We start from the raw sequence: 144,179 nt of genomic DNA, 5'->3' as shown, positions 1-144,179 counted from the left end.
AGTCAAGTGGGCTAACAGGTGAGAACCCCATCCTCTGATCCTCAAGGCACAGCTTTTAGTAACTCTAATCAGAAGGGAAGAACAGCTGAAGGCCAGGACTCCAATTGGTCCCAACAGAAAAACAAGTGAAGACTACAAACAGGTAGTCTTCCATCAAATTTAATTTAGCCTTCTCAAATTACTATTGGACTTAATGAAATTCCAGTCAAAATCCCAGTAAAAAAAAAAAATTTTTTTTTTTTTGAGTCATCAACAAGTTGACCGTGAAAGAGCTCGTGAATGTATGTAGCCCTTGTGTACTGGGATTATAATTGTGAAGAGCTGAAGAGGGATTTTACTTTATTCTTATTTTTATTTATTTATTTTTGAGACAGGCTCTATGTAATGTTGGGGACTGTGGACCCCAGACCCTGAATTTCCTGTGACCCCCTGCCTGCCAGAGTAAACAACTTGTTTTCCTGTGCTTGCTGCTCTGAGCACAAGACCCTCATGAGTTCCTGATGTCCGAGGAGTGGTTTCTGGTAGGCTTGCAGCTGAGAGTTAGGGCATGGCCATTAGTTAAGGAGACTCTATATAAGCTGCCCCGGAACACAATAAAGAGGGCATTCAAGGCATTCTTGGGGCAATCTTGGCAGCCATGTCTCTCTCTCTCTCTCTCTCTCTCTCTCTCTCTCTCCCTCTGTTTCAATCTCCAGGCCCTTGCCCGACTTGCCAATTGTACTGTAGCATGTAGAGAGGTGTTGAGCTACAATATAGCTCAGGCTGACCTTGAACTCTTTTTTTTTTTTTTTCGAGACAAGGTTTTCGAGACAAGGTAGCTTTTGGTTCCTGTCCTGGAACTAGCTCTTGTAGACCAGGCTGGCCTTGAACTCACAGAGATCCGCCTGCCTCTGCCTCCGAGTGCTGGGATTAAAGGCGTGTGCCACCACTGCCCAACTTTGACCTTGAACTCTTAAGGTAGCTGAGAATGATCTTGAGTTTCTAATCCTTCTACCTCTACATCCTAACTTCCAGGATTATGGCTTGTATCAACGCACCCATCTCTTGAGTAAACAATTATAGGAAACAGAATCTTTTCAATTCAAATTATTATTATTGTGTATGTGTGCCTGTGTGTATGCATGTTGTGTACATGTGGGTGTGTGTGTCATGTCATGTGAAGGTCAGAGGAAAACTTTGTGGAGTCAGGCCCCTCCTTCACCTTTATGTTGGTTATGGGATTCAAACACAGGCCTTCAGGCTTATGTGGCAAGTGCCTTCACATGCTGAGTCATCTGGACAACCTGAAACTTGATTCTGTGTTGAAGAAAGTATTGTTGTCTGTAAGCTACTGGTTCTCAGTAGGGACCACTTTGCCCTCCAGGCACCTTTACCACAGTGTGGAATGGGAATCCTGCTGACAGCCAAAGTTTTGAGGCAAGAAATACTACTGAACTTGTTCCAAACAGCAAGAAAGCCCCCCCCTCTGCAAGCAGCTCTCTGGGCTGAAACCGCTGTGCTGACAGCTGAGTGAGAACCAGGCTATAGATACACCCGAGAAACCCTGTGAAGACTGGCAATATTGAATGAGTATTTCTATTAATCTTGGTTTCTGACTTTCTGTATTTTATGTTCTGACTTCTTTTAAAAATGTCCTGACTGGAGAAAGACTGCTCTTCCCAGGACTAATTCCTCACCCTCTGTTATAAGATAGGGTCTCATGTAGCCTAAGCGGATGACTTTGACCTTCTGAACCTTCTGCTTTAACCTGTCCCAGGGCTGGGATTACAGATGTTTGCATCACACCTTCTTTGGTGCTGGGATCTGACCCAGGGCTTTGTACATTCTAGGTAAAGAACTGAGTTACATTCTCATCCCAGTAAAAGGTTCAGCCAATCTCCAAACCATCTCCACCAAAGTCTGTAGCTTCAACTTTTCCATATTAAGCTTCCACACCAGCCACTGTGTTCCCCTTTGGAAAGCATCCCAGAGTCAGTACTGGTGTCTAGCCAGTCAGAAGCCCACTGGGATTGCTCAAACTAGTCAACCCTTAACTGTCCTCTCTTTCCTGCTTTGCCATGGAGATCCACCAAAAGGTGTGGCTTACACTTCCTTCCTGGCTGCTATGTTCTGATTAAAACCTGCTCCTTCTTTGATGTACTGAGCAATTTGTGGCGACACCTCTCTGGGACTTGTGAGTTTAATATACTTCTTTTCCTCCAGATCTTGTTCTTGCTTCCTTCCTCTGTAATATAGAATCCACCACCCACCTTCTTATCCTAGTGAGTGATGAAAAAGAACTGGGCCCCTCTATACTTTTGGTTTATTCCCAAGGAATCCAGGACAGAAAAGCAACCCACATACTTTCTCAGAGCGCTTCTCTCCTGACGATCTTCTTCAAGTTCTCGGTAGCAAGTCTGCTTGCTAATTTCCTTTTCCCAGAAGCTTTTGAGCTCATCGCAGGTCTCACAGCAGAAGACTTCCCTGCGCATGTACTGGCTGTTCATCCCTGCAACATGAAAGATAGAGCATAGCCCAGCAAGTAGTGACACCCTGATCTGGGGATGCGCCTGAGGAGCTTAAATTGACACTTTTCCCGTCATCACACGCTCATGGAATGACTCAGTTTTTGGATTTGCAGATGAAGATAATCATGATGATGCAAAAAGTATTCTGAAAATAGTTTATTTTTTTATATTTATTTATTTATTATGTATACAATATTCTGTCTGTGTGTATGCCTGCAGGCCAGAAGAGGGCACCAGACCTCATTACAGATGGTTGTGAGCCACCATGTGGTTGCTGGGAATTGAACTCAGGACCTTTGGAAGAGCAGGCAATGCTCTTAACCTCTGAGCCATCTCTCCAGCCCCTCTGAAAATAGTTGAACAAAGAAAAATCTGTAGCCCATGAAGGTAATCTGATTCTTAAGCAGTTGGCTTTTTTTGTTGTCTTTTAGCCATTTTGCTATACTGTAAAGTATAGAAAAATATAGTAATGTAAATGATTCTAAAACACAGAAATTAAAATAAATTTTACCCAAATGAGACACCTGTGGATGTCAATTTTTCTTCTACTACAAATTTATTGATTTTTTTAAAAACAAATTTCTTTGAATCAGTTGTAATTGTGTGTGTGTGATGTGCGTGTGTGTATGTGGGTGCACTTGCCTATATGTACTCATGTGGAGACCAGAGACATCTTGAGGCAGGGGTTTTCACCAGAAAGATCACTTATTTGACTCAACTCTTTGACCAATATGTTCCTGGAACCTGTCTGTCTTTGCATCCTCCCAATGTGGGGACAGAGCTAACCTGGCTTTTACATGGGTGTTGGTGTTTCAAATTCAGCTTCTCACACTTGCACAACAAGCACATTGCCTGATGAGTTTCTCCCAGCTCCTCACTTGAAGTGTTCTACCCACTGTACTGTTGTCCGTTGGTGCTGCTCTGTGAGATGGGTGGTTTTACACTCATTGTTCAGATTAGCCTCCCCAGTGACTAAAACAGAGCAGAGTTTAAACCTAGGTCTGCTCATCTTCACAGAGGACTCTCTTCGTACATTATGGATGGCTAACTTGAGCTAATTAATTTCTCATTTTGCGCATGAGGAAGCAGATGCTCAGAGGCATTAGTTGATTTTGTCCACACAGCTTTCGAGTTCCCTCCACACTCCTGTCCCTTAAAGAAGGCAAAGTGACTTCACATTCTCTCTCTGCCAAGGATCTCAGAGCTCTCCCCTGACTGACAGGTACCTCAGTGCTTGGATGTTTGTGACTTAGTGGGGCCTAGTTTCCTTAAGAGAAGAACTCGGTCTTGTTATTTTTGGTGACTTGAGGAATTTAACAGATATTCATTTGTTCTCAAATTAATTTAATGACTCTTTTCAAATGACTTTATAAAAAGAACTTTCTGAGAAAAGAAAATTGCCCTTTAAACTATCCCAGGACCTAGACAAATGAAAGAAGGTGGGAGAGAGAACCACTTTTACCCTTTCTGGGTAAAACTTTCTGAGATCTCTCCGAGCAGGGTCAGTGCTCTGAGAGTCTGTGGACCTGGGCTGTCTTACGGCCTGATGACCGCACAGTCTCCTGTCTCCAGGGGCACACACATCTCCCACTTAGTCTTTCCCTGGAAAATGGATTCAGTGTGGAGATCTCTAACATATTTCTAGTCATTGTTTATTGGAAGAGGAACTGTTAACAAAAATAGGTTAGATTTTACATTTTTATCCATAGGGCCAGGAGACGGAATGCCTGCCTCTCCGTGCACTTGAGTTCCCTGCGGGTTTAGTTGTACCTACAGGAGAATCCACGGCATTTCACTTGCTTGGGGTGCACATGTGAGAAGCAGTTCATTGCTTGAACTGAAGAGATGGGTCAGTGAGGACAAGCGCTAGGTGTTAGGTGCAGAAGTCTAACGACCCAGGTTTGATCGCTGGGACCCCTGTACAAAGCCAGATGCCATGGCTCACATCTGTAGTCTCGCACTCCTAAGGCAGGAAGGGAAGAGGAGAAGGCAGAGCCACCAGGAAGCCTGAGGAACCACATAGCTACAGTGCAAAGTTCAGAAGGAGAAGTGACAAGAGACATCGGGTCCCAACAAGATAGGACAGAACCGATTCTCAAAAGTTGTCCTCTGACTTCCACATGCATTCCATAAATGTGTGTCCACAAGCACACGACAGACAGACAGACACAACACTGTTATGCTGAGCTGGGAGGAATGTGGGTGCAAAGTAAGAAGCCATCAGGTATATGGCTTATAGATTCCTTTAATACAAACACTTTTTTTTTGGAGACAGAGTCTCTTCTAGCTCAGGTTGGCCTCAGATTTGCTAAGCTTATCCTCTTGCTCCTCCTTCCAAAGATTATAGGTGTGCGCATCACACTGGGTTTATGTGATGCTGGGGTTGCAACCCAGGGCTTCATGCATGTCAGGCAAGCATTCCACTAACGGTGTTGTAGCTCCAAACCCTGCTTCTAAAGCTTTCAAATTCAAATCACATATTTGGTACTCACAGAAAGGATAGTTTGGCCAAATACATACTCATAGAAATGCCTTTCTTTTATTTAAAATGAGAATTGACATTTTAAGCTAAACAGCATTATGGAGAAGAGAGGAGAGCCCAGCAGGCAGCCAGCCAGCTTGTGATGTGGGATTCCCCTCTGCATGCTGTGAATACCATTGGTTAATAAAGGACTGCTTTGGGCCTGTGCAGGGCAGAATATAGGTAGGTGGGAAAAATCCAAGATGAATGCTGGGAGAAAGGATGGTGGAGTCAGAGAGAAGCCATGGAGCTGCCACCGCTGGAGAAAGAGGCACTGAAACTTTGCTGGTAGGCCACGACCCCGTGGTGATGCACAGATTAATGGAGATGGGTTAAATTACGATGTAAGAGTTAGCCAATAAGAAGCTAGAGCTAATGGGCCAAGCAGTGCTGGTTTCTGTGTGGTTATTTCGGGTCTAAGCTAGCTGGGTGGCCGGGGAACCAACAAGCGGCGCACTCCTCCAACAAACCCTCATGAAGTCTGACATTTATTTATTTTTTTGTTTGTTTGACTGGAAGGTGAGTTGGCTATGGAGAACATCTAGTCTAGCAGGCAAGGCATTTGTAGATCCAGGAACTGGGGAAAACTAATCAGCTAAAAGCATAGATGTCCACATACCCAAGGGGTAAACTGAGGCTGAGCCTGTCCAAGGCAAGTTGGATGAGAGACTATTAGGGATCTGGAGTATGATGGCCTGTTTGGGTCAGAAAGAACTTAGGGGTAGCCAGGCAGTGGTGGCACACGTCTTTAATTCTAGCACTTAGGGAGTCAGAGGCAGATCTCTGTGAGTTCAAGGCCAGCCTGGTCTACAAAATAAGTTCCAGGACAACTACAGAATACACAGAGAAACCCTGTCTCAGAAAAAAAAAACAAAAAGAACTTAGGGTTTCTGTTTCCATGGAGGAATTTCCCCTTAGGAAGGGGTCATGAACTAAGTGACAAGGAAGGCAATGGTGGCATTGACCTGTGGTCCTGAGTAGTACCTGCACTAACTGCTTCAAGACAATGTGTTCAAAACCAAGTGTAACCTCATCTTGGCCATAAAAGATGGGTTTTCTTCACATCATAGAAAAGATCGGTTTTTCTGAGTATAGTCCAAGGCCTGCCCTTTTCTCCTCAGGGTCTGGGGTGTATTATCTATCCATAGTGCTAACCTTGAACTTTTTCCTTTAGTGTTGTGGTTTGATCGTGTTTGAACACTTGATCCTCAGTGGTTGGTACTGTTTTGATAGGCTATGGAATCTTTAGGAAGTAGAGCATTGCTGGAGGAAATGGGTCACTGGGGACCGTGGACCACTTCCTGTCTGCTATATGCTTCCTGCTTACCGAAGTGATGTGGCCAAGTGCCTAACATTCTTCCTACTTTATCTTTTCGACACTAGGGCTTGAAACCCCTTGAACTCTAAACCTAGATAAACCCTTTCTTCTTTAAGTTGCATTTTTGTCAGACACTTGGTCATATTGAAAGAAAAGTAGCAAATATTCTTAGCCCCCCAAGTCTCCCTCCCTCCCTCCCTCCCTTTCTCCCTTCCTCCCTCCCTCCTTCCCTCCCTCCCTCCCTCCTTCCCTCCCTCTCTCTCTGAAGGTTTATAATTATATTTATGTATAGAAAACTGAGCAGTACATTTAACCCAGTTTAGTGGCAAGTTCTTTTGCCTTGCCTTCTCCAGCTTGGCAATTTGAGCCACAGATTTAGGACCCAGGACGTTGCATCCCCAGTGCCAGCGGATCTCACCCTATCTCTCGTTGTAATTAGTCCTAATAGCTTTGATCAGCCTAGCCAGAGCACCCTTGTCTTCCGATTAACCTGTGTGAAGGCAACAGGGGTGCACATCTTCCTATGGACCAGCCGCTTCAGCCTGGCCTTTCCCTTGATGCAGTAGGGACCCCCATCTTCTGATACAGGGCAGGCAGAAAGACCACCAGCTCAATGCGGTCTACGTCATGGGCAATCACCACCAGCTGAGCCTTCTTGTTCTCCACCAAGGTGGTGACTGTACTGACTGAGTCCTGCTCGAAGGATAGGTGGGTGGTCTCTTAGTTGGGACATCCCCTTTGCCAGCAGCTTTCTTCTCAGCATGGGCCAGCAGCCTTTGCTTCTTCTCCTGCTTAGCCTCTGGCCTGTACTTTTGGACAAGTTTAAGCAACTGGGTAGCTGTTTGCAGGTCCAGGGCCTGGGGGAACTGGTTAATGGCAGGAGGAACTTTGAGCTGCTTATAGAAGATGGCCGCCCTTTGCCTCTGTGGCCTAATGTAGCCAGCCATTTGATGAAGTGTGTGAGATCTCTTTTGGGCTGGATGTCCTGCCCAATGCCAAAGTTCTTAGGCCTTTTCTCAAACAAAGGATTCGCTACCTTTTTAGCCTCCTGTTTCTTCGCGACAGCGAGGGCAGGGACCGCCTTCTTCCCTGTGGCTTTCTTAAACTTCTCTCTCTCTCTCTCTCTCTCTCTCTCTCTCTCTCTCTCTCCTCTCCCTCCTTCCCTCCCTCCCTTCCTCCTCCTCCTCCTCCTCCTCCTCCTTCTCCTTCTTCTTCTTCTTTTTTTTTTTTTTGGTTTTTTGAGACAGGGCTTCTGTGTGTAACAGTCCTGGCTGTCCTGGAACAGCTTTCTTATACCACACCTGAACAAATGCTATCTGTCTTCACAAAACAGAGCCCACTGCTTGTCATTTCAGCAGTTGCTGGCAATGGAGGTCTTCACCATGTCTCATAAGGGGGCAAATGGGCACGGTCCTCCCTACAGCTTCCATCCCAGGACTCACCAACTCTGTGGTTGTGTTTTGTCAGTCAGATATATGAAGGAACCAAGAATGAGGACATTAGGCTGGTCACTACCTTGAGCTTTTCGTACTGAGTCCCAGTTTCATTACCCACGAGACAGAGACTAATTGTTGTGATCCAGTTCATGGTACTTCATGCATGGACTGCTGTATCATTCTTCAGACATGATATTGATGTTTGCAGGATTCTCACAATCTATTGATCACCCATGGTAAGCATAAGAAATGTTAACCACCTTGAACCACCCTAACATATACTCATCAACATTGGTTTATGCACGATATCAGATGCTTTGCTGCATACTGACTCAGCTCATTCTTAAGGTTTATTTATTTCTGTTGCTGGGCTATTAGGATTAGAAAATCTGAGATGACAGGGACAAGAGGCTTCCCCTTTGTCCAAGGCCCAGTGTTAGAGCCTGGACAGATGCCTTTAGCAAAGCTTCTGGTGCCACTTAGGATGCTAGATTTGTGCCCTCTCTGTGATCAGGCGGAATAATCGCATTCACTGCATGATGCCGAGCATGCTGAAGAAGTGGCTGGTCTCCTAAAAACGATTGCTGTCATCACTCTCTTACAGGTTATTCACAGCTGCTCGTGCTGCTGGAAAACTGAAGCTTTGACAACTTCTATACCATAAAGTGCACTTTGATTTAGACCAGGTCTTCTTTCTAGTTTCCCTCTCTCTCTTAAAATATGTTTATACTCTCTACTTCCTTTACTGTGCTGATTGTGAGCAGCACGATAGTGGCTGGCATTGGCAGCCTGGGTCCACAAGAAATGAAATTGTGAACTGGGAATGTAGCTACTTTGGTAGAGTGCTTGTCTAATATAGCTTGCCTTGTATACGTGAACCCCTGTGGTCAATTCCTAGTACCACATGAATCACCACAAATGTCATGTGTGAAGGAGAGACTGGGGACCGGATGTTTAAGGTCATCCTTCACTACCGAGCATGTCTGAAGCCAGCACAGAGTTTTCGAGATCTTGTATCAAAAATGAAAAAGAATTGGTAGCGATTTTAGGAAAACATATGTCTAAGGCAGGAAACAGGTCTCAAATGGGTCCATTCTGTTTTCCTGTCAGCTGTGACTTACTGTCTCTGGAACTACCCGGGTAGAGCCAGTGAAAATCATCAATCATATACTTCATCTGCACTCAGATGGCAGTGGAAAGGCATTGCTTGATCCTCCTGCTTTCTCCGGGGGTTGGGAAGATGGCAAAGCTCCTGGGATCTCAGTGGCATTTTCGTTTCTACTTCAGGAAACTGTTCTTCTGTTTTAATAAATCTTGCTTTCTCTTTAAACACCGTTTCTTAGTTCCCTTCCTCAAACTTCCAGCCCAATGGCCTTAACTGTCACTAGTCACTGCCATTGTTTTTCCCATAGGGATAATGATAAGAGGCTATACATCTCCTCTGAGACAATGGACTCCAGCCACTCTGATCTTAACATTCCTTGTAAAAAAGTCTGGGGGTGCTGAGGAGATCACTCAGTTGGTAAAGTACTTGCCCTGTAAACATTAGAATGTACATTCAGTGCCCAGAATGCAGGTGAAAAAAAAATCCAGCAAAATTGGGGCCTAGGGAGATGGCTCAGTGGGTGAGAACTCTTGCAGCACAAACTCAGGGACCTCTGTTTGGATTCTCTGTACCCACGCTGAAGATGGGAATAGCTGCTTGTGCCTGTAACTCCAGCAATGAGGGACAAAGACAATCAGATCCCTGGTGGGATAGGGTGGGGTGATTCACTTGCAAGCCAGCCCAGCCTGAAATGTATAGTTTAAGGCTCAGTGAGAGATCCTGTCTCAAGCGAATAAAACTATGAGTATAGAGCCAGACACCTGATGTCCTCTACTGGCCATTGTACACAAGGACACAACACACAGAAAGACATAGACACTGGAATGGGGTATCTGTAAGGAAGGCATCTCAGTGCCTTATGGTATTGTTTAGTGAGATTAATCTTGGCACCCCCACTGTCCCACACCAAATCACAGGGCCTGCTTTCTGAATAGATTGGATTGATCATTTTAATCAATAACAGAGGGATTCATCAGAACCCCAAGGGACACACGGGAAGCAGGAGTGGCTAAATGCAACAGATTGAGGACAATGTCAGAAGGCAGAGAAACCAATGTGAGCTGGCCCAGGGACAAGGCCCTTAGCATAATCACTGGGGCTGCATAGGAGGAAATGATACAAGGAAAAAAACCCCATGGACTCCCAGAAGCACCTCATGTCCCTTCCTGGCCTGGAGACTCTCTAGGGTACTCCTCTCTTCCCTTTTTTGCTGTGTTGGTCTTTGTGTCTGAAGAGGCACGTGAAAGCTATTGTAAACTATGATTTATTCAATCTTTCTTGTTAAAATCTTCAGAATATTTTCTGAAAGGGCTATGAAGTTCATAAAGATATCCTTAAGATCACTAAAAAGTTGCATGCATATGATAATATATTTCAATAATTACTGAAGGTTATAAAGCTAATTATAAAAGCCTTTCCATGCTGGGCAGTGGTGGTGCATGCCTTTAATCGAGGCAGAGGCAGGTGGATCTTTGTGAATTTAAGGCCAGCCTGGTCTACAAGAGCTAGTTCCAGGACAGGCTTCAAAGCTACAGAGAAACTCTGTCCCCCAAAAAAGGGAAAAAGAAAAAAAAAAAAAGGAGAAAAAGTCTTTCTCTCCTATCTCCTTGCAGCCAGCAACACTGACTAATTTCAACCACTGTTACCAATGCCTTATTGGTGTTTCAATTTTAATGAAAGCATATAGATGCATATATGTGTGTATTCTCTCCAAGCAGGACCAATGTGTGTGTGGGCTTTGATTTTCTCACTTTAGTACTTATTTGCATGTTGATCCCACAGAGGCATAGTAAACTGCAGATATACTATAACTTATTTAACCATTCATGTATTGATAGACATTTAACTAATTCCTGGTTGGGTCTACTGCAACAAGTAAACAAACATCTGGGCTAGCGATGTTTTGTTCACACCGCCAGGTGTAGCCTGAAGCATAAGCTCCTGGAAGTATGGATGGAGTCCATAATGTACAGTACAGGATGGAGTCACGAAATGTTTACTATGTAACCTCTCATTGCCCCTGTAGTTCATATGATCATTAATTTTTCTGCGTACATGGACGAGTCTCTTTTATAGATTACTTCCATCTCGCCCCTCTCCCTAGGGTAGAAAAACCAGGCTGTTCACCCATTTGCCCCTCAGTGAAAAGACAGCGCAGATTCAAGAGAGTGCACCTGAATGCGCCACTCCAGCAAGCCCAACATAGCTGTCACTCAACACATCTTAAGTGGATAAAGAACTGCACCAGGCCAGACTCCTAGACAGGTAATCAATATGTGTCACAGTTTAATTATGCTGCATCCATAAAAAGGAACACCATCGTTTGTACTAGTAAACACAGACTTTAACCAACTTCACAGCACGTTTTTGCTAATAGGAAAGACACAAAATCCCATTTAAGTAGAAAGAAATATTCAAAATTCTAATAGCAAATAGGTCTCTAAATGGTCAGATGTAAATCCAATTTCTCCTACTTTTGAATGAAATGCTTTAAGTAATAAAAGCAAAATGATCTATGCTTACCATATTGTTATCAGCATGTAGTTCTCCCTTCCTTTCCATCTGTCTTGTTATCAATGTCGGGGATCAAACCTAGAGTCTCGTATCTTCGACGAGCAGTCTACTAACCAAGCTACACTCTCAGACTATAGTTAGTTTTTAAATACCTTTTATTTTATAGGGCTTATTGATCTATAATTTAAGAGAAAGACTTAAATTTTCTTTTAAATTTTGGGAAAGATACTTCCATCGCCTTATTATGAATTGAGGTGTGTGTTCTCTGGGGTCCCCCTGACTTGAATAGTTAAGGAAATTGCCAGATCTAGGGAATAGAAAATTGTAGGTTTCAGTTTCTTCACTTTCCAAATGAGACTATCTGGCTGTCTTGCATATATGGGAAGGGCAAATGGTACCAACGACCCATAGCAAAAAAGACCGCTCTTATGTCAGTAAGTGACTGTCCCCCTGCTAGGTTTCAACTGTTGATTCTTAAATTTCATCTATTAACTTCCCCTTAAGAGTTGCACAACTCACTTGCAGCTTTACATGAAATAGCCACGTAGACAAGTAACATTTGTTGCAAGTTGACTTTGGAGGACACATGCGTTCCTATCTCTGCAATGAAGGAACACAGAATGGCCAGTTGTAAAAACAGAAACAAGCAAAAAGTCTCCAGCTTAATTTTCCAAGTCTTAGGTTACTCAGTCAAGTAAAAACCTCAAATTAATTTTTAATCCTCCTATTTATTGGCTCCCCTAGGAGTTTCTGTGGTCTGGAACCTCTAACAAATGTTTCTCAGTACTGTTTATCCAACAATCAACATGAGGTATATTCCTTATTTTGGTTAATCTTCACAGAGCCTCACTTTGTGAGATTGATACTGATTGGCTTTTTCACACCCTTGAGCTTGAAATTCACTAATCACTGACATTTAGGGAAAAGAAAACCAGAGATGTGTGTGTGTGGGGGGGGACCCAAAATAAAACCTCAGCTCACCGAAGACATCTCAACTGGCTGCAGTGGGCTGGTCCCACCGACAACACAAGCTCAACGCATCGTACCTTAAAGATGAATCGCAGGTGAGCTGATATCCTGTTAGGCTGCAAAGAAGGGCAAGCGTTCTGGTTCTGGCCTCCTCAGCTCCGCTTTGCGAAAGCCACAGGCGCTATTCTGAAACCTCATTGTTGGAGCTTTTATATATGGAGTAGAGGGAGTAACAGAAATCCCTCCGTCTTTCAAGGTCATTTGAGCCAAATTAGTAGAATCAGGCACTATTTCTCCAGGGACACTGTAGCCTTCCCTCATGGTGAGAGATGGTTCTAAAGAAATCCCATCTCTCCCTCCCCTGCCTGCCCCTGAGCAGGCAAGCTTCTGTTTTGGCAGTTTCTCATGAACGCTATGACTTGGCCTGAACCTAGAGAGGTGGTTTAGAACATGTACGGATTACCCATGTGCCCTGTTGCTCTGTGACTCGTGAAAAGCCACCCTCTGCCCCTTGGTGTGCAAAGGGGACTGGAATGGTGGGACGAGCCACACTTGGGTATAATCTTACAGGAAGACTTAGTGAGGCATCTTATTCTTTGGAGCCATTAATCCTTGAATAGAATCGGTGATGACATATCACGGCCTGCTAGCACTCTACCAGCTGGAGAAGAAATTGACCGCTGGAGAGTGTTTTCCAATCAAACACATCCAAGTGAGATCGACTTCTCCTTTTAGAGTGGCTCTTGTCCCATCACAGAGAAGCACACTTTGTCCTTAGGAAAAACATTTGGAACTGTCACTGATCTGTTCACAGAAATAGCCCCGGTTTTCATCAAATCCTTTGACTCTTCTGCTAATTACAAACCATGGTACAGTGGGCTATAAATCTGCAACTTACATAACATGTGACAATTCATCCAGCATTGATATGCAGATTTTAGCTTACTGAAATGATAATATTTAATGTTGAGTCTGTAAAAGTGTCTTAATAAGCCACCTACTGTAAACTAGATGGTAGATGCCTAATTTAATAGCAGAAATAAGCTTTACAACATTTTTTTTAAATTATGTTTGAAAATAGTTTTTCTGGAAACTGCCTGTACAAAAGCAACAATTAAAAAAAATCCTCCTCAATGAAAACATTTCTAAAGTATTCATTGAAGCCACAATGAGATTCACAATGAAGTTTAGATGTATATCTTAAAACTTCAAATGAATGTTAATATTTTGCATTTATATATATTTCTACTTAATACAGTAAAACTAAATGCAGTAAAACTAAGTAGCGAATAGCAAATTACTGTAAGATAATTGCCTTCTTTCTCATTTCCCTCTCTCTTCTCCTTTTCTCCCCTCTTCTTCCTTCTCCTCTTGCCCCTCAATCCTTCCCTGCCCTCTCCTCTCCTCCATCCCTTGTCCTTCTTCCCTCTTCCCTCTTTCTTGTCTCTTCTTTATCATATGGTACAAAAGTTCTGACAACTATGTTGATTATATGAGACTCTTCATTCTTATTTGAAGCCATAAGAAAAAGTTCAAGAAACATAAAAATATTTCTTATGGGCTGCTACCATACTTGGGACTTCCACAAAACATCTGTCTGTCTGTCTGTCTGTCTGTCTGTCTATCTATCTATATCTATCATCTATCAATTATCTATCTATCTATCTATCTATCTATCTATCTATCTATCTATCTAATCATTTGTTGCTCTTTTGTTTTTCAGGCACCCAGACCCGAATAATCACACAGAAACTATATTAATTACAACACCTTTTGGCCAATGATTCAGGGATATTTCTAGCTACCTCTTATATCTTGAATTAACTCATTTCTATTAATCTGTGTATCGCCACGAGGCTGTGGCTTACAGGTAAGATTTGGCTGCATCTTTCTCCTTCAGCAGCTACATGGTGTCTCCTTGACTCTGCCTACTCTCTATATCACTTTTTGGATTTCTCGCCTGGCTTTACTCTGCTAAGCCACTGGTCGAAAAAGCTTTATTCATTAACCAATAAAAGGAACACATATACAGAAGGACTTCCCACATCAATTCATTTTTTTTTTGAGACAAGGTTTCTCTGTGCAGCTTTGGAGCCTGTCCTGGAACTTGCCCTGTAGACCAGGCTGGTCTCAAACTCAGATCCTCTTGTCTCATTCAGAGAGATGAGATCACTTAACTGAGTAATAGCAATATTAGAATCTGAACCCAAGGTGCCTAACTCTTATTTTCTTGCCTAAATGCTCTCATTGTTCAGTTATAGGAAGGCTCATGTCTCAGACAAAAGCTCACAGCGTTTCCACCCATTTTCAAATCAACAGGGTTTATTTGAAAGATGAAGAAATGATAGACATATGCTCATGTCAGAGCCTTTGTAGGACCCTCCTTTTGGAAGGTGGAACATTGATAACAATCGTGGTCTGTGACCCAGTTAATGCCCAAAGGGGGTGAAGAGGAAAGCAGGTTCACCCAGCTGAGAAGAAGCCACTTCAAATCTACATGCAGGCACCCACTTCAATATTTCAAGATGTTGCTCCATGTGTAGTTCTTTGGCACAACAAGACTGTAACTGCAGAAGTCCTTCTTTGTCCTTATTGTGGAACTGGAGATTTAGTTCTGATTTTCACATTTTGAACTTTATTTTGAGCCCAAGTATGGATATACCTTATATTTTATTTTATTTGCAAAACTTTCTTTCTTTCTTTCTTTCTTTCTTTCTTTCTTTCTTTTTTTTTTTGGAATGGTGGATTACCACCCTACCTCCAAAAGCAAATCCTTTTCCTCCAATATACAAGTAAAACTTTTCTTTTGGTGGTACTGGAAACTGAACCTAGGTCTTCACGATGCTGGAAGGTGCTCTCTTGCTAAGAAGTTACAGCCCTAAATCACTCCGTGTTTTATTTCTTATTTTATTGATTGACAGACAACCAAATTATTTCCACTTTCTTGGCTCTTGTGAATCATGTGGCTCTGAAACTCACGCACAAGGTTTCGTTTGAACACCCGGCTTTAGTTCTAGCTCTGCCTGGTTTTGTAAATCATGCCTTAGTGCCGACACACATATCTGTTCATTTAGGAATTGTCTAGAATGGAATTTAGTAGAGGCTTGTCCTTTACAGAAAACTTGTGTTTTTCCACATGAACTACTACACTGAGCTGCCAAGACCTTGATGTTAAGACAAAGCACCCTTTGAGACTGTTAGAAACACACCCTATCTCTCCTTACTCATCAGAAGTGTGCCTGTGCCTCCTACCTATGATAGGTCGCTAGGTGTGGGTGTGGCCTGAGAGAAAAGCTGAGAAGGGGTGTTCGTAAATAGAAATGGATTTTAGTTTATACCGCTGGCCTCTACTTCAGAATTCACCACAGTTTCCCAAAGGTGGAGGCATGCATGGTCTGAGTGAACATGATAGGAAACAGTGGTCTCAGAATTAATGGTAATAACAGTCTCCTGTTGAAAGGACATCCTGACCTCGGATGGATTAGGTGAAAACGGTCCTGAAGGTAAGATTGAAGTCTTCTTTTAACTGGCTGATGTGACTTGACTTCAGATCCAAACACATGAATCTTTTGGGTTGTGTCATCTGTCTTCAACCAAGTGTGAAAAGCAGAAAGTGGCTCAGAGCAGAACTATCCATAGGAAGTTATTTATGGAGGACGCTCATGTACCTTGGGCATGTGCTGAGATGGGGTTAGTACCTACACAGTCTAGACATCTAGCAGTGATTGGGGAACCATAAATATTTTTAAAACCTTTAGTTTGTGTGTGTGTGTGACTACATAGCCCTTGGCATCTAGATCAGGCTATCCTTAAACTCACAGAGATCTGCATGCCTCTGCCTCCCAAGTATTGGGATTAAAGGTATGTGCCACTATGCCTAGCTTTTTACCTTTTTTAAAAACTTAATAGTTAGAAGAAAATTATGGAGTTCTCATGAATCTCAGTGTTTATGGCACACTTTCTTGTGAACATCTTACATAATACAAGATGTATGTTTTTCAAGGGTGTATATTGTAGAGTCCCCTAATATGTCAATCATAGATGGATCTTTTAAAATTTGATAGTGTTTATTTATGTCATAGTATTGGCTGTTAAGACAAATAGCAATGAAATAATCAAGAACCTGCCTAGTTGCATTTACATGAATAGGTGTACAATATACACATACATATATTGAACACTTGCATACTTATGTTGAGTGTATATAAAATGGAGTTTTACATACCTCATTTGATCATGGTGGTTTTTATCAAAATTGTTAACAAACAATAGTTTTAATTCTTTAAGAAAAAAATATTTTATTGTTTATTTATGTACATGTACTTGTGTATGGCAGGTGGCTGCAGGTGCCCATGGAACCTGGAAGAGGGCCTCAAGTCCCCCAGAGCCTGACTTACAGATGGTTGTGAGCAGTTTATCCTGGGTTCTTAGAACTGAACTCTGATCCACTGATCCATCTTTCCAGCCCCTTTCATTCGTTATTTGTAGATGTATTATTTTTTACTTTTACTAGTCATAAAAACTGATAAAGAGAAAAAAAACTATTCACTATTACTAACTAAATGAAAAACTCTACCACTTTAGTCTGTGAAAATAATAATAATAATAACTTTAGAGTAATAAGAATGGGAACCTACAATTTTTGTTTATATTTCACAATCCACAAGCCATGTGGGAAAAACTGAGTAAATGAAATATTCCCAGATGTCTGGGTGCATCAGCTGAAGAATTGAGAAGATAGTCAATCATCCTGTGTGTCTTTGTTAGGGTTTCTTTTGCAGTGAAGAGATGCCATGACCATGGCAACTCTTATAAAGAAAAACATTAAATTGGGGAGGCTTACATTTTTTTAGAGGTTCAGTCCATTATCATCATGGCAAAGAGATGATGACATCCTGGCAGACATGATGCTGGCTACATCTCGATATGCAGGCAACAGGAAGCGCAATGAAACGCTGAGAGTAGCTTGAGCATAGGAGACCTCAAAACCCATCCCAATAGTGACACACTTCCTCCAACAAGACCATGTTTTCTATACAAGATCACAGCTTCTAATAGTACACTCCCTTTCGGGGCCATTTTCTCTCAAACCATCACAATGTGGTAATAGAAGAGTGTTGGTTTTCAGGCTGGATGAGTTAATAATCCCTGAGTGATGTGTAGTCACGAGAAGGCAGCACTGAATTTGGGGAGGCAGTGACCAGTCCCAGTGCATTCTCCTGACCATATCTCTTCTAGACTCCTTTTTATGACACTCTAAGAATTTGGGAGTCTATATGATTCTATAAATTCTCCTGTAGTGCCAGAGAAGCAGACTGCCTCTTCATTTAAGGGCCTGTGGGGATGTGACTGGAGTCAGAGAGAAGCCTTGTTTCTCTTGGGGAGTGACTACACTGCAAACGTTTCCATCTATTCTTCTTGGTGGGGGAGGTGATGGTGGGGCTTTCTGGGCACACCAGCCTGACAGAGCTGCAGTGATGGACTGTGAGGTTACAGTTCCCTAACTGGGCAAGATCCGTTATTGAGTCCAGAGAACCAAAGAAGGAGAGATATATCCTCAACGCCCTTCAGCTTGAAGAGGTATTTTTTTCCCCCCTAGGCTCAGCATATGCAATAGAATCAGCCACAGATGCCTGACTATCATTTTGTTGTTTGCACTTGCATAAATAGCTTGATGTTTGTAGGCTAAGGGATCAACTACCAACTGGAAGAACAGCCCAGTCAAAGGATGGGAGGTCCATATGAAATAACAGTTTAATATCTGTGCCTAAGGTCCTCCTAACTTTAGCATCCATTTTTCATCTCATCAGTCTCCTAGACCAGGTAGGAGGCTGTGTGCTTGTTGTGAAAATACAGCTTAGATCTATATCCACACTATTTTTTTTCTAATTAGCTTCTAATTACATCATTTCTGATGTAGAAGTCATGAAGCGGTCTGTGCAGGGAAGACACAGCGAAAACATGAAGTAGGATCAAAACCCCGTGCCATTGTCCTTGACTTCTCATCAGCCCTCATTGTTCGCCATGTTCAGAGAGTCCAGTTTTATCCCATGCTTTTCCAGTCATAGTCCAGCTGGCCTTGGTGAGCTCCCAATAGATCAGCCCCACTGCCTCAGTGGGTGGGTGTACCCGTCGTGGTCCTGACTTCCTTGCTCATGTTCTCCCTCCTTCTGCTCCTCATTGGGGCCTTGGGAGCTCAGTCCAGTGCTCCAGTGTGGGTCTCTGTCTCTATCTCCATCCATCACCAGATGAAGGTTCTATGGTGATATGCAAGATATTTGTCAGTATTGCTATAGGATAGGGTTATTTCAGGTTCCCTATCGTCAGCTGCCCAAGGAACTAACTGGGGACATCTCCTTGGGCTCCTGGGAGCCACTCTAGGTTCAAGTCTCTTGCCAACCCTAAGGTGGCTCCCTTAACTAAGAATTGTGCTTCCATGCTCCCCTATCCAACCTTCCTTTATCCCACTCATCCTGTTTCCCCAACTTCCCCCCATCCTCCCCTTCTCCCTTTTCTCTCCCCATCTCCCCTTACCCCCATCCCATCCCACCCCCAAGATCCCAATTTTCTCCCCGGCAATTTTGTCTACTTCCCATAGCCAAGAGGATAACTATATGTTTTTCCTTGGGTTCACCTTCTTATTTAGCTTCTTTAGGTTCACCAATTGTAGACTCTGTGACCCTTATTTATGGCTAGAAACCAATTATGAGTGAGTACATCCCATGTTCATCTTTTTGGGTTTGGGTTATCTCACTCAGGATAGTGTTTTCTATTTCCATCCATTTGCATGCAAAATTCGAAAAGTCATTGTTTTTTACCGCAGCTTTGTGGGAGCCTAGCCAGTTTGGATGTTCACCTTCCTAGACATGGACGGAGAGGGGAGGACCTTGGACTTTCCACAGGGCAGGGAACCCTGACTGCTCTTTGGACTGGAGAGGGAGGGGGAGAGGAGTGGGGGGAAGGGGAGAAGGGTGGGAGGAGGGGGAGAGAAATGGGAGGCTGGGAGGAGGCTGAAACTTTCTTTTTCCTTTTCTCAATAAAAAGAAAAAAAAAAGACACAGCCAGTTTCCACAGCCTGAAGTGAACTTGCGCAGAAGCAGAGAGAACTCCCAAGGAGAACTTAGTAAAGAAAAAAAAATTCCTGGAACTCAAAAAGCATAACTTTTGAACACATCAAGATATCAGTTCATCTGTTATAAAAACAGAGTGGTTTCTGGAATGGACCAGAGACCAACTGTGGATAATAAAACTGAAATACCACAAACAGAAAACAAGGACGATTGGAACCTATGGCAATATGCAAATCACAGTGAATCAGAAGTCTAAAAAAAAACCAAAACAAAAGAAGGAACAGATGGAAGAAAATTAATTGTTTAGCATATAGTAGAAGGAAGTCTCCTAATGGAAGTCTTTAGGGTGAATAAATCCACCCATTCCCAGGGTAGACTTAATGAAAAACAAAACAATCCCACTTAGAAATATCCTGGCAAAATTGTAAAAACGAAGGAAAGACAGGTTAGAAATCTGCCGTGATTTGAATTCAAAGCACACCTGATAAGCTCATGTGTTCCAGCTGGTCTTCAGTTGGCGGTACTGTTGTGGATCCTATAGGACGTGGAGTTTTATTGGAAGAAGTAGGTCAAGAGAGGACGCGAGGCTTTACATATCTGTTTTCCTGTTCACTCTCTGTGTCCTGACTGTGTGTGCATCTGACCAGTTAGCTTCCTGCTTCTGTAAGCTGTGCCTTTACAAACCATGATGGACCCAAATAAGAATCCACTCCCACAGTTGCTTCTGGTCAGGTATGTTGCACAGCTGTGAGAAGAACTAATACTAGTTCTAAAGTAAATGAGCAGGTTCCAGAAAAGGAATGAAGTCTGACCAGCACTCTTAGCTTACTAAAGCACATGGAACAGGATTTAGGAATCCCTTACCTGTCAGAGAAAAATACTCTCAAAGTGTACACATTCCTCACTGAGTCTGAAGAAAGCTGTTGATGAAGTCTTATAAATATGGCATCTAAGGAGGAAAGTGTTTCTGAGGAGAAGGAGGGGAAGAAAAGGATACTGAGATAAGGCTCTTATAAAATAGATAGAAATGGTGTCAAATGTTAATTATGGACCAGAAGGGACATACTCTAAGGGAAATACTAATAGAAGCAGGGCTAAAAAAACCCACAAATTATCTGGCTTTGAAAGAGAAGCATTTGTGGGAGAGAGGGGCTGTGGAAGAGAAAGCAGCCTCAGAATTTGTCTTGGTGGAGAGGGGAGCAGGGCAAGGAAATGGTTTGTAAGGGAGGAGAGGAGAAAAAGGAGAGAGAGGGGAGGGGAGAAGAGAGAAGAGGGCTGCAATGGAGGCTGTGAGTGGTCAAAAAGGTCTCAGACTGCCTAAGACTGTCAGCTGATGGAGTGGATGTCAGGGGTGCGATGCTGAGGAGCTCGTGTTTGCTCAGCAAGTGTTTCCTCTCTGAATCTGCACTGTGCTCAGCATCTGCTGGGCTCAGTTCACATCACGATCACCCACCATGACAGCATGCAGGAGCAGGGTGCAGTTGTGAGATGTGTTTATTTAGTAGCTAGGCTGGACTAAACCTGAAGCCTTTCTGTGGTGTGTGATTGCTTATGGAGCCTCTTGATTTAGATTTTTAGAAAAGACATTTTTAGAAAAGACCATTTGCACATGGTCAGCACTCATTGGCCTCAGTAGGTTATTTACAGAGTTAAAGAATTTTTAAAAGTACTTGAAGTTGGGAGGGAGGCCGGTTGGTAGGTCCTGGGGGGAAGTTAGAGGGAGGAAGTAGGGGTGGATAAGATAAAAATACATCATGTACATGTATGAAAATTTTAAAGACTATATACAATTATTTTTTTCTCCTTGTTATTTTTAAGCCTGGATTTATAGAAGTTGCAAAGTTAGAACAACTATTGATTGGTCATGGTTGTATATGAAGCCTTGAGTTTATAAGTCTTTAGTTGTTCATGAAAGTATAAAAATTTAGGCAGTGTCCCAAATATCACATTGAGCATGCTGTGGCTTTTTACATTTTTTTTTTATTGAGAAAAGGAAAAAAAAAAAAACAAGTTTCCGCCTCCTCCCAGCCTCCCATTTCCCTCCCCCTCCTCCCACCCTTCTCCCTCTCCTCCCACCCTTCTCCCCCTCCCCCCACTCCTCTCCCCCTCCCTCTCCAGTCCAAAGAGCAGTCAGGGTTCCCTGCCCTGTGGTAAGTCCTAGGTCCTCCCCTCTCCGTCCATGTCTAGGAAGGTGAACATCCAAACTGGCTAGGCTCCCACAAAGCCAGCACATTACGTAGGATCAAAACCCCGTGCCATTGTCCTTTGCGTCTCATCAGCCCTCATTGTTCGCCATGTTCAGAGAGCCCGGTTTTATCCCATGCTTTTTCAGTCACAGTCCAGCTGGCCTTGGTGAGCTCCCAATAGATTAGCTCCACTGCCTCAGTGGGTGGGTGCACCCCTCGTGGTCCCAACTTCTTTGCTCATGTTCTCCCTCCTTCTGCTCCTCATTGGGACCTTGGGAGCTCAGTCCAGTGCTCCAGTGTGGGTCTCTGTCTCTATCTCCATCCATCACCAGATGAAGGTTCTACGATGATATGCAAGATATTCGTCAGTATTGCTATAGGATAGGGTCATTTCAGGTTCCCTATCGTCAGCTGCCCAAGGAACTAACTGGGGACATCTCCTTGGGCTCCTGGGAGCCACTCTAGGTTCAAGTCTCTTGCCAACCCGAAGGTGGCTCCCTTAACTAAGAATTGTGCTTCCATGCTCCCCTATCCAACCTTCCTTTATCCCACTCATCCTGTTTCCCCAACTTCCCCCCATCCTCCCCTTCTCCCTTTTCTCTCCCCATCTCCCCTTACCTCCATCCCACCCCACTCCCAAGATCCCAATTTTTTCCCCGGCAATTTTGTCTACTTCCCATAGCCAAGAGGATAACTATATGTTTTTCCTTGGGTTCACCTTCTTACTTAGCTTCTTTAGGTTCACCGATTGTAGACTCTGTGACCCTTATTTATGGCTAGAAACCAATTATGAGTGAGTACATCCCATGTTCATCTTTTTGGGTCTGGGTTACCTTACTCAGTATAGTATTTTCTATTTCCATCCTAAGACAAAAAGGCAACCTACTGACTGGGAGAAGATCTTCACCAACCCCGCAACAGACAAAGGTCTGATCTCCAAAATATATAGAGAACTCAGGAAACTAGACTTTAAAATGCTAATTAACCCAATTAAAAAATGGGGCACTGAACTGAACAGAGAATTCTCAACAGAAGAAGTTCAAATGGCCAAAAGACACTTAAGGTCATGCTCAACCTCCTTAGCAATCAGGGAAATGCAAATCAAAACAACTTTGAGATATCATCTTACACCTGTCAGAATGGCTAAAATCAAAAACTCCAATGATAGCCTTTGCTGGAGAGGCTGTGGAGGAAGGGGTACCCTCATCCATTGCTGGTGGGAATGCAATCTTGTGCAACCACTTTGGAAATCAGTGTTTCGGTTTCTCAGGAAATTCTGGATCAACCTACCCCTGGACCCAGCAATACCACTCCTGGGAATATACCCAAGAGATGCCCTATCATATGACAAGAGCATTTGTTCAACTATGTTCATAGCAGTATTATTTGTAATAGCCAGAACCTGGAAACAACCTAGATGCCCTTCAATGGAAGAATGGATGAAGAAAGTGTGGAATATATATACATTAGAGTACTACGCTGCGGTAAAATACATTTTTTTTTGTGCCTGATAACAGTTCTTGAAAGGTCCTCTTGGATAATACTGTCCAACAATAAGCAAGAAATACGGAACCCCAGGAGCTGATGCATGCTCTGAGCTATTATCTCACCAAAAATTCTCCAGATTCTGCCAATTACATTAATGGTGACACATACAGCCCAGGCGGGTGAAAGACATCCACAGGCCCGCCTGGCACCATAAGGCTCCGGGTGGACAGACACCATTATGATGAGCAAATATAAGGTGGAGAAATGGGAGAGAAAAGCAGACCAGTTGATGTTTTGTGGAAAGAGGTGGAATTGAAGAAGCAAAGGGGGTGAGGAACAGGCTCATGTGGATGGCTTGCTTGCCTCCTGGGGCCCTGGTGTCTGGGCCAAGAGTCATGCTAAAGATAAACCAGGCATTCAGGCTTAGAGAAAGCTCTCAGATAATGTCCTCTGTGCCCAGGGACATTCTCCAGATAAGGGCAGGTAGAGAGTAGGAAATCTCTCTGGGGAAAGAGTTCTCATGTTTCTGAGCTTTGGAAAAAGCTGCCAGGCCATGATGGACTTTAACCTCTGACTAGTGAGGCCTTCCAACCAACATGCAACTGTGTGCCCTACTGAAGAAGGGCTAATGACTTCCATCTCATGTCTCCCTGCTCACTATGCCCTAGTCCTAGAGGTCGATGTAGATTGAAAAGACTTGAAACTACCTAGAGCACAGGTCCGAATGCTGTTGGTGTATTTGAGAACTTGGTCGTTGTGCTGTGACAGAAAACACCCTACTCTGGCTCTGATGGCTTCCTGACCTTTATCTCTCAGTTGCTATGAAATCTGTTAATAGTTGTTGAGTTAAATCCTATTTTTTAATTTTTATTGTTTGTTTGTTTGTTTTGAGACCGGTTTTTGCCACATAACTCTGGCTGGCCTAGAAATTGTTATATAGACAAGGTTGGCCTTGAGCTCACAAGGATCTGCCTGCATCTACTTCCCCAGTGCTGGGATTAAAGGTGTACACCACTACACCCATCTAAGTCTCGGTTTTAAATCAAGAGATTAAAGACAAACTATAAGGGAAACTAGTTACGTGGTGAGTCTTAAATTCTGAGGGAAGAACCTGAAGCTCATGGTTAGAGATCTCTCCTCTTGCTTTCCCCTCCACCCTTCCAGATTTTAACTCCAACAATGGTCTAACAAAATAAATATTTGATGCAAGTATCTAAAACTATAATTTTATAAGGAAAAAGAGCATCATCAGGAATGGTTGTATGAAACTGTTTTCGTTAGTGTTCATTAGTGTCTCTCACTTGAAAACATGCTAACTACTATTATTGTTGTGCCTGTAAGAGAGAGAGCGTAGTTATACCTGGAGGTTCCCATTTCTTTCTTCACTTTCGTAATTACTTTTCACCTTCCTTTGAGGATGAAGATATGTTTCTTGCATATCTAGAATCTTCTAGCGTGGCATTGACTCAATCCACATCTTTATGGATGCAGGGGTGACTCATTAGCTCCTTTGGTGAACTTAACTTTACTGAGAAACATCCCTAATTGACACTTTATCACAATGTAGTTTTCATTGTTGAGACCAAGCAAGTATGGCCTAGCAGTCTTTGTAATTGCAATGCAATCCAGAAACACAAATTTTGACACTCAGAACTCATGGTCACAGAAAATAAGATGAATACATTTCAACGTATACATACCTTATGTTTTGTTTTAGGAATGTATACTAAGAGTATAACTGAAAGGTTTTCAAGTATACAGTCAACTACGTTAGCATAAAATGCCATGTAGGTAATGAAATAAAAACACAACTTGAGAAAATGACTAGAATTGGTACCCTAATTGTTAAAGAGCTTTCTCCTGCCCCCTTAATACATTAAGTTAGATATGGATTCCAACCAGTGTTTATATTTTACTGAATTTGTTGAAAGGATTGTATAATAGTTCTTTCTTTGTTACCAAATTCAAAGAAGAAACTCACAGAAAAGGTATAAGCTGTATAAGGTTGAGAGACATATAAGCTTAAATTGTTTATCTAAGGAAAACTAAATAGATAGTTTTAAGATAATACAAGTTATGATAAAAATGGTTTAGGCATAAAACTTTAAATTCATCAATGTAAGTTAGATAATAGAGTATTTTCTCTGTATATGCCAAATACAAATGGACTGAACATTGTGAATATGATTCTTACCTAAAAATTGTTCTTATAATTTATAGCTTTGCTATGTTAGAGTTAAACCTTTACTTTTTATTTAGACAAGAAGGGGGAATGTAGTGGAATAATCTTTTTGTACACTGTATAGATATGTCACTCTAATTGCTTTAAAGCTGAATGGCCAATAGCTAGGTGGGACTTTGGGTGCAGATGGAGCTGGGAATAAAAAGGACAGAGATACCAGGAGATTCGGAGCAAGCAGCAAGAGCTTTACAAAGTAAAGGTAACTAAGTCATGTAAAAGAATGTAGATGAAAAGATATGGGTTAAGTTATAATAGCTAGATAGAAACTAACCTAGGTTATTGGCCAAATTTTCATAATTAGTAATAAATTTCTGTGTTGTAATTTGGGAGCTGGCTGACTGAGGGGACAAAGAAAAACTCACTACATTGAACTTAGAGATAACTAAAACAAAAAATTATAGAAAGACAACATATCAAAACTTAAAGGATGTTGGAGGAAGCTGCTTGTTGGCTCCCAGCTATCCAGACTCCCAAAATAATCACACAGAAACTCTATTAATTAAATCACTGCTTGGCCCATTAGCTCTAGCTTCTTCTTGGCTAACTCTTACATATTAATTTAATCCATTTATATTAATCTGTGCATCACCATGAGGTCTTGGCCTACCAACAAGGTTTCAGCATGTCTGTCTCCGGCAGCCGCTCCATGGTTTCTCCCTGACTCCGCCTCCTTCTCCCAGAATTCAGTTTAGTTTTCCTCACCTACCTAAGTTCTAACCTATCACAGACTCAAGACAGTTTCTTTATTAACTAATGATATTCATACCATACAGAGGGGAATCTCATATCACCAGAATGTAGCAAAAGCAACTCTAAGGGGAAAGTGTACAGAGATAAAATGTCTGTGTGAGAAAAAAAAGACTCAAGAATCCAAAAATTCCTTATATCTCAAAGAAATAGAACAATATGAATTAAACCCCAAATAACCAAAAAGAAGAAAAAATTCTTAAGGTTAGATGGCTTTAATGGGGAATTCTACTGAACATTGAAGTGAGTTTTTAATTAATGGTTTATTTTATTTTTATTTATGCATATTCATGTGTCTTTGTATTTGTACTAACATATATGTAGGTTTTTGAGGAGGCCAGAGAGAGTTTTAAGTACCAGGTATTTAGGAGCAACCAATGTGAATGTTAGGAAGTGGACTGTATTCTTCTCTGAGACCAAGTACTTTTTTTTTTTTGATGTTTATTTTTGAGCTGATTTTCTTTCTTTTTTTTTTTTAACTTTTTTTTATTGAGAAAAGGAAAAAAAACAAATTTCCTCCTCCTCCCAGCCTCCCATTTCCCTCCCCCTCCTCCCACCTTCTTCCCCTCCTCCCACCCTTCTCCCCCTCCCCCCACTCCTCTCCCCCTCCCTCTCCAGCCCAAAGAGCAATCAGGGTTCCCTGCCCTGTGGTAAGTCCTAGGTCCTCCCCCCTCCGTCTATTTCTAGGAAGGTGAACATCCAAAGTGGCTAGGCTCCCACAAAGCCAGCACATTAAGTAGGATCAAAACCCCGTGCCATTGTCCTTGGGTTCTCATCAGCCCTCATTGTTCGCCATGCTCAGAGAGTCCAGTTTTATCCCATGCTTTTTCAGTCACAGTCCAGCTGGCCTTGGTGAGCTCCCAATAGATCAGCTCCACTGTCTCAGTGGGTGGGTGCTCCCCTCGTGGTCCCGACTTCTTTGCTCATCTTCTCCCTCCTTCTGCTCCTCATTGGGACCTTGGGAGCTCAGTCCAGTGCTCCAGTGTGGGTCTCTGTCTCTGTCTCCCTCCATCACCACATGAAGGTTCTATGATGATATGCAAGATATTCGTCAGTATTGCTATAGGATAGGGTCATTTCAGATTCCCTATCCTCAGCTGCCCAAGGAACTAACTGGGGACCTCGGCTTGGGCATCTGGGAGCCACTCTAGGTTCAAGTCTCTTGCCAACCCGAAGGTGGCTCCCTTAACTAAGAATTGTGCTTCCGTGCTCCCCTATCCAACCTTCCTTTATCCCAATCCTCCTTTTTCCCCAAGTTCCCCCCATTCTCCCCTTCTCCCTTTTCTCTCTCCATCTCCCCTTACCCCCATCCCACCCCACCCCCAAGATCTCAATTTTCTCCCCGGCAATTTTGTCTACTTCCCACAGCCAAGAGGACAACTATATGCTTTTCCTTTGGTTCACCTTCTTACTTAGCTTCTTTGGGATCACCAATTGTAGACTCCGTGACCCTTGTTTATGGCTAGAAACCAATTATGAGTGAGTACATCCCATGTTCATCTTTTTGGGTCTGGGTTACCTTACTCAGTATAGTATTTTCTATTTCCATCCTAAGACAAAAAGGCAACCTACTGACTGGGAGAAGATCTTCACCAACCCCGCAACAGACAAAGGTCTGATCTCCAAAATATATAGAGAACTCAGGAAACTAGACTTTAAAATGCTAATTAACCCAATTAAAAAATGGGGCACTGAACTGAACAGAGAATTCTCAGCAGAGGAAGTTCAAATGGCCAAAAGACACTTAAGGTCATGCTCAACCTCCTTAGCAATCAGGGAAATGCAAATCAAAACAACTTTGAGATATCATCTTACACTTGTCAGAATGGCTAAAATCAAAAACTCCAATGATAGCCTTTGCTGGAGAGGCTGTGGAGGAAGGGGAACCCTCATCCATTGCTGGTGGGAATGCAATCTTGTGCAACCACTTTGGAAATCAGTGTTTCGGTTTCTCAGGAAATTCTGGATCAACCTACCCCTGGACCCAGCAATACCACTCCCGGGAATATACCCAAGAGATGCCCTATCATATGACAAGAGCATTTGTTCAACTATGTTCATAGCAGTATTATTTGTAATAGCCAGAACCTGGAAACAACCTAGATGCCCTTCAATGGAAGAATGGATGAAGAAAGTGTGGAATATCTACACATTAGAGTACTATGCTGCGGTAAAAAACAATGACTTCTCAAATTTTGCATGCAAATGGATGGAAATAGAAAACACTATCCTGAGTGAGGTAACCCAGACCCAAAGAGACCAAGTACTTTTATTTGCTAACCATTTCTCTATCCTTTTACCAAACATTTAAAGGAAACTTGACATACTTCACAAATGTTGGATAGACCCTCTAACTGCCTTTTCTCTCTCTCAGAACTTGAATTAACCTTGGCTTCTTAGCCTGGTAGCCTCTCTCCTTCAAAAGAGTTGATAAAATACACTGCAACTTCACAGAGTTTAAAGAATTCAGTATCTCATGCTTTTTCAGTCACAGTCCAGGTGGCCTTGGTGAGCTCCCAATAGATCAGCTCCACTGTCTCAGTGGGTGGGTGCTCCCCTCGTGGTCCCGACTTCTTTGCTCATCTTCTCCCTCCTTCTGCTCCTCATCGGGACCTTGGGAGCTCAGTCCAGTGCTCCAGTGTGGGTCTCTGTCTCTGTCTCCATCCATCACCAGATGAAGGTTCTATGATGATATGCAAGATATTCGTCAGTATTGCTCTACTCTCTGAGCATGGCCAACAATGAGTGCTGATGAGAACCCAAGGACAATGGCACGGGGTTTTGAACCTACGTAATGTGCTGGCTTTGTGGGAGCCTAGCCAGTTTGGATGTTCACCTTCCTAGAAATGCACGGAGGGGGGAGGACCTAGGACTTACCACAGGGCAGGGAAATCTGACTGCTCTTTGGGCTGGAGAGGGAGGGGGAGAGGAGTGGGGGGAGGGGGAGAAGGGTGGGAGGAGGGGGAGGGAAATGGGAGGCTGGGAGGAGGAGGAAATTTGTTTTTTTTTCTCTTTTCTCAATTAAAAAAAAAGTTAAAAAAAAATAAGAAGAATTCAGTATCTCCCTCCCACCTGCAGCTGTGAGCAAGCCCTGCTCTCTGATAATCCTAGACCAAGGATGATTCTGAGTTACAATTTTTTTTTGTACTTTCCTGATTTCTTAGGACTCCTGTCACATATGCTGGGCAGGTACAGCTAGGTCCTATAGTATGAAATTTGCCTACCTCCTTAAAAATATGTTGGAATCAAAAACTCTCCTGTTCTTCAGATTTGAAAGGAAGTTTCTTTCTCCCTGTAAGGGTGAATAATGGCTGTAAATGGACATGATATCCATGTATATTCTGACATTACAAAAACACAGTATCTGTCTTTTTCCCTTAGGACCAAGCAATACATGCTAGCTATCCTCCCTAATGGTTTCCAATTTCAAATCCCCATCATAATTTCACATGGTGTCAGATTCTCTCCCTGCTCCCCTCCTCTCTCTTATTAATGCTCACTAGAGGGTAATTTTTGTGAGCGTCTTTCTAGGAACAGACTTCCTTTTGTAATTTTGAGCAAGTGTTTCTAAAATTTGAAGACAAAAGAACACTTTCAAACTTCTCTAATGGAAGTCATCATTATTACCCTGATAAGAAACCCGAATAAGTGTGTTACAAAATAAAAGATGGTGTAGGAGGTCCTTTTGTATTTGTGTTGCTTTCATTGGTTAATAAAGAAACTGATTTGGTCCTGGTGATAGGGCAGAAATTAGGTAGGTGGGGAGACAGAACTGAATTCTGGAAGAAAGGAAGTAGAGGGAGAACCGCCATGGAGCTGTCAGAGTCAAACATGTTGAATCTTTCCCGGTAAGCCATGACCTCGTGGTGAAATACAGATTATTAGAAATGGGTTGAATCAAGATGTGAGAGTTAGCCAATAAGAGGCTAGAACTAATGGGCCAGGCAGTGTTTAAATAAATACAGTTTCTGTGTGATTATTTTGGGTGTAAACTAGCAGGGAGGGACAAAGAAAGGGCCTACACTCCTTTCAACAAAAAGATTTTATTGACATGTATTAGTTGTACATATTAATTTAACTCAGTGTTATATTTCAATACATGTTTATAGCAGGCACAACCAAAAGCAGCCTCTTTTTTTACCACTCAGTTCCTTCTCAGCCTCTAATAGTCACTATTATACACTCTAGCAAGTGCTCTCCTCTGTCTATTCCCCTTTGAGATGGGATTATAAGAAGTGACAGAGAGGCCTAGCTTGTTATGTAGCCACTAGTATCTGAACTCAAATCTTCAAGATTGAACAAGTACTCTTAGCCTTGAGCTATCTCTCCAACCCCCAATCTAAGATACTGTAAGGATGATAATACTGATCTTAAGTGTGGTAGCGGTGGTGTAAGCCTTTAATTTCAGCACTAGGGAGGCTGAGGGAGGCCGATTTTTGTGAGTTCAAGGCTAGCCTGTTCTACAGAGCTAGTTTAAGGACAGCCAAGGCTGTTACATTGTATAACCCTGTCTTGAAAAAGAAAAAATAAAATAGAATACAAACAAAAACCCTGACTTTAAAAGACCTCAAATTAAGAACTGCAGACGAGAAAAGAAACCAGGTAATATATGAATTCCTTGGATGAGGGAGCTGATAATTGTAAATTTAAAAAAATAGAGTAGGTGGAATTGAAAGGAAGTACCCCAAAGACTGAGGAGGGAGAATTCACCTGTCTGCACTGCCCCTCCCCCACTCTCAGAAGCCCTTTGTGATGTGGAGTCCCCAGTTCTGTGAGGAAGTGGACATGGGTTATCCTTCACTCCTCAGGGAGAGCCCGATCAGTTCAGATGGAGAATCTTCCCTCTCTTCTGGAAAGCATATACGCCACATGGCTGAGCCTCAGCTCCACGATGGACACAATGGATGTGATATTTGCCATTGTGTGTGGACTGGGGTTCTACCTTCTGTTACTTCCCTTCATTGATAGTCATCTGTCTCTACCGCTACCCAATATAAAGTTCACCAGGAAGGTAAGAAACTCTCAATCTGTCTAACAGAGAATACCTCTCTCTCTCTCTCTCTCTCTCTCTCTCTCTCTCCCTCCCTCCCTCCCTCCCCTCTCCTTCCCTCCCTGTCTCCCTCTCTCTCCCTCTTTCTCTTCCTTCCCCCACTCCATCCTTCTCTTCTCTGCATCTCTTTCTTGATTTTTAAATTAGCATAAAAAGTACTGGGTTTAATGATGGGATCTTCAAACAAACTTCATTTTTTGTTGATTTCTGTCTTCCATCCCCTTCTCCTCTCTCATCTCCCTCCCTACTTGTGCTCCTCCACTACCCACAAGCCCCTTTTTGGCTTTCATGTGACATGGATCCTTTTACCGGTCTCTTCTGCCCCAACGCCACATTTTACTACAAATTTCCACATGTCCAAATCAAGTAGAGAAATGGCTGGTGAGACATCTCCAGAAGGAGCAGAAATCTATTCTCCTGGGAACTGGTGGAGCAGAGTTGAGAACAGTCACCAGGGCATTTATCTGGAGCTCACAGTATGTCTGTGAGGTATGCTGGTGTGCCAGGGTGAACTTGAATGTCATGGTTTCATGGATAGGACCGGCATTCTTCATATATATTGGGGGCCTCTGTATCAGGGATAAGACAAGCATTGATCACCGGTTCATATGTTCTCTTCTCCTGTACAATCCTTTCCTCTGTGATGCTTTGTCTGAGGACTGTGCTGAGCCTCAAAAGGTATTAGACCAGAGGCCAGAGTGACTTCTGGCTTCAAGCAGCAGAATTCAACCTGGCAACTATGAAGCAACTACAGAGATTTGACTCTTGAGCAGAACAGTTACTGTAGACATCCAAGGTTGGCCTCACAGTGCAAATGCCTGTGCATCAATCAGGAGACTAAAGAAGAATGGAAGATGTTCTGTTCTATAACCCTCTCCTTAATTTTGTTACACAGAGACCTTGCAAACCCACTTCCATGGTAGGCAGTGACGGGAAAGGGTCTCTGGAAGTTGGTGTCTCGTAGCCTAACTCCAGGTTCAGATTCACAACTATGTCTGTCTCCCATAACACTGGGGTTACAAGCACATGTGCAACTATGAGGCTTTTTACATGAGTGATGGGGACCTGAACTTAGGTTCTCATGCAGCAATGTTCTTACCCACTAGGCCATCTCCACATCTCCCTTCTTATATTTCTTAAAGAAAACTGGTTGACAAAAGTGTTCAGTAGGTAAGTGCTTGTTTTGCAAGCATGAAGACCTGGGTTTATATACTCAACACCCAATATTAGAAAGCTGGGCATAGTGATGTGTGCCTATAGTCTTGGTGCTAAGGAAACAAAGACAGCAGGATCCATGAAGTTTCCTGGACAACCAGTCTAACTGCATCAGTAAGTTCCAGGTTTAGTAAAGGACTCTATCATTAAAAAATAAAGTGACAGAAAGAGTACTGACAGGAATCCCTGGTCTCCCATATTCATACACACTTGAATACATATGGGAGAGAGAAGAGAGAGAGAGAGAGAGAGAGAGAGAGATATTTTTCACTCACTTCTTTAAACCCAGTACTTGGAAGACAGAGGTAAGTAGATCTCTGTGAGTTCAAGACTAACCTGATTTATATAGTTAATTCCAGGCCAGCCAGGGCTGGAGAGATGTCTTAGCATTTGAGAACACTTGCTGTTCTTCCAGAGAAACCAAGTTTGCTTCCCAGACAGAACACATAGTTCACAACCACCTATACTCTAGTTCTAAGAGATCCAATATACTAATACACTATTCTGGTCTATGCTAGTGGCTAGGCATACAGCACAATACACACACACACACATCCCATACAACCACACACACATACCACACCACACAACCACATACACACACACACCACACACAGAAATGGCATTAATTCCGTATCAAATTAAAAAATTCATGAGTATCTGCAGCTTCTCTAGAGGATAATGAGAACATTTATCATCTATCTATATCTATCTATCTATCTATCTATCTATCTATCTATCTATCTATCCCTGCCAATCATCTCTTTCTCTCTCAGCCTCAAAGGCAGATGACTTGGCAGAGTCGGTACAGGAAAAAGTTTGGGACTCATTCTAGGAAAGATCTCAAAGGTAAGTCAGTCTTTGCCATTAGTTTGCCTGTGAGGAGCTAGCACCATGTTTCCCAGGTGAGTTGCAGAGGCCTAAGAGGGAGGTTCCTGGGAAGGAAACAAGAATACCATACTCAGGCTCTTGTGTTAGAAGAAAGCTGTGATGAGCCAGCTAACAGGTGTTCCTAACAGGGAGGGCTCTGGACTATTTGGAGCAATGTTACCAGGATTTGGAGGTGGGACCTGGAGTAAAGCTGATTCTTTTCTGAGGTGACCCCATCCTTTCTCCCAGAGGTCAGTTAGAAGGATCATGGGGGGAGGGTGACAGCTATAGGATCTGCTTATGAATGATTAAATGCTGTCCATCCATCTATCTTGAGAACGCCATTGATCATGGATTACATGACTTTGGATGTTAATGAGCAGGCTCTATAGTCTAATCTCATAATCTTTTCTAATTCTACACCCACACATTTAGCTTACTATAAAAACCTTATGCCTTACCTTACACCATTATAACCCAGTCTCCTGATTTCCAGCTTGGAGAGAAAGCCTGGAAAAGCTGAAAGAAAAAGAAAAAGATGAATCATTTCTAGAAGAAATTAGCCCAGGATACCATTTGAATTATTTAGGGAACATGTTTAAGTCACCAAGTACTAAGCAAGACAGAACTATCCTGCCACCCTTTTGGAACCTGAAAGAAAAATCAGAACAGCAAATGACCACTCAGAAACTATCATATCCCACCATCTTGGGGGACAATTTTCAAGAGAAATACAACCAGCTCTTTTGGGGTCTCCCTTCTCTGCACAGTGAATCTCTAATGGCCACTGCCTGGATCCCTCAGGCTTCTTCTACTCTCCCTTCTCCCTTTTTCTTATTCAATGTCATCTCAAGAGCTTATCCAGTTCAAATGCGGGAGAAGATGTCTCCAGGGCATTCCTGTACACGTCCTCTGTCCTACCTGGACCTCCAATCTCCACCCTTAATTCTGTCTCCACCCCAATTCCAGGCCCCAGCTCCGAATCAAGTCCATCCTCAGTCCCCTCTCCCAGCCCAACTACCCTCTTCTCTACCCTACACAAGTGATTATGGAGATTATGGACCATCTTGTTCTCAGTCACAAAGTCAGTCACAGTGTCTCCCTACTGAAATACATCACACAGAAGGGCACTCGCTAACAAAACTAGAAAGTAGGCTGCCTTTACCCTTGATGGTCCAGAGACCTCAAGAAGTCTATGATGTCTTGGCCCCCAACGTTTCCCAAGACTGGGTAGTCTCTATCCTCCCTGACAATTTTCCTATCAGCTGTGAGCTCCGAGAGAAACTGGAGCAACACATTCAAAAGTGGCTCATTCAACACCGATGGGACCTTCCTCGTAAGATCCAAGAGTCTCTGGAAGTGATGCAGCTTCAGAACACAGTAACAGGACCTTGTCAAATCAGAGACAAACCAGGCCCCTTACGATCCTCTGTGTCTATGGGCAACCATAGCAAGGATGACCACAAGGTGAGATTCCAAATAAAAAAGGAATCTGGAAAAAATTTGGGACCAATTCTTGGAAACATCTCAAAAGATCCAAACAGGTGCTTGGAAAAAGCTCCAGTAACATTACAAGGGGCAAATCTTTTAAAGTCAGAAAGAAATCCAGTGAAGAACTTGAAGAGAGACTCCAAAACTGACTCAACGGAACAATTTAATTTAAACAAATTAAAAAGCATCCTGAAAGCTCATGTGGGCACAAAGTCAGAGCAAATCAATCAAGGTCTGATCCCTCTGAGTGTGCGTCGATCCTGGCTTGCTATGAAAGATGGTCTTTTCATGTCTGATATCCAAATGGAAACTAAGAAATTAGCATCCTCTAAGACATCAGAAAAATCCATGAACTCTTCACAGAAGCTTGCCTTTCTTGATCCAGGCACTCACCAGGCCCTGGAGGAACATATTGTAAGGTTTTGGGTGAAGCACAGGTGGGGTCTACCCCTCAAGATGCTCAAACCCATAAATCTTCTTAAGTTTAAAAACGTTGAGTCCTTGCCTGTTGCACTGTGTGACTTGCCCTCCTCAACCACCTCTGTATCTGGGACCAGTTCAGCAGTTGAGATAGTCGGGTTCCTAGGAAAACCATGCCAGACATGTTTGAGAGAGGTGGTAATTGAGGATTCTTCTCCATCACTAGGGAGTCTTCTCCTTGTTGCCTCTCCTTCCTGTAAGGGCATCAAGAGAACCCTGAGAGCATTTCCATCTGGTGCTGACCATGAGCCTTCACAGGTCCTGCCAAACAAATCAGAGAGCAAGCATCATTCTGAAACTCTCAAACATAAAGTCATGGATACACCATCTCAGAGTGGGACTGTCTTAGAGAAAGAGAGAGAGACCCAAGGAGTCCTTTTACTGCCTAGAAGAATCAGTGTCCAAAACCCAGGGGCACACAGTCACCAGGCAAAAACAGTTAGCAAGTTTCCACAAAGTGTGGAGACAGAATCAGCCAGCCAGCCACAGGTCTATACCAGTGCTGTGCTCCTTCCTGAATATCCCAGGAGCGCACTGCTTCCTGCAGACACTTTGGCTTCCCTTGGGTTAGGTGACATTGTGATGGTAGGAGGGGACAATAGCCTGGTGCAGCAGAAGCCCAGTACTCCAAACCATCAAGTCTCACCGAAGAGCCGAATCAAAGTGTTGACATCTACTTACCAAGGTGAGGAAGCTAAAAGACCAAGTAAAGGAGATCATGAAGGGCCCAAGCTCACCAGAGTCAAGGAGAAGGAAGATAAATTGATAAGAAAGCATCAGCCCCTTCCAAAACCTACACAGGTTCCTCCAGAAAGCCCCTTCCAAAAATTTGTGAGCCGCTTTCTTCAGTGGATTCACCCCAAGAAAGCAATAAAAGGGCAGGAATCTCCTAAGAAAGGTAAGCCTACAGCAGCTACTGCCCAGAGTCCACGAAACCAAGTAAAGAAACCACGCGTGGACAGCAATGTTGCTGAGGCCCAGGAACTTACAACAGCCATTGGACAGATGCTAGAAAAAAAAATGATACAGCAACGTAAACAATGTGCTTCCAAGTTAAAACAGCACTGGGAAACGCTTCCACCCCCTGCCTCTCAGTCTTCCTATGGCCATAAGCCAGTCTCTGGCTCAGAGCAAAGAAGAGCACCCAGCCACCTAGCCAATTCCTTCTACCAAAGGTATTCTACAAAGGAGAGGCACATCAAAAGCCAACCATCTCAGAAAAATGTACCATTTAGAAATGAACCACAGACCCTTCAGAATCCCAGCCCCTTGCCGCGTAACACAACTTTGAACCTAGAAAGTTCCTCTCAGAATGGAACAATAATGCCAAATGTTTCAAGTTACCATCTCTGCTGTCCTAGGCACTGTGCTGTACGGAGAAGTATCTATAGCCAACTAGAAAATTCCTCTCTAGTTTTCACTAGTAGAAAAGCATAATCAAAAGAAAAAAAACTTGGTCCATGTAAAAATTATTTATCTCGTATTAATACATTCAAGATATTTAATGTAGCCCAAAACACATATTTTCCTCTTAATAAAGAGTGATGGTTTCTCTCTGTTCCATGTTTTTTTTTCTTTTTATTTTTTTTAATTTATTTATTTATTAAGGATTTCTGCCTCGTCCCCACAACCGCTTCCCATTTCCCTCCCCCTCCCCCGATCAAGTCCCCCCCCCTCATCTGCTCGAAGAGCAATCAGGGTTCCCTGACCTGTGGGAAGCCCAAGGACTGCCCACCTCTATCCAGGTCTCGTAAGGTGAGCATTCAAACTGCCTAGGCTCCCACAAAGCCAGTACGTGCAGTAGGATCAAAAACCCACTGCAATTGTTCTTGAATTCTCAGTATTCCTCATTGTCCGCTATGTTCAGCTAGTCCGGATTTATCCCATGCTTTTTCAGACCTAGGCCAGCTGGCCTTGGTGAGATCCCAATAGAACATCCCCATTGTCTTAGTGTGTGGGTGCACCCCTCGTGGTCCTGAGTTCCTTGCTCGTGCTCCGTCTCCTTCTGCTCCTGATTTGGACCTTGAGATTTCTGTCCGGTGCTCCCGTGTGGGTCTCTGTCTCTGTCTCCTTTCATCGCCTGATGAAGGTTAATATTCCTGAGGATGCCTATGTGTCTGTTCCATGTTTTATATGGGCTTTGGTTTCTACCAGAGATAAATGAGGATGGGTGATTGGCAGAGATAGTGAAAACCCACTTCCACAAAAACTCTTGACATCAAAACAGTTTCCAGTGTCCAGGGAGATGGTTCTCTTGGTAAAATGCTTGATGCAAAAGAATAAAGACCTGAGTTTTGATCTTTAGCATACATGTAAAAACCAAGCACAATGCTATTTTTAATCCCAATGTTGGGGAGAGGAAGACAAGAGGAAGCCTTTTCTCCTGGGGAAAGGTAGAAACAGTACAGCCTTAAGAAAAATTCAGTCATATGCTAGCCACCTCTTTACATTCCTCATGCTCTACAACAGCAGAGGAAAGCACCTTCCAGGTCAGGGTAATGGTATCATTCAGGGATGCCATTGAAGGTCATGTCTACTCCAGAGGAATGACTCCTACAGTTCACTTACCTTAATCTGTCTCACAGCTAACTCCAGTCCAGGGAAGCATTCTGGATTAATGAAGAGGGATATGATTGAGAGTTGGGGATTGTAGACTCAGGGTTGTATAAAAAGAAATTAAAACCTTGGAATCAAAGACAGAAACATGAAGGTGCTATAAACATGTTATCAGTGAGGAACCCTTACTGTTCCCCTGCCATCTGGAAACCAAGAGGGGGAGGATGTTAGGGGCCAAGTGAATCATCTTGTTCACACTTGTATCCCATCTATGATCCTTGGTCTCAGACCTAGAGAACCCAACAAACAAACAGCCCAACACAGACTGGATTGGAATTTAAAAAAAAATTAGGAAAGATAAATTTTTTAATGTTGAATATAATCAAATCTCTAATCCTGGAAAGGATGATTTCACAATAGATCTCAAGACGAAGGATCTTGAGATCTTGCCTGTTGTGTGTGTACTACTACCAGTACAGAAATGGAAAATTTAGAAAGGGTGGAGGGGATGATTTGGAATCACATGCAAATTTTCCTCAGCTCTTTGTCCTTGTTTAGTTCAGAGACCAATAGGAAAGACACAATCAGAAAGGGTGTGCATTGCCAGTACCTCGTCAAAATGTACCCCCTCCCCTGTGTCGAAGGGTATAGGAGAGGTCTATGCACTACTCTCTGCTTCTAGCATTCCTTCATACTGGGATCTGTTCATACAGAAAATTAGAAGGAGGAGGAACTATTTATGTGGAGAACATGTTCCAAGCTGTGCTACACACAGAACACAGAATAGTCACAGCTTAGAGACCTCATAACCCATGGAGGAGAACCTTGTACCAGACTGATCCTGATGCCAACAGAAATGAGCTCTGACCACCACAAATGGGATAGTAATCACAGTAATGTAGGGATAGTAATCACAGGCCTCTGGAGTCTAGGTGCTGATGCAACTAGCCTTCTCTTAAAGATGGACAACTAAGTTAGCCTCCAGAGTGGGACCAACAGTGAATGGAGCTGGGGCTGACAGAAGGGCCTCAAACTGGAAGTATAGTTGTTATCCAGACTACAAAAACTAAGAAGAGGGTAATATAGACTGGACCTTGACCTCAGAAGAGGTCATATCTGACTGGTCCTGGCTTCTCTCAGGACACCAAGAGGTGAGTTTTCTGAAGTGTGGAGGAGCTGGACCAAGGTCCCATGGTTCTTATCAGGAAAAGGGCAATACATTAGCTACACTGTTGAACCAGACAGAGACGTTGATTCTCCATCCTCCATAGGATTCAGGAAGGTCATCAAAGAGATCTACAGAAGCCTCCCAGAGAGACCAGACAGCATGCACACCTCTCAGTGCCTCACATTGCTTTGTAATTTGAAAGTTCTCACAGTGACTTTCCATGGGAACCTCACATAGCTGAGTCCTCATGTCAACCTATACATGCCCCCATGGAGATTTCTATGAAAGCTCTTATACACAAATCTCAAAGACTCCCTTTAGAGGCCTCTACAAAGACCACACACAGACCTTTCAGTCACACAGAGGCCTCAATTTCATAGTTGCACCTCTTCTCACACAGACAAATTCCCAGACCCCACACTTAAACTTCCATATAAACCTTATATAGAGACCTGTCTCAGCCAGCAAATAGGGACCCACAGATACTGCTCACATAAACCTTATCTAGAGACCTGTCTCAGCCAGCAAATAGGGACCCACAGATACTGCTCACATAAACCTTATCTAGAGACCTGTCTCAGCCAGCAAATAGGGACCCACAGATACTGCTCACAAAACACCTAAAGCAACACAACGACCACCCCACAAGACCCAGTGTTCTCCCAAAGACACCCCTAGTCAGCATGCAGAGATTCCAAATCCCAAATTCCCCCAGAAAACCCCAAAGACTACCTCACAGATACAGTCAGAAAAGAGAGACTCCCCAAGTCTCAAAAATCTCTCACAGGGACTACCCTCCCTCATGCTCTACAGATATTTCTTAGATTCCAATCACCACCCTGAGAAAACCAGGTGATGTTTCCCATCTCTCACAAGTCTAATTCAGAGAGCGCATTAGAGACTGCCATAGAGACTTCCCATGGAGCTGTTCACAAGAACTTCTTTCTGATACTGTACAGAGAGAGAGCACCTTATAAACTTCCCACACAACACAGATCTCCCATTGCCTGGGATGTGTCAAAGAACTCACAGAGCAACCTTCACAGAAGTTTAACTAAAACCTCTTATGGAGACTCCACAGAAACCTCATCCAGAGAACTGGGGTGCTGAGGGAATGAAGAAAGGACCAACAGACAAAGGTATAGTAAAGCTGGGATTAGGTGGAATCTGCTATCACCTCAACTAGGAACCTCAGTGTGTTCATTATGTACAGCACAAACAAAGGGGCTACCTAGTCTTAATAGAAGGGCTCTGTAGGTGAGGTGTAGCTCAGGCTGTAAACTTCTGGAAAAGGAAGCTGTGGTTGCTAGTTTTGTGCACAATTATCAATTGTTTATAAACACTAATACTTAGACTGCTGAGCAAAATATTGCCATTCTTCTAGAGCCTGGCCAATATAGGTAATGGCTTTGGCAACTTCTCATGGGTCCTAGGGCCACTGAGTCCTCAACATGGCTGGGTGCATGTCAACAACACATATTCACTTGTTGTAGGAGGCTGCTTGCTCCCGGCTACTCAGCCCCGAAATAACCACACAAAACTGCATTAATTAAATCACTGCTTGACCTATTAGCTCTAACTTCTTTTTTTTTTTTTTTTTTTCCAAGCAGCTTTGTCTTTCTTTATTCCTTTCCTTTCCCACTGAGCCAGGAATCTGGTTGCTGGCTGTGGGTATTTCCTTCCTGCAAACTCTGACAGTGTACAGTCTTTACCATCTTTCCTTTATGTAGTCACTGCTCTGCAGCAAGCTCCTTGAGGACAGGGATGTCCCTTTCCCATATTTCCTAAGCTCCTTATAAACCCATCATAGATGAGCAATAAACGTGGATTTATTTCAATATTTACAGTGATAACCCCAACTTTTGAATATGTGCCAGCTTTCCAAGGTGAAGATTCTCTCAGGCCCTTTGCCTGCAATTGAGATCCTGGCCATTAGATGGCGGTAGGATACTGGGAAATGCTGTTGGAATTATTGCCATCCTCATCAGTCACAAGGGTCTGATGGCATATCATTTACTTGACCTGTGAAAGCTCTCTGCCTTTCCGAGAGCAGTCTGTGAACCGTGGGGTCTGAGAAGGTAAGATTGGTGGGAAAGAGCGAGCATACCAGCCAGTGTCTGCTGATAGCCTTTCCTTCATTGTGGTGTCTTCAGAGTTTGAAGTTGCAGCCCCTCAGCATCTTCTTCCTTGGGACATCATCACCAAGAAGAATGGTAGAACCTGCTACTCACAAATGAGAGCTGTGCCTTTGAAGTGGTCCCTAGTGAAAAAAGGTAAGATTAGTAAAAAAATAAAATAAAATTATAAATTAACAAAGAATACTAGGATGTGATGCCATCCTATGGCAGATGACCTGGGGTGTTCTATGCACTATGGCCAGGTTCTCATAATACCATTTACTGCTATATAACAAATCATTCTAAGATTTAGCAACTGAAAACTGCACTCATTTTATATCTCATGACTTGCGGGTCATGATCAGCTTGGCTGATCTTTTGACACACACTCACCATTCATATTGCTTAGTTGTATTCAGTTGATGGGTAGGCTGGTCCAGCCCTTGTGGCTTGACACTATTAGTTGAGCTTTGGCAGAGATGGCTGGAGGACCGTGCTCAGCATGGCAGAATCGAGAACTCAGACTTACCACACGGGACTTCGAGGGTTTCCTGAAAGGCTGTTCCAAGAGCTCCAGAAAGAAGCAGCCAGTCTTCTGGGCCTGCCTTGGGCTCCCAGAACATCACCCTGCTGCTCTATGGAGAGCCTATGACAAGGGCAGAGGACTTAGGTCCTGCCTCTCGCTGAGAGGAGTGGGAAAGGGGCCTTGTGGCCATCTTCCCTCTTCTCTGCCTGCTTTATAGCTGATCTTTAGCATCACGTCCTCCTCTCCCTATTTAGCTCTAACTTCTTATTGGCTAGCTCTTTCATCATAATTTAACCCATTTCCATTAATCTGTATCGCCATGTGGATGTGGCTTACCGGCAAGGTTCTGTCTGGTATCTGTCTCTGGCAGGGCTACAGGGCTTCTCCTTGATTCCACCTTCTTTCTCCCAGAACTCAGTTTAGTTTTTCCTGCCTAGCTCTATTCTGCTAAGCCACTGATCAAAACAACTTCTTTATTCATTAACCAATAAAAGCAACACATATACAGAAGGACCTCCCACACCATTCACTCAGGACTTAACTCACTGGAGGGATTTGCTCCACTCCTTACAGAACTCTAATCTACAATTTAGAGAATCATACATTTTTAAGCAGGGTAAACTATTGTCAACTTCCAGTGAAAGTGTTTTTTCAGTTTGTTACCATTTGCCCAAATTATATCAATGCCACATTTTTTGTGTCTCATTGGGGGGAGGTTTTGAACTTAGTTTTTTTTTTTTTTGAAAGACCTGAAGCAAAGGAACCAAAAACAACTTAAGGAATGAAAGGGTTTATTTGTCTTACAATTTCAGTTATATTATGTCATTAAAGGAAACCGTGGTAAGAACTCAAGCAGGAATTTGAAGCAGAAACCACAGGAGAATGCTTCTTTCTGGCTTTATCAGCTTCGTGCTCAGCAGGCTCGCACAAGGTTGCTGCTTCCAGCATTTACCCATCTGCCCACCTCATTCCTTCCTGCATTCCAGGAAAAAGTGACCAGGAACATTACCAGGGTTCTGGAGAGACTGTGTATAACAGCCTGACCTTGCAACATAAGGGGCCAGCCTGTATATGGGGAGGCACTTTAGCATGTCATCTGTGAAGCAGACAGGACCACCTGTGGAAGTGGAAGGTGGTTTAGTGGAAACATCTCACTGTCTCCAAGAAAGACTATTGTTTCTATGGGACCTAACTGCAGGATTTCAACACAAAGAACACCACAGTACACCAATGCAACAAACTTCAGAAATCAGACATGTAGAAAAAACACTAGTTTGTTCTCCCTTCTCTGAGAGTTGTGGAATAAGCCCAAGTTCCATCAAGGTATTAAGGAGACAGAGCTATTTATTCCTTTAACTGGCTGGCTTTCTCCTGGTAGGTGTAATGACCCAAGAATGTCCAGCTGTGTCAGTTTTCTCAATATAATGGCATAATTATCCACTGTTAGACCCTTATTTATGGTTTCCCTACCTGACAATTACAGTTTGACTATGAAGTGTTCCTGTAAAAATGCTTATCTACTGAAAACTTGGTTTACAGTTAGAAGGACTATGTAGAAGTGACTGGATCCTGAGAGCACGGCTCTCACTACTCGCAGCTGATAGGACCTGATAACTGGAGGAGTAGATGTGCCTTTGAGGGCTATTCCTTGTCCTTCCTACTACTCCACCCACAGTTCAACTGTTGTGAGATAACCAACTCTTTTCCGCCACATGCTCCCTACCATGATGCTCTGCCTCATTACAGCCTGAAAGTAGTGAAATTAGCCAAGCATGAAACAACTCCCTAAGTTGTTTATCTTAGGGACAAATACTCAGAAAAGTATTCTCCAATTAGGCCTGAAGGCATACTATCATTCTCCCTTATACTATCCCTTCATGCATTCTTTTAAAAAGGGACAGAGGCAGGAAATAAAAATATTAAAGGGGAATTGGAACCTGAAACATTTTTCCAGTCGCCTTATTTATTGTCCTTGCTCTAAGTATTAGATTAAACTTTAAGAAAGCAGCACAGCATGTCCAGGATTAAGAGATATTTTATATGAGCAATTTAAAACTGATTTCATTTTGTTATCCATGTTGACCAAATTTTTGGGCTGAAATGATAACAGATTAACAAAATGTGCTCTTGGCCAAGACTACACTGCAACATATTTTTTCCTAAATGTGAGTGCTTGCCTTTGAAAAGATGAAGAAGCACTTTCTGTGCCAGTTTCAAAACATGCTGTTTTAGCTGGTTCAGAGAAGAAAGCTGTTGGAATACAGACCAGGCACTGTGACTGAAACTTTAAAAATAGATGAGACAGGTTGTTCAGAAGTCAAAGATATGTCTTGTTTTACATGGGGGGGGGTGAATGAGGGAGATAGAGATAGACTGATAGATGATAGATACATAGATAATGGTAGATAGACAGATAAATAGATAGGTATACATATGAGAATGCTTGAGATTCTTAGTAATTCTTCAAGGTCTAGGATAAAAAAAAGTAAAATTAACATTTAAATAGAGCAAACAGACTAGAATATAAGCATCAAATTAAAAAATACCAAGTAGATAGCAGAACTCACTGGTAATAATGAATCATCGGTTCACAACAGACTCTTACAGTCACCAGATACTATTAACATTTATTGGCATTGTCTACAGAATTCAAGGTACACCTTCATTGGCAATATTTCACATTTTATGGTGAGTTAATTTAGAGATAATTATTTTCTTACTATTTTCTTTAAAATTTTACATAAAACATGAGCTTTGGCATATCAGTTCTAGGTGAAGATTTTATTTCACTCTGACACTCATATATTTCCCCAGGAAAATGTATGTGGATAAACTTAAAATATTTATTGAAAATGTCACCTCCTAAAATACAAAAAAGTTAATAAAATAATAAAATGAGTTTTCATCTTACAACTCTAGGTTACAATTCATGACACAGAAAAGTCAGAGCAGGAACTTAAGTCAGAACTTAAATGGGCATCCTGGGAAAATGTTGCTTACTGGCTTGTTTTAATTTCTCTTTCTTCCATCACTCCTTTTAACACTGTTATTTCTTTCTTGCCCTGCTGATTTAAGGGTATCAGAAGGCCAGTGTAAGTCTTAGCTTCCAGTTCAATAGGATTGAACTGAATTTCCTGACAGACACAGTCTGCATCCTGGCCCTAAAACTTCTAGCAGAACTTAAGATCAGGGGAACAGGAAGCAAAAATGTTTCTAGTGGTTTGGTAGGGATAATATTGAGTAGACCCAGTCCTGTTTCCATCTCTTGACTTCTGGATCCATGAATCCTGGGTATGGCAGAAATATATTGAATGCTCACTCAAAGTAAATTTTGCCTTCTGGAGAACTCTGCTCCAGTCCTCCATATTACTGTCACTTAATTGACACTGTATTTGTGACATTGAAAGGTCATTCCACCTTTTTTGAGAACCACTGGCTTCAGGATAATATGAAACGTGGTAAGAAGAGTAAATTCTATGAGTATGGGCCTGCTGTCAAATGAGTTCTTTGGTCTGAAGAGCTTCTGTGTGGAATACTGTGACACTGAATATGGCATCCTTTTAGTTTATGGGTGGTAGTTATGGCAGATGTATTATGTGAAAAAAAGGAATATCGATATCCAAAAAAAGTATCTTACTATCAGGTTGCTAGCAATATTCTTTCAAAAATTGTGTGTGTGTGTGTGTGTGTGTGTGTGTGTGTGCGCTGATGTATGTGCTATTATGTATATGTGGAGGTCAGAGGACAACTTGGTTCTCTCTTTCCTGCTGTGGGATAATGCTCTTATATACTGTAAAAATTTGTCATTCATATTGGCTTAATAAAATGCTGTTTGGCCAGTAAATGAAGTGTTGGGTTGGAACAGTCCAGCAGTTACTGTGTGATGTTTCAGAAAACTTATTTTATCCTTTGATGGCTACGAAAGTTCTAGGAAATTTTGTGTAAAGATGACTATGAAGTGATGAAGTAGAATACAGTAAAAAAAAAAAAAGACCAACTATTAAACACTGATTTATCAGTTTTTAGGTGATTTTGCTACTTGAAACAAAATTACCCAGAGAAATAGTTTAAATGACAAGTCATCACCCTTAACACCTGCTGACAGTCACATAGGCTTGTATAAGGTCTTGCTTTCTCACTCCATTTTATGGTTTTAGAATACAAACAGGACCGGGCTGGCGAGATGGCTCAGTGGTTAAGAGCATTGCCTGCTCTTCCGAAGGTCCTGAGTTCAATTCCCAGCAACCACATGGTGGCTCACAACCATCTGTAATGAGATCTGGTGCCCTCTTCTGGCCTGCAGGCTTAATAAATAAATAAATATTTAAAAAAAAAAGAATACAAACAGGACCCAGCAATAAAGGTTCTCAGGAGCTACTATGAGTTTGGTCCACCTTCTCCCACTCTCATTGGTGCTGTGTCACCACTTCAGAGGTGACAGGATATGAATGAATGGAGTTAATAAATGATGTAGATTAAAGTCTCATGCAATAACCAATTTTATTCAGAGTGTCAGACAATTTATACTCTGAGGTTTAAAAAGAGTCACATGAATAAAATGTTCAATCACCAGGGTAAGCTGCACGTGGCAAACAAGTCCCACACGGTGGGCAAGACATGAGAGACAAAACCATGTTTTTCCATGGAGACATAAACAAACAGCAATATCCATTTGTAAAGAATAATAGAAAATAAGCATGCATATATATTACACCTGGGAGGGACATGAAAGCATAATCCAACAACAATTCCATGTTTTTTGGAGAAACTTGTGTCTTGATTCCTTGGAGCGTTCTCATAAGCACTCAGAAATCTCCTTATATGACTATATTTTGGGGTCATATTCTGACATTTCCCCCTTTTTATTTTTTAAATGTAGGATATCCAGAGTGGTTTTGACTTGATATATTGTAGATAAATATTACTGTCATTTGATGTATGAATGCCCTATAAACAAGAACATTATAAACATAATAAATAACATTAGAATAGTGAAAGCATTATGTGTTATACTCTGTTACCAAGAACATAGGTCAATATTGTGACCATTACTGTTGGTTACATTATTATATTGATCCAAAAAAAGTCTAGAGAATAGATTGAAAAGAGACCCATATGATTAATCCCATGATAGGAGCAGAAATGTTGTGATGTTCGATGCACATGGGAAGTGATGCAAAACACAATGAAAACTGAAACACAGCCCTTCTTCATAGGAATGAATGAGTCTATTATGGCTCCAAGGTCTAGGAATAAACACAGATTCATTACTAAAGATAACTAGAGGTAGATCTACCCAATATACAGCTTGGGGCAAAGGAAGATGAGGAACAAAAAGCCAAGTAATACCTGTGCTCAGAGGTACTCACCACATATGCACAGGTCAGAGCAGCAAACATCACCAGAAAGAGATTTTCAGGTTGACATAGGGTTCTGTGTGTTGCATAGAATAACTTCTCCCTTAGTGCACAGGGCCTTAACTTTTCCCCAGGTGAGCAGACCTGACTTCTGATGGTATGGTTGCTATCTCCTTTTGTCCTTTGCCTGGAGGTTTACCATCTTTCTAATGAGTTCCACTGTCTCTCTGCCCTACACCATCATCCTTGATCACCTTGGTCCGGAAGAGCTCCGTAATATTTATACAATGACAGATACATATCCCTTCCCACTTTTTCTAGTCAACCAGACTTCTGGGTCTCAATTTGTTTAAACCACACAGGCTTATCTAAAAGCAGTTCAGAATTTTCTGTAGAGAAATGTTTCTGAGTTCTTGAACATAAATCACCTTGAAAATTTGTATAAATAATAAATAAAGTGCAAAAATATTCATTGGTGCTCCCCCTTTTAAAAAATAATTGTTGTTTTAATGATCTTTGTGCTCTTTCAGTTGTTTCCTAACCTTTATAAGGAATACCAGTAATATAATTAACATTCCATTCTTAACATAAATTCTTAAATTTTATACTATAAGCTTGCCCATTGTCAGTTTTTATAGAAGTAGGCACTCACTCCAATAACAGCAAAAGTTTATTTAAGAGAGGATCAGACTCCAGAAGTGTTCCCTGAGGATTGAGGTACAGACCAAAGAAATTTAAGCTATGTATTAATACAAAAGTGTAGGTACAGTATCTGAGGCACATGAACAAAGTGAGCATCATCTGTTTGCTATAATTCCTTAGTATTTTTTTGCTTTGGGGGTTAGCTCCAGCTCTGTGGCTATGATACTTTAGGGAGCACAAATAGGGCATTCCTATACCACTTGTCTCACTGTGTATGACTTTTACATGAAGTCTATCAGCAATAGTATAGCTGTTGATGCTCTTATTTTTGGAAACAAAAATATGGCAGGATAATGCTTCAGATAACTTATTTCCTTCTGCATAAAACCAGGGAAGTTAGAGTATGATTAATAAGAAAGGATGTGTGTGTGTGTGTGTGTGTGTGTGTGTGTGTGTGTTTTAGCCAGATATTGTAGTTCCTTTAGTAATGGAAGCAGAATAGAAAGTGTAGATGGAATTAAGCAGTTTCTATTGTTGGAAATAATCCTATAATATAAACAGACTCTGGTACAGTATTCAAGGGTTTATGAATTATTGATAATAGGTGAATCAAAATAGCCACTTCAGATGAGGAAAAGGAAGTATGACTATATTGATCAGCATCTAGACCATGAATTCCTCCTAGACTCTTAGATGAACCATGAATAAAATAATTATCTACTTGTGGAATGGGAGAATGTTAAACAATTTTTGTAACCATAAATTTGTATGAAAAAAGTTCCATAGCATGTCATTTGGCCAATGATTTCCTATCCTTCCACAGTAATCCGCAAATGAAATTTGAAAATCCATACAGTTCAGCAACTGTTAGTTGTTAGTTAAGGGTAATATAATACAGCAAGGATCAAATCCATATAAGCTTTGAAATTGGGTCCTCCTCTGATTTACTAATTGAGCAAGAAGGGTAAGATAAGTAGTTAGTATTTTATGACCCTTATGGCTTAAATAATTCCATTCTAAAGGTTTACCCTCTTGTGACATAATACCTTTAGGGGACAACTTAGTGAAGAAAATAAATAAGCTTAATAGAACCAAAGGATCCACATGATATATGAAAGCTTCTTTTAGTCTGGATTAAGACAGCTATAGTTTTCCCTTACCTCTTGGGATAATATTTGAGGACTGTCCAACACCTTCTCTCCTTCTAGAGTTTTAATAGATTGGTTAGTGCATAACTAAGTATTCCTAAAGTAGATTGTAGCCAATTAATGTCTTCTAATAGTTTTTGAAAGTTGTTAAGTGTTTTTAAATTGTCTTGTCTAATGGACTTTGTGTGTGTGTGGTTTAACAATTGTTTTGGTAATTAGTTGTCCCAAATATCACAGTGTCTGATCTTTGTACCTTTTCAGGAGCAATAATAATCCCATTTTTATGTAGCATATCCTGACTCACATTATATACATATTGTAACTTTTCCTCTTTGTAGGTGGCTAACAGGAGATCATCCATATGACAAATATAAGCCTGAGGAAAAACCCGCCTCATAGCTCTAAATACTTTCCTATATAGTATTGACACATAGTAGGGAAGTTTGCCATGTCTTAAGGTAGTACATTCCAATGATACCAAAGCTAAGGTTCTTTATGACTGAGGGAACAGAAAAAGTGAAGTGCACCTTTTCATCAAGATGAATATGTATACTATAAAAGCAGTCTGTTAAATCCAAAACTCTTTTTTTTGATTTAATAAAGTTTTATTTTTCCAAATGTACAGCTGATTGAACCTGTTCATGCATCTTCACCAGCAGCTGGGGCATCTCCACCCTTTGTGTTTCTGGTGTAAATTACTTGGGCTCTGTGCTTTGAAACCAGCTTGATAAGCCCTTTACTAAGGAGCTCCTGAAGAGCTGCCCTGGCCAAGGAACCGCGAATCTTCAGTCTCTCAGAGACCACGGCTGGAGTAATAAGTTTATAGCTGGGAACTTCCTTACCGAGTTTGTTGTATGTAGCCTTGTCAAACAGGGCTAGATTGTTGAGCTTGTCCCGAACTTTGCCTTTGGACCACTTCTTCTGAGTGGTCATCGCCACTCTCCGAACTTCATCATGCTGCCCAAGGATGACAAGAAGAAGAAAGATGCCGGAAAGTCGGCCAAAAGAGACAAAGACCCAGTAAATAAGTCCGGTGGCAAGGCTAAATCAAAAACTCTTAAAGGCCAATCTTTAGGCAGAGGTAAACTGGGCTGTAAAGCTCCCCTTGGCCACATGGTGGCATTAACATTCCATTAGTCAATCAACAAATTCCAGTTACAAGATTATTTTTAACCAAAACAGGAGAATTCCAGAGAGAAAAAGAGGGTTCTATGCAAAAATTCTCGAACTGCTCTCTGACTAACGGGTGAAGAGCTTGCAACTTTTCTTTAGAAAGGGGCCGTTTACAGACTTCAGGCCACTGGCAGTGAGACCAGGATTTATCCCTATTGTGTGTACTGGCTTTTCAGAACCCATTCTCTTTGGATGGATACCTTGCTCAGCTTAGATATAGTGGAGAGAGCCTTAGTCCTTCCTTGAAGTAATGTGTCCTACCCTCTCTGAGGAGTGGATGGGGGAGGGGAGGGGAAGAGGGGAGGGAGTGGGAACTGGGATTGATATGTAAAAATTTTAAAATGGATAGTTTGTTTTCTTTTTAAAAAGATGAGAGAGAGAGGAGAGAGAGGAGAGAGAGAAAAAGAGGAGAGAGAGAGGAGAGAGAAGAGAGAGTGGAGGGAGAGAGTGGGGGGAGAGAGAGAGGAGAGAAAGAGAGAGAGAGAGAGAGAGAGAGAAAGAGAGAGAGAGAGAGAGAGAGAGAGACCATTTACGTGTCCATACAGGCTCATTAGTTTTTCGTGTAATTTTTCAGCGTCCCCTATAAAAAACCTGATCCATGTTCATGATTTTGTCTCTGTGGGACTGTAAATTCAATAATTCTTTGCAACTCTTCCTAATCCTTTTTTCCTTTTGAGATCCCATTCTTTTCATTAGCCATTGAGCCTGTGAAGAATAGGTAGCATTAGAGGTGAGGATATAGATTTTTGTTTTAGTTTGCTGTAAAAACGTCTCTTCCCCAAAGATTAATGGGAACACGAGTAACTTAAGGCTGTAGAACTGCTCTTATCCCTTTTGGACCCATACAGTGTAGTTTTGTAACATTTTTGTTTAATCTCCTTAGAGCTCATATGTAGTGAAATTTCATTTGTATTTTAATAAATAAAGCTTGCCTGAAGATCAGAGAGTAAGACAGTCATGCTGTGTGATTTTCTTTGGGGTTAAACAGCTGTGGGATCTGGGCAGGACACAAACCGCAACAAGCCGGCCCCAATCATGTTACAGACGGGTCTCTGAGCTTTTTCGATTTATAAATACTTCCCTTCTTGTTCATCCTTTGTGTTTAACACCTTTCTTTCTAGTTTCTAAGACATAAGCATAAACAATCAAATTGTGACTTTTGTTGTTTTTCCCCAGAGGCTTGCTATTCATTACCCTTCCTCATTAGTTTTTAGCTACACTTCTCAATTTGTTTTTCAACTTTAGTTCACACTACTTAAGAGTATTTTTGTTTGTTTCTTCTTGTGTCCATTTTTAGAAGAAAGTATTATTTTTTGTACCTGAGGAACTGAGAAAGAGCTTTTAGTTAGCGCTTTTGAATCTTTTTAAACTGGTGGGATTCTAGATTGAATCTAGGCTTTCTTGCATAGTAGATAAGCGCTCTAGCCCTGAGTAACTGGCCTGCATAGTCTAATGTGCTTATTTCCTGCATGTAGTCTGTTCCTGCAGTAGTGCCCCACCCCGCATGCCACCAGCTGCCTCCAGTATGAATGTTGACTTTTGCTCTGTCTTCTTTAAATCAAGTGTCAGACTATCTTGGGGGCAAAACCACTACTGTGGAAGTTAGTGATTTGCTGGGAGCAAATGAAAACTGATCTTCAAAGAGTAAGTCTTGTTAGAAACGAATGGGGCCTGGGAAAGGAAGAAGTGCTGTCATAAATTCTGTAGACAGAAGGCAGTGTGATGGAGGAGGCAGGTCTGAACAGGCACATCCCTGGAAACAAAGCATAGAGCATTAGGAGGAGGCTCAATCTCTTAACTGTTCTCTCAGGATCTCCACCAGTAGTTCCGCTGTAGCCACAGGAAAAAGTCACATGATTTCAACTTGACCAATCAGAAGAGCCAAGCCCACTTGGCCAGTGTGATTGGTTAATGCATGTGACCAATGAGGGCTCATAAATCTGGATTCACAGTTGGAAGTGGGGAGGATTGCTGAGACAGTTAGCTGCAGTTTTATATGAGCTTTCGCCACAAGGACACCAGTGCAGAGAGTAGTAAGCAGCACCCCAGATTCATGAAGATGTTTCCTGGTCTCTGGCTAACAGTCAGGTACAGCGCTGCCCAATGCCATCAGCCACTGCACTTCTCTCTTTCATGAGTCCTTCAATCAGCTTTGTTTTGTGGGTTGTCCAAGTCACTTTGGAATGGGTTTCATACAATTGCCCTCTGTTCATACTAGCAGGTTCAATGGAGAACCCCAATGCTGTGAAAGCCCAGAATTTTGAACTAATCCCAGGTCCTATGTAGCATTCTGTGGCTATCCCTGACCTATTTCATATTTCTGATGGTTTCCCTTTTGTATTCAGATCCCCTGCCTTATCCACTGATACCAAATATTATAGAAAACATTGATATTTGTGGAGCTGGATTGTCCCATTTGAAGCATCTCTGGTTCTGTCTAATTTTATGGCAAAATGCTGTATTTCTTTTTTTTTAAATATTTATTTATTTATTATGTATACAATATTCTATCTGTGTGTATGTCTGCAGGCCAGAAGAGGGCACCATACCTCATTACAGATGGTTGTGAGCCACAATGTGGTTGCCGGGAATTGAACTCAGGACCTTTGGAAGAGCAGGCAGTGCTCTTAACCACTGAGCCATCTCTCCAGCCCCAATGCTGTATTTCTTTAGGACTGATTATGTTGCCCTAAATTCTTTTTATATGCTGTATTGTTTGTGCATGAGGAACTAATTTTACATTCCTGGATGAATCCACCTGATCCTGGGGTATGGTCTGTAGTGGCATTACATTTGCATTTTAATAAAAGCTTACCTGATGAACAAAGAGTAAAACAGCCACACTTATCAGGCTTACAGACCAGGCAGTGGTAACACACACTTTAACCTCAGTAGCCATACTAGTTGCCATAGAAACTGTGAGGTGCATGCCTTTAATCCCAGTGATGCATGCCTTTAATCCCAGCCCTAGAGAGGATTATAAAATGGGAGGAGACAGCTCTCATTCACAGTCTCATTCTGAGATGCCTGGAGGCAGGATTGCCATTTTGGACTGAGGTTGAGGTAAGAGCCAGTGGCTGGCTGCTCTGCTTTTTGGAACTTTATGTTGAACCCCAATTTCTGTCTCTGAGATTTTATTAATTCTGTTTCAATGGCCTTTTAGATGCATTGTTGAATTGTGATGTTCATCAAGGAAATTATAATATTTTCTGCTTATAATGTTTTTATTTGGTTTTAGTATCAGTAATATTGACTTTGTAGAATGAATTTGGAGTGTTCCTTCCCTTTCTGTTTTATGGAATAATCTGTGAAGCATTGATGTTAATTCTTTTTTTAATGTTCTGGTAGAATTTATCTGCTGGTCTGAATGGTCCTGGACTTTTTTTATGGCAGTTTTTTCCATTAGTATTTCAATGTTGTCCCTAGTTATTGATCTATTTACATGATTTTGTTTTTCTTATCTAAATTTGGGTAGGTTGTATGATTCTAGGAATTGGTCTATTTCTTCCAGATATTATAGTTGACTAAGTTTTTTTTCAAACTACTCCATAATGATCTTTTTTGGGATAATTGTATTTTAATCTCAACATTTCTCCCTTCCCTTTCAAGGTCTCCCATATATCCCATCCCACACTTCTTCAAATTTATAACTTCTTCTTTTCTATCAGTTGTTATTGCATGCACATATGTATTTGCATATAATATATCCCCAAATATCTGTTGAATCCATATAATATGTTACATGTATGTGTATTTGCATGGATGACCATTTGGCACGGGATAACAAGTGGGCTACCTCTTTCACTCCCAGATTTACTCAGTTATTGTTGTAGGGTTGAGGCCTCATGGGCTTTGCTCCTTGCAGTTTGCATGTTCATTGGCATTCTTGTTCAGCTCACGTTTGTACTCTTATGTTGATGAGACTTTATGGGTATAGCTTTCTGAGCTCCTGCTGTTACTACAAGACACAATTTGACAGCAAACTCCCTGATCCTCTGGCTCTAACAGTCTTTCCACCTCCCACCCTCTGCCCCTTCCACAATGTTCCCTGAATTTTTGTGGATGTATCCATTGAGACTGGGCTCTACAACTCTGAATATTGATTGGTTGAACTGGTTTTCTATGGTGGTCTCCATCTGTTTCAAAGAGAAGGGTTTTTTTTTTTTAATGAGGGGTGAAGACTAAACTTATCTGTTGGTAAAAGGACACATTTGTAATTTGCTGTTAGGGATTGTGTTTGTTTAGTAACTTAGTGTTTGTAGATTTTCTCCAATAACCATGATTTTGCTAGTACTGATTAGTTAGCTAGGTTTCCCATACCAGACATGGTATCCTTCTTGTTGTGCAGGGTTTAAGACCAATTAAGAAACCATTGACTATTACCAAGGTGTGTGTGTGTGTCACTACTGCATCCATAGGGTTATCATGTCATGATGGTCACTGATACAGTTCATAGGTATCATAGCTAGGTAGGACTATTGGTTGCCTTTACATTTGGAAGTTTTCTTGGTACCTTCTGGTACCATGAAAGCTAGTTCTTTGGGAGGGGAATTAAGGTTAATCTGAGCTCAAAGACCTCTGAGTCCTGTTTCTGAAGTGCATAGTATCTTCAGCAACATGGCCTTGCCTTCCACCCCTGGATGGTAACCAAGGACAACAGCAATAGGCTATATATTTTGGGGTATTTTAGAATTATTTTAGACAGTACTAGCCAACAACTCAAAAGAGGGCTTTTCATGTCTGTTGTTAGGGGTTTTGTTAGGTGGTCTTTGGTTCTTGGAAGGAACGCCATCAGCACAGATGAGAAAAGTTTATTACAACTAACCATGCATATTTATATACTGAATTATATATATTATAGGGTTTTTAAGGTAAATAGTTAATAGTATGATTAATTGTGGCTTTTTTCAGTGATCTTTATTCTTATCTCCCTCCCTCCTTCTTCTACATTTACCTCCCTTCTGTAAACAGAGACTGCACTTATGTTTCCCAGTCACCCAGACCCAAATAATCACACAAAAATGATATTAATTATAACACTGCTTGGCCAAAGGCTCTGTCATATTTCTAGCTAGCTCTTCTATCTTAAATTAACCCATATTTTGTGTATATGTTAACCACATGGCTTAGCACCTTTTGTCAGTGAGGCATTCTCATCTTGCTTCTTCTGCATTGGGCTGGTGACTACAGACTGAGCCTTTCCTCTTCCCAGAATTCTCCTAGCCTGGTTGCCCCATCTATACTTCTTGCTTGGTTACTGGCCAATCAGTGTTTTATTAAACCAATATGAGTGACAAATTTTTACAGGGTACAAGAGCATTATCCCACAGCATTTCCCCTTTTTTCTTTTCAAAACAAGAACCCTCTCTCTAATGAGCCTCCCCCCTTTCCCATTTTCCCTAATGAGCTTCTTTTTTGCATTTTAAAGGTTTAACTTTACATAACTTTTTTAAAAAATTATTTTTAAAAACAATCTTTTTTAGTTTTAATATAAATCCTGGTTTCCCCTCCCTCCTCTCCTCACACTCCCCTCACCGTCCCCCACTCCACTCTGCATCCATTCCTCAGAGAGAATAAGGCCTCCCATGGGGAGTCAACAAAGTCCCTCCCCACTGTATCTAGGCTGAACAAGGTAACCCTTCATAGGGAATGGGCTCCCAGTAGCCAGTTCATATGCTAGGAATAAATCCTGGCCCCACTGTTATTGGCCCCACAAACTGCCCAAGCCATGCAGCTGTCAACCACATTCTGAGAGCCTAGTTCTGTCCTATGTAGGATCCCCAACTACTAGTCCAGAGTCAGTGAGAGCCCACTAGCTTGGGTCGTGGGTTTTCCCATCATGGTCTTGACCCCTTTGCTCATATCACTCCTCTCTCTCTTTGACTGGACTTCAGGAGCTCAGCCGGTCATTAGCTGTGGATCTCTGCATCTGCTTCCATCAGCTGCTGTATGAAGGTTCAATGATGACATTTAAGGTTCAGGCACCCTCTCCATTATTGCTTAGCATCTGGGGTCATCCTAGTATAGTCCTGGGAATTTCCCTAGTGCCACATTTCTTGCTAACCCCATAATGGCTCCCTCTTTCAAGATATCTCTTTCCTTGCTCTCCCTGTCTGTCCTTCCCCCAACTTGACTGTCCTGTTCCCTCATGTTCTCCTCTCCACTTTCCTTTCCCCTCGCTTCTCCCTTTCCACACTTTCTCTTCTTCCAATTTACTCAGGAGATTTTGTCTATTTCCCTTTCCCAGGGGGATATATGTGTGTTCCTCTTAGGGTCCTTGATTTTAGTGTTAGCTGCTGTAACATCACCTTTATTCATGTCTAATTTTTAATAATTTGTATCTTCTCTCATTTGGTTAGTTTGAGTAAGGGTTTGTCAATTTTACTTATTTTTGTAATAACCAACTCTTTGTTTCTTTGATCCTTTGTGATGTTCTTTTGGTTTCTATTTTATTAATTTCATCTCTGAAAGTTACTATGTATTGCCATTCACTGTTTTAGATTTAGTTTATTCTTTTGTTTCTATGACTTTGGAGTACATCATTAGGTGAATTTTTGCTTTTATTTACATAGGAATTTGATGACTATGAACTTCTCTCATAAACTTACTTATAATTTTTTTTTAAATCTAGTATTGTGATTTTATACTGAGACAGACAATATGTAACAGGAGGAGCGAGGAGGTAACAATGCACCAGGACCTGAAGGAAAGTTCCTCTGGGGAGGAGATTCCCACAGATCATTACATGATCCTCGATACCCTTGGTATAGGCAGCTTTGCTGAAGTGAAACTTGCCTGTCACCTCCGTACAGACATACAGGTTGCTCTGAAGATTATGGAAAAGGACAAAAAGAAAGCTACCTTGATCACAAATGAGGTAGATATCATGAAATTATTGAATCATCCTAATATAATTAAGCTGTTCCATGTCATGGAAACTACTCAGCATATCTATATGGTTATGGAACTGGCCTCTGGGGGTGACCTGGCAGGTCGTATAGTGGAGGTAGGCTCCATGCAGGAAGAGGAGGCCCAACACATCTTCACACAGATCGTATGTGCAGTTAAGTACTGCCACGAGAATAACATTGCACACAGGGACATCAAACCAGATAACATACTGTTAGATAGCAAAGGAAGTATCAAGCTGTGTGACTTTGGTCTGGCTACCAAAGTAACTGTGGGGCAGAAATTAAAGGTATTCTGTGGTACCCTTCCATACTGTGCTCCAGAGCTTTTCAATGGCCAAGAATATGATCCCAAGACACCTGACATCTGGAGCATGGGAGTAGTTCTATATATCATGGTGACAGGGTACCTCCCATTCAAAGCAACAACATATAAAGACATGAAGGTGGAGATGAAAGATCCACATTACTACATCCCATCAAAGCTTCCAGAATACATTGTCAACCTCATTGTGAAGTTATTCACTATTGACTCTGAGCAGAGACCCAAGATACATGACATTATGAAACATCTGTGGCTCAAGGACAGTGAAGTACTTTTAAAATTATCATCTTCTTTGGAGATGCTCCCTAGAAAACCAAACCTCAATATTGTGTCAGCCATGCAGGTCATGGGCTACAGTCCCAAAGACATTAGAGACTCTTTACATAAAAAAAAATTTAATAACATCATGGCAACTTATTTAATATTAAAACACCAGTCATTCTTGAGAAGCAATATACATCATCAAATTAAACCTATGCAGTTTGATGTTGCCAGTACACCTTTATGTCTTCCCATGGCTCGCTTCTCCCTAAATGGCCCAGGGAGTGATCCTGCTTTTCCAACTAACACCTTTCTGGCAAAACACAAGTTTCATGGCAATGACAAGATTGCAATGAAGGAGGGGAGCAGAAGGCTCAGCATGCCTGACATTCTGTGTTGTCAACAGAAGAGAACCATCTTTCCTAAAGTAGCTTCTGAATGTGGTCATGTAGCTGTTCATCTCATGAGAAGCATTATTCAGAAGAGATGTACGACCTCAAAGGTGGTGGCCTTAGGCAGCACATCCTCAAAAAATATTCTTTCTAGAAATGAGATTGCCCAGATAACACCACAGACTAAAACCAATCCAAAAAACAGCTCATCTCCCCAGAACACATCGTCTATAATGAGCTCCATGGAGGCACCTCAAAGTGTCACAACCACAGGCACTCATCACAAGGAACTATACTCCACCAGTGCCCAGCCCCAGAGTGTGATCACAGCCTCTTCCCACAACATAAGGGGATGCTGGAAGAGGGTGAAGAGGAGAACGGTGAATTGTTTTCAAAGCCTGTGTTGCTGCCTCTTTCCCCAATGGAGAAGCCATGCTTCCCAGAAGAAAGTGGCTCCAGTGGAATGGGAGAATGGAGTAACATAAAATGAGGTAGGTGGCGGACCAAAATATACTTCTTTATTTTAATTAATGATTTTTCTAATGTTCTTTGCAACTGAATTAGAATAGTTAAACATATTTATGGAATATGCAACTTGCACCTCAGATGGACAAAGCAACAGTTTCCTTATTATCTGGAACCTGAGAAAGTTGACCTGGACATAGACAACAGAAATGGTTACCAGTGGCTGTGGAGGCATTGAAGAAGTGTTGACTAAAGGAAACAGATGTTCAGAAGGGAGGAATCAGGTAGGAAACTATGACACAGCAGGGTTGTAAATTAATAAGTACCATATAGTTCAGTTGCCAAAAGTTACTTTCATATGTATTTTTAAGTGATGAAACATCATGGACACTGAGTCATGGAGTGGGAAATCAGCCTGTGTGGATTGAGACATCTGTAGCATGAACCAGGCAGAAAGTCCAGGAGACAATGTGCCTGCATGCCCAGCAAAGAGGCTCTGTCTAGCACAGAGAGGAGGTATACAAACAGATAGTTTTCTCCACCAGAAATCCAAGTCACCAGGAAATTTAACTCAGGGCTGGTCTTCCATTTTATCTTCCGCATATTGGGAACATGCGTAAAAGGATGCCCAAAGCTGCCTGGGAGTTAGAATCCCTCCCAGCCCTGTCTTAGTTACTTTCTATTGCTTTGATAAGACAGCATTACCAATTGATTTTCTAGAAGAGGTTATAATGGAGGTTATAATTTCAGAGGGCTAGAGTCCATAATGATCATGACAGGGAGCTTGGAAGTGAACAAGCAGGCAGGGCTTTTGAAGCAGTAGCTGAAAGTTTATATCTTGGTAGACAAACGCAAGGCAGAAAGGGCTAGCTGGGATGGAGTGGACTTTTAAAAACTCAAAGCCTACCCCCAGTGACACAACTCCTCCAACAAAGCCATATTTCCTAACCTTTGCCAGACAGTTCCACCAACTGAGGAACCAAGTACTGAAATATATCAGTCATTAGTCCCATATAGGGGGTAACCTCAAATGTTTGATAGGACAATTGCCCTATCTTGCTCTATTATATTTCCCTTCATATCTCTGGGCCAGGGCTTGAAGAAAGAAAAGAGGGCTTCTCACATGAGGAAAGAGTTCTTCTACCAGAGTGACTATCACAATCTTCCCAGGACAGGTTAACCAGATTGAGAATGTAGTCCCCAAATAGCCCATGCTCCAAGCTGGTGCTCACTTGGTGTCCATCTCTACAGTGATTATATTTGAATTCACATGGTGTATGTTGTGAGTTCTCTTCACTATCTTTAGAAAAGCCTTTTTCCCTTTAGAGCTTCAGTTTCTTCCATGAAGACAGTCTGGCAGCAGCTTTGCTCACAGCTGTGCTAAGCTAGAAGTGCAATCTTAGGCGAGGCCTTGGTCCCACACCAGACACTCACTGTGAGATGCTACAGTTGTCGGTGATGACTGTGGAACCTAGGCTCCCAGTGTGACCAGGTTGGTAGATGACCTCCATGGAGTAAGCATAAGAAGCAAGATAATATATAATTAGCAGACGGTGAGATTTTTGTGTTGGGCAGCCTCCTGGCATCCTTTTCAAGATGAGTAAATCCCAGGGCCCAACAGTATCTCCAGAGAGAGCTACATCCTCTTGTCCTTCAGTCTCCCCTGGCTACTGTTGGTTTAGCCTCCTATATCCCTCATCCTCCTTCCTTAATCTCAGCCCTAGAGACACAGCCCCAATGCATGCTGGTTCAGTGAGTCAGAAGAGGAAGGGACACTTTTGTGTAGGGAGGGTTGGCTGGGAATATGAGTAAAGACTGTGCAGCCATGAACACTTTAGCCTGAGATGTTGGCATTGAGAAAGAAAACCTGTGTCTCAGGTGCAAAGCCACTGCTCATCTCTAAGGACAGCTTTTGACCCCTGGATAAAAGCATCCCTATAGTCTCTAGAGGAGAGAGTACCATGGATCTAGTCTCTCCCACCCAAATCCTACAGTAGTCAGCATGGCCTAAATGATAGTAGTGTATTTGGGATGACAAGTGGAAAGGACAAATAATGTGTTCAAAATGGCTTGATACCTAGAATTTTTTATGGGGTGTTTAGGAGAGCTCCTGTTAAACCTGCTAGATAGCAGTACATGTAAAGCTACATAGAAGGATAAATATCTAGTAGAGCCTGGGACTTCAATGGTGTAAGTGGCTAGCCATCAAATCTCAGGGACTAGAGGTGTGAAGTGTCTATTAGTTCTTAATGTGTAGAATATGTAGGATGGTATCAGTAATATCCAACATGGCCTGATAAATATTAGTGTATGTTGGGCAACAATGGGAGTATGTTTGAAACAGCCAACAGTACTATATGTGGGATAGGAGCATGGGTCCAGCTGGCTTTGACATATAGGGCTTTATGGGCAATTGCAGCAGGTGGAGGTATTACCAATGAAGGCTGACACCTAGAATATTGTATCTGGAAAAAACAGGAAGGTGTTCAACAGGGTTTGAAAACTAGCAGCATAAGTTGGGTAGCAGATCACTACTTCCTAGCAGTATGTGTGAAGCATTGCTGGTGGTAGGGATGCCCATCTGGATCTCATATCTTGCAGTGTATATGATATGTCAGATGGGGATTTGTCTACAGAGGTCTGAACCTAGCAGTGTGTGTGTGTGGGGTCTTTGCTAGGGTACAGAGCACCCAACAGGTTGTTGACAACAGGTGTGGCCACAAACAAGATATCCTGGCCTAGAGTATAGTTGGTGTTTTCAACATTGAGGTGGATCCGCTCCACTTTGACCAAAGGTCAGAGAATTCAAGTGTATTCCTGCTCCTTCGTTTTAAAATAGAGGAGGTTTGACTTAGGGAGTGGCTGCCTACAGGATACTTGGTCTAAGGTGTATTCGCTGCATATCCTGCCCAAAACATCAGAATGCTTAACTCAGGAAATAGTGACTCGATGATTCAAGTATTGAAGCAAGTAACTGTTCTGGTTGTCCTTTGTGTCATGTTAAAACAGTCTTTTGCTTTCTTTACCCCCATTGGATTGGGGGTATATAAGCATATGGAAAATAAACACAGGCGGATTCGTTATTTAGTATTCCCTGAGTTGCCCTCTTGGTACTATTCTATGTCTTTGTATTACTTTTGTGTCTCTGTCTATTCTGTCCAACATTTCTAATCCACATGACCCTACTCTGGAACATACAAACTTGTTGGGGCTGTACCCCGACAATACCTTCATTGTCACACCACATATACTGCTAGTTTTCAAACTATGTCAGACACACACCTGCTGCTTCCCTAAATAAATTTCTACGTATTAGACATTCCAGCCAAGTCCCTGAGTCAATATCTCACATACAACACTAGATATAAAACCCTATAAGATACCCTCCAACTCTCACAGCCAACCCACATATAGTTCGTTATTAAACCTTAGTCTAATCCCCCACTTATACTGCTATATATTAGTTCCAGCTGGACACTTCCCTTCTTCCCATGCAAAATGATAAATACCAGATCATACTGGATTCCCCTACTCCCCTAAAGCTGCCATCCCACATGTACAGCTAGGTTTCTGGACTTTCTAGACAAACCTTTGCACCATCATCAAAACCCCATATACACTTGATCCCTAGCCACTGCTGGGTGACTCCACTTGGTGCAGCAGTAGTTGGGTGATATTCAAAAGGGCCTGATACTTAACAGTATATGTGATATGGAAGATGACGAGGGTGCCCAATAAAGACAGCAGGTGCTGGGGATATCATGTAGGGTCTGAAAACTAACATTATTTATAGGGCACGGGCCTGGAGATATTGCCCAGTAAATCTGACACCTAAAGCTTATATAAAGTATGTACAACATGGGCCAAAACTATTAATATAAATTAGTCAGCAACAGTGGATAGTTGATGTCTGGGAGGGTCTGACACCAAGTAATATATATATATATATATATATATATATATATATATATATATATATATATATATATATATAACAATGGCAAGTTTGTTCTGTAGGTCCTGATACCTTGAAGTTGGTTCTGGTTGAGATAGAGGACAAGTTGTTCAGTAGTACCGCATACTTAGTTATAAGTTATGGGATGGGGAATGCCATCGGGTAAGAGTGTCCAGAAGGACCTATTACTGAGCAGTGTGTATATGTTGGCAGTGAAGGGTGGAAGGGATACCTAGTAATCTATGTATATCAGGAAGGGAAGGCAGTGTGTAAATGGTTCTGATACCTAACAGTGCACCTGGAGTATGAAGGCTGTGCAATAGAACCTGGTCTTCAGCAGTTTAGTGGAATATTAGCAGAGAATGAGGGTATCCAGCAAGTCCGATCTATGCAGAATGTGTGGGGTGAGGTTCGGAGTCCAATAGTATGTGATAAATAACAGTGTATGGGGGCTTCAGGAGTGTGTGGCCTAATAACTAGTTATGTATGTAGGGTTTTGGTGTCAGGGGTTTGGGGTTGATTAACAAGGCCAGATATATAGCTATGTATGTTACATGGAAGATTGGCCTGGTACCTTACACTGTCTGTGTGGCATCAGGTAGAGATATTGTGCAGTTAGGTCTGATACTTGGAAGTTTATATGTGATGACAAGGAGTACATTGTATTGCCTGAAAACTTGTAGTGCATTTGGGGCAGTAATAGGGTGGGAGAGCATACCCAACAGGGCTTGATTAATACTTATATGGGTGAAGGAAAGGGTTCCAGGAAGACTTAGCGCAAAGCTTATGTGGTGGTGAGAAGGTGAGGGAAGGCACTGTTTTTCAAGGCCTTATATATAGCACTTTATGTGTAGGGAAGTGAGATTGTCCAGAGGGACCTATAACATAGCAGCGTATGAGAGATATCAGGGGGATTAATTATACACTGGGGCCCAATTCCTAGCAGTGTATATGGAGATTTGCAGTGGACCCAGGCTTGGTAAGGGCTTATACCCATGGTATATGTGATGTGGTGGATCAGGGGATATTCTGCAGGATCTGAACCTGGCAGTGTATGTGGGGTTTTGCCTGGGGTCAGAGTGTGCATCGAGGCATGATAGTTAGTAGTGTATTTCTATTGGAAGCAGAGACATGAGATTTTTCAGTAAAGTCTGATAACTAGTGTTGTAAGTTTTACAGCAAATTTGGTGGGGTGCTCAATGGGGCCTGACACATTAAAGTTTATGTGGGACACCAGAAGACAGGTCATAAGCATGGCATAAAAACCAGCAAAGCAATTTGGGTCAGCAACAGATAAATTCCTGTCCAGCACATATAAACTTATAAGCTTTACTCCTTGTTGCTCCCACTCCACATACACTGGTAGGTATCAGGTCCTGCTGGGCACCCCCTTACAGCCCTGTTGTGAATACTGTTACAAATCAGATCCCATTGGATTCCTGTCCACCACTTCACATATTATGGTAGGTATCAGGCCTTGCTGGGCATATCCCCTTGCTCATTTCAGCATTCATAAATACAATGATTCGTGTCATGTCAGAACCCTCAATCCAACCTGGCCTATGCTTCTGTCCTATATGCAATACTCTGTATCACACCCTGCTGAGCATCACTCATTTCCACTGTACATACATTATTAAATTTAGACTTTACTAGATACCTAACTGACATCCATATACACAGCTAGAGTTTAGGGCTTAAGACACCAGACTACTTCTCAGTTTATACTCCTAGGCAATACCAGCCACAACTGCAAAAACAATGTTAAGTAAGTATGTGGATCTTTCCTTTGTCCATAAATAAGGTGCTAGAAGTCAGGACCTGTTGGACACTTCTTCCCCTCATTGCTACCCTACATACATTGCTAGTTTTCAGGTCATGGTGGCCACCCCTTTGTTGTTACCACATATAAATATCTAGGTTCCAACTTTTCAGCTGTGGGTATCAGACCCTCCAGTCACCCTCACATCCCACTGTCAGTCCATGTATATTGTAAAGTGATGCTAGAAAATTTGAAAGATTGTCCTACCCTGTTTGGGCAAGGTTTGGCAGAGTTTTTGCTTGTATCCTGCTTGTCCAGTTTAGACAGTGTGCATACTGTCAGTAGTTGAGGCAAGGTAAGTTCTTTGTCCAAAGGTCAGTTTTGCAAAGAAGAAAACAATCTCTAAGTGGAGTGTCTTCAGTGCCCAACATTCTCTTAAGAATAAATCAATGCTGCCAGAAGCAATTGTGTCTCACATCAACAGAACCCTGAGTTATTTAAATGTCATATTTTATAGTTCTTTGAAGTGCTTGAAGATTATGTATCTATGTGGAGTACAATATCTGTGCATCTAGAGAACCTGGCTAGCCTAACTATAAGTATGGCAAACATGGGTGACTATTGATGTGTAATTCTTAATGCCTGATTAGCTTAAAGACTAAAGTTTCACATTATAAAATCAAACAACCTTTAAATAGATGTGCAGCAAATGAAGACAATGACCCCAAAATGTAAACAATATATATAATTTTCTTGATCAGAAGTAGAAGTGTATAGTGCAATATAATAAATATATCCTAAATCACATCAATTTACAAAATACCTTTTTTTTAGCTTTTTTAAAATTTACTTTTTTAGCCGGGCGGTGGTGGCGCACGCCTTTAATCCCAGCACTCAAAGGGAGGCAGAGGCAGGCAGATCTCTGTGAGTTCAAGACCAGCTTGGTCTACAAGAGCTAGTTCCAGGACAGGCTCCAAAACCACAGAGAAACCCTGTCTCGAAAAACCAAAAAAACAAACAAACAAACAAACAAAAAACAAAAAAAAAATAAAATTTACTTTTTTGGTCTTTTTTAGACAGGGTTTCTCTGTAGCTTTTGTGCCTATCCTAGAACTAGCTTCTATAGATCAGGCTGGCCTTGAACTCACAGAGATCCACCTGCCTCTGCCTCCCAAGTGCTGGGATTAAAGGTGTGTACTACCACTGCCTGGTTTAAATTTATTTTTTTTAAAAGAAAGCAAACTATTGTTTTTCATGTTACATGTTTTTCATGTTGGCGCAACTAACTTTTGCTAGGGTCTAGAGTATCTCAGTCCCTCCCCTCCTCCTATTCCCTCCACCTTTCTTTCACCCCACCCCACATTCACTCCTCAGAGAGGGTAAGGCTTCCCATGGGAAATCAACAAAATCTAGCACATTGTTTTGAGGCAGGACCAAGTCCCTCCTCACTATACTTAGGCTGAGCAAGGTATCCCTACAAAGAGAATGGGTTCTATAAACCAGTACAAGCAGTAGGGATAAATCCTGGTGCCACTGCCAGTGGCCCCACAGTCTGCCCCAGACATACAAATGTCACCCACATTCAGAGGGACTAGTTTGGTCCTGTGCTGTTTCCTTCCTTGTCCAGCTGGAGTTGGTAAGCTCTCATTAGCTCAGGTAAACGATTTTAGTGCATGTCCCCATCATGATCTTGACCTCTTTGCTCATATTCTCATTCCTCCCACTCTTCAACTGGACTTTGGGAGCTCAGCCAGTGCTCTGCTGGGGGTCTATGCCTCTGGCTCCATCAGTGCTGATGAAGGTTCTATGGTGACATCTAAGATATTCATCAATCTGACTACAGGGCAAGGTCAGTTCAGGTACCCTTTCCTTCATTGCTTAGGGTCTTAAGCTGCGGTCATCCTTGTGGATTCCTGGCTATTGGCCAATCAGCGTCTTATTAAAATACAAATGATAAATCTTTACAAAGTACAAGACCATTGTCCCACAGCACAATCAGGATTTTTTTTCTAGTTCCATGCAAATTTCAAGATGTCATTTTTTTTTTTTTACCACTGAGTAATACTCTAATGTGTAAAGGAATAGTCAAGATAGAGGAAGGACAGAGATGAGAGCAAGGAAGACATATTTTGATTGAGGGAGCCATTATGGGGCTAGCAAGAAAACTGGCACTGGAGAAATTTCCAGGAAGTGGGTGACAGTTGTATGTCTGGGGAAGACTGTGGGGACACTGGCAGTGGCACCAGGATTTATCCCTACTGCTTGTACTGGCATTTTTGGAACCCATTCTCTTTGGATGGATACCTTGCTCATCCTAGATATAGTAGGGAGGGCCTTGGTCCTTTCTCAAAGCTATGTGCCTTACCTCTCTGAGGAGTGGATGGGAGTGGGGTGGGAGAAAGGTGGAGGGAACAGGAGGAGGGAAGGGAGTGGGAACTGGGATTGGTATGTAAAATGAAAAAAGATAGTTTGTTTTCTTTTTTAAAAAATGTAAGAAAGAGAGGGAGAGAGAGAGAGACAGAGAGAGAGAGAGAGAGAGAGAGAGAGAGAAGAGAAGAGAAGAGAAGAGAAGAGAAGAGTATTAAGACCTCACTTTTTCCTGGTAATACATTGGAAACTTATATGTAAATTTAGGATTAGATTCTGTCAAAAATATTCAGGGGTTGTTGTTCATATCTTAATTTTTTAGAAAAAATAAATTCAAAGACATTAAGTGATTTGATCAGAGCATCTAATTGTGGAGTCAGTGTTCAAATTGATTCTGTATTTTATTGCACTCTGTTTCAAATTAATAAAATTTTCTGAGCTTAGAAAATACTAATTTTTTAACTTCAAAACAGAAAATAGCCAATTTAATCTCATCAAATAACTCTAGAGAGCTATACAAGTGCTGCCTATAGGCTATCAACTTTTATTATTGCTTGGTACTGAAAAGGATAGCTTGACTTCCCAAATAATAGGTTCCTGAAAATTCTAGGTGATTCGGCATTTCTTTGTTAGTCAGTTAAGCAGGAACCCCAATCCTCAGGATTTGTCAAGCTCAAGATCTCATCAGATACCTTACCCTCATCCATAATCCAGGTCATGTCTAGTAGGCCTGGGTTAGCCAAAATATGTCTGCTGTTTCTTCTTGATTCTTTGACTTTACTACCCTGTTCCTTGTCTTTAAATTCCCAACACATTTAATCCCTGCAAAATCACTTTCCAGTGGCCTCTATACCTTTTGTGATATTCACACAATGATAACTGTCTTGATCTCCAGGAAGTGATTACTGAGGGGTATATCACAGAGGAACTGAGTATAAAATGAAAAAGAAGTATTGTACCATGAATTTGGTGAAGCTAGTTCTGGAGAGGAATATGCTTCTAGGTGACACCCTCTTACTCAGATATGTGGACCCTGCTCTTGCTACTTTCTTCACATGAGTCCTCATTGATCACAAAATGGGCTAATACAAAGCAGCTTGCCTTGTACCTACCTAGAAAATGAGTGTCCGTGTTTCATGATTAGAAGCCCTTTGTTTTACTTGTATATTACTGATCAAGTTACAAGGTTCACTATTAGTTAGGAAAATACTTAAATACATAGCAACATAAATACCTTGAGAACTTCTCTGGAACGACAGGTAAGATAGAGAAGCGCAGATAAGGTGAGCATTGCCAATGATCAGGCTTACATCACTTGAGTGATAGACAGGATAGGATGTTAGTGACAGTCTCATTTTAATAACAATAAACTAATCCCTTTCTAAATGTTATTGTTTGTTTCTAGCAAGATTAACCTGAAAAATGAAATGTTTGGAGGCATCTAAATAATCCTTTTTGGATTGCCTTAAGAAAGAAAAGAAAGATAATCTATTCCTATCAAAATCCATTATTACTTCAATAACAAAAGGAACAGCATTGGAAAGACAGAAATAGGATAAGAAATTGTCCTCAAAAACTGCCAAGATAGCTGGGTATGTTGGCACAGCACTTGAAAGGTAAGTGGAGGATGGATATTCGTGGAATACTTCAAGGTTAGGAAGTCATTATGTTGAAGGAACTTCTCATGGAGGTTACAGGGGTGCCACCCTTCCCTGTCAGCCTCTCTAGCCTTTCCCTATGCATTAGTAATCTGGACTTGACATCATGTGCCCAAGGGTAGTTTGTGAATTACAGGTATACATGTATCCTAGGCCTAGATGTAAGTATGTGGTACATGAAAATTTGTCTGATGGTACAAAGAGGCATAGTTTTCTTCAAGGCAAGGTTACTTGCTTCTGTGACCAACTCTGCCTGCTTTGGAGATTGTACAATATCACAAGATATCAAGTAAGAAAGGAAGGGGTTCAAGACCAAGGGAGTAATGAGATACTGTCTCGAAAAAACGAAAAAAAATATGGCTAGACTTTGAATCAGCTTTTTTGGATACTGACCCCAATTATATCTTTCTGAGTGGAGTGGGGTTTATTCTTCTATACCTATGGTATTTGATTTTGAAACCATTCTTACCACCGCCTTGGAAAAATCAGGACATCAAAAAAGGTGAGGATGTATGGTGAACCCCATAAGCATTGCTACAATGCCAAATGAGTTACTATATGAGTTTGGCTATCTGCCAGAGCCCTGCCTGAGATGGGATACTGTAGGGAGTAAAGAACACTGATTTCCTAGGGCATTAGTCTTGCCAGAAGAGGAAAACAGGACTAAAGTTTTCATCAAGATCTTCAGTCTACTACTCTGGGTATGGGTAAGAGTTCTAGACCAAAAAGGTATAAAATACTGATTCTTGATCTCAAAGGATTAGTTCTAGAAGGTGGATACTCTGAAGGAGAATAGCTTCTCCCAGTGCTCAGTCCCAGGCTCCATTCTCATCCTGCAGGTACATTCACCCAGCTACCCTCCAAGTTGGGCTGGTCAGGAAAGCAGTGCTGGCTGAGTGGAGCCCTTGAACAGAACCTGAAACCTGAGCTTTGTCCCACAGGACAAAGGAATCTCAAAGAGAGCACAGATGTTGCTGCTGGCCTCAAATTTTTGACTGATAATTACAAATGTGGCTCTTACAGACAAAATTTTTCTTTAATTTCCCAAATAAGGGAAGACAAAATGTCTGGTCACCTCTGAAAGTTAACTCAGGGGAGGACTAAATTTCATTCATTGAATACGTATCATAATATTCTTGGTTTATGAAGTCTGGGTTTCTTCAGAAAAGAAACAACAGGAAAAAATTACAATGCCTTGTTCATTTTTCTATGTCCATAGTGGCAGAGCACAGCTAAGAAAGGAAGCAGGAGATCATTTAAAGGTAGGTTCCTATCTGTTGGGCATCTTCTTCCCAGTTTCCCATTCTGTCATTTCTATAAGGTACTAGGTCTATGATCTGAAGACGGAAAGTTCCCAGACAGTCTCTCAGGAAATAATTTTCAAAGGAGAGACTCACAGAAAGACAACATGGGAGATATGCTGGAGTTGATTCTCTGCTCTACTGTGGGCAAGAAGCTCCAGGTGCCATTTGGACAATGGGTGCTATATCAATGAGCACTGATCGTGTCCAGGGAGGACAATGCATGTTTTTTTTGGAGGGGTTGTTTGGTTGGCTTTTGGGGGCACAAGCTCTTGCCTCCTGATATCATTGGTATGCTTGACACCTGGGTGCTTAGATACCTGTGAGGAAATTAAGACTTGTGTGCTCTACATGGTGGTTCTGAGCATCATCACATGGGACAAAGTACATGAAGGTACTTTTTACGTGAAACTACATACACATGAACCTTCTTAATGACAATCTGATCTTGTGTACTTGTTCTTGGTACTTTTAGACTTTACTAGCTTAAGTATTTTCCTTAAAGGGACTCATGTGTGACCATCATGTTTCTACATTACTTTCCTTCAACTAATACCTCTACTTACCCAGGTTGTAGAACTACCCAGAGACAAACACAGGAATGGAGGAAGCTGCTGTCTGTTGTGCAAAGGTGATTCTTCCCCCTTTCCTGGACATCATGGGGAATTTGCATAGCTTGTTCTTGTCATGGGAGGAATAGTTAATGGGAAAATATACAAAAGAGTGTGCAAAGAGGCTATAGTAGCTCTGGAAGGTGTAGGTGGCATAAAAATGAATAGATATACAGGCTTTGGGTATCTCCACCACAGCTAGGCCAGTAGGCCATGTTTCAATATTGGTCTTTACAACAGAATTGAAATTTCTATCTCCTGCAGCCCCCTCGGTGAGCTGCATGATCACTCCCACTTCCGACACCTACTATATCCAGATTCTTCCTGTGATGTGTGTAATGGAACAACTGTTAAGATTGGTCACCTGCTTTTTCAGATCACCCTTGAAGATGGTGCTGCCTCTGCATCCAGTATGGATTCCACCTCAGTTTCTGAGTCCAAGACCTTGTTGACTCTGTCCCTTCCCCTCCCAGAAAATCCTTCAGGAAATCCAATTTCAGACCCTCCACATGAACTATCTCTACATTCTTCATCATTTCACCTCAACAGAGTGCCCACTTAGAAGACACACTTTCTGCCTCATCACTGTACCATCAGAATCTATTCCTCCTGTGAGTACTAAATTCTCTCTAGACCATGATTCTCTCCATCCATGTGCCGCTTTCCCTCTTCCACGACAACATGCCACCCAGGAAACAGAACTGCTTCTCCAACCAACAACTGTTCTATCTCTGGTGGGCAGCCCTAGGGAGCTGTTTACTATTCCAACAAACAAGGGTATTTGCAGTTCAAGGCATGCAATGTCAGAATCTATTCAGCAGCAGACTGATACTGGCAGCTCTTTCCAGTTGGAGCCAGAACATTTGGTTAACCAGGAGTTTCTTGACCTCCATTCTTCTGAATCTTACTTATGGGAAAACAATACAACCAGCCTTAAATTACCTGGAAATCTTTCCTTTTCCAACCTTGATTCTGAAAGACCCTCAGAGTGGTCCTTCCCTCAGGAGGAGACCCCTAACCCAAGGAACAGTCGAGACCACTGGCTGCAATTAGCAAGAGGTTTATTGGTTGGCACAGGTACCTGTGGGCGGCAAAGTCCTTTTGGAGGACTTGCGTGCCTGCAGGCTGGGAGAAGGTCTTTTTTATAGGAAAAGGGTGACAAAAGCAGGCATACAGAAGCAATGCATGGTTACAGGGATCTCATTGGTCAGTTTGAATGAGGCGATGGGTTCATTTAGGGGACAAGTTCCCCAGAGACATGAAGGTCTGATAATAATAGCAGACTTGGCCCTATCTAGGGTACATGTAGTTTTTCCCAGAACTGTTCGTTCCCCTCTTAGGCCTGGTGTCTGACCACAGATATCCTGTTTGACCGCCTAGGAGTACTTACTTTACCTTGAACTTATATTTGTTTGTGTGAAGGCTTTGCAAAATGGCATTACAGCAGCTAAACTGGGGTCTTTCAGATTCCATGGTACTACTTGAGAGACAAGATCAAAAGATGCCTGATTCATTTAAAACTTGGGAGAAGATCCAAGAATCTGATCAGCAGAACTTGGCAGTTTCCTATGCTTTGGGGAGCTGCAAAGGTAAATCAGGGAGACTTCATATGCACCAGCAGTCCCCCCATCTCAAGACCTCTGAAGATCAGTTAGAGCCTAAACATACACAGTTTTTCTGGAACATCCCTTCTCTACACAGTGAGTCCATGAACTCTGTTGCTCCTGTGTGGGCTGACAGTTCCTTGACCTCTGGATGCTTCAACAGATTCTCAGATTCTGCAGTGCTTACTAACCACACACCATTGTCCTTTCCTGAGAGTCAACCACAGAACTTGCCCCAAACTCTGTCCACATCTCAGTCCCAACCTGTCCCTCTTGCCAAGACCCAGACCCAGCTTCAACACCCAATTCCAGTGCTGTCACCTTCTCTGCTATCCCAGCTTAGAATCTGTGGAGTGTACTTTCACAGACCCCAGGATAAAGCACAACCTCTTGAGGCATCTTCAATCCACTGCCTAGAATACAACATCTTGAAAAAGGTGCAGGAAAGAGTGTGGGGCTTACCCACTGTGGTCAAAAAATCCCAGGAAGAATTTTGTCCCCCACCTCCCAATCACTCATTAGTTAAGCGGTCTTCTAAGACCCGTGCTCCCAGGCCCATCTCTCTTGGAAATTTCCCCCTCACCAGTGAGCTCCGGAAGAAACTTGAGCACCACCTTCGAAAGAGGCTCATTCTACAATGCTGGGGCCTACCCCAGAGGATTCGTAACTCTCTGTCATGGATGAATCGTCGAGCAGAACTTTCAGAGGCATCTTCATCTACAAGCAACTATGGGCTTTCATGGATCTCTTTCTTTAAGCAACAGGGCAGTAAAGACCCACACATCATTGTATTGAACAAACCTCAAAGCTTCCCAGCAAGACAGTCAGGGAGAAACTGTTAAAGGCAAAGGGACATAGCCTAGAGACTGTTAAAAAACTATGGAGCAACAGCAAGGGCACTCCAGATAATGGCCTGCAGTCTGTTAGACAGTCCTACAACACCACCCAGGCAGTCTGTCAGGTAAACCTTCATGGACCTCACGGGTGAGCCAATGTCAGGGAAAATTTGAAACTGCACTGCAAAAGCCTTTGGTCAGTCATCTCAATGAAACCAATAAGGGTCAGAGAGCAGGCACAGTGTCCAGAACAGGGCACTGTCCTCTCCCTTTTACCTCACATGTGGATAATGAAGAACATGAGGCTCAGAGACAGTCACGTTCTGATAACAAGGACAGACATGCCAAAAGCACATATACAATGACAAAGCCTGTTCTGCCCTAGGCATCTATGGTCTTAGACAACACTATCATGAAAGAGTCAGAGAGCAGTAAACACAGCCCAGATGTGCCCAGAATATCCACCGAGGCTGCCCCTGCACCATTGGGGAAGCACCTGGATTCAGGAAAAACAGTCTTGGGGCTTCAAGGAGCAAAGGTGAATGAATGGCAAAAGCATATTTGTATCGGACAAGATCAGTAACATAGTCAAGGGAGGGCAGCTCAGTGTTCTTCAACCACAACCTACCAACATCTTGAACACCAACCAGGGCAAGAGTACTCAAGGGGCAGATGGGAACACAACAAAAGCACAAAATACTCTGGTAGCTGGAAGGGCCCTGAAAGAAATAACAGGTCCCCAGGAAAGCCAGACATCTGACTGTAATAGTCAGGTATCCAGGGAAGGGAAATTTAAATCAGAAAGCAGGCTGCCCATCCAAGCTCTAGGGCTTCCACGTGACAAGCTCCCTGCCTCAGATGAATTCGCTTACAGATTTTAACTTATGCCTGACCAGAGCCCTTCCAGTGGACCATGAATGCTTCTCAGGTGCAGCAGGTTCACTGGTCCACAACAGGGCTTACTTAGTGTGAAACAGCAACAGGAACCATGGATGCATTCATTCAAATGTCTTAGACAAGTGCCAGAACAAGGACTTCCCTCTATCTGCCAAGAAGGCACATTTTGGCCTGCAAAACAGGAGAGCTTGGTGCAGGTGATGCTTTCACTGACAAAAAAAGGGGAGGGCGGATACAGTAGCAGACAGGTCCATAAATTACAGAAATGTGTGGCTATGTGGCTTTACAGAAGAAGCTACTGTGTCAGAAGCAGTACCCAGTACCCATCCATGCCTCACAGTAGCCAGAGCCTCACTGATATCTCATCTATAGGTATCATTTGGGTCAGGTACCTTCAGTTGCTCTCTTTGGTTGTAAGCTCTGGGTCAGGAAGCTCATTTCAATTTTACAAGCAGAAAATGCTTTTCCTGAATTCCTATCAGAAAAAAAATTCTCTACTCCTCAGTATTCCATCCTTTATTTACAATACTGATTGCCCCAATAAATGTTGTGAAAAGGTGTTTGTGCTTTCCCCATGGGGCTTGTCTTTCAGGCAATAGGACTTGTGCTCAGGAGAAAGGACAAGTCAGCTTTGCTCTCACTTATTTCCTCTTTGGGCTACTGAAATGGGACTTGATTCTCTGAGGTTCTTTTTGAACAATGAGTCGGATATGTCCCTAATGGAACTTTCATTCTCTGGTGATTTGGGGAGGAGCTCTGATTCCCATCTCTTATCTTAGCCTTATTGCCAATATATGGCAGCCACACCTTCTCCCTCATTGACTTCCATATCCTTGAGAGCAGAGGTCTCCTGAACTAGGTTGTGTCACCTATAAAGAACAAGTATGCTTGTGAGATTTTTAGGATGATTTTGTCATTTTTATTGTTTACAATTTCATCTCGTGTACTTTGACCATTTTCACCCCCACCCCTCTCCCTAATTCCTCCCATACATCTCTTGCAGTTTTGAGGGGAAGAGCTTGTGAAACCTTACACAGCATGGCTTCTTAACTCTGGCCCAGAAGGAGACAGTTAAAGGGGAAAGTGGCCTTATTTTTCCAGGCTTGGGACTTGGGATATGATCGGTTTTATTTGTTTTTGTTTTTTTTTTTTTTTAGCATGATTAGCATCTTAAAGGGGCAGGATATAACAGCTTTTAAAACGCCTGTCCTATGAGCCAACAAAAAGTCCAATAATAAAGCTGAAACAGTAATGAATCTTTTTAACTTACTGTCCTACTTAGCTTGTTTATATAGCTTAAATCTTATTTTGAAAGTTCTTTTGTTATAACTAAAAGCTGAAAATCACATTCATTGAAATTGTATAAAATATCACAAAGAGTGTCTATCTTTTCCTTATTTTTCTAGCCGGTCTGTTTGTTTAATTGTTTTGACTGTGTTTCAAAGGAACATTACCTATCTTTTAGGCTACATAAAGTGCAAATATCAACTTATTTTATTCATGATACAATTACCTATGTATATATCTCCTCAAGTTACAGTGTTAGACTGCCCCCACATGATCCTGAGGCCTATCTTGCCCTCAACTTCAAGAGTTTCAATCCCTAACTAGAAAGGTAAAGCACTCCAGTCCTTCAGGAAATATATGTCCTTTATCCTGATCCCATAAAGTCAGTGAAATGTCTCAAGGATGAATTTGTAAGTAACTATGCCAGGTAGGCATTCTTGGAAGTAAACTCATATTAATGTAGCTTCAAAATATCTTATTTTTGGCTAAAATGTTATGGTACAGACTGAACATACCCAGAGGAATTTCTGTTTACCACTTTGATCATGTATGTGTTCTGAGACTTTGAGATAAATATGGTCCCCAAAATGTGTCCACAATAGTCATATATATGACTGAAGCTCATCATGCTTAAGAATTGACCTGTTCACATGTACATATAGCCCCCCCACAATAAAATCCCATGCTAACCAGGCAGTGGTGGCGCACGCCTTTATTCCCAGCCTGAGGAGGCAGAGGCAGGTGGATCTCTGTGAGTCTGAGGCCAAACTGGTCTACAAGAGCTAGTTCTAGGTCAGGCTCCAAAGCTATGGAGAAATCCTGTCTCGAAAAATGAAAATAAAAAATCCCCATGCCTCCTTTGTTTAGTGGAAACATTATTTTGGAGATTACGCTTGTGCTGTGCTCACTTGCTGCGGATAACCCTGTTCTACTCTGTATCACAGCTGTACCTATTTGACTTTGACTTTACCAAGTTGGAAACTCAGTTGCATTTGGCTACAGTCTCAGCAGCATCTGTTCCAGACTGGAATGCAAAGCCTTGCTCTGCAGTCCAAAGCAAGACCGAGCTTTTCTTTGGTAGTATGAACAGTAACTATAGCCTCATCATGGAGTTCAGGGCAAATTGTAGATCTTTCCTGTCCTCCCGTCTGGTGAAACCCTTGTGTCTGACAAGCCCAACCTCAGGCTTCCTGATCTTATACCATAATATCTTTCTAAGTGGATGTCTGGTGCTTGTTCTTAGTACAGGTCAGACTAAGGCTTTACTAGAAATCTGAGGCTTAGGCAGCAGTCATGTATGTACAGTCTATGACAAGCCTACATGTGTTCAAGCCCTCTCAAGAAGTCTCTGGGATTTGATTCCTGTTCCACTACTTACTACCGATACCCTTCCCTGTGCAGTTAGAGCTGAGTTTTGGTTGTGTTCTTCAGTGGGCTACTTATAGGTTGAGATCAGTAGTTGAGACTGTAAGGACATTGTGGTGGTTTGAGTAAGAAGGGCTCCCATAGGCTCATATTTTAGAACGCTTAGTCATCAGGAAGTGGAACTCTGAAAGGATTAGAATGATTAGGACATGCAGCTTTGTTGAAAAAAGTGTGTCATTGGGGTTTGTTTTTGAGGTTTTAAAAGCCCATGCCAGGCCCAATGACACCCATTTTTCTTGAGTCCGGCTCGTCTGGGGGGCATCATGGTAACTGTAGGGTCAGTGAAGAAACTCATAATCCACATTGAGTCACCTGAGCTTCCCTTACCACACCACTGTCAGGCTAACTCTTCCCCAGACTTTAGAGCCCTCAATGAAAAGGAGAACTTGTTAACTGACATCTCAGTGTCCTAACGAACTTTGATGCAAGACCCCATAACCAAGCTTGTTATTAAGTGAAGTGTTTGAGTTCTTAATTCCATAGACCTTGAAGCAGCAAGGTCTAATATGAATATAGAAGTACAACCAGTTTTAGCAGTACCTCAGAAGTGGAGCTGTGGTCAGATGTAGGATCTTCCAAAAAAAAAAAAAGTCTCCAGCAAGAATAAACTAAGAAGATACTCTCATGTGTGTGTGCTGGGGGGAGGTGTTAAGGTGTGCTTTTATGCATCTCAGGCTCATTTGGAACTTACTATACAGCTGAGAATGGTCTTGAACATCTGATCCTCCTGATTCTACCTCTTAACTCCTGGGATAACAGGTGTTTGTCATGATACCTTGTTTATGCAGCACTAGGGATCAAACGGGCTTTTTGTGATAGACAAGTACTCTATAGACCATCTCCTGTGGCTGAGACTGTATGTAGTATACTTTCTTGAGTCTCCACAAGATCCTTTTGTGATGGACGCCCTATTGCACAGGCAGCAAAAGATTGAAAACAGGGACACTGCTGCTAGGGAACACAAATCCATCAGACAACACCATGATTGGAACCTCGTAAGTGCTCTCTGGTTCCTATAGACCTGGGGTAAGCAGGAGCTCTCCTCTTTATGGAGTATTCTAAAGACTGGAGTGAGCAGCATTGTGAGGCCTCTTAACTCCTGCTGGCCATATAAGTATTCTGTGCCTGGTACAATTGCCCAAAGAATGGGCCCAGAAGACCATTTCTGTTGTTTTAATTTTTCCTTGATTACTAAGTCCTGGGTCAACCAAACTGACAAGATTATATCAAGTGTGGACAGAGGCAGGTGTGGTCTGGGCTTCAAACATTAGGGACCAGGTTCATAGGAAGAATGGGGCCCCTGGGAGTAGGTGAGGATGATGCTCAGTATTAACCTAGAGTAGAAACTTGAGCATGGTTGACTTAATGTTTAGTTTTCATCCAGCTACTAGAACAGTTTTTATCTGCTTTAGACTAATGCTCTAGTCCCCCATATCCATTGAGACTTCTAGCCACGAATCACATTTCTATCCCTTTGACCTGATACTAGCCCCCCACACCCACAAATTCACTTCAATCTTTCAGGTTCTCTGTGCATTTGTTCTTCCTCCTTGAGATCCCAGGAGGGCTGCTGCCCCACCTCCAGAAAGGCCCTTACTCCCTTGTACTTGAAGGCCAGGTATAAAATTCTACTTCCCCTGAAGGATTTGACATTCCTCAGCAGAGTCAAGGCCATAGCAATGTCACTCTCTTTCGGGGATGCATCCTTACTCTCCAGTATCCCTGTAGTGGGCGTGCCCCCATTTTCCTACCCAATTAGGCACACCCCCATTTCCTTGCCGTTTCCTCAAGGAGAATTTCCTTGTGACGTTTCATCTCCTCCCTTTCAAGGTCTGATGGCTAACTCCAGGGTAAGTCTGGCCACCGAGGGATATGGGAACCCTACAAAGGTATGCAATCAGAGTTGAGGGAGGATGAGGCTTTATTGCTTGGCTTTTATAGGCTTGTTTTAGTAGTGGCAGTGAATGGGCAGATATGCTATGGAAAAGATTCAGATGGTAAACTAAAGAATAGAGGCATAGTTTAGGGAAGTCTGAGCAAAGAATGCCCAAAGGCCTGGTGCTCACCCTGGGGCCTGGTCTTGAGCCTCAGGGATAAATGACCAATAGGAACCAGATTTGTGCAACTATGAAGATGTTGCAGGTTTGTGGGGAGCCAGCAGCTCTCAGAGGCCTAGGTTGTAGTTCTGTGTGAGGAGACACAGATCCAGATTCTGGAAGTGGAGTAAGTCCCTTGACTTGGCTGATCCAGTCAGTGAAGTAGGTGACCCTGGTAAAGACGCTGGGGTAAATGGGATGTCGGCAGTCCAGGCCCCAACTAGCCAGTCCCACCAGGACCCATAAACTGGTTTGGTAGCAGATGAGGGGACCCCCAGAATCACCCTGAGGAGAGAGAGAGTAATTAGTGTGCGATCTGCTTAGGGCCACAAATACCAACTGCATGTTAGGATCCTACAGAGCCCAGACAGATGAGGACAAGCTGAAAACTTATGGACTTTTCCTTTTGCTTACCATGCCTCATGTCTAGAAGAGAAAGTTTAGGGACTTGTAAGAAAGCTAGTTCTGCTAACCTTTGTGTAGGTCCTGGCTCTGTAAACCTTGAGCTGATGCAATATATTCCGTCAACTCCTCTGCCTTTGGTAACCTTGGTTAAGTCTATTTTCTCAACTTGTGAATTGGAACTCTTGAAAAAATATGCCCATCCCTTGGCTGGGTAAAGACAGCTCATATCAGAACACTTTCAAAAGTAACTTCATTTGTGAAATCCCTTTAGGAAAATCCCATGGGAAATCCAGTCTATAATGGGGACTATGTCAGCTCAGGAGTCGGAAGCCTGCAGAGATGGGGAAGGCATCAGAATCCAGACATCTGGGCCCTGGTTGTGCCACTTCACTTCAGACCAACTATTTTCCTTCTCTGGGACAGTTTCCTCAGAAAATCCACTATGTCCAATAGTGAGTTTACTTCTATACCATATAGAGAGTTCCCATAAGAAACTGACAACCCAACAGCAAAGTGAGAAACTTGAAACATCACAGAAGACAGCATGTAACAATGAACATACAAAATGCACTTCGTGGCAAGATGGGTACCAGAAGCGTACTAAGTCAGCACTGAAAACATTACCAAACGGGTTACTTACAAATTACATATTTGTGTATATGTTATGCCTCAATAAAAAGTATAAGATATGCAACAAAAATTGATGTTAGGATTTGCTAAAGCTATCCTCAAGGAGACTATTGAGGCATGAACCCAAGGAAAACAAGTAGAGGTAATGAAACAAGAAGTGTGGGGGTCTCCACAAAGACTAGAGGACAATACAGCCATCTTGGAGGAACTGAGATAGAATAGGCATGGGGAAGATACATGACTGCCTTGCTCACCCGGCAGATGGACTTTCCTGTGGAGAGGCCTCCGGCACACAGCATTTCCTCATGCACATAGTCCTTGTTTTGGCCTGGTCTTCGCCCATATAAGGCATTACAGAACTCATTCTCAATGATGCCCACTTCACCCTCTTGCAGTGAGAAGGGTGGTAACAGTTTTGCTGTGAAAATAAGGAGGAAGTCAGTGATAGACACTGTGACTTAGCTGGGAAGTAGAGGCTACTTTGACTGGCGCTCACCATAGGACATCTGAGTGTCAAATTCTGTTTCCATCTTCTACCTACTTCTCATGAACTTCTCTCCTTTTTCTCGGAAACTCCCACTTACCTTCCTCATCTCTCTCACAGCAGCAGATCACAAATCTACTATATAAGGAGGCAAGTCCTACTAACACATTGTGTCCAATGTTGTTAAGCAACCTTTATCACTAATCTTTATCCTATATCTTTATCCACCCATTCACCCATAAACCCACTTATTTTTCATTACCTTTATCAATCTATCTGTTTTCCACACACAACCTTCCATCCATCCATTCTTTTATTAGTGTTTCCATCTATCCTGCTGCCTCATACCCGCTAACACTTCTTATCCACAACACCTATGCACCCATCTTCCTCCCTCCCTCCCTCCCTCCCTCCCTCCCTCCCTCCCTTACCCCTCCCTCCCTCCCTTCCCCCTCCCTCCCTTCCTTCCTTCCTTTCCCCCTTCCTTCCTTCCTTCCTTCCCTCCTTCCTTTTTTCCTTCCTTCCTTCCTTCCTTCCTTCCTTCTTCCTTCCCTCCTTCCCTCCCTTCCTCCCTCCCTCCCTCCCTTCCTTCCTTTCTTTCCTTCCCTTCCTTCCTTCCTTCCTTCCTTCCTTCCTTTTTTCTTCTTCTCCCTTACTTACTTGACTCCATCTCACTCACCTATCCACTGACTATGTCACCAATAGCCTTGCACTAGTAAAAGTGATACAAAGAACATTTTAGTTGGGAAAACCAGAAAAACTAAATTGATCTACTCATTTGTGTCAAAGAAATAACACAAGGAGAGGTAACAGTACAAATTATCTACTTTAGTACACATAATTAAGTAAAATGCAGATGGGAGACTGTAAAAATAAATCTAAACCAATCATACCAAGACTAAAGGGGAGAGAAAATTGCAGAGAAAAAAGAGGTGCTGGGGTGGAAATGACCTCAAACTTATTCAAGGAGAATTAAGGAAGCTGGGGTGGGGTTAATGAGGGAAGAAGTAGGTGATGAAGCAGACATGGATCAGGGTGCTATCATCACGTAAGACCTTGACAGGGATTTTTTAAATTTTGATTGAAAGCACAAGTGAGAAGGAGTGGAGGGTTCTGAAAAGGAAAATGAAATTGCTATGTTATAAAGCAATGCTGACGGCCACATAGAGACTCACGTAGAAGCAATAAGAATAAAAGTGGAGGACCATTTTAGAAACTACACTCAAGAAATGGGAGTTAATTATGCTAGGCTATGTAACAGCAGCACTGTGCAGTATCCATCAGGTATTAGACTGGTATTGTAAAACAAAATGTGGGCCCTGCTTTCAAGAATGTGTGCATGGGTGAGGGGAGCAAAGCTCCTCAGGAAGACATGTTCTTCCCAAAACACCTAAAATACATATTTTGAGAAGAAATGTGCCAAATTATGATCTTACAAATAAGTAAAAATCTATATTCTTTTTTATTTACATTATTCCATATTTCTAAGTCATAATCCTTTAATAAATGCATACATTTCTCTACTTTCAATCTAAAGTAATAAAAGCTAGGGGATCTTGGTGGCTCACTGGTAGAGCCTTTTCCAATATGTGCAAGGCACTGGGACCAATCCTCAATACCAGAAACAAACAAACAAGCAAATAAAACCAAAACGATTTCTCCATTATGTAGTTCATCTGACAAGGCTGATAAAGCCAGTTGAGATTAAGTGAGATTAAGCACTTAGGAGCTGCAATATTTCTCACTTAATCATGCATTCTCAATGGTCTCAAATCACATGTGACTTTCTGCTTTACTCAAGTACTCCCAAGATATTTGGTAATTACATGTATTATACTTGGATACTAAGTATTCAGGCCAGTGTGTTTGAGGCCTTGTCCTCAGCCTGTGACACTATTAACTGAATATATCCTATTAGGAAGAGGTAGAGCCTAGTGGCAGGAAGTTAGGTCTCTGGACATGTGTGTCTGTCGAGAAGATACTAGTACACTGGCCTCTGATCTTCCTCTTTATTTGCTTCCTGACCACCATGAGGTATGCATCATTATTCCACCACACATTTCCTCACCACAATGTGCTGCTTCACCACAAGTCCAAAAAAAAGGGGGGGGGCAAATTATCATGGTCTGGAAGCTCTGAGCTAAATCTGTGAGCTAAAATCAACCTTACCTTTTAAAACTGATTACATCAGGTATTTTGTTACAAGGCTGGAAACTTGATTAACATGGAATGTGCCTGCCTCTACACATGACTTTTGAGTTTAATCAAATCACTTCAGATCCATGATTGATTGAAATCTTAGAAGAAAAAACAATTAATATTCAAAGAGCCTAGATTCTAAATGGCAAATGTCAACAGTTCCCCACCTTCCGAACCTGGACTACAGGGAAGTTTGTGGCTATGGACTCTTCACACTTTCAGGGTTAGAAGACTCTATAATGGCTTTCTCATGTCATAGGCTATGGAGGTGAGGTCCCAGCCTGGGTCTCTTGCCAGCTGAGACCTTTTCCTTCCTCCTTTCCCTGCCCTCTCTCCCTCTCCAACTTCCCTTTCCCTTACTGTCTTCAGAAAGCATTCCCCATCCAGTTATCCAACAGGATGTGTGGTTGTGGAGCTGTGCATCTTTAGGTGGGAGGCAGGCAGGCACAACATAGGATGTGAAGTTCACGGGCAGTCGCAGCTGCAGCATGGCAATGTCACTCCCAAAGGAATGAAACTTCTCAAAGTCTGGGTGTTTGATGATACGATTCACAGACATCTTCTGAGTGTGCTGTGTTTTCTGGTATAGCTGAGTATTCCCCAGCAGAACCTGATAGTCCCCTGGGGCCTGGGATTTGCTGAAAGATAAAGGAGTCCATCATCACCATCATCTCTGAGTGGGAGGATAGCCCCGTGTTCCTGAACCCTCACTTATCATTGGCCACTCTGCCCTGATTCCATGCAGAATGGTCTCTCCCTTTCTGACAGTCAAGTGTTGTGGTGGGTGGAATGAGAATGGCCTCCATAGGTTCATATATCTGAATGCTTGGTACCTAATTGGTAGAACTGTTTGGGAACTACTAGAAGATGTGCCCTTGTTGGAGGAGGTGTGCCACTGGGATGGCTTTGAGGTTTTAAAAGCCCAAGTAATTCCTAATTACATCCTATTTTCTGCCGTGTGCCTGAAGATAAGATGTAAAGCTCTCAGGTACTGCTTTAGTGCCATGTCTGCCTACCTGCGGCTATGCTCCGTGCCATGATGATCCTAAAATAGGGAGTCTCAATAAACATTTTTAAACTGCTCTGTAGTATCTCATCATGGCAATAGAAATATAACTAAGACAGAATTTGATACCAGGGAATGGGCTGTCACAGACCTGGTCAAGTTGGTTTTATTGAAAAAGAGCAAGTAGGGAAAAATACAAAATGTAAGTTTGAAGAGACAAGGAACACCTCACATAGCTATTCCTGCAACTTGTAAAAAGAAAAGCTCAGAGGAATTATTTGTTCCTAAAGAGCAACAAGTCAAGGCTTATGCATATGTAATTTGAGGGAGTCAAGTTTTATCCTAAACAGCAAGCAGAATTTGGTGGCATCAGCTATGTAGTTCTGACTTTAGAGTCATGGAGGATACAGAGTAAAAGGTTTGTGGAATATTTGTCTGTTAAGAAAAGCTTCCCTGCAAGGAAGCCCAGTGAGGCCATTGTGTGAAGGTGCAAAGGTGAAGCCTGGGTTGTGCTGGAGACCTCAGAATATGGGAGGTGCTAGAACTGCAACTGTAGACCTGTCAAGGGGAGTTGAACCAATCCCAGAAAGAAAAGTTATGTTGCAGTCAGAAAAGCTGGAAGTATAGAACCATGTAAGTCCTTTGACACTGGACATAGAGCTCCATGATTTGGAGTTTAGCCTGCTGGGTTTCCATCTTGCATTGGTCCATTACTTCCTCACTGTAGTTCTGGTTCTTCCTTTTTGAATGGTAATGTATATTGTGATACCTACCATTGTATGTTGGAAGAATGTAATTTGCTTTTTTATCTTATAGGGGTAACAATTAATAGATTGTTCTGAATCTCATAAGAGACTTTGTACTTTGAAATGGTGTCGAGACTGAAAGACTTGGAAATTTCTGAAGTTGTGCTAAATGCATTTTTGTATTATAATATGGCCATAGCCTAAGGGGGTCAGGGAGTAGAATGTGGTACTTTAAATGAGAATGACCTCCATAGGCCCATATGCTTGAATGTTGGGTTCTTAGTTGGTAGACATTAGGAGATGAGGCCTTGATAGAGGACCTGTGTCACTTGGGGGTGTGTGAGTTTTTAGGTTTCAAAAGTCCTAATCCATTCTCAGTTATATCTATTTATCCAGTTTGTACATGTGGATTAATATTTAAGCTATCAGCTACATGGTACTGCTCCAGCACCATGCCTGCCTGCAGCCATACTCCTTGTCATAATGGTCATGAACTCAAACCCTCTGAAACTGTGAGCCTCAATAAACATTTTCTTTTATAGGTTGCCTTGGTCATGATGTCTCATCATGGCAATAGAAAAGTAACTAAGATAGGAGCCTTCTTTCTCCAGGCTGATGGATATTCTACTCAAACCTCACGACAAAGTGTTCCCCATTATATCTTAGAATTGGAGGAACAAAGAATTTCAGCACTGGAAGGGTCCCTAATAGAATCTTCAAATCAAACCTTTTAAATTTTTACTTAAGAAAAACTATGGCTGAATCCTAGTTTTGTGATTTAAATCTTAAATGTTATTGGCTTAGGAGTAAGCCAATAACTAAAGGCATAGTCATCAACCTGTGGTGCTATCCAGAAAGAGTGGAACATTTAGGAGGTGAGACCTAGTGAAAAGAAGCTATGTCATTGGGAGAATTTCCTTGAAGGGCCCTCACTTCTTTTCATTATTTTTGTTTCCTAGCTACCATGAGGTGGTCAGGCCTCCTCTGCAAATGTTCTTGCTGTGATGAACTGTGTTATTATATAATCAAAGAAACATGCCAACTAACTTTGGACTGAAACCATGAGTCAAGATAATCTTTTTCTTTTTCTTCATTTTCTGGATTGTTTGGTCACAGTGATGGAAATCTAGCATATTTTCCTGCCCCTTTAACAAAGACTGCTTCTCCACTTGATATAAAGCATTCACAAATGAATTGTGAGTCAAAGGGAGCTTTCCTTCTTGTTCCTGATAGGACTGATTAAACAGCTTAAGTATCAGCTTTTTTTCCCACAGCTCCCACACTAGGAGGATCCTCACCAGCTCCACATACCCAATTCTTCCTTCTGGTAGCCCCAGTAGCTCCTTTCATTCCTCTAAGATTGCAGCATCTTTGTAGATTTATGTTCCTTGGGGCTACCCTCTTCATATTGTTTGGCATGTCTCACGTGTATCATACTGATTGAAGCTTTTTTTCTTCTGAGAGAAAAGAAACCTTGACCTTGGATCTCCTACATTCTGTTCCCTGAAAGGTCTTGGGTGAATGCAGCACAAAATAGGTGCCAACAGGATTAAGCTGGAGCCTCAAAGCCAAAAAGCTGTTTCAGTTCCCCGGTCTGGACTGTATAGCACCCATTCCCTCTGGGTTCCTCCATGTCTTATCAGAAGCTAGGCCCTCTTGTCAGACTCCAGAGAGCCAGAGGAGATTGGCTCCTGGCTGTCCATAGCAGTTGTTCAGGTTTGGGCTACGGCACTTTCCATCCATATATCCTAATATGGCATAGGCATGACCACAGTTTTTCCCAGGGCTTAGTTTTATTAAAGTAAGAAATTACCTGGCTGTTGGTCATATGTGGTCCTTTCCTAGAATCTGACTCACAAGAGAGAAAGGGACCATGAAATAAGATGAAATCTACAGGTAGACAACAAAGCATGGCCAATTCTCTTGGAAAACATCTGTGTGAGTTGGCAGGCACAGGGTGGGAGTATAGGGATCCCTACAGAAGCTGAGAATTAAATATAATGGGAACCAGGACAGATCAAGGAAGTTTTGATGTCATATGGGGCTAATCCAGGCAGAGAGGATGGCCGGTAGAAGTAGACTGCCCCAGAGAAAAGCCCAGAGGAGAAAGGCAAGCTATCTCTAACTTCCTCCTCTCATCCTGTATCTTTATCACCACCCAGTCCCTCTCTGGGGGCTCCAGACAAGGCAAACTCACTTTTGAAAGCAGTGGGCTGTGGAAACAAGCCAGTGGGAATCAATGAGGACAGCTCCACAGAGATGCAAGCCCCGGTACAGCAGGCTGGCCTGCCACGGCCACTGGCCAGCCAATGTATCTCGGCCACCAAACACTTTCCCAACCATCTTCGGCTTCCCACAAACTGTGGAGACACCCCCGTGCAATTTGTTAGAGACACAATTCCTGAGAGGCAGAATAACTCCCTAAGGAAGACCTTCCTCCACTCCACAGATTAGAAGATCATGGCAAAAACCAAATAACCTGTGTAAGTGATTTGGGGCCACCCTGGTCTCTGCTTCCACTGGCTACCACCTGGGACATGAAAAACTCCACTGACAGTTCTGTGGGAGCAAGAGCTCAGGAGTCTGGAAAGATGGGATGAAGCAAACAAAAGGCTGGCCACAGCAGCCTATCCTTAAGTGGGCCTCACAGGCAAGTGGACAGAAGGGAGGTTTTATGACTTTGTTTCCTCAAATAACACAGCTTTGTGCTTACTTTTTAGATCACAAGACTAGAAGTCTCATAGGTGACTGATATTAATTATTCAAGGTAATGACTTCTCAGTGACTGTCCCAAATTCAATCTGCCCAATATCCAAGGGAGAGAGAATTGCTGGCAGGACTTTGTGGTGCTGATGAGTGACCCGGAACAAGTTGCTTTACATTTCTAAACGGAGACCGAGTGAGGCCAATAATGATAATTTTGTTTCTATGATTCATCTGGGAGGGGATTACTGAGCCCAGATCTTTACAAGATTATCTTCTCCCAGGAATCAGCATCCGAAATCTCAGGGAGCTTTGTTCCCTTTGCCCTCATTCTTAGTAATCCCATGCTTTCTGCCACTACCACTGGGTCAGCCCTGGACACCACCTTGGTCCCACAGCACCACACCAGGCCCTAGGGAGGAAAGAGTCAGTATCGGAAGAGAACCTAAGCCCCCTTGGCAAAAGGGGTTCACTACTTCCGGGTGCCTTGCGTGGCCTTTATGGCCTCCACCCGTCACCCGCCCACTGGCTTTCAAACAAACCTTCTGCTCCGCTCATAGAATCCTGATCCTCGCTGGTCAACGGTTCCCAGCCTTGCTGTGGCCCCGTTCTCCATGGTGCTACCCCAGAAAACTTTGAGGGGCTGGGGACACCAGACTTCAGAACAGAGCCAGCCTTGGGGCTCAGGGGCAGGAGAAACATCAGGGGCAAGAGTAGAGGACTGGGTCCACAGGCGATCCTCACCACCCTAGTGCCCATCCCAGATTCCAGGACCTATAGGGAAGTTGGCCCTGACCTGAGCCTGACTCCCCCCCCACCAGGTCCTGACCCCTGCTGGGACGGTTCTTGACCTTGCCTTGAGATAGGACTCCAAGCCCTGCCCCCATTAGGCTTTCCTTCCCGCTGTCACCCAATCAGAACTCCTCCAAGACCACAGTGCTCCTTGCTCTAATTCCTGCAATTACCAGCCTCTAACCCGTGTGCAGTGTAGTCAGCAACAGTACAATGGAAAGTTCCTATACAGCAATGAACAAAAGACATGGAGTACAACCACAGAAAATAGGAAATGATATGAAAGGGAAATTCAGGCTGGGGTGTAGCTCAATAGTATAAGTAGAGTGATGGGGGAAGCTCAGGGGTTCACTAGGACATCCCCATATACCCCATACACATAGAGAAAGTTAATTTGTGGAAGGAGGAATTAAAAGATCCACACAGAGGGAAAATGTAATTAATTCTCAGGAAAATAAAACATGAAATGTATCATTTCTAGTCATCAAATTATATATAATAGCTTCCCAGTATTTTATTAATCAGCAGTTTATCTTTATAGTGGTGGTAGGCATCTGAATCTCAAAGACATAGCCCCTCTTACCCCACATGTGATCTGAACGTATGTGAGAGCACACCATTTCACATTTACCATATCAGTCTTCATCACTCAGACACAAACCGGACTATAGGAACTTCTACTATCACTGCCTTGGGGAGAGGAGGATATAATGTAAATAAATTCAGACCCTTCAATGTGGGATTCCCCTCTGTATGCTGTAAATATGTTTTATTGCCATCGGTTAATAAAGAAGCTGTTTTCAGTCAAAGGCTTAAGGGAATATAGCCAGGTTGAAAAAGATATATATGGAGAGAGAGAGAGAGAGAGAGAGAGAGAGAGAGAGAGAATAGGCAGAGTCAGGGAGAAGCCAAGTAGCGCCTGCAGGAAACAAATGCTGGATGGCGTACAGAACCTTACAGGTAGGCCACAACCACGTGGTAATAAACAGATTAATTGAAATGGGTTAATTTAAGATATAAGAGCTAGCTAGAAATATACTAGTATGCCAAGCAGTGTTTAATTGATACAGTTTCTGTGTGCTTATTTTGGGTCTGGGGGGCTGAGAATAAACAAGCAGCCTATGCCTTCACCTTAATGTAGATCTGGCCACTGTCAGTCTGATCCTAAAGACTTCCTAGCTATATCTCTATATTGAGATGTAGACATTCTCCCGACCATGTGCTGACCTTTGGCCTGGGCCAAGTAGGCAGTTTCCTGCAACATTCAGGCAGTAGAACATGGGGGTAGGTATCCAGCAGAGCCTGATACCTACAAGTCTATGTAAGATGGCAGTCGGGGACAAGTATGTCCAGTTAGGTTTGAGTCTTAACATTGTATGTGGAAAGCAGGTCACATGATTTTGAGCAAGGCCTGAACAACTGTAGTATATTTTGGGGGTGTGAGGAATAGGTGTCCTGCATGGCCTCATGCCTAAGTTCAAGTTTGATGGTAGATATCCACCAGTGCCTGAACCCAAACAACTGTGGTTTGGGTGTGCTGACTGGGTATTGAGGATGGCCTGATGTAGTGTACATGTATGTGACCCTCTACTACATGTCATCCTAAATATACTTCTCATCGTCATGTCTGCTGTAGCTCCCCTTGATCATTCTAATATACACTAAAAGTAGTTAGGCCGCTGACACTGGATTCCCCTGAATGTCCCACATGCCTTGGTAGGTACTGGTCTAGGATGGATAGTCTTGATTGTCAATTTGACTACATCTGGAACCAACTAAACACAAGCTGCTGGCAACTCCTGTGAGTTCTTTTTTCTTTTCTCTTCTTTCTTTCATTTTTTGTTTGTTGGTTGGTTGGTTTTATTGAGACAGGGTTTCTCTATGTACCCCTAGCCATCCTAAAAGTTGCTCTGTAGACCAGGCTGACTTTGAACTCAGAGATCTGTATACCTCTGCCATCCTAGTGCTGATATTAAAAGCATGCACCACCACCAACCAGCATTTAAGGGCTCTTCTTAGAGTATTAGAAGCAGGACAACAACCCTAAATTTGGGCCCACCTTCTGGTGGTAGTTCATATGGATGTGGAAAAAGGAATTTTTACTTTATTTTCCCTCACTCTAGCCAGCAAGCCCATCTATCCTATTACTGCACCAGTATTAGAGACAGCATCTTTAGGATTCCGACATAGACTGAGCATCAGCAACTCTCTAAGAAGACTTCGGGGCTTCAGATTGGACTGCTGAGAAATTCAGCCTCAATAACTGAACAGTCAGATTTTTGGCCTCTCCATGGCAAGGCAGTCATTGTTGGAGCACTCAGACCACATTCTGTAAGCCAGTCTAATCCCCTTTTCATTATGCACATACACACAGTAATACAGACTCCAGCCAGGAAAGAAGATCAGTGCTCTGTTCAGTCATCATCAGAGAAGCTTCCTCCTTAGCAGAAGGGAACAAACACAGAGACCCAAAGCCAGACATTATTCAATGAGTGAGAAACCGTGGAATGCTCAGCCCAAAGTTGGCGGTCTCCATTATATCCCTCCCCTCAGAGCTCAAGGAACCCTGAAGAAGAGGAGTAAATAGTGTAAGATCTGGAGGGGTTAGAGTACACCAAGAATACAAGGAGCTCTCTGTCAACATGATTGATGCACATATGAACTCACAGAGACTGAGAGAACATGCAAAAGACATGCACAGGTCTGCACCAGTTGGGGTCTGAGAGCTGAAAGAAATAGATGCATGTCCCCATCCCTAACCCAGAAGCTATCCCCAGGTGATGACCACTTCAAAATGAAAATTTAGTTTCTTCCAAGGAAGTCTTACTGGGAAAACAAACTACTTTTAAGGGTAGACTGCATGGCAAGCAGTATATGGCCAAAAGAAAATGAACTCAATGGAATCTTTGGGGGCTCCTTGTCTCATAATGTTATGTTAGGGCTTTTCCTTTAATTTTTAAAATTTTAGTTTTGCTTTATTCTATGTATGGTTTTTCCTTGTTTTGCCCTACAGGTCCTTTGCCTATGTATTGTGGCTTCCTGAGTGGGCCTGTTTCTCATGCCTTCTCTTGAACCCTTTTCCTTCTGTTTGTTTTGTTCAATTCTGATGTATTGGTTTTGTTTTGTCTTAATATATTTTATTTTGTTTTACTGCTGCCCCATAGAAGCCTGTTTGTTTTCTGATGAGAGACAGAAAAAAAGTTGAATCTGGATGGGAGGGGAGGAAAGGGAGGGACTGGGACGAGTGGGGGGAGGGAAAACCCTAATCAGGATATATTATGTGAGAAGGGAATCTATTTTCAATAAAAGAAAAAAATGTAAAAACATTTTATAACACTTATACCTATATATGTATTTATTCATTCTATCAATTCTATTACTTTAGAGAACACCAACTAACTAACATGTGCCTTCTGGTGTTTACTTACTTGCCTCCCCAGAGTACACTGCTAGGTATCAAATCCAGTTGGATACCCCACGCCATGTCAACACCCCACCCCATGTCAACACCCCTTACACTACTGTGGAGGGGCCCTTCTGGACACCCTAAAGACCCAAATACATTGCTAAATATCAGTTACAGCTGATATCCTAGTATCAGGGTGTGTTGAATATTTTTATGTCAACTTGACACAAGCTTAAGTCATCTGAGAGGGAATCTTAGTTGAGAAAATATCTTCATAAAATTGGGTTGTAGCCAATTCTGTAGTGCATTTTCTTAATTAGTGATTGACAGGGGAGGGTCCAGCCCCCTGGAGGTAGGGTGAGGGTGGGGATAATAGTCTCGGGTTCTATAAGAAAGCAGACTGAGCTGGGTGGTGGTGGTGCACGCCTTTAATCCCAGCACTTGGGAGGCAGAGGCAGGTGGCTCTCTGTGAGTTTGAGGACAGCCTGGTTTACAGAGTGAGTTCCAGACTGACTCCATAGCTACTGAGAAACGCTGTCTCGATAAGCAAAAAAAAAAAAAAAAAAAAAAAAAAAAAAAAAGGAAAGAAAGAAAGGCTGAGGAAGCCATGAAGAGCAAGTCAGTAAGCAGCACCCATAGCTTTTGCATCAGTCTTTGCCTCCAGGTCCCTGTCCTGTTTAAGTTCATATCCTGACTTCCTTCAGTGATGAACAATGATGTATAACTGTAAGCCAAATAAACCTATTCCTTCCCAACTTGCTTCTGATCATGTTTTTTTCATCACAGCAATAGTAAACCTAACTAAGACAACAGGGCCTGCTAATAAGTGGCTAGCCATTCCAGGGCAACTAAACATACACTACTACATTTATGATGCATTAATTGCTGGTTACCCTCCTGTCATTATCACATATAAACTTCCAAGCACTATGGCTTGCTAGGCACCCTACACTCAATGTGACACCTATTCTGCTGGATGTTAGGATTTACTAGATAATTGTCTCCCATTACCGAATCTCTAGCAGTGATTGTGTGGTATCCAGCAGGGGCTGATATCTAACAGTATATGTGATGTAGCATTTATAGAGGTATGCAGCATGGCCTGAATAAAGCAGCATATGCTTAGGATGTCATTGGGGGAAAGGGAAAGGATCCAGTACAACCTAATTCCTAGCAGTGTGTGTGTGTGTGGGGGGGTGGGCTTCTGGTGAGCTGGTCAGTGGGGTCTGATAACCTACCATTCAACAGGAATGGTTGACCTGTTGGTCCTGATATTTTACAGTTAGCGTTGGGTAAAGAGTGGAAGGAGGTCCAGCGGACTGTGCTAGGAGGTGCCAGGGAGCCCACAGTGTTTGAGACAGTCACAAGATGGCAGTGTTATCTAGCAGTGTATGCCTGTTGGCAGCGAGGGTAGAGGAGAGTCAAGCCAAATCTGGTACTTATTCCAGTATACAGGGTTGTGAGGGGTATCCAGCATGGTTTGAAATCCAGCAGTCTATGCTGGGCAGTGGTTGTTTGGTGTGTGTGTGTGTTCCAACAAAGTCTGTTACCTTGAAAAGTATGGAAGATGGAGAAAGGTCCAGTTGAACCTGATATCTAAGTCTAATTAGGACTGTAGGACACTGTTCAACAAGATGTAGATTCCTATTGTTGTGGGAGGGCAAGGTGAGATGTGGTACTACAGGACCTGGTACTTTCCATTGTATATGGGTTCTGTATATGTATGAGGGTTCTCAGCAGAGACTGATAATACTGGGCAGCCACAAGAGTTGTATATCCAGTTTAGAACTTTATATGGGATGGGGCAGGTGTCCATTTGGACCTGATATTTAGTGCTTTATGTGTTCCTATAGAAGTGATAGCGTCCAGCAAGTTTATACCTAGAAGTTTATATGTGTTATTCAGTAGGACTTGATAAATAGAGTATATGTGAAAGAGGCTGCAGATGGGTCTGTCCAGCAAGCTCTGGTATAAAGAAGGGTGCTTAAAAGAAATCCCACACTAGCTCAGCATTGAGTATAATAGAGGGTTATTCATTTAGGGGTAGACTCACAGACCACAATCCTCTGCTGGCACAGAGAACAGCAACCGAATACCACAGCTAGAAAAGAGTCCGGATGCACACTTTACATTGGCATATATAGTATAAGAGGCCATGCCCAAGTTGGCGGGTAACTTAAAGGCTACTGGTAGTAGGAATTCCTACAGCAACTCTCCTTTTGTTTAAATAAGAAAGTTCTAAGCCTAATACAAATATATTTACAATAAGAACAAATATCAGGTATAAAAATTAGAATTACAACCAGCATAAACAATATCAAGCAAGAAACGTAATAAATTCAATAATTATCCTATCCTAATGAGTTTAAGTTTTGTATAATAAATAACTTGGCCAAGTCATGAGAGGAAAGTAACTATAACTATCTAGTCTTCAACCCCAATGAAGACCTGGGAAGGGAAATAATATTACTTGAATAAGCAGGAAGGGCAGTCAAGCAACTTCCAAAATGTGCAATTAATGATAGAGACAACTGGTTACCTGGATAATCACTCAAAGTCTCATTTGCAACATTGGAGCAACCAACATTGGCTAAGGCCTAGAGTAACTGATAGACCATTTTCAGAAACTGGAAATTTTTCAAGATTTGACAGAATGTTTTCTTGTATCCTGTATGTCCTGTCCGGATATCATGCATTTTGTCAGTGCTCGATGCATGGGCAGTTCCTTGCCCAAAGGCCAGTTTTGTCAAGACGTAAACAAGCTCCAAGTGGAGTGTCTTTGGTGCTCAACATTCTCTCAAGAATAGATTGGTGCTGGCAGGAGCAATCGTGTCTCACATCAACAGAACCCAAAGTTATTTAAATACCATATTCTACAGCTCTTATAAAAGTAGTTGAAGATTACCTATCTATGCAGAATACAATCTCTATGTATCTGTATGTAATCTGATTAATCTAACCATAAGTATGACAAACATGGATGACTATTAATCTATGAATCTTAAAATTCTTAAAGACTAAAACTTCATATTAGAATATTAAACAATCTTTAAACAACTGAGCAACAAATGAGGACAATGATGTCAGAATGTAAACAATGTAGAAGTATCTTGATCAGAGGTAGAAATATGTATTTCAATATGATAAATATATCCTAAAATTATATCAATATACAAAATGTCTTAAGCAGAGGTAGAAACATGCATGAATACAATATGATAAAATAACTTTGCCTGGATATACAAATATTGTAGATGAAAATAAAAACATATTCAATATAATTTAAATTTGTATCAGTATACAAGAATCTATACCAATGTAAATTGCCTATAAATAATAGCTTACAAGTATTCACTTCATTACTCACTATTATTATTAGTGTGAGAAAGCTCACACTAATCTATTATCCCACCCAATTTTCTTTTTTTTTTTCAAAGAGATCCCTGATCCTACATAATTTTTCCCCTAATCCCCAACCATATACCAATTATAATAAACCCCTAAATGGTGTCCCTAACCCTGAGGACAGACTTTGTTGGGAAAGGGATGTCATCTTCTAGAATTACTTCCAGCTGTCATGAGGGTGATGTTCTTTCTATGGGATCCTGTGAAAGTAAAATGATGGTTAAGTTCCAAGATTACTGTCTGGTATAATTGCAAATAGTCTCTGAGTATTTGGTAGGGTTTTTCTGAGGTGCCTATTTGGAATTCTGGTCAGAACCTTGTAAAAAAAAAAAAGTACACCATTTCAGCTAATCAAGTTGGAACCATTTTGAGCAGCTGGCACCCAAACAGGTTTTATGGTAGCGCTATCAGCAACATGATGTCATATCAACCAGGTGGAGTTGTTGTTGTGGGATCCCATCCTCTTCTTGGAAATTTCAAAGATTACTGCAGGAAAATTCATTATTCATTGTTGAAAACTTAATCATTATTTATACAGACATATATATTCAATGAAAGATATGAAAGAAACAAAAATAGGCATAAAGAAAAGTAAAATTTTTTCTAAATTCTTTCTTCTTTCTGTCCCATACCAGACAGCTCTTGACATGAGACAGAAATTCTGAATTTTTATTTTAACAACATGTTTGGATTTAGAGGACAGAACTGTTGTCCAACTCCAAAGCCAGCTCTATATATTCACACATACACATATATATGTATATATACACATATATGTATGTATATATATGTGTGTGTGTTTTGATCACCTGTCCTTACAAGTCACGTTCCTTTTTCTTCATGATCCCTATTGGAAAGTTATTTTTCCTTCTGTCAACATCCAAACATCCAGGATCTCTTGAATTTTTGAAGATGTATATTTTCCTGTAAAAACAAGAGCAGAACCCTGCCCTAACCCTATATGGTTTCCTTACTACCTGTATGGTTGTCACCATTGTGGATGAGCTGTCATTTCTCTTTTTCAAGAGATTTCTCTTTTTCAAAGGGAATCTTTATTAATTTTGATGGTATCCATAGATTTTCTTCTCCTGTGGAAAAGGAGCAAAAACGTAGCACAGTTTTTCATTGTGAAGCCACAATGTGACTTCATTGTGAGGTCAACACATCCTTGAAATACACCAGCTGATTTAATTCAGAAGACTTTTCTATTATCCAGTGTCTCTCTGCTATTGTCCCTTTCTCATCAGAGTTAAGAAAATTCAAGGTTAATAAAGCATTATGTAATCTATGTCTGGCGGTATTTTCCATCCCTTTCTGTTTAACATATCCTTAATAGTTTGATTTGATCTTTCTACAACTGCCTGACCTGTAGGATTGTGTGGTATACCTGTAATATGCTTTATATTTTAATAAGCAAAAAAGTTTCATTTTCTTAGACTTATGCTGGCCCATTATCTGTCTTTATTTGTGCAGGTATACTCATGATGACCATAACTTCTAATAAATGTGTGATTACTGAATCAACCTTTTCTAAGCTTAAAGCAGTTGCCCACTGAAAACCTGAGTGTCAATGGTATGGTGTACATATTTTAATTTTCCAAATTCTGCAACATGGAACACATTCATCTGCCAGATTTTATTCCTTTGAGTACCCTTTGGGTTAATTCATGCAGGTAGTGGTGTTTGGTTATAGAAAGAGCAAGTAGGACACCTCTTTATAATCTCCATAATTTGTTGCCATGTAATAGAAAATTCTTTCTTTAAACCTTTGGTATTGACATGATGTTTCTTATGGAATTCTAAAGCCTTTAACACATTTCCAATCAGTAATCAATCAATTTCTGCATTACCTTATGCTAGAGGATCTGGCAGATCCATATAGGATCAGATGTATGTTATGTATATGGGACAAAACCTATTCTTGATTACATCTTGCACCTGTATGAATAATGAAGTCAATTCTGTATCATCTGGTATAAATTCAGCAGTTTCAATATGTAAAACAACTTCTTCTGCATATTGTGAATCAGTAACTATATTAAGAGGTTCATTAAAAATCCTTAGCACATTTTGGTGAGGATTTTGGTGTGTGGGGGGGAGTGTCATTTAGCAGTGTAGGTGATGAGTTGGAGAGAATGTCCCACAAGCTCTGATGAATAGTAGTGATGTTTAAGAATGGGGTGAGGTTGTCTAGAAAAGTCTGATATTTAGCACGTTATGTAAGAAGGTGTTGGGGGAGGAGGAGTCCTTTTGAACTTGAAACAGCACTGTATGTGGGGCTTCAGAGGGTTTCTGGGTATCCAGCAGAGCCTGATTCCTAGCAATATATTTGAGCTGCAATGGTAGAATAATGTCCAAGAGTATCTTGCCTTGCCACATACGTGATGACATGGTAGGTAGGAAGGTAGGTAGGTAGGAAGGTTCTGAATCTAGTATATGTGAGGTTTTGCTGAACAGTGTCCAGCAAGGGCCTGATAAACTACCAATGTATTTTAGTAGGCAGAGGTGGGGGTGTAAGATTGTCCAATAGGGTCTAATATCCAGAATGTATGTGGTACAGCTACAGTGATGAGTTTACCCAGTAAGACTTAATACTTAAATGTTTATATGGGGTCCCAGAAGAGGAGTAGCCACATAGAATGAAAACCACCAGTGTATATGATGAAGCAATGGTAGGTGTGTCCAAAACATACAGACTTCTAGTTATCAGCTTTTGTAGGATACCTTCCACTCCATATATACTTGAGGTATTAACCTCTGCTGGATACCATCTCTGGTACATAAAGGTTTCTAGGTTATTGGGCTCTGTTGCCCCCTAGCTCATACCCCACATATACTGCCAGCTCACAGACCGTGATGGACTGCTGCTGCCCAATTGCAGCAGAAAACACCGTTCATTATTTTGGAGATGGATGACCACCAAGGACTGATGGAGGAAGGTCATTGGCTAATAAAGGAACTGCCTTGGCCCATTTTATTGGTTAGAGGATAGGTGGGAGGAGTAAACAGAACAGAACGCTGGGAGGAAGAGGAAGTGAGCTCAGACTCCACAGCTCTCCTCTCGGGAGCAGACGCCTGAGAGAGACCCAGGATGGACTAGGCTAGAATCTCCCCGGTAAGCGCACCTTGGGGTGCTACACACAGATGATTAGAAATGGGCTAAATTAATATGTGAGAATTAGCCTAGAAGAGAATGGGCCAAGCAGTGTTTAAATGAATACAGTTTGTGTGTTGTTATTTCGGGGCATAAGCTAGCCGAGCAGGCAGCCGGGGTGCTGGGGACGCAGCCCCGCCGCTCCAATTACTACAAAGGACAGCTGCAGCTTAGAAGACAAGCTGTGTGTGCTGCAGAGGGTGGAAGTGCAGAAATTACTCAAGACACTTGGAGGTCCCAGATCGTGCATGAACCCCAGACATCGAACACTGTACTATTTACACTTTTGGAGTTTGGCTTTGATAGTGACTGTGCCCTGGTTCTTTCCTCTTGAAGAAAGTAATTTTTATTTTACAGGAGCCTACAGTTGAAAGACTCTGAATTTTATAAGACTTTGGGTTTTAAAAAGATTGGCTATTTTAAAGATACTGAACTATTAATGTGTTGGAATTTGTAAAGACTTAGATTTTTAAAGTTACTTAAAATTTTAATGTGAGATCTTGGAGATGAATGTGAAAGTAAAAGTGGCTTAACGGTTATGGTGATGTGTTTGTGTGTCAGGCTGATAAGAGGTCAATTGTGCTTGGTGATTTTATGTCACTTCCATACAGGCTCAAGTCATTTGAGAGGAGGAAACCTCAACTGGGAAAATGCCTCTATAAGATGGGGCTCTGGGCAAGCCTGTAGTGAATTGTCTTAACTAGTGACTGATGGGGAGGGCCTGGTCCATTGTGGGTAGTTGCCATTCCTGGCTTGGAGGTCCTGGGTTCTGTAAGAAGACAAGAGGGACAAGGCAGTAAGCAGCATCCCTCCATGGCCTCTACATCAGATTCTACATCTAGGTTCCTGCCCTGTATCCTGTGCCGACTTCTTTCAATGAACAGTGATGTGGAAGTAAAAGCCAAATAAACCCTTACCTCTCCAACTTGTTTTTTGGTCATTGCAGCAATAGAAACCCTGACTAAGACAGCAGGACCTGACACCTAGCAGTGTATTTGGTATAGTGGCCTTGGGTAGAAGTCTGCAGAAGGTCTTGCTATCTAAGAAGTTTATATATGGTAGTGACAGAAGGGTGTCTAGCAGGCAATGAAAAATGTATATTACACAACAGTAGGGAGTGTCCAAGTGTGGATTTGTGGAAATGAATGCAGAACCCACAAAGACTAGAAGACCATCAGATTTCCTGGAGCTGGAGTTGCTATGGTTGTGAACCTCCCAATGTGAGTGCTGGAGGCTAGGAAACAAACTCTTTCCTCAGCAAGACCAGCAAGCATTCTTTTCAGCCTCTATTTTTGCTTTATGTACCTTTTACCTATTAGGAACAGGAGAGGTATTTCTATGCCCACAGCAGCATTGTTCGTGTATTGTTGCGGGAGGTCCTTCCACTCCTCCAGCCTATAGCCACTGAGATACCATCCCATTGGGGCGTGGTCTCTCTCCCTTTAAAAAAGCGGCTACTTCCCTTCTCGCTCTTTTCGCTTCCTGCTCCGTTTTCAGCAACTAGACTCCTTCCTGATTGCACAGAGGGCTGTTGTCTGGGACAGTTATCTGTAAGTTTTTTCCCCTTTAAATAAATACCACCCTATTAATCATAATTCCAAACTGGTGTGGCATTGTTTGTGACTTACGCCTTCAATGTATGACTTAACATTTGATGTGATGGGAGGTTCACAAGGAACTGTTAAAACCATTTTTTAAAAAACTTTTAATTAAAAAACTTAATTAGCTGAAGGATTACTAACTCAGTTATATTGACAGTTACCCAAAAAAGAACCCAAAAGAGCAATGACAGAACTTGTTTTTTAAGACATTTAAGTATCCATTGAAAATTTATTATGCATTAGGAAGCTTAAACTAAAAACCAACAGCATAGTAAAAAGATATGTTATATCTGTTCATGGCAGAACAGGCTTCAAAATATATTTTCCTTTAAATGTATTCAGTCAGTACACAATCCTTTATAAAAGTTGTATATATTTTTTTCTGTCAATACCTTCATTATTTATAAATACAAGATTTACACAGCACCCCATCAAAAAATTAAAATCCTTACAAATATCTACATGTTTTCATACCTATAAAACTTTCAAAGGAGTGCTTTGTTAAAGATAGACCTTAGTTAGTGGTCCATTTACTGTGCAGCAAAATATAAAATCTGTAAAGTTGTCTTTGTCCATAAAACATCTCAAAAATTAGCAAGATACTTATCATGAAACTGAGCTTCACTAACCTTCATAATTTTTAAAGGAATTTGATGTGTGCATTCCCATGAGATTCTAAATTCAGAAAAACAGACTGAGATACAGATTGGTTGAAAACAAACATATTCTACATTAACAGTTAAGGCAGGAGTATGATGAGGAAACGGAAGTAGGACATAGGAGACACAGGAAGGAGCATTCTCTGCTGTTACTCTCATCACCTTGTAGGAATGTTCAAATTGTTAAAACAACAAAAACTAGAATGCTTCATGGTTGGTTGTTTAGCTTTGAGATAGGATCTTAGTATGTTGCCAAGGCTAGCCTCAAACTTCAATCCTCCTGTTAAAATCTGTAAGTAGCTGGGCTACAGGCTTGATTTTTTTTCTTTTTCTTCTGTAAAATTATTTTGTATACCAAGAATCTGTTCTGCTTGTTCAACATTATTTGAATTTTCTAAGAAAGATTTTCTTTATCTAATAAAGGTAATCATTGGCCCACACACTATTAAGGTTTGTTTTCAAGAAGCTTAAGAAATAAAAAAAAATTAAAGGGAAAGCAAAACTAGGTTTTCACTTAACCTTTGGACAAAGTCAGTAGATCCCTGATACCAAGTGACTCTTTAGAATGGCCACTCATCAACACCTATAGACTAAGAGGAATAATTCACAGAAAGAATGAAAGAAGGCAGTTAACACTCTTGTCTTATACCTTCTACCAAAAAGGGAACAGAAAAATTTCTGTCACTCTCTTTCTAGTTACTGAAGAAAAGGTAACCTTTCCTACCAGACATGATTTTCCTATCAAAGATTTAAAGTCTTGATTCCATATGACCTTGAGAGTTTCATATTTTCTGTGAAACATTTTCAATCTTTCTTAGAATACATAAACAGGAAGAAAAAGAATGGGAGTAAAGGAACAGAAAGAGGCAGAAGAGTGAAGGGTAAAGGCATGAAAGAGTAACTTAATAAACTTGGCCCAAAGGATGCTGTTAGCATTGCCCCTCCAGCACCATGAAGTCTCCAGGTGGTACAGCTTCCTCCACGGCTCCCAGACGGTGTCTGCAGAACCTCCCTTACTGCTGGGTACTGCTGGGTTATAGTTCAGTGCACTGATTTCCAGGCTCTTCAAAGGAGAGCTCCCAGATGCTGCTGTCTTGCAGTAATGGCTCAATGTCCTCATCACAGCCCCGTTCAGGGGGAGTGCTTGGGCTGCTACTGATGTTGTTATGTTTTTGAACTCCACCGGTTTTACGGTATTCAGGGATGAATAAGGCAACCAGAAAAGACATAAGAACTATACATGCTCCAAATAAAAATGGTGGGCCTGGGATGAAAGCTCCCTGATGGATATAAAAAAACAAATGAAGAGAGAAGTTAGTTAAGTATTTATTTATTTTTCTATTTGTTTATTGTTTTTAAAGACAGAGTCTTGTGCTATTTAGTCCAGAGTAGCCTTGACATCACGACCCTTCTGCTGATATCTCCCAAATGTTAGGGTCATAAGACATGCGTTAACATACCCAGCATGGTTAGGGTCTTTTTTAAAATTACAAGCTAGTTTTAAATGATTTTTTGAAAAGTCTAGTTAATTGTTTTAATAGGCCTGTATTTCATTAATCAAGACAAATTCTAATAGAGATTAATGTTTGGAAAATAACTCAGGGCAACAAATCACTGCTTTTTATATTATTTCTAATTAATAGAACCTACCCTATATACTTACAAAAGCAGTAATTTTCTTTCTGTAGTCTCGTTACCTCAGATCATACATTTCTACATATGAATATTAATAATTTCAGATTTGTACAGAACTCTGTATAAATGTTTATCTTTTAAAAAACAGAAGCACAGTAGCTTTTCAGTAAGTTTTTTTTTTTTTGTAAAGACAGAGTCTGTTGTATCCCAGGCTGGCCTCATACTTATGTAGCTAAGAATGACCCTGAACTTAAGATCTTCTGCCTTTACCTTCTGATTGCTAGAGTTACAATCATGTACTATCACACTTCTTTTAAGTTTTGTACATTTTAGGCAAGCACCTACCAACTAAGCTATATAGTAAGTCCCTTAAGCTAAATTTTTAGGTAATTTTATATTTTATTTAGGTTAAATTTAGCCAGATAATAGCATACTATTCATAGTGACTAGGTGAAAAGAGGATCTAAATAAGGTACAGACACATTTTCATATAAGACGTTAAATCTGTTATGAGCTCTTTCTGATCCCAAGCAATGAGCTGCTGCTGTCAAATGCAATGATAAAGAATAAATAGGAGGGGCTGGAGAGATGGCTCAGAGGTTAAGAGCATTGCCTGCTCTTCCAAAGGTCCTGAGTTCAATTCCCAGCAACCACATGGTGGCTCACAACCATCTGTGATGAGGTCTGGTGCCCTCTTCTGGCCTTCACGCATACACACAGACAGAATATTGTATACATAATAAATCAATAAATATTTAAAAAAAAGAATAAATAGGAATCTAAAGCCACAAGATTATGCTATAATCAAAGATAACCATTATTATAACATAGATCACCAAATTACCTGTAAGGGATCATCATCAGAATTCAAGTTTGGGCCCAATTCGTTCAGTTCAACATGGAACAGGTAGAATATGAAGCCATACAGTGCTGGCCCTAGGCCATTACAAAGTCCTCGTATTCCTGTTATGATCCCCTGGGCAACCCCTAGATCACAATGAGAAGGGAGTCAGTCTCTCAGAAAAGTGCCTCACATAAAGAGCTTATCTAGGACACTCCATCATTAAGACAGACTTGGCTGGACAGAGCCATCATAGTTTAGGCTAATTATCTATAGCAACTGTTACAGTCATTAGAGTTCATCACGATATTGCCATTCATTATACAAATGTTTTCTTGGTTGCATTATGTCTATTTAGTAGTCAGTACTCTCTGTGTGAAGATCTACAAGGAAAAAATTGAATTCAGTTTCTGAAAACCTTTTGAGCTAGATCTACCATTTAATGAGAAATAAGAAAATATTAAATAATTATTTCCTTATCATGTAATTTCAATTTTTCTATGGGTTAAGACTTCCTTCTTAGCTCATTTAATTGTTCATGTACAATAAAAGTATGTTCTCCATTCAGACCTCCTTGGCCACATGTGAATACAAAGAGGCTCCGCCTGGCCCTGGGTTGTCATCTGCAACCTTCCATCTCATGCAGACGTCCACTCAAAAACTCTGGAAGCATCAACTTCTAGATATCGCAACTTTCTAATATGGTAAGCAAAACATGGGTTTGGATCATATGAAATGTATATTTTTGTAAATCAAAAATAGGCAAGTATAATAGTATTCATACCCAGCTAAGTTACTGCAGTTAATGGTGATAACACAAAGGATGTCACTTAAGTCCATAAATCTAAGGATGGATACAACTTACTCATACAGCAAACTCATTATGTGGGAAAACAGGTATAATGATAATAAATAAACTATCTTTTAAAATTTAATTTTTGTTGAAAATTTTAAAAGTCACTATCTTTTAAAATTTAATTTTTGTTGAAAATTTTAAAAGTCCTCTTCAAATTTAAAAACATTTTCCTTTAGGGATAGAGGTGTAGCCTAGTATATTCAAGGTATTGGGTTTATACTGGCACCAAATCAAACCAAATCACTATGTACATTTGTGTTGTTTCATACACATACACACACAAATTTTCCGTTTTCCTGTAACACAAATGAATATTACAATGAATATTTACAATTAAATGAAAATAAAAAACAATAAATGAGATAAAATCTTCTACTTCCTGACTATGGTAGGGTAGGCCATTAGAAGATGGAGGAAAAAAGGGTTAATTTTGGTATCAGAACTGGCTGAAAAGGAAACACACAGAGGAAGAAAGAATAAAGTCTGCTTTCTGCACAGCAATTCTAAGTCACGTCATCGCTCCCTATCTCCAATTACTAACCAGAGTTTTCTTCATCTCTTCAAAGATCCCTTTCTTAAATTAAGCTCCTGAGACTGAATTATTTCAAGTTAACTTTTAGTGACTAAGGGGATATTACATTGTTAATTTGCTATTATTATTTAATAGAAATCTATTGAAATAAGATTATAAACCGGTTAATTCTGATGACAATATAATCAGAAATGAAACTAGAAATGGATGTTTTCTATTTCTAACTATTACTAATAACCTGAATGGTTGAGTCTGGATTGTTAAAAGTCTGAGCGTGAGCAAGGAGGAAAACAGAATTTCTGTATTTGACAAAATAAGCAGATAAGCTCCTATGACAGGGGCCCACTGCTGTCAACTGTTATTGTTATGGAGGATGCAGGATTTCATACTTCAGGAAAGAGAAGTTCCAGCTGAAGGAACAAGGGTACAAATCTCACCTTGTTGATCTGACTCTGCATTCCTAGAGATGAGGGCACTGACTGCTGGGAATGTAATGCTGGACATGGCAGCCACAGTTCCTGCTGCCCACATCATCCTGAAAAGATTAAAGAAGGCTGTAAGAAGGTTTTAAGTACTTTTAATCAGTGGCAAAAGTGCAAATGTTTTGTATTACCTCATGTTCCATTTTATTTATTTTTCACTCTTTAAAAATGGATTTCCTGGACAAGGTATAGTTTTTTAAGTAATTTTAGTAATTTCAGCATCCAAAAGGCTCACGCAAAAGCAGCATGAATTCAAGGCCAGTCTGGGATACAAAGTAAGTCTCTATGTAAAAAGAATCCATACTAACACTGACCACAGACTGGGATGCAGATCAAAGAATATTTTATTTCCTCTTTCAAAAGTCTCTTCTCCCAGGTTGCCCCACTGTCATTTCCAAGTGTAGGCACAAGTTCTTAAAAGGATGTCTATTCTTTTATTGTTTTAAATAAATACCACATCTCCATCTGCACCTGTCACTAACTTTCTACATTTCTCGAAAATTCATCTTTCACAATGTCCTTGGGCTGTGTGGTCTGTCAGGCTTGATAGCACTGTCTGCTGTTAAATGAATAAACAAAGACTGCTTCAGACCTTTGTCCTTTTCTCAGTGGAAAAAACAGTCATGATTATGTACTTCCTTTGGGGTGGTCTTTATTGATATTTAAAAATCTTATTATCATAAAGTCTTTTTAACACTTTATAAAGTGGTTTGACTAGACTAGCCAGATACTGAACCAGAGTTCACAAACCCCCCCACCAAAAAAACTGAATCATCAACTTAATCTTAGGCAAAATGTAACATAGAACAAATGGTTCATATGAAATGAAATTCAGAATTTCATATCTGCTTCCCAACTAATCTCTAATCAACAAAGCATTTCTAATAGCTCCATTTATGAATGCAAATGAGCAAATGAAGACTAATTCATGTCTACAATGGAAACTGAGACTCTGCAGTATCTGGCAATAAGGTACACAAGGACACTTGCCATACAGGAGAATGGAACTCAAGACTTCCTGTTCTTTTTTTTAATCAGTAGGTCTTAATTTGACCTTTCTTCCCATTTATAGGAAGCTAAAATATGAATACTTAAAGAAAATTGATGCAGGATACTCACATGACCTTGAAGAACATATTAGTGTTCATCAAATGATTTATTTTATGATAGTTAAATTACTGCCTAAGTGTACCAGCAAAGCATGCTGTAATCTGTTGTTATTTAGTGTCTTTTTGTTTTGACTATATGTCATATCCTGAAAGTGGGTAAATGTACTTAAGAAGCAGAAGTATAGGGACTAAGAGACCACAGAGTTCAGCTCTAAATGGAACATCTATATCAAACCTCCTTCCCACAAGGCTCAGGGACCATTCAAAGAGTTAAGTTGGAAGATTTTAACAGCCAGAAGTAGTGGACATATTCAGAGAAGCAGTATTTGCTAGATTTGACAGCAGAATTGCACACACGAACTTGCAGCAGCCAAAATACCGGTATGAGTGGAGGAGGTGCTTATGAAGTCCCACCCCAGGCAGAGGAGCTGTGGACAACTGGTGGCTTCTGGGGAAATGGGAGGGGGAGTTTTCAGTTTTCTTCAGGAATGCAGACCCTAAGAAATTACTCATGATCCAGTAGATGTCTATATCTCTACATATACAAATAGTACCAAGTGGACACAGTGGGTTTAAAAACAAAAGATCACATTAAGTTAGGGGAAAGTGATCAAAACATATATACATGTATGATATTATCCAACAATTAAAAGAGAATGTGTACACAAAGTCAGCCATGTGGCTCAAACCTGTAATACCAGCATTCAGGTGGCCTTGGCAGGAGAACCGCAGCGAGTCTAAGGCCAGTCTGGGCTACAATATTTGATTGTTTCAAAAAATACACAAATCTACCCACCCTCAAAAAAGGGAAAGGAGAGAGAGTGTGTGAGTGGGGAGATCACGAGTGAATGAGAACTGTATTGGAGGGCTGGTAGATGACAACACACATTCAATTAAGCAATGACCCCAGAACTAGCGAAATCTTTACAAGACATCTCAAATCTTCTAGCTCCACTCCTGCCCAAGCATGAAGTGCTAAATACAAACTACTGAGACAACCCCCTTTAAAAAAAAATAGTCAAATAGCCTTAGCTCCTTTAAGACTCATTATATCTGTTAATATTCACTGCTTTTTGCTTGTTTGTTTTGATAATATGTGAATTAAGGGAAGCTTACCAGGCCTGAGATCCAAAACCATACCAGGCAAGTTGGAGCATCTGGAAACCCAAGCCAAGGAGGACAGTATTCTTATTCCCTAGTGATCTCATCAATTTGCTAAGGAAGACTGTCTGTAAGGCAAAGAGGATAACTCTAAGAAGCCATATGAGCACACATGAATTTGATCACAAACTCAAATTCAGAGCATAAGCTCTTTTGGTGAAATCCACTCACTGATGGCCAAAGTCTTTTAAGGGTACATATGTCTGGTTATAAGCCCCAAGAGCAGGCAGTTGTTGGGAGCAGTGAGACCCCAGATCCTGAATTTCTTGTAATCCCCTGATCTGTGTGCCTACAGCTGCTCTGAGCACGAGACCTTCAGGAGTTCCTGATGGCAGGAGAGTGGTTTCTGGTGGGTTTGGCTGGGGCGTGGCTATCTCTATATACTCTGCCCCTGAACACAATAAAGGGGGCATTCTTGGGGAATTCAGGGATGACCCATGTTGCTGTCTATCTGTCTGTGTGTGTCTGTATATTTTAACCTCCAGGCCCTTGCCCGAAGCTCGCGAACTGGGTGCCAGCCTGGGTGTGTGTGTGTGTGTGTGTCAGGCAGTTGTGATAACTCTTCAGGGGTGGAGTTTAAGGACTCTAGTGCTGATCTGGGGCTTAGGGCCTTTGACTTCCTTCCAGAAAAGCCTGTCTAACTGGTGTTCCTCTAGTCCCTCCCAAAAGGTTAATACAGCTGCACTGCAGTTATCATGACTGAGAGGATCACATCTTAGCCTTCTTTGGAGAAATGTCAACAAGCACTTAATGTTCAGCAGAATTCCACACCTGTAAATGTTCATCAAGGTTTACTATTCTCTTGTAGTTAACAATTTCACAAAATCAAGAATAAGAGCTTCATTTTTAATAAATATATATTATGTTAAATATAACTTGTAGGGACAGTACAAAAAGGAAGATAAAGACACCTATGGGCAAACAATTAAGGTTAATATAAAAAAAACAAAAGAAAATCATAATCGACTTAGAAGTTTAACATAATTTGCTAACATGTTCCAACAGTTAAAACAAAAACAGCAAAGAAATAGTTTGCTTCTATGTATTCATTCTCTCATTTGGTAGGACTAGTTAGTTTCCCAGACTTCTCATTTCCTCTGCAGAGAGTTAATCACAGAAGAACAAGTAGCCTGGCCATTTCGAGGGAACAGTCTCTGGGCAATCCACATAAGCTATAGTGACTGTCCCTGAAGCATAGGAGGACAATATTCTTGCCTTTCTAGATTGAAATTATAATAGGTTGGAAAGAATGCACTGCTATTTACTCACTATATATATTCTAATACGCTGATCCTTGTTTGTTTAGTCCTGGAGACAGCAGCATCTAGAAGACACTTATTTCTAATTAATTTTCACATTCCACTGGTTAATTTTGCTGTATCTGGTTACTTTATTTTCCTTTAAAATAGTTTTTATACCTATTTATTACATGTGTATACACGTGTCCCAGCATGTATGTGGAAGTCAGAGGACAACTTGCAGGAGTCAGTTTTCTCCTTCTACCATGGCGGTTCCAAGGACTGAACTCAGGTCACTGCTTGGCAATAAGCTTCTCTGACCAAGTCATTTCGCCATCCTGTTAACCCAGTTGTTTTGGCAGTGAGTAAGAAGAATGGATCCAGCACAAATTACAAATAACATCCTAATGAAATCTGTATGAAGTTCTATTGAATCCTAAGGACTTCAGTATTATATGTACAACCAGTTCCGTGAGTTGTGTCCCTACCAGCTTCCTGAATTCAGTGGTTCTCTACATGAGCAAGGTATGTTACAGCAGGAGTTAAGCAGCTGAGGCAACAGTGTGGAGGAACTCTTTGAAACTTGTATCCTTGGCTTCTTATAGAACTGAGGTTATCAGGATTGGGGGGGGGGGCAGGGTGGGAAGCTTTGCCTTTTTAATCCACATGTTGTAAAAAACACTCACCTGAGCCACAATTGACAGAATTCCTACCATAGCTATGAATGCCACAATTTTCACAGATCCAAAACCTATGACCTGTAGAAATGAGAAAAAACAAATAAAAAAATCACTTTTGTAATAAGAGCTATTAGAGATATAATTAATAAGAAATTGTTTTTTCCCTATTAAAACTGACAGGAGAAAATAGCTGAGGGAAGTTCAGAAAAGCAGTAGGTAGAAGCTGAAAAAATTAACCCAAAATTTATAGTTAAATGTGACATAAAATAGTTATAAGTAAGCACAAACTGAATTTTTTGAAAATTTTATTATGCCTACTGTTTAGTATTCCCTCTCTTAATTAGTCTGCCCCAGTGTGGAGACAATGAGAGCACAATAACGAGAGTGTAAAAGAAAGCAACTTGACTTTTACTGTTGCCAAGGTAGAACTGGACCATCAGCGAAGTCAGTGGCTCTTGAGTCCGGTTGTATTTTAAAATTATGTGAGCAACAGAGAAAAGGAAAGAAGGGGAGAAAAGAGAACAAGAGGAGGCCAGACCCCACTGAAGATGAATTATATTAGACTTCGAGGTATGCTCCAGCGGTAGGTGTGCTGTGAAAGCTCCTATATACTTCTATTAAGTAAACAGCCAAGTCTGACTGGCAATGACCTCTAAACCTCCAACTGCAACAGTAACTATAAGAGGATTAATAATTTTTAAAAGGATACATTACTTTGTCTTCTACTGAAATTCTATAATACAGGAAAATACTAAAAATAACTTTATATAGTCTTCTTACTTCATAAATGAGCATCTCCCACCCAATCACAATTAAATAATAAATTACTAGTGTTAGAACCTCTGGGTCTTCTGTTACAACCTAATCATATTCAACTACAAAATCTGGACCTGGTGGTATAGCTCATGCCTATAATTTCAGCACTAAAGGAGGTGAAGGCAGCCTATTATCAGCTTTATGCATAACTGCTAAAACATGTAAGCAATGCCAAGAGTGAACTTATCACAAAGTACAAATTGAGTGGTGCTCCTTTATAAAAATATATAGACTCATAAACCGTACCAAATGAATCCCTTTGGTACCAGCGTGCACCTGTGGGTAAGAGATATGACAGCTCTGTATCTTCTCTTAATTTGGTTCAATGTAAATGGAGACTGCACTTTAGTTTCCCAGCTGCCCAGACCCAAATAATCACATAAAACTACATTAATTACAACACTGTCTTATTAACCAATGATAATAAAACATATTCTCACCATACAGAGAGAAATCCCACATTGTTCACTCTAAATGCTATTTTAGACAAGGGTCTCATATTTGGTGGTGGATGACTTTAATCCCAGCACTCAGGAGACAAAGGTAGGTAGATTTCTGTAAGTTAGCCTGGTCTGCTCAGCAAATTCTAGGCCAATTAACCAGGTTTTCAGAATAAAAAGGATCAGAGTTTTGTTTCTGATAATTCTCTATTTTAAAAGAAATTTTCCAAAGTAGATATCTTACTGTGTTCTTAAATCCTAGATATAAGCAACACCCTTGCCTCACAGCAAGAAGGTAGGCATGGCCACCCACACCTGTCGCTCCAGTTACTCATGAGGCCATTATATGCCCTGCTTTGTGACGTCTCTAGAAATAAATTCACATTTCCTTTTCTACAATGGTTTCTCCAACCTATCTTAGACAACTCTCAGTCTTTGATATCTACATGTTAGAAGGCTACTAGGGACTACTCACCTGCCTGAGATAGAGAAAAAAGCTGGAATATTGTCCAGCTTCAGGAAGGTACGAGAGAAACACTGTGACGCAGATGAGTAAGACTGTAGAATCTTTTCCAACTTTCTTTAAGGACTGGGAATAAGTAGAGAGCAAAAACACAAATGTCAGTGTTCTTGTGACACTGGCTTCACTATTTTTATATATCTCTGTCAAGATATCTTGAACAACCTATAAACAGGCCCTGAAAAAATGTTTCTACCAAACCTTCTTAGAAAAATCAATTATCTCTCTGGATTTGTAAAGTAACTTCTTTTATATGATTTTAATTACAAGGTTTTCTTTCTTTTTTTGACACGAAGTCTCATGTAGCTAAGGCTGGGCTCAAACGTGTATGCAGCTGAGGATAAACTTGATATTCTGATCTTCCTTTTCACCTCTTCCATAGTTTTCACTATACATAAAATCACTCTATTCTTCAAGTTATTGATAGTCAAGTTGCCTGAAACCAGGAAGACAATTGGTACATCCTAAAACTTTTATTTGAACAGGAGTGACAAGTGTCACACAAGTTTTAGGTCATCATCTATAAACTTTATATAATCAATACCAAAACAACTAATGTCTACTAAAACCTTTCTACACAAGACATTAGATCAGTTAACTTACACATGTTAATTGGAGACCTTATAGCTGCCCTGAAAAATAAGCCACAGTAGTTCTGTTTTACAGAGAAGTTTCTACATGTAACTTGATCACTACAAGGGATAAATACATATACAAACATACTTACATACTCACATACATATATAAATAAGTAGCTTGCAGGCTCTCTAGCCCATTCCTGTTTCCTCCCCCAAACTCCCTGCTCACCATCTGACAATATAACTAACATATAAGAGGAACAGGCAAGATCTCCAGGAAGTACTCTGAGTGATCATTTTAGAAAATAATTTTAAGGAACTGGGGAGATGGCTCAGTTGGTAAAGTGCCTGCTGTACAAGCATGAAGAGTCAAGTTTGATTTGCAGCACATAAAAAAGCAAGGCACTGTGGTGCATGCCTATAATCTAAGCACTGGGGAGGCAGAGACAGGAAGATCCTTGGAACTTTCTGGTCAGGTAGTCTTACGAGATTGATGAGTTCCAGGTTCAGGAGAAACCCTGACTCAAAAAATGTGGTTTACAACTATTCTATAAAAGTCGGTATGACAGGGAGAGAGAGAGAGAGGTACAAAAATTTCCTAGCACTATTTCTTGTTAGTGTGATATACTCCCTACTACATCCCTCTCCTACTATCTTCATTCATTTTATTAGGTGATAAAAACAACCATGTCTTTGAGGGCAATATTTTGTCTCACAACTTAGTTCTGTATTTCTCAGTCTCTCAGCCCTTTACTTGTAAGTAAAGTTTTTTTTTATTTTTACTGTAAAAGAAATGAATCAACAACTGTTGGTATATATATTTGAGACTGTATATATAGTCTTATTTTTCTCAGTAAAAAGAAATACATAGTAAGTAAATATTTTCATGTCTTATTTACCGCAAAAGGGTCTGCTTGTTTCCAAGAAATCTGAGCTCCCCAGGAAGCAGGTCTAATTTTCTCCGGTAGAGATTCTGGAACTGCTACCAAAATGAAGCAGATATCTAGGAGAGCCACCACTGTGGCTACCAGCACAACAAGGCTGTCTCCATAATTTGCAGAGAGGTATGTTCCAATGGCTGGGCTGCTAACCAGACTAGCTGCAAAGGTAGCTGAGACCTATGGGAAAAAAATACAGTCATTTAGGATCCTAAATATGAACATCAGTGGAGAGAGCATGCTCTCCCCCAGAGGCCCACCTACTGCAGGTATATAGCTACAGATATCCCCCTCCCTCAGTGAATGCCTGGTACCCACAGGGGTCAGAAGAGGAACTGGAGGAATGGATAGTTATGAGCAGTCCTCTACAAGAACAACTGCTCTTAACTGCTAAGCCATCTCTGAAGACGCCTCTCCTGGATTCAGCAAGACAAATGTGTTGCACACAAATTTTAAGAATAAAAGAGAAGGAAAGCAATTTTGCTTAAAAATATATTCACCCACTAAATGGAGATATTCTGGGGAGCTATAATTAAAGTACGATATAAATGAACAGTGTAGGAGTTTTCCTCATAAAACACTAACTGGTTTTGCCTGTTTAACTGGAAAACAGAGATGCACAAAGAAGAGTATTAAAACAATTCCTTCAGGGCCGGGGTTTTATCTCAGTGGCATGCACCTGCTTCGCATGAGGCATGGTAGTTCATGCCTGTTATCACAGTACTTAGGTTGGTAAAGGACTTCTGAGTTCAAGGCCAGGTCTAAGCTACATAATAAAACTGTCTCAAAAAAAAAAAAAAAAACAAAAAACAAAAAACAAACTCCTAAATCTCTGAAGAACTGATAATGAAATCTATAAATTTCTCAGGTACTGTATGTGACTCATCCAAAACCAGTATATTTCCCCACATACCCATCTATCTCTTTATAACTATTTCATTAACACAGTGGGGGGAAAAGGTAGCTGGTTTTAAGAGAAAAAGCTATAACCAAAATAACTGCATTAATAAAAATAAAAGAATGAAGGCTGGGGATATACAGCTAAGTGATAGACTATTAAGCTAGCATACTCAGAGGACACTGGGTGTGATCATTAGTACCACTCATACCAACACCCACACAAAAGAAAATTAAAGATTTGTGGAGGGGTTAAAGCTTTCTGGTTAGGGCAGTAGCTAGTAAGCCTTATTACACTGCAGCTCTATGTTCTACATTTACAAATATAATGTAAATATTCATTCTCTAAATTATAAGCAGATTAGAGTACCAAAAACATGCTGATAAGTTATTAAGACTAGAAGATGCTATTAGAAACAAAAAAAATCACATAAGGAGTTAGTGAGTTAAGGAAAAACACTATAAAGAGTGAAATGAAATTAGAAGATATCATGGGGGTTCTAGGAGTGTGTGAGATGGATATGATCAAGATATATTATATACAGGTATGAAATTTTAAAAGATTAAGTAAAAATGCTGTTTAAAAAGAAGCACTAGAAATCACTATATCTGATTATGATTCCTGGTAAGCAATGACATTTTTGTATCACCTATTATCCCACAACTAAATATAAAAACATAATACATATAAAACTAATGCTACATTAAAAAGCTTTCAAAGCTAAAAATGATAGAAAAAAGACTTTTGCAGTGGAGAATAAAGATATGAAAAATTTTAGTTTGGGAAATAAAAATTCCTGAAACTCAGTTATTTAGTATGTGAAAATGACAGAGATCTTACCATTTTATTTGAAAAAGTCCAGGCAGCCACATAACTGCCACAAATTGCAAAAACAAGCAAACAGCTATGGGAACTGTGCTGTACTGTCTTCAGTTGTTACTTGAGCACTAGGGTACCATTATTATTGATTGCTATGACCCTTAAAGAACCTCCTTCTTGGTTTCCTGAAGGAGTTCCAGAAAGGAAAGCACATTTTAATCTAAACTGGATATCAAAGTACCTTCTAGAATTTAATTAACACATCCTGGAAATAATCGGCAGAAAATTCTCTGCAAGCTAGATAGGCTGTAAGGGAATTACTGGCAAAGACCTAGGCCTGAGACAAACCCAGTAGCCTACTGCTGAGCTGCAGCAGCTGATGGGATAGTACTTCAGAATGATACTGTATGAGCTAGGATGTTCACTCACTGGCTTCTTGCCATGCCTCATGAGTCACTAACCCTAACTGTCATCTACAATGAGAAACTGAGCTAGAGATTAAGTAATTAAGTGACAGTCACTACTAATGACTATCAAAACCCTTTCTGTAATTAGCACAGAAGCACTATAAATTGTGTTTCCACTGAAAGCAAAAAATAAACAGCTATGAAAATTCCACCATAAGGAAAAAACAAATGGGGCTGACAACATGGCTCAGCATGCCTGTTGCACAGGCCTGGTGACCAGAGTTTGATTCCCAGAACATGATAGAAGAAGAGTAGCATGTTATGGTAGTTGTTGACACACACACACACACACACACACACACACACACACACACACACACACACACACTAAAAGACAAAAAAAGGGAAAAATGTTTAACCTGAAGGAAACAAAATGTCTAACTAGTCAGACATTATATGATGTATATACATCAAATATGTACAAGTTTTATGTTTCCATGTATCCATTCACATTTTTGTAGTCTAATAACATTGTGAGGAAATTTTCCATGCATGATAAGACAAGGTGGAGAAGAAAGCTGCACTTCTATGAGGTATAGGATTTTGGTGCTCTTCATGACACTTACAGCCCACTTTGAATGTTTCCTTCTTCGAAGCCTTCCTATTCACTTTTTCCTCTATCCTGAACAGTAATGCACAGTGCTTTCAATTTAGGATGACGCATGAATAATGTTCACAGGAGGTGGGAAGGGACAGAGTGGGCAGATAGTAGTCAGAAGGGAAAGAGACGCTAACTGTGGGTGCCTGAAGTCAATAAAATAATGTGTTTTGTGGAATGGAAGTAACTTACCTGTAGGTTGGAAACTGATCAGTGAATTTACTCATTTAATCAGTTAACAGGAATGAGCACTTTATTTTAAGAAGCAGTATTTTGAAGAAAAGGGTACAAGAAAGAAAGTAATTATCTGGGTTTCTGGCTCTTATCCTCCTTTAACCTACTACTCTCCAATATCTAGCCAGATCACTTTTCTTTTTACAACATACATATATATCCCAGATACTGAACATGTGTCTATAATTGCTCATCAATATGAGTATATGCTATCTTATCTCTAAACCATTTAAAAGTACTTTGCAGAGGGTGGATCTCTGAGTTAGAGTCCAGCCTGGCAGTCAAGGCTACATGGCAAAATCCTCTCTCAAACCCTGTCTTTTTTTTTTTTAAGTGGCAGGGGGGGAGTTAACTTGCAAAGATGTGATCTACTGCCCTGGCCCAAAATGCTTCTGCTGTCATCTTTTAATAGTTCTTTCTTCTCATACATAACTATAATATCATTATCATGACTAAGAAAATGCGACTGTCTAATGTCAAAATATCAAAAAATAAGTTCCTCATAACTTTTGATATTTACTCAACACCATCTTCCAAATTAACAACCTTTTGTTTTCTATAGGTTATGTCTCAAATGAGTACCTGAGACACATTGTTGAGATTCTCACATTTCTAAAATCTATTTCTGATGTTATCTTAAACACCAATTTCTTGTCAATTTTTAACAGAATGCTATTAATTACTCTAGTTTTTAAGTCTACAAGCTGGACATAATGGTGTATGCCTGTAATCCTAGCACTCTGGAAATGAAGGGAGGAGGAACTGAAGTTCAAGGTGATCCTAAGATACTGAGTTTGAGTCTAGTCTGCCCTAAGACCTCAAAATAACAAAAATTCCTATGACAGGTAAATTGCTACACAATATAATAAATTACTAGCCAATATAAAAATATAACCCCAGCCCTCAAGAGATTATGAAAGGAAAATTCCAAGTTTGAAGTAAACTTGGCCTACTTAAGTTTTTGTTTCAAAACAAACAATCAAACAAAAAGTTCACCATCTTACCCATCCATAAGCAGTACTTCTTTCGTGCTCTTGAGTGAAGTCAGCTACATAGGCAAATATTACAGAGAAAGTAACTGAGAAGACTCCAGATACAGAAATCATGCCAAAATACCACCTATAAAAAGATAGTTTTAAAAAGAATATGATTAAGAACATCATCTTCTGTTAGCTGAAAGATTATTTTAATTACTCAAGTTTTATAATCAAAGGCAAAGATATCATGTGACTATTATAAACTAATGAAAATAAACTCCCATATTTGCATATATGTTTAAAGATAAATATAAAATTAACTGGAGTGTTTTTTTTTTGGTTTTTTTTCGAGACAGGGTTTCTCTGTGGCTTTGGAGCCTGTCCTGGAATTTGCTGCTCTGTAGACCAGGCTGGTCTCGAACTCACAGAGATCCGCCTGCCTCTGCCTCCCAAGTGCTGGGATTAAAGGCGTGCGCCACCACCGCCCAGCTTAAAATTTCCTTTTTAAAATTTTATATGGGGCTGGAGAGATGGCTCAGCAGTTAAGAGGAGTGGCTGGTCTTTCAGATGACCCAGGTAAAATTCCCAGCACCCACATGGCAGCTCTCAACTGTAACTCCAGTTGTAAGGGGTCCAACCCCTCACATAGATATACACAAAAAAACAACCTATACAAAAACAGTACAACAAAAAATGTTAACATAATTCAAACCAAAAATTTCTACAATATGCATAAATACATTGAAAAAAGTTAAAATAGCAAAAGCCAGAATATTACAGAATACAAAGTAGAGTTTATTTTATAACATAAAGATATTTTAATATTAAAAAATTACTAATTAACAGTAACATAATTAATCTATAAATAGTTCTTTAAAATATCCAAATTTTGTTGTTACTATTATTGCAGCTCTCTCTATATACATGATGTATGAAAGAGTAGCCATGTGTGTGGCATCATGTCTTGGGCAGGTCAGACAAGAGTTGGTTCTCTCCTTCAGCTATAGATACCAGGGACTGAACACAGGTCCTCATGCTTACTTATCAAGTATTTTCACTCACTGAGCCATCTCATGGGCACCACAACAGTTTTTAAGGAGACAAAAACAAAACAAAAGCAGCAAAAAAAAATAAACCCCTCCCTCCATTTATGCTAAAAGCCATCTAATAACATCTCATATCTAATTCTTGATATAAATAAATTCTGAATCTAATCAATAAGTCTTTATTTTAAAAGTGAAAACCCTTGAATAAAATAGAAACAAAATGCTAAAGACATAGCTCAATGGTTAAGAGCACTGGCTGCTTTTCCAGGACTCAGGCTCAATTCCCAGTACCCATATGGCTGCTCATAATTGTGTCTAACTCCAAATCCAGGGAATCCAACACCCTCTTCTGATTCTGTAGGCACCACATACATACATGGTGCATAGACATACATAAAGGCAAAATACTCATACACATTAGATTTTAGAAAAAAAGGAAAAAAGAAAATGCTAATGAAGAAAAATTATAACAGTCTTTACAAAATAGAAGAAAACACCACAATCATCACTTTAATTAAATACTATTCATTAGCTATTAAGGTTTCAAAGGGCAGTAAAGAGCATAAAGCTAGAAGGAATGAGGTAAAATTATTTACAGATGACATTAATATACTCAGAAAATCAAGCAACTATGATAAAAGGCTATTTTATATTACAACAAACGAATAGGATATATAAGAGTAGAACCATCAAATGTTTAGGATTTAAATAAATATTACACTAGCAAAGGGAATTTTTATAAAAAAGAAAGGCATGGTGCATTAGTATTCTACAAAAAAAAAGATTACTTGGTAGAAGATAAAATTATTATGGTATCCAAAAAATTTACTTAACAAGAATTCCTTATAATCAAATAAAAGTATTTTCACACAGCAAGAGCATCTCAACACCAGAAATACTGGTTAAGGTACTATCCCAAGGTCTAGAACTAAAAACACTAAAATTAAAAAAAAGGAAAAAAATAAAAACAGCAAAAACAAAACAAAAAAACCTGGATTCATCATACTGAAGAGCAAAAATTAATTCAAATTCATATCATATATTCTAATAAGCTAAGGGTCTTTATGGAGTATGCAAAATGTGAATCCTGTTTATTCTTACACAATTTTTATTCAGTGCCACAGTGCAATGAAATGACAAAAAAAAAAAAATACATTGGCAAAGTCAACCACAGCACAGAGGTGAGGACAAGAACTGTGAGGGCACTTTCAGCACTGACTTCCTATGACATCATAGCATCAATATCTTCTCTTAGAGCCACCTTGAATTTCTTCAACTAAGTAGAGTTTACTTTGAAATGGTTAAAGAGTGTTCTGCAGATCAAAGTAATGGTTGAGTTCATAAATGATTGGGATTGAAGTGTTTTGGATTTTTTCCTTTTTGAATTGTGCATATATATGAAGAGTTATCTTAAGCATAGGACCCAAGCGTAAAGTAGAATTTATTCATATTCTGTATACTCCTTATGCACAGTCTAAAAGTCATTTTATTCAATATTTGAAATACTTTTTCATTATTTTATTCTATATTTGATCATTATGAGGTAAAGTTTGTATATACTTGAACCAATTAGATTTGTGTTATGTCAGTACTCAAAAAAGTTTGGCATGTTTATAGATCATTTCACATTTTGGATATTTGGATTAGGAGTGGTAGCCAACCTATTTTTATTTACATAAGACTCAAAGCAGACCAGTATGATAGTGAAGAGTTCAGCTACTCACCAAGGGCTGATCCTCATCAGTGGGATAGGAAAACAGGTAAAGAAGACTGTACCAAGGAGAAAGGGCTTCCTGCCCCACACATCAGAGAGAGCTCCTATGAGTGGAGCACTCAGAAAAGAGAGCAGGCCCTAAGAACAAACAGAAGCAAAGGTTACATTTAAAGTATGATCCCTTTATTACTTATAATTCTTCCTTTCTATATGTATTCATCAATATTGCTAAAATTACTAAAGCATAATTACAATCTGAATTATATTGTTTAAGACATAAGCATAATGCATAGACAAATATTATATAAGCATGAAGGGTTAAATAAAACTGTTGCCTGGCAGAGCAATTAAAGGTTTATATAAGAATTTATAGATTTGCCATGTATATATAGATAAAAATGACCTAAGTCATTTAGAGTATTCACTTGGCTTTTTAATGTTAAATTATTTTATACATTATAAGTATTTGTGTTTTATATTTTTTTTCTGACTTAATAGGGATTCCTGGTTTTGATTCACTATGATTTCACACATTTTTTTCTTACCTTTACACCTTGAATGAGACCATTCATGAGGAATGTGTGTTGAGGAAATGTTTCATGTAAAACCTATAAAAACAAATAAACATCAAGACATATTCAAATATAAATTAAAAGTAAAGATTCCTGCCCTTATTACTGGAAGGCTAAACAGGATGAACTCTAAAAATTATAAAATGTTTATGAAATCTTAAACAACAAGAATAAACCACTTCAGTTAGAGCTACAGAGGAAAACCTTGTCTCAAAACCAAAATAAAACAAAACACTTTGAAGCCATGAAAAGACAGTAACATAATAAAACACTAACAATAAGAACTAGACAAGATAAGCCCTAGCACTCATAGGAGCTTTTGTCATAAAATATTTAGAGCATGGTGTCCATAAAGCCAAGCCGAAGGTATCTGATAACCCAGGACTGGAGTTACAGACGGTTCTAAGCTCCAGTGTGGGTGCTGGAAGTCAAACCTAGGTCTTTTGAAAGAGCAACAAGTGCCCATAACTGCTGAGCTATCTCTCCAGCTCCTTGAATTAATCTTAGGAAGGAATATACATCTATACATCAATCAATCTCTACCCCCCCCACAGAGCACTATATTTCATTTTTACCAATAACAGTTGAAGTAAATTAATAGATGATGTTAAAAGAGAACTTTCAATAAATTACTTTTCCAGATTCCCAAAACTCCTATATGAAAAGATACACACATACACACATACAAAAACAGAGAGCTATAAGAGAATGCATTACTAAAATATGTCACAAAGAAAAACTCTTGACAATATATTATTGTCAATGCTGCTAACCTTTGTAGTTGGTCACAAGATAACAATCACAAGCACAGTCTTCAAAGTGGACCATTTACAGAATTAAGTGGGGTGTAATTCAAACCAACAGTGCTTCAGATTACTTAGTGCTGTTAAAAGCAGCATAATGCCCTTTATCTACATTGTACAATCCTTCTGTATTCTAGAGGAAATGGAAGAGTGCTTATCTCTAAACCAGATGAAGAGTTCCTGTTTCTATTAGGGGAGATTCCTATGCTAATACACTTTCAAAATATCCTTTAGTTTCAGCTAAAACTGTATGCTGCAGATTGGGCATGTGCAAGAATATACCCTCCCCAAATGCCTCACCCATATGAATAAGTAAGTATACGCCTCCTTAATAAATGTGTCTATGTCCCATGTGGTTCTCCAGCTTCTTACAGCAACCCATAGACTTTAAAACATGGAGCTTGAAAGACTATCTATGGCTAATTGGCTAGTAAAAGATCATGATGACTGGTTGTCAAGGAAGCAGGCATTGGAACTATAACACCAGCACACTCTCAGCCAAATTCATGCATTTATATTATTTGCCTAGTCCCAGAAAACATCTCTTTCAATTTCTCATCTACTGCATCTACTCTCACTTATAAATATAAACTGATACATCAAATTCAGCAGAAAGACTGAGAAAGGCTGTTGATGGAGGAGGGTCATCTTTCTATCTGTTGATTTCATTGGTTAAGCAATAAAGAAACTGCTTGGCCCTCATAGGTTAAAACATAGGTGGGTGGAGAAAACAGAACAGAATGTTGGGAGAAAGAAGCTGAGTGAAGGGGTCGCCATGATTCTCCCACTCCAGGCAGATGCAGGTTAAGATCATTCCTGGTAAGCCAGCTCGTGGGCTACACAGATTATAAGAAATGGGCTAGTCCAGGTGCGAGAGTTAGCCAAGAAAAGGCTAGATATAATGGGCCAAGCGGTGTTTAAAAGAATACAGTTTCTGTGTAATTATTTCGGGTAAAGCTAGCCGTGCGGGTGGCCGGGTGCCAGGGACGCAGCCCTGCCGCTCCTACTACAACAGTACCAGAAAGACTGACAAAAAGGAAAAGATTTACCTCACTTCTAAAATGGCTTAAAGTAAAAATGTTTCTTCTCCACCAGACTGAATATTTCCATCAGTGTGTATTACAAATACTCTACATGGGAAAACTGCACCAAAGACACACAAAACAAAAAGGTCTTTATAAATCAAATACAGAAGAAAATAAAGAGATCCAAAAAGAAAAATAAAAAGAGCATCAGAACAGAGAATCAGAGGAAATCCAACTAAACATCAATTAAATTAAAATACTAACAATATACTGTTTAAAAATCATAACATTTAGCTGCTTTATACCAAGTAATCACAACTATAAAAGTCATTCTAAGCATACAAAACATCATGCTAGTATGGGGAATGATAATTTGTATTAACGGCTTTGTTTCAGATGTAACTGATGCCAGAGGCAGTATAATGAAGCATATATCCCAATCTTTAAGACAAGATGACTCACTAATAGTTATTTTACACTCTCTTGTCACTTCTTTTTATAATTTTATTATAGATTAACAAAGTTGGAAATCTGCTGTTGCCTTTGCTAAAGTATTAACCTTGTTTACATATCTAGAAATACATGACAAACAGAGTTGGAGAGCCGGCTCAGCAGTTAAGAATGCTCACTGTTCTTATGGCCAATCAGGGTTCACTTCTCAGTACTCACATCATAGGGTTCACAACTGCCTGTAACTCCAGATCCAGGGTATCCTACACCCTCTTATGTTCTCCACTGACACTGTACACACATGTGTAGCCATTCATTTAAATAAACTATTAGTAAGACAAACAAATGCCAAGAAAAGCTCACTGTATCTGTTTGATTTAGATTAGTGCTTTGAACACTGTCAGCTACACAACAGTAAACAAAGATTTAACTAGTAATATTTATTAGATACTGAGTGGTACTTACTGACTTTAATAATTAATCATTTACATAAAAGGGCCTGTAGGAAGCACAGCTTAGAGTAAGCATTGGAGAAACCAGGATTGTCAGTCATGGGGGCCTATTTTCTTCAATAGAAGGAAATGAACGTATCCTGGTTACCTGGAATGCTGGGGTGAAGTCAACCTGGTGATCTTTTGTTGTTCCATTAGGAGCCAGCCTCCATCTGAATTTCCTCCAAATCCGAGAATTGCTTAGGCCCTAATCCTGAGCTTTGTCCCTTTGTGCATAGAAAACCCATGATAGAGGTCCCATGTACTTTGCATTCTTCATCAACAGAATCTATCTTTATACTTATTACAAATCCTTCCTCTCTAGGTCCTAGCCTTAAGTTCTGCTAATTAACCAATAAGAACACATTTTTATTTTAAAGGTCGCAGGTACTTTGCTACTTTGTTAGGGGGAGCTTTTTGTAGTTATGCCTTTGTTGCAATAACTGTCATGTAGAAACCTTTTTCCAAATCTTTACTATGCTTAAATGGGTAAGAAAAATAAACCACAAAGTCAGGCTGGAAATTTTGAGCCAGCCCTGCAAAGCTGGTACTGACTGGAGTTTCATTCTTCACCTTTTTTGGATAATCTCCCCACTGGCTCTGAGGCTTGCAGGGTCCTCGGCACAGGCCCATTCTATAAATTTTATTTTAAAATCAAGAACAACAACAAATATATATATATTTTACAATATATATATATATATATATATATATATATATATAAATTTTACAAAATCCAAAAAGAACATCTACTAAAGCCAGCAAATCAATCTGTAGCATCTCATGATTCTAGAAATCAAGATGGTATACACGTGACTCTCTAGTTACAATGCTTACTATTTTTTTCCTTATAAAGAGTAAATTATCCAGCAATGTGACTATGTAATGTGACCAAAACATCTAGTAAACAGTTGTACCTCATTCCAGCCATTGTAACTCCTGGAAAGACACACTTATTAAAGAGACAAGACAGCTAGTCAAAAGATCAAGTGGCAGATAAGAGAAAAATGTATGTTAGTCAAATGAAGGAATGAATGGGCACATTATCTTGAAAGTCAGTTCAGAATAAAGGATGAGAGAATTGAATGCCACAAGAAAGTGGTCAAAGAACAGTCTGGATTTTTCAAACCACCACATGAAAAAGATAAATGAGTAGGGAATACTCTATTCTTAAGTGTCCACTGAGGTTTCAAAGTCAGCTTGAAAAATAATTTCTATAAATTATAAGAAATGAAATTCTTGTTTCTGTGACTATTTAGTTTATTCAATTAAGCAGTTGATTTAAATGTACCCTAGGGCATTAGTTTAATCAGATTAATCAAACTGAATCAAGATTAGGCCCTCAAAGAGCATGGAAATAAGGGATAGGTCATTTTAATGTGCTAATACTACTACTAGTACTACAAGGTAGGCTCAACCTGTATGAGGGCAATTTCATAAAACTGCTATGGCTACAAGACATCAGTGATGCAAACTTTAGTTATATTATCAAATAAATTAATTAAAACTGTAAGTTAAGCCATGACTACATAAGTAACATTTTTCGAAGACTGTGAACCAAGAAATAAAATGCTTTTCTCCACTCCATGAAATTATTCTCAGATAAAAAATGAGTTAAATGGACAAAATATTAATATGTATATGGTATTCTAAGTTTCCAAATCATGATTCCAACACTGCTTTTGTTTGGATTTTTTGTTTTTGCCTTATTAAAAATAAAAGTATTGTCTACTTGTTACATTAAGGTTAAAAATGAAAGCAAACATATGCTATCATCTTAATAGTTAAATCACTGTAGGTGATGGGTTCAAGATGCCAAGGAATAAATAGAATGATGACATACACAAACGTAAAAGAGGATACATGAGCACTGGCTGTGACTAAACAAACCCTAATTTTGAGCTGGGCAGCGATTGTGCACGCCTTTAATCCCAGCACTTGGGAGGCAGAAGCAGGTGGATCTCTGTGAGTATGAGGCCAGACTGGTCTACAGAGTGAGTTCTAGGAGAGCCAGGGATGTTATACAGAGAAAAAAAAGAAAAAGAGAAAACAAACAACAACAACAAAACTAATTTAGCTTCTTATCAAAGAACCCCAAATTAGCATCTAAAAAAATAAAGATAGAAGTGAACAACATATTTGCCAAACGGAACATTTGCCAAAAGCAAAATGTTTTTCTTAAAGAGGAATCAATCTCCTTAATCAAAAAATAGAATAGGGTTAGAATAGGGAAAACACACTGTGGGATGAACAGTAGGAATCAGGAAACAAGAGAACATATTAAGGCAATTTTATCGACAATGAAGAACACAAGAAAAATTAGCACAACTACTCAACTACATTTCTTAAATAACAATAAACTATATTAGCAACTCAGTACCTCTAACACTTAAACATTCATTCTAAGCAAATTTATTTAAGCAGCATAACTGCTCAAAAACTCAAGAGGCTACAGAGCGGCTTCTCAGCTGGCTTGTTCAGTGTCTGCCAGAACACACCACCCCCCCACACACACAAATTATCAGCTTTGAACATTAGAGGGAAGATACAGTGGAAATTAGAAAGACTAGATAAGATATATGAGGGAGGCAGTAGTACACAGCCAACTGGAGAGAGTAATGTAAGTGTGGTATATAGGCGCCTGCAGCTAAAAGAAGTCTGTCTACCTCTCCCCAAGTCCCTCATTCACATAGAGAAGCTACACAGGATTATGGAAAGTGTCCCATTAAACTTGGGTGTGATAGAGGGAAAAGGGTAAGAAGTAGGAGGTAAAAGGTAAACACAGGCAGCTGGAGAAAAAAATCCATAAATCCCTTCCCAGAGCCTTAGTCACAGAAAGCCCTGCACATGTACTAATTCCCAAAATACTAGAGAGAAGGTTATAATTTGCAGATGGGGGTTGTGAGGAATGAGCACATACTGGTGAATTCTGTCAGAAAGTAGACTTGTAATAGAAACTCTACTGATTTAACTTGTTTGAATTATAGAGACCAAAGTCATTTCCCCAGAGACAAACAGTATCTTCCAAAATGGGAAGAAATACTGAGAGGTCATAATACTGTTTTATTGTTTATTTTTATTAAATTAATTTCTTCCCTTATTTCAGTGTATCCACACATTTATACTTTGTGTTTTAACTTTTATCTTGCTAGGAAAAGATTTTACATCTGTTCTTCCTATACAATATTCTGTATACTACTTCTTATACCTCTAGCCCCATAAATTTTTCCACTCAGTCTTAGTCTGTCTTTCCCAGTAGCTATGGAAAAATGCCAAAAACAAACAAAAAGAAACATAAACTATGGTTTCATCAACCAATACCCAAGTGCAGCTGCCTCTCTAACTTTAAAGGAACACAAAAGAAGTACACAGATGTTTCTTCTACAAGTTAACACCAGGGCTGTTGTCAAGTCATTGTGTAAGTTATTGCAGTCAGTTTCTCCTGAAATAGCAATAGGAAACAAACACCCAAATGAAAAGACGACACCAGAAAGATTAATGTAAAAAAACAAAACAAACAAACAACAAGAGTGGAGAAAGGGGAGGGAGAGATAAATCTGAAAAACCTGAAGAATACTTCCTTCCCAACAGATCTGCAAATTACACAAAAAACCAACCCTCTACAGGCTCACAACTCATATTGGAAACAAAAGATAATAAGATAGCTAAAAATGCCATAAAAAAACCAAAACTTCTTCCTTTTCAAATGATCAGTGACCATACAGAAGACTCTAATAAGCAGATGAATAAAAGAAGAGAATCAATTCAGAATGATCTACCCGAGAATATTAATGTAATTCAGCAGGAAAGTTCAGATTCTGAAATGGAATTAAACACAAATTCTGAAAATGAGAAAAAAAAATCAATTGCTTAAGTAAAACAAAAACAAAACAAAGCAAAAGAGAATGGAAAGCATCATAAACAGACAAGACCAAGAAGAAAAACAAATTTAAGGGATGGAAAACAAGGCTGAGACAAGAATATATTTAGAGATATGCACAAATAAAAAAGTCAACAAGTATGATCAAAACTTTGAAGTTTGAGACATATTCAAGAGACCAAAGGTGAAAAATCAATGGGGATGAAGAGGAAACTATGTCCCAAACCTAGAGAAAGAAATGGAAGCCTAAATTGATAAGACATATCATAGTCAAGATGTTCAAAATACAAAAGAAATAAATAACATTAAAAATTAAGGGTTGTTGATGAGTGATGTAAGTTTTGTTTTTCTTTACAAACTCAGGAAAGAACAGAATGATGTGTTTCAAGCCTTGGATGTAACTATCAACCAAGATTTTTATACCCAACAAGGTATAAAGTCTTCTATAAGAATAACTGGCTAAAGGCCACCCTGCAAACCTCAGTATTTTCAAGATTTAACTGAGACATAAATTGCACATATGAAAAGGAGCTTTTTGGTATGGCAAATAATGACTGAGAAGAGACAACTACTAGTGATTTGTTGTTGCTCCTTTTTTAAATTTTTTTAAAGACAGTATTTCTCTGTGCAGCCCTGGGTATCCTAGAACTCATTCTGTAGACCAGGCTAGCCTCAAACTTAAGAGCCAACATATCTCTACCTCCCCAATGCTGGAAATAAAGGCATGTGCCATTGCACTTGTCTATTAGTGATTTTTAAAAACAAGTAAAGACAACTGAAACTTAATTTCAAAGACATTCAAAACTTTCCTAAGTGTTAAATAATTCTTAAAATATGTACCATCACCACCCCCATCTTTTTTTTTTGGTACATGTTTAAGTACACGCATACATCAAACATCTTAGTTCCTGTTAAGAATATATGGGACTGGAGAGATGGTTCAGCAGTTAAGAGCACTGGCTGCACGCCATAGAACACAGGTTTAATTCTGACTACTCACCTGGTAGCTCACAACCATCTGTAACACAACTTTCAGGGGATGTGATGTCTCTCACACCAGGTATATCTCCAAAAGCAAGCAAGCAAGCAAGCAAGCAAGCAAGCAAGAAGTATATAGATACTGTCCTAGTTAGAGTTTCTATTTCTGTGAAGAGACACCATGATCACAGCAACTCTTATTAAGGAAAATATTTAATTAGGGTGGCTCACTTACAGTTCAGAAGTTCAGTCCATTATCATCATGGTGGGACATGGTGGCATACAGGTAGATATAGTGTTAGAGAAGTAGCTAAGAGTCCTATATCTTGTAGGCAACAGGAAGTGGTCTAAGACACTGGGAGGTACCTTGAGCATGTATGAGACCTCAAAGTCTGCCTCCACAATGATATACTTCTTCTAACGAGACCACATCTTTTCCAACAAGGCCACAGTTCCTAATAATGCCACTCCCTTTGGGGGCCATTTTCTTTTCAATCACCAGAGATATACATGCAGGCAAAAGTGTCATGTACATAAAATTTTAAAAAAGAAATTGCTACAGAGAAGTTATTAAAACCTGGCACATGATCATTTTTACATTCATCATTAAAAAGTACATTAAGAAGTACTTACCAATCTTCTATTTATTGGGTCCTTAATTCAAAGGCCACTAACATCTGAATAAAGACAATTTTAAAAATGCCTCATATTTCGTATACAACATGTCTAAAGATGAAAGACACGGTCCAGTGATACTTACAGTCAACATTGGAGTTGTCAACAGGCCCCATGCAAAGAATTCAAAGAAGATGACAAGAGCAGCATGGTAAACACTTGGCTGGCCAAAGCCTTGTAACTGAAAGCAGGGAAAAAAATTCTGTTAAAAACAATAGTAAACAGACTTAAGATATTATCATGAAATGGCATGGGGAAATATACAAATTTTGGACTACCTATATCATTCAAGATAAAATCATACTTTAGGAAGTAGGGATACAGCTATGTATTAATTATTTTTAATCACTGTAATAAAAACCACCACCAAAAGCAACTTATGAAAGAATTTACTTTGGCTTATAGTTGCAGAAAGAGAGTCTATAATGGCAGAAGGGTAAGGCAGCTGGGGCAGATGGCTGACAGACTGCAGAGAGACTACCTAGACACTTTGCATTCAAAACTATTCCACGCTCTGGCAGTCCCACAGGTTGGTTCATAGCCATTATCATAATGTAAAACATACTTCGTTCAATTGCAAAAGTCTGGTGCTCTTTAAAAGTTTCAACACCATGTAAAAGTCTAAAGTCAAAGCCAAGTATAGAGAATACAACTGTAATCCCACCTCTGAGAGGGCAGAGGCAGATAGATCTCTGTCTGACAGGAAAGTTCTAAGACAGCCAGGGCAACACAGAGTTGAAAAAAAAAAAAACAACAAGAATAAAAAAATTTAAGGTCCCTTTTAATACCCAAGACAATTTCTTAACTATGACCTCTGCAAAAACAAAAGGCAAATTACATACTTCTAACATACAATGGCACAGAATACACAATTCCTCCCAAAAGAGAGAAAAAAGCGAGATCCAAATCTAGCAGAGCAAATACCACATCCTGTAGCTCCATATCCTTTATCTCATGCTTTAGTTTCAAGGAGTTTAGATGGCTCAGTCCCTCCAACCTTTCTACCTGCAATCTTTTATCTACGGCTGGCTCAACTCCAGCTACGTGACTCCTCTTGGCAGATGTCTTAAGGCTCTAGCATCTCCAACATCTCAGTCTCCACTGCAGCCCAGGTCTCCTATACAGTTTTACTCAGTGGCCTCTTAAGGACTTCTTGCAGCAACTGCAACACTGCCGCACACTGCCTGGCCTCAGTAGCTCTCTGATCATGGGGGAAGAACCCAGGACAACCTCACTCTGGTATCTTTCATACCTCCAAAGACAGCACAGTGTGGCTTACACTGCTAAATTCCTGCTAATTCTACAGACAGTTTGGAATGAATCCTTTTCTCTTTTGACTACATTAGCTGCAGGTTTTATGAATAGAAACAATCGCTTTCTGGGAGCAAAAACAAAAACAAACGAACAAACAAGCAAAAACAACAATAAAAAAAACTCCTTAGGGCAGCAGCAGTTCTCAACCCAGTATGTCACGAATGACCTTTATACAGGAGTTGCCTAAGACCATCAGAAAACACAGATACTTACATTATGATTCAGAACAGTAGCAAAATTAGTTATGAAGCAATAAAAGTAATTTTATGGGTATCCAAGAGATGCCCTATCACATGACATGAGCATTTGTTCAACTATGTTCATAGCAGTATTATTTGTAATAGCCAGAACCTGGAAACAACCTAGATGCCCTTCAATGGAAGAATGGATGAAGAAAGTGTGGAATATCTACACATTAGAGTACTATGCTGCGTTAAAAAACAATGACTTCTCAAATTTTGCATGCAAATGGATGGAAATAGAAAACACTATCCTGAGTGAGGTATCCCAGACCCAAAAAGATGAACATGGGATGTACTCACTCATAATTGGTTTCTAGCCATAAACAAGGGTCACGGAGTCTACACTTGGTGATCCCAAAGAAGCTAAGTAAGAAGGTGAACCAAAGGAAAAGCATATAGTTGTCCTCTTGGCTATGGGAAGTAGACAAAATTGCCGGGGAGAAAATTGAGATCTTGGGGGTGGGGTGGGATGGGGGTAAGGGGAGATGGGGAGAGAGGGGGGGGAGAGGGGGAGAATTGGGGGAGCTTGGGGAAGGGGGAGGATTGGGATGAAGGAAGGTTGGATGGGGGAGCAGGGAAGCACGGTTCTTAGTTAAGGGAGCCACCTTAGGGTTGGCAAGAGACTTGAACCTAGAGTGGCTCCCAGATGCCCAAGCCGAGGTCCCCAGTTAGTTCCTTGGGCAGCTGAGGATGGGGAACCTGAAATGACCCTATCCTAGAGCAATACTGACGAATATCTTGCATATCATCATAGAACCTTCATCTGGTGATGGATGGAGACAGAGACAGAGACCCACACTGGAGCACTGGACTGAGCTCCCAAGGTCCCAATGAGGAGCAGAAGGAGGGAGAACATGAGCAAAGAAGTCGGGACCACGAGGGGAGCACCCACCCACTGAGACAGTGGAGCTGATCTATTGGGAGCTCACCAAGGCCAGCTGGACTGTGACTGAAAAAGCATGGGATAAACCTGGACTCTCTGAGCATGGCGAACAATGAGGGCTGATGAGAACCCAAGGACAATGGCACGGGGTTTTGAACCTACGTAATGTGCTGGCTTTGTGGGAGCCTAGCCAGTTTGGATGTTCACCTTCCTAGAAATGCACGGAGGGGGGAGGACCTGGGACTTACCACAGGGCAGGGAAATCTGACTGCTCTTTGGGCTGGAGAGGGAGGGGGAGAGGAGTGGAGGGAGGGGGAGAAGGATGGGAGGAGGGGGAGGGAAATGGGAGGCTGGGAGGAGGAGGAAATGTTTTTTTTTTCTTTTCTCAATAAAAAAAAAGTTAAAAAAAAGTAATTTTATGGTTGGGAACTGTGGCAGCATTAGGAAGGTTTGAGAACCACTGCCCTATGTTTTTTTTTTTTCCTTTCAAGAATTGGAAGCTTAGCTGAGAAAATACTGCAGATATTGGGGGCGGGGGTGGGTGGGGTTGCTCACAGGGCACCCTTCCCATAGATCTGAACACAGCAGGAGGCCTTTCCTTAAGGATACTAATTTTTCACTTTTACTCTTTGAGCACATTAGGCTTCCTAGTGCTTCCTTTTCAACTTCTTATCCCTGGTCTCTCTTTACACTGTTGTTTTCTAAAGGGTTTCTGGTAAATTTATGACTTGTTTCTCTTTATCATCTAACTCTGTGGAATGGAAATACCCTCAAAAAGTAAAGTATTCTCTCTGTTATGTTCTCTGATCCAGCCCAAGCAGCTACTCTGTAAAGGTCAGTATTGTATAAACTGGAGCCATGACTAGTTCATGATATAGTTTAGGGGAAGGGTTTTTAATTATAGATGAGAGAGAATAGCCAGAGGCATCTGAAGAATCCAGAGCAGAAATAGAAGGAGACTGAACAAGGCTAAAAGACTGAACCTAGCCATGAAAGAAGCAGAAACAGAGCAGGAGGGAAAGGGGAAGAGGCAGACACAGAGAGAAGGTTATAGAGAGAGATCCAAAAGAAGACAAAGAGTGAGAGACCAAACCTGAGAGAGGACATAGCTAAAATCACCAGGGTTATAAGGAAAAATGAGTAGTTGAGGTAGGGAAGCTCCAGAGCTGAAAGGAGTTTAGGGCTAGGGAGATGAGAAGAACTAGGAAGCTAGCATGAACTTTGAAATGCTCATCAGGTACTTGTAATACAGAGAGGACCTGGGGGCCAATGTGGTGGTTTGAATAAGGATGGCCCCCATAGACTTATATATTTAAATACTTATTCATCAGGGTGAGGCTACTGGAGAAGGATTAGGAGGTGTGGCCTTGTTGGACTACGTATGAACTTGTTAGAGGAAGTGTATCCCTGGTGATGGGCTTTGATGTTTCAAAAGCCCAAGCCATGTCCAGTGGCTCTCCCTGCTGACTGCTGATCCAGACGTAGAACTCAAGGCTACTTCTCCAGTACCATTTATGCCTGAATGCTGCCATGTTCCCTGCCATGATAATGAACTAACATTCTGAAATAAAGGTTAGTCCAACTAAATGCTTTCTTTCATAAGAGTTGTTGTGGTCACAGTTTCTCTTCACAGCAGTACAACACTAAGATGGCCAGCATGTGCTCTGGTCTGCTAACAGGCACTAAAGATAGCCATTTGCCCCTTCTGCCAATGATAAGGGAAATGGGGGAACCGAACCAGCTGCACAAGTTTCTGAGGAATGGTATCTTTTGCTAACCACCAGAATTTGGGGAAATGGAGTTTCCTTTGGATATGACAACTATTCAACAAATATTAGTGTTATGAATGGGAATGTAGAGCATGTACCCTAGTTCTGAAACAACCATCTTGGTATTCAAATTTAACCATACCTTGGGCAATGAAGTTCAATCCTAGTTGGAGATAATTCTTAGTAAAACTATCTGTATATGCACACATTGACTGTAATTTTAGTACTACTTGGTCTTTGGATAATATGAGTATTCAGATAAGAATCTGTACAGGAATAAAAAAAATTCTTTTCCTCTAAAAAACAATAAGCACCAAAGTATCCTGAGGCCTTTGGTTTGTACCTCTGTGTCCGAGAGTGGAACAACTGGCTTTTTCTATGGAATGGATAGATAAATCAGCTTTAGAAGCAGCATTTAATAAGGGACCTGTGAAGTTATAGTGTATATTAATGTCAGCCACTTAGCTGGATGATCATCATACAACTGATAAATAAAAAATTCTAAATATGTAGTTATTTTAACTCCAGATTTACAGAAAGACACTGTCATAGCAACTCAGTTACAAATTTGCCTAAAGTCGTGTGAATAACTTGACACTTCCTATAACCCTTAAGCCTGTTGCACTACTGGTTTTGGATGGAGACCAGGTCAAGATATTAACTAACGGGGCTGGAGAAAAGGATGAGTGGTTAAGAGCACTTGTTGCTCTTCCAGAAGACCCAGGTTCAATTCCCAGTACCCTTATATCTGTCTCTAACTCCAGTTCCAGAATATCTGACTCCTTCACACAGACATACTAGGAGGTAAAATACCAATGTACATAGGATGTTCACTAACAACTAACTGTCCAGTGCCACAGAGCTCACTGAACTTCTGAGAGACCTGTGTTACTGTTTGAAAATGTTTGGCTTAAAAATCCTTGAAAGGATCCTGAACAAGAAGATGAGGGGTGTGTGTTGGGGTGCTACTATCCTTCCCAGCTCTCATATACAGCTTCAGTGGAATATTTTCCTCTCAACCTGGGATTCTACTTAATGAAAACTGTTAGAATACAGGTATGTTGATGCAATGCTGACTGAATATAAAAACAGACACACTGTAGCGTTGAATACCTATAATCTAAGCAACTGGGAAGCTAAGACAGTAGGATTGTTGAGTATGAGGCCAGCCTAGGCTACACAACTGTGTCTCAAACAACAAAAACAAAATCCCAAACTTGCAGATACATAATAAAGTCTATATCCATCATGCTCTTTTTAATACTTTGAAAAATAAAAAAACCTACCCTATTCTTTACTACCATTGTATATTAAAATATTAATTAGAAATTATTTAAATTAACAAACATTTCCCCTAAAAGCATGTATTTTTCTTTTTTTTAGCATTTTTTGTTTTGCATTCTTAAAATAATATCTGTTAATTTTGAGAATTTTATTCATGCTTACATTGTATTTTGATCATATTCACTCCCTCTTTCCAGATCCACCCCAAACTCCTATACCCTTTCCAACTCTGTTCATCATCAGAGAAAGTCAGTGCAGGAACTCAATCAGGTCAAGAACTTGGAGGCAGGAGACAATGCAAAGGCCATGGAGGGGTGCTGCTTACTGGCTTGCCCCTCATCGCTTGCTTAGCCTGCTTTCTTACAGAACCTAGAACCACTAGCTGAGGGATGGCACCACTCGCAAGGCACTGGGCCGTCCCCAGTCAATCCCTAATTAAGAATGTTCTACAAGCTTTCCCACAGCCTAATCTTATGGAGGCATTTTGTAATTTGAGGTTCCCTCCTCTCTAATGACTCTAGCGTGTGTCAAATTGACATAAAACTAGCCAATACAACTGACCCCTTATCAACCTGACACAGAAATACAGCACTTTTCAATTAGAACTGTTCCTTTCCTATTAATCCCCAAGGTGACATATTAATATCACAATATAAATCAAATAACTAAATTCTGTTGTAATTTAGCAGAGTCACTGTAGCTGGCTAGATATTAGAATATACAACTATTTTTTTAAGAAATAACTTGACCTTGAAGAATCTTTGTGGAAAACAGTGATTGTGACCTTGATTTTGGTCACAAGATGCCCCACCCAGATACACCCCAGGCTCTTGTATTATTGTGTATTGCAAATGATATATAATAAAGGACTAGAGTCATGAGGGCAAGTGATGCTTTCCTTCAGTAAGACATGCAAATTAGATTAGGGACATTGTTATGAGAAAATATTTTGTGTAACTTTCAATAAATACATCTTTGTGTAGCTGTTCGGGGCTCAGGCCATCAGAGAAGACGGACCTTCCTGTTGTCACTTAGGCCTTAAAATTATATCTTGGAGTGCCTTCTCAGCAAAAGAAGAGAGGGGAGGAGTGAGAAAACTGAGGGCTTTGAGTATGCACAATATTTCCTTTAAAATTTAGGTGGCACTGGTCCTAGGCCTGATTCTGGTGATACAGGATGGTTATTCCCTTAAGGTGGTAGGGTTGCATCATTCTTAAGGAAATATCCCCTAGCCACTATTAATGTGAAAGAGAATTACCCAGTTCAGGGTTCTCCAAATACAGTTATTCCATTAAAAAAAAAAAAGGTGGGATAATCTGGGAAAGATGTTATTGAGTGTCTAAGAGTTCTCAGCAGAACTGGGAAGCACCTGCAAGATGTGATACCAACAGTTTCAAAGAATATTTAGTGATAACGTAAAACTAGAACACAGAGAAAAGAATGAAGGTTTATAGAAGGAATGAGAGTATTCCATTTGTACCTCCTTATTTTCATGCAGGTGTTGCTAAAAAGTCCTGTGTTTTTCAAGATCCCAGCCAATGCCATAAGTATTATTAGTACAAATTCTCCAAGTCTACAGAAGGGCAACCTAAGAAGAGGACATTTCAAGAATCTGACTTACTTTCCACCTATATTAAGCTTGAGTATAAGCAATGTTTCACTCAAAGCAGAAATTCATGTTAACACACCATCTGGTTGGAGGTGGAATGGGTAAATCAATTACCATAACATGCTGTTTCTTTACAAACTTGACAGAAGCTAGGGTCATCTGGGAAGAGGGAATCTCAGTAGAGAAAATGTCTCCAAAATTACAGAGCATTTTCTGATTAATGACTGACATAACAGGCCACACTACTGTATGGATGGGGCCACATAAAAATTCAAGCTTAGAAGGCATTCCAGTAGGCAGTATTCCTCAAAGTCAGCACCTCAGTTTTTGAGAACAGATTTATGACCTGCTGAAGTTTCTGCCTTCCCAAATGATGGGATGTGATTGAAATGTACAAATCTTGTGGTGATTTGAATGAGAATGACCCCATAGGGTCATATATTTGAAAACTGGGTCCCCAGTTGGTGGAACTGTTTGGGAAGGGATTAGGAGGTAATGCCCTTGTTAGAGAAGATATGTCACTGGGGGAAGTTTTTGATATTTCAAAATTCCATGCCACTTCCAGCGGTGCTCTCTCAGCCTCCTGCTTTTGGATTGAGATGTAGGCTTTTCAGCAGTTCCTGTCATCATGCCTTCATTCTACTTATTGGCCATCAGACAAATTAAAACATTTTATTTTATAAGTTGCCTTGGTCATGGTGCTCTGGTACTGCAATAGAAAACTAAGACACTTCCCAAGTTGTTTTTATTGTCGTTGTTGTGGTAGTATTTATCACAACAGCAGAAACCCTAACTGGAACACATAGCCGAGTCACTCATCGTGGAAGTTTCTCCCAGACCTGTTCTGCCCCTGTCAGAATACCTTGTAGGAATACTGGAAACTAGACAACAATGGAACAGTGAGAGGCAAGACTATACTTTAACCAGGACTGCTTGTTTGTAGATAGTGTTTGTCTTCTATTTAAACTGAAATCTCATATCAGGAAATGAAAAAAGTAAAAGAGTCTGTCACAAGACCTTTTTGTCTGCTCTTCCTTCTAATGTAGCCACAATGATTTAAGTATTCTTTTGCTATTCTGAAACAGGGCCTCATATAAGTACAGATAGGCCTTAAGCTGACCAAAAATGAGTTTGAAACCTTGTTCCTCTAGTTTTAACATCTGGAGTGGCCGATATTACATTATAGACCTGAATGTTTCCATTACCCTATTTCAACATTGAACCCATGTCTTCTGGTATGCCAGGTTGGCACTTTATAAACTGAGTCACATCCACAACACACCAACCCAGCCACAGCAAATGAATCTCCTTTCTCTATTCTGCATTAATATTTGTATCTTTAATTGACCTATTGACATACGGTCATTCTTATTTTTTATGCTATATATTTCATGTATAACAATTCAACTAATGCATATGGCCTCTGCAAAGCATACATTTCAAGCAGATTAGGTTTGGAAAACTGCTGACATTCCTTGGCTTTGTCCAAAATTGCAACATTTTGTTGGCAGTCACCAAAGTTTTGAACTTCAGGTTTCCAAATAAAAAGAAGGAAGAAAGGACATTTTGGAGGTCAGAAAAAAATCCCAGAACTGTGATATAGTACTGATATTGTACTTCTAACGTTAAAAAATGTATAAGTATATTCTAACAGAAAATAGGTACTCCACAGTTTAAAAAAAACTACCATAAGAATCACAGAAACATAAGAAGGAAAAGAAATTTTACTGGCTGTCTGTCCAGATTAATTATATTTTCTACAAACATATTCTCAGCATTTAATTAGGTTAGATGTACTTATTAAGTTGGATAGACTATGCATTTATTAAATACTTGCAATCATTCTTCACAACTTTTCAAACCAACCGTTCCTCACCAATCAAAAACTTAAGCAATTAAGAATTACTTTTGGCAATACTCCCCTCTCTACCAACTTTCATTAACAGTAAAAGTAGTCACCTGCAAGTAACTAATTCAACACCTATTTGCTGAGGTCTACTAGCATTAGCAAGATGCAGGGGGACAGTGGTGCACAAAGGAAGAAACGATTCCAGCTCTCACTTCCTGGAATGTAAAGTTACACAAGTAAACATATTCACTGAAGTACAAGAAATATAGACTAGGGGTAGTATTAGGAAGGGCACTGAACAAAATCCAAGCAAAAATTACCCTATAACAATAGTAGTAACAGACAGACCTGGCCCTAACTAAATCACGTAATATACACAATTATTTTATCCTTTTGAGATGGAAGCAATTGCCTAAATTTTGCAGATGGGAAAACCCAAATGCAAACGTGAGTGTTAAGAACATAAACTCAGGTCTGCATGCTTGGGCAGCAAATACTCTTACCTACTAAGCCATCTTAAGAGACAACAATTGTGCCCAGAATATTACTGATTTCTGAATCTCCTTATCAGTGCTCTTTACTGAAATCCAAGTATTGATTTCTTAGAGATCATTCTATGAATATCTTGAAATATTACACTTAACAGTATATTTCCTTTGCAATAAATCATTAATTGTCATCAGATGCCCATGAATAAATGACTGTAAAATGGGCTGGAGAGATGGCTCAAGCTGTTCAGAGCAATTGATGATCTTCCAGAAGATCCCAGTCTGGTCCCCATATTCACAATGGTGCACAACCATCCATATCTACAGTTCCCAGGAACCCAATGCCTTTTTCTACCTCTGCAGGCACCAGGCATGCATTTGGTACCTACCTACCTACCTACCTACCTACCTACATACATGCAGCAAAACACTCATAGATATAAAATAATTAAAAAGATTAAATGACTACAAAACAACTTCTACTTGGTGATAAAAATTATAAAATAGAAAAATCTATATTCAATAATTAAAATAGTTTTGACAAAACACCTCAAATTGTGTGTGAATTCATAGGAAGGAAGGACAGAAAGAATAATAAGATGTGAGCTTAATTGACAGGCACAATTCTCTTTTAGACAAAGGATCTCATGGAAGACAATGCCTGATTCCATGAATGCTTAAGTCACAGTACTGGAAAGCAATACTGGAAAGAAACTACAAAACTAAAAATGCATAATTTGGGGTACTGGCATATGACATATACAGCTACAGCTAAAAGTTCATTGTTTTTACATCCTTCCTTAGGCCCTGCACATGCTAGTCATCTCATTAATTATAGGAAAACAAACAAATGAACAAACAAAAAACCAAGAAAAACGGTATTCTCATTGATCAATAATGACTGTACCCAGAAATGAGGAACGATTGGGAGAAATTTACCTTTGCCAAAAATAGGATAAGCATTAGGATTCAAAGAAAGGTTAAGGAATAAATACAGTCTAGGTTTCTTTGAGTAAATATCCCATAAAAGCTCCTGGCTAGCACGCATGTACACACACATAAACATACAAATACATCATAAACTTAAAAAACATTTACACATGTAAGAAATACTAAGATTACCCTGGAATATTTATTCAGGCTTTACCAGGTACTAGGTTGCAGCATCTCTTACAACCTATGAGGAACACACTATTAGGAGAGGTTATGTAACTCACCCAAAGTGACATAGGTAATAAGAACAGAAACTAGAATTCCAAGCATGGTCACCTAATTACTATACTAAGATGCCTCCACTCAGCAGTTTACTTCTTATTCTCTACGCCAAAGGGATACAGATTGCTAATAACATGAGTGTCAAGCAGTAAGAGCAAGAAATACTAGGGAACTGAACCCTAGAGATATAAAAGCAAGAACAAGAAGCTAAAATTTGCATAGCCGCAATGTTGTAAATATGGGAAGAGATGAAGGAAGATACTTCTTAGGCTACTGAATTGGCCACTAGTTAGTAATTACTGTTCATCCACTGGTGGAAGACAGAAAGGGAAACTGGTGATTTAGTTTCATTTAAAGGGTAGGAAGAAGTATTACCTACGTAATGAGAAATACCAATTTTGTAAAACTCACCCCACCAGGTAAGCTTTCTACATTAGAAAAGCCTGAGCTTTGAAAAGAAAGAAATGATCCCTCCATGCTTCTTCAATACATGATGATTTTACAAATTAGGCACTGAGTGGCAACACTCTGTAGAATTAGGACTAGAAACCAGCTCTGGTCTAGGTCTAAAACATTAAAGATATGAATCACAAGATTGCAGACAGAATAAAATTATAAAACCTGTACCTTGAAGACTTGTAAGTCATTAGTAAATACTACACAGTTGTGTTTTTCCTCAGTATTTTTGCATGTATGAATTTTGGCCTAAAATTTCATTTCACATACTGCTCCTAATTCTCCATCTTCCAAACTCTACCAAAAGAGAATTCATATAATCAAATATGCACTTGTAACCACTTAGTATTCTTTAACAAAAAATAGACATGCAAGCTTAAAAACTTAAAGAACTGACAATATTGACTGCATGTATCTTCCTTAAAAACCCCATTTTTCATTGAACAAACTTTACACGATAACAAGAGTTTGTACTCAACTCGCTGCAACACTTTTTTATGTTTTAGGTCCTAAGTAGATCTTTCCCCAAAAATCCCTTTTTATATTTAGGACTGACTGAAAAAAATGACATTTCTTTGCCCAGTTTCCCACCAGAGAAAACCAAGGTGGCACTGATTAAGGCCCGTACTGTGAATGCAGGCCAATGAAAATAAGCTTTCCTATGCTGTTGTCAAAGTCATCTCAAGAATCGCTAGAGATTAGGCTGAATTTACTCCTTGGGTTGCAGAGACCATCAGCTTCCTCTCAGCGGACCACACTCTGTTCTGCAGTCCAAAGGAGGAGGAAGGATCAGAAAGGTGCCTCCCACTTCTACCTCCAGCATCCCTGTAGGCTATTAGGAAGACTGGACCAAATAATGGTTTTAAAAACTCCCTATCCATGTGTCTAGGTTGCTTTGTACAAAATCTGCATCCAGAAGACTGTCAAGTGACACAGAATGGAGAACTCTGAGATACCAAAATTACTTATATTTACTGTCCCATGTCTAGTGGTTCTTGAATCAATAACAAAATATCCCAGAGCTTCGTCTGGGGAGGAGTTACCTAGGAAAGGCAGCTTTTCAGTGAACCTGGCTCTCCTAGAAAAGGCCAAAGTTCCAGAGCCCCGGCCCGAGCCCAGTCAAAACTTACCCAGCTGCCACTCGCGGCCTGAGCGCTCCCGCGCTTCTCAGGCATGGCTGCCGCCTTGGGTGAGGCCGTCGCCTTCCACCCCGGTTCCTCCGGCGACTCCCCGTCCGTGCTCATGCCGCCGTCATGCCCGGACAGGTTCGGGTCGCTCCAAAACACCGGCAGCGCCGCAACTGCGGCGGCGGAGCCCGCGCCTTCATGGGCTCCGCAGTCCGCGGCGGCCTGCCACTCAGGCGGCGGCGCCAGTGACGACGCCGGCTGCTGAGGCGACACCGAGGCTGGAGCCGTGCAGGAAGCGAACAGGACCCTGAACTATACGATCGTGGTCCGTGAACACAGGACACCGACACTGGCAGTGAGCGCCAGAACGGTCTGGGGCGACAAAAGCACTAAGCAAAAGCGGCTCCCGCCTGCAACACCCACCCCTCTCAACTAGCTCAACCAAGCTCCGCCCCGGTATGCGTGGCGCACCAATACTGCGTCATCTCTTGGGGACTTGGGAGCCTACCGCTTTTTACAGAGACCGAGAGGACCCAAGGCTCCCTGGTTAGGCTAGACTGGCCAGGGAGCCCCAGGGATCGCCTGTTTCCTCCTATTTAGGGCTAGGATTCCAAGAGTACGCGACACACTTTTATGTGGGTTTTAGGAATCCGACTTGGGTCCTCAGGCACCTTAGGAACTGAGTCGCCCCCCCTTCCCCTAGTAAATGATAATTGGTAATAGTTATAAAAATGGACAACCTGAGCCGGGCGATGGTGGCGCACGCCTTTAATCCCAGCACTCGGGAGGCAGAGGCAGGCTGATCTCTGTGAGTTCGAGACCAGCCTGGTTTACAAGAGCTAGTTCCAGGACAGGCTCCAAAGCCACAGAGAAACCCTGTCTCGAAAAAAACAAAAACAAACAAACAAAAAGAACAACCTGATACACAAGCCCTGGATCTGGAATCCTAAAATGGAATCATATATATATATATATATATATATATCTTCCCCATTTATATATATATATATATATATTTATATAAAATGGTATCCCAGAAACCTCCAATCTTGCACTGATTAACAGAAAATTCCACAGGTATATTGTTCAGTGATAGAGCATTTGCTGGGTATTCGCTAAACTCTAGGTTTAACCTCCAGTGAAACACGCGCACACACACACACACTCACGCAAGCACGCACGCACACACGCCAAAACAATCAAAAACCTAGGGATTTCCTCATATATAACCTAGGCTGGTCTTAAATATATGATGATGATCCTGCCTCTGTCTCCCCACGTGCTGAATGGTTTGAGCCACGACACAGGACATTGTTCTCGACTGTTAAATATAACTGGAGAAGATAAATAAACAAGCCACGTACATTTCTGTAAATTATATTGTTATACGGGTACATGGTAGTTTTGTAAATGATATTGGTTTTCTTGTTTGTTTGTTTTTTGGATTTTCGAGATAGGGTTTCTCTCTAGCTTTGCAACTTGTCCTGGAATTAGCTCTTGTAGACTAGGCTGGCTTTGAACTCCCAGAGAACCACCTGTCTTGGCCTTGCGAGTACTGGTATTAAAAGCAGGCACCACCACTACCTTGCTTGTAAATTATAGTTAATCTCACAGATGTAAGGAGAAAGACCACCAACGCAAATTATGGCCAAATTAAACCAAGGTTTATTCAGGCACACATCAGAGCAAAATCAGCAGCTGTCTCTCTCTAAGGTGGAATTCATAATACCAGCCCCAAAGTCAATTTCTTAAGCCCCTTATATAAGGCAAAACCATAAAGTGGGGGAATTTTTCATACAAGCATGGTTACAGATGTGAGACCAGGCTTTAAGGAAAGTAAATTATAGAACAAAGGGCATAGACAATTTCCAACAGCAGGTAGCTCTCCAGGGGGCTGGTTTACAGTACATTCTATGGTTTTGGGGGTAGGGTGCTGTCCAGCTCTGAGAAACAGAAACTTAACTTGGCTTCAGACTCAAAATAACTATCAGGAACAAAATGGAGATAGGCTGGTTTCTCAGTATCCTTTTATTTAGCCAAAGTTTTCCTGCCTGTTTCACACATGTTTTGATGATTATGATTTTGCCCACTATATCTACACAAAAACATCTAGCACCATTTGCTTAAAATGCTAGCCTGGACCTCTCATCTTTCAGATATTCTTTAATTAAATCCCAGTTTGTGAAAATCCCATTGAAAATGTGATGTTTTAAAATGTAACTTTGAGGAGAAAATAGTGGTTCTATTCCCAACACCCACATGGAAACACACAGCCATTTGTAACTCCAGTTTCAGGAGTCCAACACACTCTCTAGGCTCAATATGTGCATCATACACACACACACACACACACACACTCACACTCACAAAGGCAAAACACTTATACACATAAATGTATATATAACCATGTCTGATGCCTGTAGAGAATTGGGGTATAAGACACATCAAACACTCTAACTTTAAGCCATAATCCCCAGCTTCATTTTATTTTTTGTCTGTCTGTCTGTCTGTCTGTCTGTCTGTCGGGTTTGAGTGTTGTTATATGAATATGTGGTGCATGTGGGTGACCATGAAGTCCATAAAAAAGAGGCAGACAGATGCTCTGGAGTTAGAGTCCCAGGAAGTTGAACCACTTAGCATGGAAGCTGAGAGCTGAACTCCAGTCTTGAGAAACAAACTCAAGTCCTCTATAACAGTAGAATGGACTCATAATCATTGAGCTATCTCTGCAGACTATTTATTTATTTATTTATGGAGACAGTGTTTATTTACTAAGTAGTTCTAGCTATTCTGGAAATCCCTATGTAGATCAGGCTGGTCTTGAATTCACGGAAATCTACCTACTTTGTCCTCTTAAGTGATGAGATTAACGGCCTATGCTACCTGTCCTCAACTCTTATTTCTTTTTTAAATAAAGTATTTTAAAATTACATTTATTGCTGGGCATAGTGTTTTATTTATGTGTGTGTGCATATATGCCACAGCTCAGATGTGACAGTAGAGAACAACTGTGGGAGTTGCTTCATTTCTTTCACCACATAAGTCCCTAATATTGAACTCAGGCATTCAGGCTTAGTAACAAGCACCCCTTCCCTCTGCTAGCCCCTAATTAATTTGTAAGAGATTCTTCATTGTATGAACATTCATTATATGAACAATCTCTTAAAATATAGGAATTGATGTACTAATTCAAATGGATACCATGGATTCTACATTGTTCAGAATCTTATAGACTTAGAAAAAATAATGGTTCTCACTAACACATTTTATCATGTTTGATCCAGGAGTTGTTTGTATTGACTCATAGCTTAAATACATATTATGAAAAAATACACAAGAAAAAAATCTGTTTCCTGGTGGAAAATAACTTTGGGTTAAAAATAAAATAAAAATTATTTATTTTAAAAATTATTTAATTTTTTATTTTTAGATTTCCATGATTATTGTATGATTCTCTGCATATGTATTATATTAATATATATTATATTATATTATATTATATTTTAATCATTGTTTCCCAAATTAACTTTTACATACCTCTTTTATTCACAGAACACTGATTAATATCTTATAGAATGTGTAGGACATGGTATGGAAAGCAATGATTACGTTTATTTTTAAAGATAGATATGAAGCCATAGAAAGATACTTATTTAAAATTATAGCTTTTTAAAGGTCTGGGGAGAGTCCCAAAATGAGTGAATTAGCATTTTATAAGAAAAGATAGGTTGAGTTTTAATTCCAGTATTCTGGAGGCAAAGGCCGGTCAAGGCCCTCCTGGTCAATTTAGGAAGTTCCAGGACAGCTAGGGCTACATACTGAGACCCTGCCTCAAAGAAAAGAAAGATAGAAGTTTGAGTTGCCCAGATAAGCAAAGAGTTAATTCTGTAATGTGTATAAACTGTGTAAAAAGCTAGGAGTTGCTTGCTATCATTATAGTTTATCACTTTGGAAATATACACAGTTGTTAACTGCTGTCCCTGCATTATTTACAATAGGGGTGATACTATCTCTATTCCCAAGGTAGGAAGGTTGTTAATGTAGGTCAACCCTCCTTATCCCAGCCACCCCCTCATGATTACTCATCAAATCTTACACATATCTCACTCACCTCCTACCCCCTTTTCCCACTCCTACTATATACAAGCAACCACAGTGCCCTATTTATTACAAATAATTCTGAGCCTGCCCTTCACTACACCATTGCTTTAGTGAATAGCTTTATTACTTACCTATGTAGTGTAAGTACATTCTCTTTTAGATCTTATTTTATCTCTGTCTTTTAGATCCGTTTCCACATATGCATGCATTCTTCAGACAAAACAGGTCTTAGTGAAACACAAATGTATCTTATTGTGTCGCATCTATGCTTCCATGCAGGATAGGACTGCTCATTATTATGACCTATGTGTCTTAGGATCTGACTTCTCAATCTTAGTTGACACCATCTATACCTGTTTATATTGTTTCCTTGCCCTATGATGTCCCCTCACTTCAAATCCTCCTTTTCTCTTTCCTTTCCAGCCTGCTGACAACTCCTGTTACTTCAATGCTCAGCTCAGGTGTCTTGTCCACAGACCTTTCCACGATGGCCTTCAGTATCATCTTCCCTTTGCTTGCATCTTCTGTGTACTTTGTGTAGATTTTTCTTTAACATTAAAAAGAGTACATCTTGGTAGAAAAATTCACACAAAAGACTGAGCATATGCCTACATTAAATTTATCTATTTAATAAAGGAACCTAGACCAGGTATAGTGCTAAGACCTATAGTTCTAGCACTGCAGAAGCAGGAAGATCTCTGTGAGTTCAAGGCCAGCTTGGTCTACATAGTGAGTTCCAGGATAACCAGAATTAGACAGTGAGAGTCAGTTTCAACAACAACAAAAATATAAAAAAATAAAAAAGAACCTATAAAATGGCTTAAAATTTGGAAAGAGAAAATATGAAAAGCTAATATTGTTAAAATTAAAGCAAACATGATAGAATAGCATACTATATAATTGAATTGAGTTAAATTTAATTGAGTCTATGATACTGTAAATTGAATACACATGTATCTGCATGTTCGGTAGGTGCTCTACCTTGTAGCTACACCTCCAGGCCAAGATTTGAATTCTAAGAAATTACTGTCCCTTTAATTAAGTATAGAGTTTATCACCTCAATTTTTACCCCAGAAAACACAATCAACTCGCACATTATTTCAGTCTAACTTCTATTTTTTTGTGAATGTTAACTAGCAAAGTCTAATGAAT

General features: G+C 40.6%; 4 protein-coding genes and 1 pseudogene across 4 annotated transcripts in view; 2 read left to right on the top strand and 3 right to left on the bottom strand.

Moving 5' to 3' along the window:
• The window catches only part of LOC121453150 (protein FAM240B-like), a 2,891-nt gene extending 405 nt beyond the window's left edge, over positions 1-2,486 (bottom strand). Inside the window, exon 1 of the mRNA XM_041659666.1 lies at positions 2,344-2,486. Within this exon, the coding sequence (XP_041515600.1) occupies positions 2,344-2,486 (143 nt within the window). The remainder of the gene's footprint in view (positions 1-2,343) is intronic.
• A 28,445-nt stretch (positions 2,487-30,931) lies between these two features.
• Positions 30,932-36,646, top strand: LOC121453203 (spermatogenesis-associated protein 31-like). Its single transcript, XM_041659728.1, has 4 exons — positions 30,932-31,114; positions 33,145-33,217; positions 33,735-34,830; positions 34,915-36,646. Exons 1-4 carry the CDS (start codon positions 30,932-30,934, stop codon positions 36,644-36,646), a joined length of 3,084 nt encoding a protein of 1,027 aa, XP_041515662.1.
• A 19,938-nt stretch (positions 36,647-56,584) lies between these two features.
• LOC121453202 lies at positions 56,585-73,222 on the top strand (annotated as a pseudogene).
• A 4,815-nt stretch (positions 73,223-78,037) lies between these two features.
• On the bottom strand, positions 78,038-85,868 carry LOC121453200 (putative serine protease 47). Its single transcript, XM_041659727.1, has 4 exons — positions 85,714-85,868; positions 82,125-82,402; positions 79,336-79,499; positions 78,038-78,331 (listed from the first exon to the last, which is right to left on the bottom strand). Exons 1-4 carry the CDS (start codon positions 85,857-85,859, stop codon positions 78,038-78,040), a joined length of 882 nt encoding a protein of 293 aa, XP_041515661.1. The 5' UTR covers positions 85,860-85,868.
• A 12,918-nt stretch (positions 85,869-98,786) lies between these two features.
• Positions 98,787-139,381, bottom strand: LOC121453687 (hippocampus abundant transcript-like protein 1). The gene is made up of 12 exons (XM_041660616.1): positions 138,929-139,381; positions 126,775-126,870; positions 118,361-118,423; positions 117,826-117,953; positions 115,083-115,197; positions 111,024-111,242; positions 109,502-109,615; positions 107,777-107,848; positions 105,808-105,920; positions 103,538-103,635; positions 101,716-101,858; positions 98,787-100,516 (listed from the first exon to the last, which is right to left on the bottom strand). The coding sequence occupies exons 1-12, from the start codon at positions 139,040-139,042 to the stop codon at positions 100,271-100,273; spliced, it is 1,521 nt and encodes a 506-aa protein (XP_041516550.1). The 5' UTR covers positions 139,043-139,381; the 3' UTR covers positions 98,787-100,270.
• Between the last annotated feature and the right edge of the window lie 4,798 nt (positions 139,382-144,179).

Source organism: Microtus oregoni, unplaced genomic scaffold, assembly GCF_018167655.1.
Source record: "Microtus oregoni isolate MIOR12 unplaced genomic scaffold, Mior012 000011F_ref0000422, whole genome shotgun sequence".
In the NCBI taxonomy this organism is placed as follows: domain Eukaryota; kingdom Metazoa; phylum Chordata; class Mammalia; order Rodentia; family Cricetidae; genus Microtus; species Microtus oregoni.
Note: the sequence above shows the minus strand (reverse complement) of the source record. Positions and strands in the feature narration are given on the sequence as shown.

Coding starts and splice junctions, on each gene's coding strand:
- LOC121453687 (XM_041660616.1), bottom strand. CDS start 139,042: ATGAGCACGGACGGGGAGTCGCCGGAGGAACCGGGGTGGAAGGCGACG. Junction 115,198..117,825: donor CTGATGAGGATCAGCCCTTG/GTGAGTAGCTGA, acceptor ATCTTTTTATAG/GTGGTATTTTGGCATGATTT. Junction 107,849..109,501: donor TTTTTCTCTATCTCAGGCAG/GTGAGTAGTCCC, acceptor TCATTTCTACAG/GTCATAGGTTTTGGATCTGT.
- LOC121453203 (XM_041659728.1), top strand. CDS start 30,932: ATGGAGAATCTTCCCTCTCTTCTGGAAAGCATATACGCCACATGGCTG. Junction 31,115..33,144: donor ATATAAAGTTCACCAGGAAG/GTAAGAAACTCT, acceptor TTTCTCTCTCAG/CCTCAAAGGCAGATGACTTG. Junction 34,831..34,914: donor CAAGGGGCAAATCTTTTAAA/GTCAGAAAGAAA, acceptor CAAATTAAAAAG/CATCCTGAAAGCTCATGTGG.
- LOC121453200 (XM_041659727.1), bottom strand. CDS start 85,859: ATGGTTGGGAAAGTGTTTGGTGGCCGAGATACATTGGCTGGCCAGTGG. Junction 82,403..85,713: donor ACAGCCCACTGCTTTCAAAA/GTGAGTTTGCCT, acceptor TTTATCTTTCAG/CAAATCCCAGGCCCCAGGGG. Junction 79,500..82,124: donor GGGAATGCTTTCTGAAGACA/GTAAGGGAAAGG, acceptor TTATTTTCACAG/CAAAACTGTTACCACCCTTC.